The sequence below is a fragment of the Pseudopodoces humilis genome, chromosome 4 (genome assembly GCF_049639895.1).
Source record: "Pseudopodoces humilis isolate 2021_Gansu_Grassland_sample_001 chromosome 4, ASM4963989v1, whole genome shotgun sequence".
NCBI lineage: Eukaryota > Metazoa > Chordata > Aves > Passeriformes > Paridae > Pseudopodoces > Pseudopodoces humilis.
This window is the reverse complement of record NC_142203.1, coordinates 55,488,688-55,632,866: the sequence shown is the minus strand read 5'-3', so window position 1 is coordinate 55,632,866 and position 144,179 is coordinate 55,488,688. Positions and strand designations below refer to the sequence as shown.

The 144,179-nt window shown below is 38.7% G+C and overlaps 1 protein-coding gene across 4 annotated transcripts; it reads left to right on the top strand.

Moving 5' to 3' along the window:
* The first annotated feature begins 41,088 nt into the window (after positions 1-41,088).
* Positions 41,089-103,212, top strand: PIK3R1 (phosphoinositide-3-kinase regulatory subunit 1). 4 transcript variants are annotated; one of them, XM_005530080.3, is made up of 16 exons: positions 41,089-41,259; positions 45,774-46,514; positions 76,384-76,476; positions 77,834-77,908; positions 80,700-80,831; positions 81,718-81,919; positions 82,116-82,195; positions 92,197-92,299; positions 92,964-93,062; positions 93,189-93,369; positions 93,843-93,968; positions 94,995-95,137; positions 95,409-95,585; positions 95,680-95,748; positions 97,963-98,133; positions 98,599-103,212. In XM_005530080.3, exons 2-16 carry the CDS (start codon positions 46,181-46,183, stop codon positions 98,786-98,788), a joined length of 2,175 nt encoding a protein of 724 aa, XP_005530137.1. In that variant the 5' UTR covers positions 41,089-41,259; positions 45,774-46,180; the 3' UTR covers positions 98,789-103,212. The 4 variants fall into 4 exon arrangements, with proteins under 4 accessions (XP_005530137.1, XP_005530139.1, XP_087910144.1 ...); XM_005530082.3 differs by lacking the exons at positions 41,089-41,259; positions 45,774-46,514; positions 76,384-76,476; ... (2 more) ...; positions 81,718-81,919; positions 82,116-82,195 and adding an exon at positions 88,311-88,639; XM_088054018.1 differs by lacking the exons at positions 41,089-41,259; positions 45,774-46,514; positions 76,384-76,476; ... (2 more) ...; positions 81,718-81,919; positions 82,116-82,195 and adding an exon at positions 89,495-89,517.
* The last annotated feature ends 40,967 nt before the right edge of the window (positions 103,213-144,179 follow it).

Below are 144,179 nucleotides of genomic sequence, written 5' to 3'. Positions count from 1 at the left end.
CCTACCTTCCTTATACACAACCCAATCTTATCCCCTTCTTCTCTGTTACATACAGCATGACCTAAGCAGACAATTTGAGTAATTTGGTCATACACATGGTAGCACGTTCTTCATTATACTTACTAGTATTTGCAGGATGTGTGTTTTAATATGCAAACTACCATTACTCAGGACAAGAGAAAACAGCCTGCAGCTGTACCTTGGAAAGTTCAGGCTGGACATCAGGAAGAATTTCTTCACTGAATGAGGTGTCAAGCACTGGAACAAACTGTCTGTGGAAGTGCTGGAGTCACCGTCCCTGGAAGTACACAAGAAACAGCTGAACACGGCACTTAGTGCTATGGTTTAGTTGGCACAGTGATGATCAAAGGTCTGGATGATCTTGGAGGTCTTTTCCAGCTTTAATCATTCTATGACTTTGTGATTCTAAAAGTTACATTTTTAGCTACAGTGCCCTTTGAAGTTCCAATCACATGAATTTGTTGCATTCTGTGCAGTTCATCAGAGCCATTGCCTATCCTATCTCTACAGGACCTTCTCCTCCAGCCAACATATCCTTTTTTGATGTGTGTTATGCAGCTCTCCATCTGCAAAGATAACATAGCAGATACACAGTGTAGGCTGTAGGTAGCAAGCCTTGGCCCTTGCTGGATCTTCGGCCATCATCGCATGGGGCCCCAGACCTGGGTGCAGTGCTCCAGGTGGGTTCTCAAAAATGACAAGTAGAGGGGTCTGACTGAAGCAGTATTCAATTTCTGATGGAGGTACTTCTAATACACACCAGTAGTGTGTCTGCCTTTATTTCTGACTGCACCACATTGCACACCTGTAGCTCTTCTTTACTCAACTTCACACTAAGATGTTATTTCTCATAAGTAATTTTCAACAGATCTTTTTGCTATAGTCACTACAGGGTCAAGTTCTTCATAATCCAAGTACAAAAAAAAATATTTTTCTTCTAAAAATGTGGAGTAGTTTTATCACAGCATTTCTGATGGCATGATGTGCTAGGAAATTTTAGCTTGGACTGATTCCTTGTGTTCTGAAAACTACTCTGCGGCTTTTCCACACACAGAAAATCCTGAACAGTTGGGCCAAAAAAAAGTCTATTGCAGATCACATCATTTTTATTTCTAGCTGCCTGTCATTCCTTTGGATCTTTTCACAACTGAGTCAGCACCAAAAATATGAAGGATATTCTGAAAAATATCCAGTTTAAACTAACAATTAACTAAAAAAATTTCAGAAGGATTTCTTGAAGTTTAACTTTCTAAATGTGAAAATCTTACAGTAAATTCACAAAAACTTTGTTTGCCCTTACCGTTGATTCTTCATCCTTATTCTGTTCTTTCTGATGACTGACTTAAGACTTGCTAAAAAAAGGTCAAATGGAATTTCTTTGCCTAATTCAGAGAAAATTTGGGTGTATTACTTCTTCCACACCAACCAACACAACCTCTACGATTGCATTTTTAAAACCACAGCACTGAGAGGTCATTTTGCCAAAGGAGAATGAATCACTGTAGTATTTCCCTAGGTTTCAGATTTGACCACAGCTAAAAAATCTTACATCAAAAAACCCGTTCCAAGGAAAATGGTACTATCTGGCATTAGGCTAATAAGAATATGGCAAACATAGATATATTTTGCAAACAGAAAATGAAATTTATATATTAAAACTTTTTAAAATTTTTGCATTTCTCTTTGAACTGAAAATGTTCTTACATTATGCATTATGACTTCTGTTGCAGAAATGGTGTGTATCCCTATACATTTACTTATCAAAATGCATCTGTACTCATCACCTTCTGTCTCTCCATCAAATATGTTAACAAAATCAATGAATCTTAGGCAGTAAGCTGTTTCAGAAACAAAACAGTTCCAGAAACATGCTTATGTGAAAGTGATCTGGGCATTTAAATTTTTCTACTGGATGACTGATGATCATTTTTTCACTTCTTAAACTAGAGAGCTGGAATTGATTTAGAATTTCTTCTCTGGAGTACCATGATGTGTTTGCAGTGGTGAGGCCATACCTTGAGTACTGTGTCCAGCTCTGGGCCCTCCGTATAAGGACATTGAGGTAGTGAAACTGTTGAAGGGTCTGGAATACAAATCCTATGAGAAGAGCCAGAGGCAGCCTGAAGAAAGGGAGGTTTGGTAGTGACCTTATCACTCTCTACAACTGCCTGGATGGAAATGGTAGCTGGAGGGGGGGAATCAGTCTCTTCTCCTAGGCAACCAGTGACAGGACAAGAGGACATTACCTCAAGCTGTGCCAGGGGAAGTTCAGGCTGGACATCAGTAAGAATTTCTTCATGGGAAGGGTTGAAAAGCATTGGAATGAACTGCCATCCAAATGGCGGAGTCGCCATCCCTGGAGGTGATCAAGGAAGAACTGACTTGGAGTGGCATTAAGTGCCATGGTCTAGTTAAGAGGGTAGTATCTTTGAAAGTGGGACTTGATAATCCCAGAGGTCTTTTACAACCGAAATGATTCCGTGGTTCTGTGAGTTTGTTGCCAACATTGAATGATCAAAGAAGAAGAAAAAGAGGGGAAAAAAAATCTTCATCACAAAAAGCTGTAGGTGCTGGTAAAAACAATGAGAATTGAATTAAAAATGCATATTGAGGTCTGCTTATTTACCTATAGATGTTTGAATTTTCAGTGTTCCACTTTCATGTTTTGTTCAATAGGCTGGTTTGTAGAGTGGAATTTACTTATGTATGTATTTTTTAGTGAAAGATGAGATTATGATGTAGTCATTAGCTCCTTAAGAGATATGTTAAACTGTGAGAACTATCAAAATGGTGTCTACTTATCATTGACTTGAGGAACTTCTGACATTTTGAGTAAATTTTTGAAAGTGCAGTAATCATTGCCTCTGAAACTTGTAGCACCAGATTTAGAAAGACATGTACGCAAAAATACCCGCTAAGTAGAACACTGACACTGCTATAGAAAGTCATGTGGAACTAGAAATTATGTACTTAGTGGCTCAATATGATGGCATGCTTTTCTTTCTAATAGCAGTAAGGCTGTCATGCATGACACCAACTGACTGGATTTCAGAAAAACTACTTCAGCAACTGACACTGAATAATTATTTATGCAGACTAAAAAGCATGGCACTGAAGAAAACAGAGTTTATAAAACATGCAGAATAGCCTAACGAAATTAAAAGAGCTTGATAGAGTATGATAGAGTCATAGTTTAGCTTTTGTCTTCTACATCTCCATGGTTTGGTAATTCCAATATGTGTTTCAAGTCATTCAGAAGCACACAAATAAATAAGAACAGCTGCCTTCCTGGATAATAATTATTAATTATGAAAAATAATTCATAACATCATGGAAAATGGCAATGTTAAGAAACTTATATTAACACTCTACTTCATAGAACCAGGCTAGCTTAGATTTTAAAATCACTTTTGTAGCAACTAGAAATATCAGCACAGTCTTCTCAGAGACAAGGTACTGATTAGCACTGAGTCCAGGATATTTAAATTACGCTGGGTACTGACTCTTTGCCAATACAAAACTATGTCTGTTGCAACACATATGTTTCGTGTCTTGCATACAGCCATCAGACAGGTGGTTGTATTAGTCTCACCTAAAAAATACTTAGAAGTAAAGACAATTCACTGCATGTGTTTCCCTGAATTCTGCCTGAGGGACAGAACAAGGAGTGCTGCACTGGCAAGCCTTTTTCAGACCTCACCCTCAAACTCATTGACACTAATCAAGGAAGGGCAGCAAGGAGACAGATGATGAAAGATGTTCCCAGGCTCCTTCAAACTGATTTGGCTTAGAAACCACTTCAAAGGATGTGGTCAGGAGCACAGCTCTTGGTTTTACATCTGTGGAGCTGCATCTGTGAGGTCTCTCCTCCTCATCTCCACTCTGTCCTGGGCTGTCTGGTGAATATCAAACTTGGCTGCATGGTTTTCTTTTTTACAGAAAAGACACAATTACGTCTTTTTATTTTTTCCCTACATAACATTGTAAGAATATTCTACCTGGCATTAAATACAGCATTCAAAACACAGAGCCAGTCACTTACAGCTAATAATTTAGAACTTAAAATACTAGAACTTCAAAGGGAATTCCCATCCACTACAACTAATGAATGGGAACCACACTCTTTTGATAACTCAGTGGTCTATATGTGGTTTTACTGCATAACCTTCCAAATGTATGCAGACTTCTTCTTCATTTGGAACAAAAAGCCAAGTATGAATCTTCAGGACATGCAAGATAGGCTAAATCTCCTGTTGCAACTTCACTCTGCAGGGTCTGTTTTGCACACACTCTTTGGATTTTCATAGTCTCTGAAAGACCTGGAGGCTTAAAAGCTGCAACTATTTCAAATTCAGCTGGAGCCTGATATAGTTTTTCAGTTGAATGCTAAGCATTTTTGTTGATCTGTGGGAAGGGTTGGTCTGAGAAAATCGACAGAGAGGGAAAGGAATAAACTGAGATTAATTTATAGAGTTCTATTTTGATAAAAGACTGCAAGGATTCTATATTTCACCTTGTTTAGACTAGTTAATTTCTAAGATATGGAGTAAGGCCTTGGAACACAGGATCAGGCTCCACCTTCAGCTGCTGACAGTTTTGTCTGGGCAAGAGCAGCATGGCATGGTGCACAGTAACAGCAGATATGTCTGTGAGAGCTGGTCAGATTTCTGCATACATAGATACTAACCAGAACTGTACACACAGTATTTAATTGTCGCTTTGCTGCATGGTAACAGCTGATACCACTCAGCCCTTCCCCTCCTCTTTTTGGGAATTTCCCTCGAGTGCACAGAGTCTAATGCAATGGCCAAATACAGCTCAGCTGTGTCTAACTCTGGTGTGGGTTAGTGGCAATAATATTCAGGATATAAATATCCTAATTCTGGCTTAACATTGGGCCACCAGACTGCATGACAAGTATGCAGAGGACCAAATATGTGCTTGGAGGAGTGTAACTTATAGCTGCCACAGTTGACAGGCATTCCCATTCAGAAGGCCCCTAGGGATTCACACATAACTATTGCACCACCCTCTGAAGTATTGCTGGCAAGGACTTATTCAATTTTAAGACCCCTGATCTTTCTCAGGATGGCTGCACATCTGTCTTCTTTTTTTCTTTGTTTTTTCCCACCAGTGCTTGTCTTTTTTACTGCATGGTACTTTAAACTGTCATTATTGACAATCCTTTAAAAGCCACCTATAATTTGCAGCAGAACACGGGAGCTTTGCAAAGGATTAATGACTTGAACACTGTTAATGAATCTTATTAACAATTAGCTGGAAAGTAACCCTGCTATCATTGCTTGAGTCCAGAAGAAAAGAGAAATCATATATTGCTTTTTAGTGACAAAGCTAGATAGAACTAATGAGGGAATTACTTGACACCACAAATACCTGCTGTTCCATCTGAGAAGAAATATCAGAAATATATAGATATTTATAAAGAAGCCTATAGAGTGTCATAATAGGAATTAGAAAATGGATACATCACTCACTTTAGTCACACTAATAACTATCTTACTCTCACTACAACTGCACTACACTGCAGCTGAAAATTTGTAGCAAGGAGGAATATTCTGCAAATGCTGGAGAGCAGGAACTGTTTTAGCTCTAGAAAAAGCAGTAGATGAAATGCACTGCATGAATATGGCCAACATATGCAAACCAAACTTTATAAATCAAACTAAATATAAATAGAGCTTAAGAAATGGCACACACAGGGACTCTTCACAAGTACTTCTCTAATTCTGGAAACTCCATAAGGACTTGCACAAAAAACACACACTGAATGATTATTGGGAAAAACTCATCTGCCAATGGATTTATTTGGAAATATCAAGTTTCATTGTCTGTCTTACAAACCTACACATTACTTCATCCTGATAATACCATTATAAGGTTGTATGGTATTGGCCAAGGTTAAACAGCACTCACTTTATTTCAATCTACAAACTGTAGTCAATCAACATGCCTTGATATCACTCCTCCAAATTCTCGATAGAACTGAATAATAAAGAAGAGGTAAATCAAACCTAACTACTTTAGCTCCAGCCAGTCTGTCTCCACTCAAAGCATCCATTCAGCTGGGAAGTACATCAAAATTTATAGCACAGACATTTACCGTGAAAGGCTTTAACACTATGAGGAATCCTATACTCGTGTCTTGAAAGCCAATGATGTGACACAGAGCCTATATTTGCACTGTCCTAGAGTAGTGCTCAGTAAATGACTACCACAGCAAGCAGAAGCATTTTTTAAGCTGTGAATGTTATTTTGTCTGCGTGCACTGATACCGGATTTGTTTTCCTCAAAGCTGAAAGCAACAAAACATTAGAAATAGTAACAGCTCTAGCCTTTTCTTTCTCTCTCTGACTGAGAGTACAGAATCGCAGAATATTGATGTAGTTCTCCATCAAAAAGTTGGGCAATGCATTCCTGTTTCCAATACCATGAATGAGTAACACAGAGCAGAAAAATTCTTGCAGAGGGAATATAGAGCAAATCTATTTTCCTGGACAGTGAGAGTACGTGAATATAATAGAAATTGCAAACAATTATATTGGTGGCAACTTCATGCTTTAATTGTCAACATTATTTGTGATAGTATGAAAAAGATGACCATCTGAATTACTCTCTTAATTTGAAACAATAATCATCTTGTTTGGATAAACACTCACAGCTTCTTAGAAAGATGCTTCAGTGTATCAGAGTCAGGAGAAATAAACCTCTGTTTCATCTTTCAACCATAAGTCTAATTTCATTGCATTTTCCTCATGAGAAATATACGTGGCTAAAGCAATGCATGGGACATCTATGTTCCATTGTATTTTTCTCTATGTTTGGACAAGTGGAAATCAAGTGAATTAGTCCCATGCTGTATTTTTCAGATTGGAGTCCAGATGTAGAAGGTAAATGCACAGCTGTTGGAATGCATCTCTTTTGCAACATTTGTATTGCTAATAATCTATATGACAAAGCCTGAATGTTAGTAAGAGGAGTATCTATCCAAGACTCTTGATCCTCAATGAACATGCAAACAGGTAAAAAACCTTTACATTAATGTAGCAGAAATCTTCATGCATTCATCAGTAATCAGCTGTCCTCATTGTTAAACCACAACATCAGCACATAACATGTTTGATATGGATTGTATGTTTTCACCACAAAGAAATACAAACATTTTTGCTATCCTAGTCAAAATAGGATATTATGACTGATTATATGACATCTTTAAGTGAGGGAGTTCTAGTTGTATTTATGTTAACTGAGCATTTCACTTATTTGTTTTCTTTATTTAAAGGTTTTCTATGTAGAAACTCTTCTTTTGTCAGGGATTTTTTTATAACTAATTTGGTGATAATATTTATCTCTTTCCTCTTCCCATCCAGAACAGTTCAGGAGTTCAAAATCTCCTTGTCTTTTTCTCTCTAAGTTTACTTCAACAAATCTTGGAAAGAAAGTTGTGCTTAGAACTTAAAAAGTATACCAGCTGGTAATGGACAGAAACTTTCACCTTGAGAGACCATCCTTTCAAAAGGAGCTTCCCTTTCTAACCTATATTTACTCTGAATAATTCACATTTTCCCCATTCTGGTGCCTTTGTTTTCTCTTGTGTTTGCTAATTGCTGGCCAATGGCTATGTATTCACTTTTTGGGAGGGCTTTTAATCTGACATGACCAATGCATATTAAGAAAAAAACAAGTGAAAAGCCGAAACATAACACCATAAGGCAGGCTACGTGAAGTCGAGCATGACCTGAGCTGCTAACCCTGAAAAGTTTATCTTCTGATACAACTTCATTTCTTTGCCAGAGCAAGTGAGTGGGGGACTGTTTTTCATTCTGTTATATAGCTGCTAGAGCTGAGAAAAGTAAGAATTTCGTCTCCATTAGGTATTAAAAATTGTTAGAGAATGATAGTGCATGTTGCCACAAAATGTCTTCAGAAGTTTCAATATTTCTTTGGAAGGGGAAAATTCATACTGGATTTAATTTTGAAATGAGATTTCATTTCAGATGTTTCAAATTAAACTCCCAAGAACAGAAGTAACTACAGCTCTTAAGTGCTACTCTACTGGACTTAGCAAAGCTGAAAACCCTCCTGGACTGTTGATTCCTAGGGCAACACGCAGGATAGGAGCTTTCAGGGGTGCCAACCCATTAAATCTGAGGTCACAAACTTGAGGATGCATTATAGGTATATGCCAAGCATACAACTGAGCAAACTGGCAAACGCCTGATAGAGATTTGTCTGCCAGCCAATCTTGGTAGCTCTCCTTGCAGGAAGTGTTCTCAGTCTGTCCCCAGATTCCCATGTTAATATTTTCCTGTGAGCTGATTTCATGCTATTTAGTTCACATTTTTTAACAGAAGAAGATCCATTTGGACATTTCTGAGCAGTTCTAGTAAAATTTGTTACTAGGGTTACCAGTAACAGCTGGTAATGGACAGAATGTATAATATATATAATCAGGCACCAGTAACAGCTGGTTATTGTAAGAATGTACAATATATGTAATCAGGCATAATTTCCTTTATCTCAGATTCCCCTAGTTTTGTTTTTGGTGAACTAATTTTCATTGTAGACAACCTACTAGATCCTGTTATCTGTCACATCCTTTAGCTCACAGTTCTTATTCAGCTTGAGTTCAGAGTCACATCTTTCATATTGCAGCCACTTGCTTGATCTTTCCCAGCCAAAGATCTTTCTCCTCACATATCTTCCAAACAAATTCTGCTGCTTCTTGAAAGTACTAACCTCCCTTCCTGTTGTGAAGAAGTTTTTATATTTTCTAAAAAAGGAAGATTCACATACAGTGGATTTGGTTTGTTAGAGCAGCTAGTTTTATACACACATTGTTCAAGCAATGTTGAAATATATTAAGAGATACCTAATTAATTAAGATGTAGCTGAAGCTGCCTACTGTGCACTATGCTACATAGGACCATGCTCTGTACTGAAAGGCATTAATAAAAGGCTGAGGCCCCCTTGGGATTCTAATAAACTATTTCTGGTTATCCACAGGTTGTCAGACTGAGAATGGTATGTCCTGTTTTTCCACACTAATGTCGATTTTCTAGAAATCATCACTTTATATCATACCATATTTGAGTTAAATTTCCCAACACACCTCAACACACATGAAATAGAGAACATGGATTGTTGTCAGGTTTGCAGTTTTTTCATATGATGCATTTTTTGAGCTGAAAATTTCACCTTATTCAAACTCCCTCCTACTCTGAAATATATTGAAGGCCTTCTTTGCACACCTATATTTGTCACAGATGACCTCTGAAATGCGGTAAGATTTGCTCAAATATATGCTTCATCAGAGGGTGCACCATATATATCACTTCTGTTTTCTGAAAATATTAACTTGAGATATTTTCAAGACTATGTGTTATTCTAGAGATTGTATTTTGAAGAAATGTGTCAGCCTTCACTCTCTGTGAAGGAAGCTGGCTGGCCATATGTAATCATAACGTGTATACAAAGCTCAAACATCTGTAACTCAAATACTTAAGGTTTTTCAAAAATCCCATAGTGAATCTGATTCCATTGGGTAAAGCTAAGCTACATTCAGACCAACTTCCATATGCTCTCTGACAATACTGCTTTAAGAGAAACTCTTCTCACATGTCTTAAATCAACACAGAGAAGCAGCTCCGCAGGAATCTATAAGATCAGAAGAATAATTTGGTGTCGCCTTGAGTGCTGTCAAGCACTAAGGATGACCAAAATAGATACAGCTCTGTTCCAATATGTTATGGCTACCATATGTGACTCAGGAGGTATATATCATAATAGCTCATGGCAATGTCAACCAATACACAAGCAACAGGAACCTTTCCCACCAATATATTATTACAACTTATTAACTGATTTCTCAGCTGCAACTGCAGCCGTTGCATGTTCTAACTCCATGAATAATCAAACTCTTGCCTATAAAAATACAGATATTAATTAAAAGTGAATCTATAGTTCATTTGCTGTTGGTGCTGGTTTTAATGATGTTAATCTGATAATAGGATTTCAAATATAGGATAGGGATGATGAGTTAACTACATGTGGCAAGGTCTATTGCCGGGTCACAATCAGGGTGAAAGGTTTTGGGGCTACAGGCTGGAGAGACAAAGGTAAGCCAGCAAAGGGCATGGTCACACACAACTCATTAGCCTCCTAGGAAGAAGCCTGAAGAAGCAGCAGAAAGGAGAAAAATGGGAAGTGAATTTGTAGTGAAATTCATAGGGTAAGGTTTGATCTTAACCTGTAATGAAGAGTTTCAACAATTTTTTTTTTTTATTGTTTCATAATTTAAGCAGTATTCTTGTCTTGCTCTGGCTTCCTAAGAACTTAGTGGCAAAAATCACAGAGAACTATTTTTCCATATGGATAGGAAAATACATGGGATGTTACAGGTTTCAGATCATTACTCTGAAATTTTAGTCTTCCCAAACTGGATATTGACACTTAAGATTAAAAAGAGAGGGGAGGCATTGTATACCAGTCATATCTTCAGGACTTGTTTGTTCAGAGGAGACTCTGCAGCTCTTCAAAGAAGCAGACTTTATTTCACAAAAGACCAAAGGTACTAGTGGATTGCAACTAAATTTGTCTTGTAGGTTGAGTTCTGGGGGTGATTTCTTCAGAGGAGAATGGATTCAGTAATTTCCTAAGAGCAGATGAAGTAACTTGCAGAGATTGTGATTCCCTGAGAGAATCTGATTAATTAACAGCAACTTTCTTTTAGTTAGAGTGTAGCACAGATGTGTAGCAAGTCACATCGTGCATCATTCTAAGCAGGAGTCTGATAAATGCTGTAGCATGATGGTTGTAATACATTCTGCATCTTGGCAGCTTGCTTGAGCTAACTCTGTACACAGTTAGAGGATAGGCATATCATGCTTGTCTTTCAATCGTGCTGTGACACCAAGTAAATTACAAGGGAACACTTCAATAAATGCCAGAGATTGGTGTCTACCAGTAGCACAGCATGAAGAATGCTGTAAGGATTGGAAGGTAAAAGAAAAGCTGTCTTCATAAAAGTCTGCATCTTGTCTTGGCATGGGATTAGAACAGGTAGACAGAGGTGAATATTGAAAATTGTTCTCAGCCATGTTGGTACAGACACAGTTTTAGAAAATATCTGCAACTATACCTGTAAAATAGCTTGTAATTTTGTTGGGAATATGATTTTGTTGCAATTCTGCCAAAATTAGTGTGTGTGCTTATGGAAGACAAAACACTTCAAGTGTATAGTCTGCACCTACTTCACAAATACAGGTCCTTCTTACTCACTACCTTTGAAATTCAGGCTGTTTTCCTGGCATTAAATTACCTGTTGCTAAGCAAAGACTTGAGCAAAAACTTCAGTGCTCATCTCAAGTCGTTTACACATGCTTCTGTAGACACTTGAAACAAGATCAGAGCCTATTTAAACAAAACAAACTGGGGGACATATATGAAAGACAAAAATAAGAACCAAAAGATTTTGTATCTTGCTCAGAGACAAGGAAAGGCCGTGAATTATCTGAGACCTGGTTTAGAGCCCTCAGACTATAACACAGAAGATATAGTTTCCTGTCTGCAAACTGTGAACCTGGACAGAAGAGTAGTATAGAAAGATTCACACAGTTTATGTGAAACCAAAAATGATAGACAAATATTAGTCAGGCAAGAAAAACTGATCTCTGTGTTTGACTTCAAAGGCATTAAAGGGCTTCTTATTTAAAGATCAGACAGTTCAGGAAACTAATTGCTCACCCTTTGATGACAAACTGAGAGAGAGATTCAATTCTCTAGGAATCTTTCAAGGAACAAGAACAGCTGAAGAAAATGATAAAGGAATAACTCTGATTGGTATGGAACAAGAGCAAAGGTAAGCAGGGGAAGAAGAAAGCAGCATGAAGTAAAGAAAGCAGGATGGAGACATGGTGAGCTACAGTGTTTGGAGGCAAAAAATCACCTTGCCCTGTGGCACAAGAAAAAAGGAGCATCTGCAGTGTCTGTCAGCCTTAACTGCCATATTTATGGTTATAACACCTGATCAGCAAATGATTTGATTGCAGCTGGATTGGGAAACCAACTGCCGTTACGGCTGAGATAGACAACAGTATTCATGTGGTGGCATGTGGCTGAGTACTGGCGAGGTGTGCTCTGAGGCCAGTGGGCAACTGCTAGCTGTTGATAGGAAACCCACAAAATGAGAAGTGTTGCTGCAGATACCATCATAGCTGGCACACAGGGAATTTCCTTCTGTGCTGAGCAGCAGTGCAGTGTGAACGTCGATCACAGCAGAACATCAAAACATCTTGGGGAGTATTGCTTTAGGTTATGAGTAGAATTCTGCCAAAGAGAAAACAAAATTTTAGAGGGAATGATTCAATCCAGAATTGCCTTAGCTTTGGTGGATACACCTGAAGCTAGTTCCAGCTGCAGCTCCGGCTCTGCAGAAATTTTCATCTTATGCATCCACGATCCTGATGAAGTCACTTTTTGCAATTTGTACTCATGACGTACATGAAGACTGATTCCTGGGTTTCTAAGTCACATTTCAAACTGTCTGCTTCACTACACTGCATGCAATTAGTATTATTACCTCAACAGCAGAAGGGAAAGTTCCAGATCAGGTAAGGTACTGACTTTAACGTATCACTGAACTAAGCATGGAAGGCAATTGCTAGCTCAGGACAGAATAGAGAGTGAAATGGAAAATGCTTTTACACTCTGTTTTGCAAGTGCCACTGGGCACACTGCCAGCTTGGAAACCCTCACTCTGCTGGAGGTATCTGCTCAGCTACACGGATCTGTCACTTGGAGGACAGAAGTAACTGACATCCAGTACTAGGTTAACATTTGTCCATATACAAGATATAAAGAGTAATAATGCACATGCTACCAGTGCTTATCATAAGAGTCTGCTGATGATGGACAAATAGTAATATATCTTTCCCATTCAGGTTGTTTTGGTTTTTTTGAGGAGGTGGGTGGAAGGAGAAGGGAGCAGGAGAGAGCAGCTTATGATTTACATGAAAGTTCATGATTAGGGCATGGATTTTACTCTTTGAATTGCATCCTCAGCTGTTTACTGGAATCCACAATATAGAAGAGTTTGGAGAACTTCAGTAATTCTTCAAATGAAGGAACTTTATTGTACTTGCAATTTTGCTGGCACAATTCCTCCATTTTGCCAACTAAGTCCTTTACTGTGGACTGTATAAAAATGAAAGCATTAGAAAAAAGTAAAACTCTTCATGTGTAACACGAGGTGACTGAGGGGGAGAAAAATTTTTAGGAAAGTTAATAATTTATATGTGACATGGATTGAAGAAGAACACTTTGTATTTCATCCATTTCTGCCCGAACAAGCCTCAAGTTGTCATCCTGCTCCCTGCTAAAATAAATGTTAAGCATTGCTAATGACCAATGAACTTCATTGCTCAGAGCATTTGTGAAATCCAGTTTTTTGATACACTGAGAAGTGAAGCTGTATTTCTTTCCCAGAAAAAAATTCCAAAGCTTTTCACCAAAAGAAGACTCAAAATCCTACTGTTACTACAATGAATACAAAGCTAAGGAATTTAAGTAACTGATGAATTGTATTAATAAATAACCAAGAGATTATAACACTATGACTGGCTTATGTGATGTATTGTTCATGCTGTTTCTGCAATTCTGCATTAAAAATGACACAGCAGACAAAGAAAGGTAAAAAGCTGACAATACTGAGTTACTTAGGGTTTATTAACCTTTTCAACAGAAATAAAAATGAGTGAAATATTTGGAAGAAGGAATAGAAATATCAGTGTTGGTATGATAAGCAAATTGTACTTTGATGGTGGCTTTATTATATCATAGTTAAATTTATTTAAATTAAATTTATTTAATTAATTAAATTAATTTATTTAAATTAATTTTATCAAGTTAAAGTGTCATAGCAATAAAGACACACCAAAGAATTTGGAAGTTTCAAGTATAATTTCTTATAGATACCTTTCAAAAATTTCTTGTAGTTGGGTAAATTAGAGTAGTCAAAATACCTCTTTAATAAGAGATACTAAGAAAGGGAGGTGAAAAAAACATGAATTGAAAACTTTAAATTAGATTCTGTCTTGGTGAATGTATCCTTGGGCTTTGAAGACTTAAGACCTTCTTCTTTTTAAGCAATGAACAACTTTGGCTGATGGTTCCATTGAAAGATCCAAAAGTGTTTCTGAGAACTTTAAATTTGAGTATTAACACAATCTTTAAAATACTTCAGCTCAAGCCACTTAAAGTTACAGCTTAAAACACCCAAGAATGCACAGAGGGTAACATCTTCACTGGGGTTGGATGTGGTACTTACAAAGAAACTAGCTAAGTGCTCTATACCTGGACTTCAAGTTGCTTAATTAGCATTGCCTCTGTCCAGGGACAGAGTAATTGATGTGGATTTGCCTTGTGTCAACAAAGCAATTCATAAGTCATGCTGCAAGATGAATTCAATTATGTCCATGCTGTTTTGAAAGGGTGTTTTTTTTTATTTCAATCAGGAGAAAGAAGTTGTGCAAATACTGCAGTCAGTTGTACTAGGGGTAGAGGTGGAATAACCTAGTTAGCATGGGCTCTGTGCCTTAGCTACATATGCAAAGTTTGCTGCAACTTCCAGTTTAAATACCTTAGGCCAAGATGCCCAGAGCTGGAAGTACTTCACACTCTTAGAGGTGATGAGAACTTATACAAGTATCTGCAATACATGTTTTTTGTCAAGATGCATAAATGTCAAGATTGATCCACTTAGCCATGTAGGTCCTACAGATTCAATCCCCAAGTTTTTCATGGTGACTAAATATGATGTAGCTGTTCTTAAATTATCTATGGATATGTAGGAAGTTAATTCTGGACATTATCTCACAGCCAGCTAATCCAGGGACTCAAGCCATTCATTGTTACTCATTCATTTGGGAAAGTTAAATACAGTACAAAGTGTGCTAGATGGTGTCTTTTTGTATGTTCTCCCACAGCAATGGGATATGTGCCAATGACTTCAGTGGGTGGGGAGTGCACCTTGAATCCTCATTTTCCGATTCTGATTTCTTCAGTTGAATTTATGAGCTTTACCTAGAAATGAGAACTCAGGTTCTCATTGTCAATTCTTCTCCATATAATGGAGATTATGTATTTTCTATCCACCATTTTGATTAATATGCAAAGGGAGGACAAATGTATCACACTTTGCAGATAATGAGTCCCCTTGCCTTTTACAAATAGGATTCCAGCTACTGGAAGCATCCATAGCTACAAAGAGATATTTTCTGTAGAACACCTTAACTGTTCTGGGAGCAATTACTTCTGATAGCTGAAGCCATATAGGAAAATTCACCAATACAAAAATCATTGCATTTGAGAGGCCAAGGTACCAACAAGACCAACAGGAGTAGTATATCCAAGTGAACCTCTTGCCTTCTGCATCAATTTGCTCTTCTGTTAGTGATACCAGTAAAAGTTCAGTGATGGAGGATCTTTCAAAAACCTAGAGAGACTGACTTTCAAAAGTTATTTCAGCTGAAGTAGAAATCAATTTATTAAATTAAGTAAGACGAGTTCTTTTAGAATTTGCTGTTCACTGATGCAAAGTTTTCCAAGTAGTCTAATCCAGAAAAAAAAGGAGATATGTTAAATTGGAGGTCACATTTGTACCTTTTGTCTTTTGGGGTACATAAGACAAAAATGATTCCTAGTAGTGACATAATATGTGAAGCTTCCTCACTGATTTATGCTGTGTCAAAACATGCTGATTCTACTAAAGCAAGATACTTTACTTGGACTTCATTGTACTTCTGCAGTTTTCTACTGTAACAGCTAGATTTTGTTCTAAGCATTTAATATTTACTATTTTCTATTTATGAAAAAAAATCCAAATTATAATAAAGCATTGTGACAACACTGAAATTAACACAGTGATAGAAGTAATCCTCTGGGGTTTAAGACTTCATTCCACAAGAAATTTAATGCGTTTTATCTTGTTTCATTCTACAGTCCGATTCCCACCTCTCTTGATGAGCTGTGCTTCTGGCCTCTGGCCATCATTTTTTCACTGGGGATGTTTCCAAACTCCCTTCGAGTCAGCACTTAAAAAGCCATCTTCTAGTTGGTTTCTTAGTACATCTTGTTTTGTCATCTGTTTCTGTAGTGAATAAAATTATGTTATCTTACAGTTCCCCTGTTGCAGAAAAGAACAGGCAAAAGTCCATTTTGGTTTGAAATTGTAAATCTACATTAATTTTGTTTTTTAGTGCCAGTAAATCATAGGCATTTTTCAAACAAACTTTTTAAATAAGAGCAGCTTATTTTATAAGTGATATTTATAGCATCTATTGAAACTATTGAAGACACATTCTTTCATCTGACAAGCTCAACATTCAATGTGTTCTGAAAACTGAACATATTTTGTAGCAGCCTTCTCCTACAGACTGAAAATGGAAACTCCTGATGATGGGATCAAAGCCAAATGAGAAAAAAAATCTAAACAGAGAAGTATCTGCTTAAGAAGCAGTAGTAAATCTGAAGCAGAAATATAGCCAGCAGTGGGCTGAGATGTTCAATGCTCTGCAGTGGGAGCTGAGATTTCGTGTCCTTCCACAATATCTGAATCTTCCACAATATCCTTATCTTTGAAGATGGGGTAAGGTGTATTTAACAATTCAGGTTAGAGCCAATATTTATTCCTTATAAAGATCCAGCTCTCTCTGAACAAATCCTGAGTGCACAGAGATTCATGGAATTTACTTTCTCCTCTATGCCCTGAAAACTGCCTGGCCTACAACCTGCACAGTAGAGCACAAGTACAGCTCATCAGTCTCCCAGGCCCAGAGGCTTCATTCTGCCTTACCTGTTTCCCTGCATACAGGATCACAAAGATCTGATATAGTAGAAGCTATAGATATATTTAGAAAAATCAAATCAAGTTGAATATACTGATCATTTGACATTTCTGATTTAGAACAGGCAAAATACAACCAAACAAAAAGCCCAGCCTTGGCACAAATTTGATACCAAAAAAGGTACCTTTCTTGAGAGGAAGAGAGGCTCTCTCTCTTTGTCCAACATTAGTGCGTTAAAAACATCTGTTTATCGCTTAGTGATTATTGTATCTGCAATTTGACCTCTTTTTCTTCTTCTTTTTTTTTTTTTTCCCAAAGCCATAAACTGGCTTATAGGTAGCTGTGGGATAGCAATTAGAAGATGAGCTATATAGCACTGCCTAAATGACAGTTCTTGTTCCTTTGTTGAAAGATCTGCATAGATTTAATTGCACATGCTTGAATGAGATTAGTGAATTTCTTTTAGTTCTCTTTTACTGAAATACTCTTAAAAGTGGAGATAGGGTAGGGGAAGTTACCTGTGACTCCCTACGTGAAAGTTGTAAAATTCTTTGGAGACACTGAAGTGTACTGTATGAATTTTCTTTCTTATGCGGCTGTAGAAGCATCTGCCAATGGCATTCCAGATGGTGTTTGCTAAAATGCAGAGCAATGCATGCTGTGAACAGAGAAAGTGTTTTACACATGTATACCAGCAGATGAATTGTTTAAAGTCAACAAGAGATGATAAGTAAGGGTACATATCTGTGCATGCCTACAGTTAATGTTCACAAATACCCTTCTAAGTGTTTCAGATGAGAGTACTTTAATTTATTTATAAATCTCATATACTCTGGAATTTTATTAGTCTGCATTCCACTCCCAGGAACAAGTTCCAAAGAGTTCCAGGAGTACAGAAAAACATGAAGGAGACTGCTGTTTTGGACTGATTGTAGAGGCTATGAAGTCATGCCACTGAACATGTGGTGTTACCCTCTGAAAGGGTGTCGCTCTATTAGGAATGGCGAGAAGAGCGACACAGACTCAGGAGTCAATCAGGAGAATTTCTCCTAGTTTATTATTTCAGGTCTTTTTTATAGACTGATACGTGGAAAGTACAGAAAAGAAACTCTTATTAGTTAGCAAACTAACACATCACCATCATTGGTCAGTGGCACACCACCCCTCAACCTTCTCCTGCAAAGAAAACAAGGAACAGACAAACAGCACCTGCAAGGCTGTTTTCTGTCTCTGAGGATTGTTTTAAATCCTCATAATTTCCCAGGCCACTTTCTCAGGTAAGACTGAGAAAGCTATGTGGCCTGCAGTTTCACATGCTCTCTGTTTCAGAGTTAGCATCCACAAAAGGGGATATGGTGTCAAATACAGGAGAGAACTGTTCACTTTGCAGTTACAGGCACAATGCAGAAAAACATACATGAAAGAAAAGACCAAGCAGTTGTTAAAATTAGGGTCTGAATAAGAGAGACACAAGTCACAAATTCAGGGAGTAAAGGTGAGTGCTAAAAATATTAAGTGGCATCTGTGGCCACTTGTATGAATTTGTCCAATCTCAGTTAAGAACCCAAACATTCTGGCTATTGCCTCTCTCATCCACATGCAGAAATCCACCTAACAATTCACACACAAGACATGTAATTTCTCTTGGACCTATTTGAAATATTAAACAACAACAACAACAAAAAAAAAACCAAACCAACAAAAAACCAAAACCCCAAAAACAACAATCTCCCTTCTACTACATATCCGTACTTGGATTTTTCTCTGACACAACTGTAAAATTTCCATACCTACATTTATTTCTCAGTATACAGTCGAAAGAGTACAATGGTAGAATTTCTTATCCAAGAAAGAAAAAGTAACTACTACTCTTTCTGGCCCAGCTCAAATTTTCAGGCCAAAGTATTATTTTCTTTATCATATTTGAAGAGCAACGATGTTTAAAAGAACAATGTATAGACCCATCCTTCTGAAGCTATTTATCTCAAAATGTCCCTCCTCCTTACCTAACTACAAATGATATTCAAATATTCTGAAACTCTCCTTAAGCCATTAATAACCACCTGTGAATCTAAGAACTTGAGCTCAAGAAATCTGGATGGTTAACTATTGATCAAGAATACCTGTCATTTCAAGAACTCTGTGTAAGAAACCTGGCACTCAGTATGTGGGAAAGCTATTGAAATGTGACGGAGACTTCAGTGGCCCAATAACCACTACATGGAGCAACAGCACTGGAAAGAAGAGGAGTAGACTTTGCTTTTTAAGATCATGTCTGCCCACAGAATGCTGTCTGGTTTTTGTTTATCACATGTATAAAGCATCCAGAAAATTTGGCAGGATTTATGATAACTTCTCTTGGCATTTGATGACTTCAAAGTGAATTCATGGTAATTTTTCATCCATTCTGAATAGCTGTCAGTTCTTGGACACAGTTCCATCTTTTGTAGATACTTGACAGGAGGATGCCTATAATTCATAAGTAAAAGGTACACTAAATAAACTGAAATGAATTGGAAATGTTACACCCAGCATAGAATTCAGATCTGCTGCACAGTTCCATGTTATTAGTAAAAACTGGTCTTGAATTTACTTAGCTGCAAACATATCAAATATTTATTCATCAGACCCCTACTATTGTCAAGGATCAGATGAATAGGTATTTACAAATCCCTGAACCAGGATTTGCACTGAGGAAAGAAGAAAATGCATCTCCACATCAACAAATTAACTTGTAGGCAATAGAGTGACATTGATCCAAGAAGAGACAGACGCCATTTTCTTTCCCGCAATTTACTTTCTGATTAATGAATTTATGACAAAAAATTAGATAGTACTTTAATTTTAATTAATTGTATTTTTGCTTTTTCATCAAAGAAAGCTGTAGGATCATAAGGAAGTTGCCTCCAACAATATAATCAATGAAAAGGAAATAGTAAAGGGTTCTCAATAGATTATGTGATCCAATATTTTGCTTCAAAGTAGGACAAACATGATTTCATTGCTCAAAACAGATGTTTGTCTTTTAAGTTCAAAAAAATGCATGGGACTTAAGGGAGAATATCAGAAAGAAGTGCTCTTCTCAGATGCTGTCGCAGAACTAAATTATATGATGGACTCCACTACAAATTCCTGTCTTTGGAGATAATTGTCTTGTGTCTTAAAACTAATTGTCCTGTCATGCTTCATTGGTCCATTCCTTTCCCATTCAAAATTATTCATTACTGAAGATGCAACTCAGTTTCTCCATTTCTTTGTGCTTTTCTTAGCAAAGTTTATATCATATTCAACCTACAGATGGCTACAGAAATTGACAGACAGAAGAAACAATTTAAGTTCAAAGGGGAAGAAGTCACAGGGTCCTTTTTTTCTGAATCTATTTGCAGAGAGGAAGGAAATATTAATTTAATGTATCTATTGCTACACCCAGCTTGATATCTTGCTTTGTTGATGGTGTGTTACTACCTCTAGGAAAACTTCACCCACTTTCCACTAGTTTGGGTCTTCTGGTCCTTCTCCATAGGCTCAGAAGAAGTACATTTCCTCTAGTATCTTCTGCACCTTACATTGTTTAAGTGCTGTAAGCTCATCATTATGAAAAAAAAAAAAAAAAAAGCACCATGACTTCTGAAAGCCTTTTGAAGCCTCCTTAAGTTAGCTATGCACGTGCAAAGATCTAAAACCGGTTAAAAACTGTGTTGCCTTCAGTTGGAAAGTTAATACTCATCTGAGCTGCGCTCCCTATAGAATCCAAACAAAAGTTGCACTCTATTCTTTTTCTTCATGGGCAATTATATAAGTCCTTGATTGTTTTATACCTTTGAAAGCCCACAAACATGTTTATGGCTTGCTATCCAAAGCGCAGTATTGTAACAGTCAAATAGCTTGCCACATACAAAAAGGTTTATCTCTAATAATAAAACCAAGCATGTCATGATAAGGACCCCTTGTCATATGGCCAGACCAACAGAGAACGTGCTAAGCTGTCTGTTTTTTGGAAATACAATACTTTCTGTGAACTTTATTTCACCTGTGTTAACACTATTGACATCAAATAGCTGACAAATGAGATAATAAGGCACATTTAACTGAGGTCCTTAAAAAATATCAAGAATAGTGAAGCAAAGATAATAATAAATTTCTACAAAAGCCTAAAATTATATCTTTGACCTCCCTTTCCTTCAGAAAGAGGGCATGGAAAGAATTGTGTTTAAAAAAGGAAAAGTTTGTGATGTTTTCCTATGAAATATAAATACTATTTAAATTCTTCAGGCAGGTAATTTATTGCATGTTGCACATTTAAAATTATACTGTTTGGAGAACTGCTTCTACTCTCAGTAAGAGTGAAACGTCACTACTTCTCTAGCATTCAGTGAAGCAATAATAAAACCTTCAATGTGATATATGATGCATATCCAGCTATCACATTTGTATTAGCACATCTATACATAGCATACTATTAGCAGTTTAACACTATTCCAAATTACTGTGAGTCTCAATGAAAGCAATTATTTCAAGTCTACAACTAAATAATTGGTATAGAAGCCAATGGAATCAACTTAAATTTGATGAGACCCTGGCCCAAAATTTCTTAGTCTTAGCTATTCTGGTAAAAATCTATTCTTGCAAACAAATAAACTGGGAAAAATAAACCCTTTCAAGTGGCTAAATTTAATTAGAAGCATAAATAATGTGCCTTAGCTCCTCAGCCAAAGGTGCATCATTATTGACATGACAGATTAAAGACAAGGATATCACAAAATGTTTTTAAATAATCCAGTCTCTAAATATTGAGCCAGCATATTTCTTTCTGTCAATTTTTGCACAGAGGTAAATGTGTAATTATTGATGTCCCAAGACAATATTAATTTTAAAAACTGTCTTCCTTTCTGCAGTGCACAGCCTCACAAAATAGTATCAGACCTTTGGAAAATAGGATTAATAAGAGCATACTCAGATGATGAAAAAATTCTCTTGACAAAATTGTGTAGGAGTAACTGCTTACCTCTGCAATTGGGAGTAGACAAACGAAGGGACTGCCTTTCTAAAGGGATTTTAGCTTATATTTCTTTGAATAAATGTGATTCACACTGTATCTGTCCATCTGTAGGATTATGCCCAAAGATGATCTGTGCTTGATGTGCAAATGCTAGGTCTATCATTTGCATGCACAAGTGATATACAGGGACCCATTTGCACTTACATATGTAGAAGATGACATTTGAAAAACTGGCTTCTAGAATCATTCCTTCTGTGAATGTTATGCAGCCATCTGTACAAAAGTAACAACCAAATACTTTTCTATCAGCAGTGTATTGGCCTTTCGGATATGACTGGTTGAGAGGGATTTTTTTGTGCAAACTTAATTTCAACTGAAAATTGTTTTTTCAACTAATTTTTAACCACAGTGTTGTTTTTCAGATGAATCCTTTCTACTGTCAACGTTGCCAAATTTGATTGATCTGACAAATGCTAATGTTTACGTCCTGTGACATCAGTTTTCTCCATAGTACTACGATCAGGGATTCTTGTGGTACATCCTAGCAGCTCAGTGAGGGAAGTGAGGGTCTGTAGCTTATGACAGGACCTACCACATCCATAGCATTTGGGGGAAATAAACACCACCACATTTCTTTTTCTTAGTCCACTTCAGAAAGCATAAAAAATTCAACAAGGAAAAAAATTCTCTCAAGTCCATCCAGTGAATCTGAAAATCCAAACTTGCCACATAATGGGACATCATTTTCCAGGTGGGAACTGTCCAAGGACAAAGGTCCTATTCAGAGAAAGCTTTTGGGACAAATTGTCAAAAAGATTTCTTTGTGTTAAGATCAATGTTAAGCCAGCTTCTCAAACCAGGTGCAAACTGGTCAGCATTGTTTTCAATGAAGCCCATTGCCCCTTGATCAATGGAGTGGATGGACAAAGTACACAAAGAGGGAGGCATGAAGGGCAAGACCTCAGATGATGAGAAGCACATATGGAATCTATGGGTCATGCACTATACAAAAGGCTCAGTATGTTAAATCTATCAGGGGCTTCACTGTTAAGATGCTACAGACATTAAAATATGCATGTTGCATGTTAGATTACATCCGACTCAAATAACCTAAAACCGGGTGACAGCCAATGGGTGAACCCATAAAAAAATGTAAAGAAAACAAGCATGTGGCAATATTCCAAAATCTGCTGAAATAGCATACATACCAGGACATGTGTTCTGCCTTCACACATTGTACCAGAAAAGTTAATTTAAAAAGTGGAAGTGACTTGTATACTTTATATTACTCTGTGTACATACTCATTCCATGTTATCTTTCCTCACTGTTTTATATGAGACCAGGATCATATGTGCACATACATATACAGATCAGAGACATGGATATTTTCAATGAAGTCTTTCAATCTTTTGCTGGGTAAAAGAAAAGGCTTTTAAGTTTTCCCTGTATATTTAGAAACAATTTTGCTCTCAGCTGTAAATACTGCTATCTATTGAACCAACCAGAATTTTACCCATGAATCAGAAAAAAAAACCCCAACACAACACCAACCTATTGAGCCTAAAGAAATATTCCTGTAGAATGATAGCTTTCAGAGAGAAAAGTTACATTAGACCTTACTTGCAAAATCTCTATGAAAAGCCAATGTTCTCTTGGGAGAGCAATGCCTATGCTCCCTTTAAGAGCATATTCAATGTTTGAAATTTCATATTTGAAATTTTCCAGTTTTTTTCCCTTCTTTTCTTCTCACCTTGCCTGGTTCTTGACAAGAGCAACGAAGCAATCTTGTCCCATTTTGGTAATCCTTTATTCACCCATCCTAACTTTCATTGCACTTAATATACTCTTTCTGCTCTAGTGAATTATTGCATTCGAGCAAGACAATAACAAGTCAGGATCAAGAAGTCAGTGGATCTGGGATTTTTCTTCTGTATATATTTAAAAAATGTATTTTGGTATATTTGGTCCTCAACTAGCAGTACTAGAAGCTATTTAGCAGTGCTTTTGTTTTGCTACCAGAAACCTTTCTAAGTCAGATATTAATGATAAAGGACCCCCAGTAGGTGACAACTTCTATGAAGCATATGTTTAGAACCATTCCCTGCTCTTCAGGCTGGCATCCATTTCCATAGAAAGAGAGGTGGACGTGGACCATCAGCAGCAATGAGTCAAATTAAACTACTAGTGGTCAGATCTTTTCACTGAAAGAAAAAAAAGGTTGAATAAGCAAAAGAGAGTTTTAAAATTACCTCTGAAACAGTCTTTTAACGTATTATTCTGCTCTTGTCACACTGGGTCTTTGTGGAATGCAGTCACAAATCATGCAGAGCCAGCAGGGAGGCAGAGGAGGAGGAGAACTCCAGATCACATGCAACAGCTGGAAGTAAAAAGCAAAACAAAACACAGATGAAACTCTGGAGTTCTAAAGTCTCCAAAATTAAATACTAATTTAAAATTGCATTTTTTTTTAAACTGTGACTTTTTAATATCTTTTTTTAAAAAAAACCCAACAAGTTCTCAAGTCCTTTTAGCAAATGCAGAGACTCCAGGAATTCACTTTTCTTGGAGAGAAGCATTTATCTAGGTCACAGGGATATTTAATCATATATTCTGTGATATTTTGTTTTACCAGTGCTGACTACCCTCAAAGACATGAAATAAGGAAGTCCAAAGTATTTCTTGCTATGTAATTGCAAGATGCTGAGCTGTAAGAACAGTAGACTTAAGCTCTCTTGGGACTGGTGTTTAACAGCATGGTACAGATACTGACTGAACCTTGCATTTCTTTTATTGTGGTGAAGCTCCTTTTCCATTAATGAGATTGGTCCAGCTTTCTAAGCATGAGAAGCTTCCTTTGTGGGAAATCAGGGCAATCAAAACCAGTTTTTCAGTGGCTGCTTTCAAGACGAAGTGTTACATGTGCTGTGCCTTATTCGCGCTTTACATGAACCACAATATTAGACTGTAATTTTTTTCTCTTTTGGCTTTATATGCAGATGAAAATTTATCTATCTCCTCTTTCTAGAGTTCATACCCACTGCACAAGGCTTTAAAGGCATCACCTAGGAGTCTGTGTGCAAAACCATCCTTCTATTTGAAGCTAGAGCAGCAGCATTTCTTCACAGCAATGTGGATGTCTAGGGCTCAGTAGCTTCTACTGTCTTTGGATGAGTTTTGCTCCCCTTGCAGATGGTTAAAGGATGAAAATTACATGCTTAGTAATTTTTTTTTCAGGAATTCTGCCTGATTTCTACAGTGCATTGATATAAAGGTCAAATTCCATCAGCTTATGCCAGAGAATTCTCTGAATTTTGTTATTTCTTTCCAGAACATACAATTAAGCAATACACTTGCCTTAAAAATGTTTCATCTTTTGGGGGCATTGTTAATTAATTTTCTTCCAAAAGAAATGCTACCTTTGTAAGCCTTTTGTTGATGTCTTTATTTAGCTCCATTATTTCAGCATTTAGTCTTCAGCAATGGGTTGAGTCCTTTCTTTCATTCTCCAAAGCTCTCAGGAGTGAAAAAGAACATCATGTTCCTGTGGACTGCCCAGGACACATGCTGCACAGCTGTGCCAAATTTGCAGCTGACCAATTGGCCTATGCTGCAAGAAGAGTCATTTTCAAAATTTACAATCGTTTATTTTAATGTGTGCCAGATAGGCCGATTCACTGTGAGAATTCTTTGATTTTATTGACGCTTAGAGATTCATCCAGTTCCCAGTGAAGTCAATGGATGTCCTTCCAGTCCTTATAGCAGGACTTGGATGAATGTCTAAGCAGGCAGAACTGTTTCCTGTCACCTATTTTGCTCACTGAGATATACAAAAGATCACCAACCCCCATCCTGTACCATCTTATAATGGCATTTATCCTGGAATTTGAAGGAATTGCATAATGTTTAAAGTTAGCTAGCAAATTAAAGGGGGAAGCTGATTTAACTAATTCCCCAATGACAAGCCTGTTTTGGAAAGAATAAAAGTGGCTTTTTTTTCTTTTTTTTTTTCCTTTCTTTTTTTTTCTTTTTTTTTTTCCCAAAAATAATCTCCCTTTTGGAGCCCTAAGCCCTGCTCAGCTGAATATCATGGCTCGTCTGGATAAAGGAAGTGCAAGACAAAGAAATGTTAGGAATCTAGTCTAAAATACAATTTTGTGATTTCACTAGCAGAATTTTTAAAAGAGTGGAAGCAGGCATAACTCAACTATAAAATGTTTTGATTAGCATTTTATGTCTGAAACTATTTCAGACTGGATATTTCAGTTTACAGTGCATATAAACAGACTTATGAAAACTAGAATTTACAAAGATGAAATCATTATCTGGAAGACTCCAAACCCAGATGACATTTGAGTCTGAAGCCAATAATAGCATCTCCTCTGCAGTGTAAAATCAACAAGGCAGCAGCAATGTTCATATACTTACTTGTATGTTAGTTTACAAGCATAAAAATCATATATTCTCTACATGCAATGATGCCATTCTTTGGTGCATGCAAAAAGAAGGAACAACTGGACTGTTCAGTGCTTTTTTGTACCAATCTAGAAAGTTATTGGAATGAGACTCCTTAAAACAAAAAGAAAGTTGCCTAGTGCGTTGTAAGCACAAAGCTAAGTGACTTTTCAGAAGTGCATCTAAAAAATTGTGACATATCAAGGAAAGTGTTTAATAGGGAACTCTACAGGAATGTAAATTCTACCCTTCATAGAAAAGTGGGGGAACCACTTACAGTGTTATTACTAAAGGCATTTGAGAATAGCTATATGCAACGATTTTGGTATGAAGAGCATCAACTAGAAGCACAATGGGGCATTTTCATTCCCACTTTCACTACAATCTAAAATAATTGAAAGTGCATTGTTTGAAAAAGTACAAAACATTTTTCTACATTTCTGTAAAAAAGTGGAATTCTATGAAATCAGTAAAGAGAAACACTAAATATGAAACCAAATAAATATAGTAGTCATGTTAAACTGCAAGAAGAAACAAAAAACAGACTTTCCTCCAAAAAAACAGAAAGAGAAGAATAAAAATCTATGCCACTGCAAATGTTAAAATTTGATAGTTTTCTTTCTGAAATGGTTTTAATTTCCAGTTGTGTTGTTTTCCAAAGAGAAAACAAAGCCAGGCATAGAGAGCTGACAAGATCATGTGTGACAGATTGACCGTGGCTGGATGTCAGGTGCCACTCTATCACTCCTCTCCACAACTGGAAAGGGGAGAGAAAATATAGCAAAAGGCTCATGAGGTAAGAGCTGAGAGAGATCACAAACAGATTACTGTCACAGGCATAACAGGCCCAACTTGGGGAAATTAACTGAATTTATTACCAATCAAAATCACAGCACAATAATGAGAAGTAAAATAAATCTTAAAAACACCTTTCCTTTACCCCCTCCTGCTTCCTGGCATCTACCTCCTCCCTGGGATCTACCTTCTCCCCTCCAGTGGTGTGGGGAGATGGAGAATAGGGGTTATGATCAGTCATCACAGATTGTTTCTGATGCTTCTCAGGGAGACAAGTCCTTCCCCTGCTCCTGCGTGGGGTCTCTCCACAGGAGAGGGTTCTTCCTGAATTTCTCCAGTGTGAGTCATTCCTGTGGGCTACAGGTCTTCATGAGGGTGCACTCCTTCAAGAACTGCCTTCTCCAGTGCTCGTGGCCCACAGGGTCACAGCTCCTAAAGCAAACCTGCTGCTGCATGGGCTCCTCTATCCACAGGTCCTGCCAGGAGCCTATTCCAGCACAGGGCTCACACAAGGGTCACAGCCTTCTTTTGGGCATTCATCTGCTCCAGTGTGGGTCTCCTACAGGGGCTGCAGGTGGACCTCTGCATCCCCAGGGACATCCAAGGGCTGCAGGGCCACAGCTGCCTCACCATGGTCTGCACCAGGGGCTGCAAGGGAACTTCAGCTCTGGTGCCTGGAGCACCTCCTGTCCCTCCTTCACCAGCTTTGGTGTCTGCAGGGCAGTTCCTCTCACACATTCTACTCTGCTCTTCTCTGAGCCAGATTACATCTGCACAGGAACCTCTTTTTTGCTTCTTAAGTATATCACAGAGGCATTGCAACCTCCTCTGATTGGCTTGGCCTTGGTCAGTGGGTCCATCACACTCCTCTCTATTCCTTTTCTTGCCACACCTCAAACAAAAGAAGACAGCTGTAATGAGAAGGACCAAGAAATTACTTTCCATGAGTCTCTGTATCTGGAGATCTACAAAGCCCAGATTTTGTCACTATGCAAGGGATGCAAATATATGAAAAGAATGGAAATCTGCCTCAGCTACTGGATTTGGTGCAGTGGCTAGCTAAGATAGGGCTCATCACTTATTCATACTACAACATCATTAAGAAGTTGTTTGAGTGGATGGAAGTTTCACCATCCTAGGTGCTATATAAGGACAAAGAAGGATATCCTCTTCTTGGGACAGGAATTGTAAGGTAAAATGAGTGCTTTGAGAATGTGGTAATCAGTAAGGTGAAAGAGAAGAACAGAGACAGCAGCTAGAGCACACACCAAAGAAAGACACTGAGAAACAGGCCTTAAGTCACTGTTTCTGCCTAAGACAATAATGGTCACTTTTCTTAGACTGTCTCTGGGCTTAGCAGCTCATATAGTCGTTTCACCTCTTGTGTGAACAAAAGAGTGGCTTGTACAGGTAATGATCATGAAGATCATGAAGATCATGAAAATGGCAGAGTGTGAAAATGATGTAGGTAGGATGAGTGAGCATGCATGTGTATAAGGAGCAAGTCACGTCATTGTTCTTGGGTTTTGCTAGGAAGATTTCTTTACTATTCCCTGCATTTCTTTACTGACCACTATATCATCAACAGTAGTACCAAAAGACTTTGAGGGGCAGTACTTTAAATTCATAATCCTCCATATGCTGTGATTCCCTGAGTGAGACAGGTAGTAGATCCAGTAACAATGACTTTTAATTATTTTTTGGAAGTACGCATATGGAAGAGTGTTAAGAGTGTTTCTGCAGTACACACCTGATAAACAGAGCTTAGGCTGCTGGAACTTCATTCTTTATTCTGCCTAGCAGCGATACCGATTAAAAAGGAGGCTGCATAAAAAATATACGAAGGGCATTGCACCAGGCAGCGCTGGTGGTGAGGGCAGAACACTGATTTGTCCCTGCAGTCACCAGGTCTGATTTTCAATCACACTGGTGAACTTTAAAGGGAGGCATAAACCTAAGAGTAGGACACAGGGAAATGGCCCCAGAATGCAAAAAGACAACCATATCTTCTGAAATGCAAATCTTATATTGGTCATTAAGCCACCTTTTTGAGACTGTTCATTAAAAATGAGCCAAATTGCTCTTTTAGCTTGTTTGTAACAATGGGCTTTTCTGTCCTATAAGAGAAGCAATTAATGTTCAATTAATAAATTAATGGTTTAGGTCTGAAATAATACTTTGTTTCATATAGGCTAACAATTTGCTTAGAGAGTTCTTGATAAGGATCTTAGATACAGAAGAGGAAATTGTTACGAGATCCTTGTTCAATTATTTTTACTTTCAACACCGCCTCAATGATATTCACAGACTGCCCACTGAAGAATTTCAATTCTCTTTCTCAGAGATAAGCATACCAACAGCCAAGACCTTCTCATAAAAGATTAAAATTCCTTCCCATATCAACAACAAATTAGTCATTCATTTTCACATCATCGCACACTGGAAACAGAAAAATATAAATTATTAACTATTGTTACACTCCATTTACAAGAGCAACTATTTTAGTTAATTGCTTATTTGAGGATGGCTTATAAACAAATGAGAAAATGCACTGTAAATTTTAGCACTCAAGTATATAAAGTGGATTCTACCAGGAACAACATTAGCACTTAGTGGGGAGATTTGAGGAATAATTCTTCATAGGAATAACTCTTAATACAAAAAAGATTTGCTGAAGACTTCATTTTACAACATAGCAGTATAAAAATGGATCAAAGTCTTTAGGGTACTACTTCTGTGGTATGTTATGCTTATAACTAAGTCTTTGTTTTCTTACTTCCTATAGTGGAGAGTACTTTTATTTGAAGATACAGGAAAATGTTTACATGCTTTTATGATTATTTAATAGGTCTGTGTGGTAATTTAATAATAAAATCCAATTAAATCTTGCCTATTGACTATATGAATAATTATGCCAAGAATATTTAACACTTTACTTCATAATATTCCCGAAAGGTAATCCTTTAAACAGACTTGTCTTTATTGTTTTACTATCAATAAACTCAAATACATAAATAAACTAATGACTTAAATAAATATGTGCTGATTCATCTCAGGTGAGAATCTACAAGCAGGCTTCAATGGGACTCAACACAAGGACATGGGACTGTGTGGTTTGATTCCTTCGTGAGACAAGATATGACAACAGTTTTCTCAGAAGTAAAATAACTCTTCACACACGTAAAGTAGGTCCTGAAATTATAAGGAATGTTCAGCAGAATGTACTCCCTCCAGATTTTTCATTCAAGCTAGTGGACATATGCAAATAAAGAATCAGCCAGCAAATTTCTGGCATGACAGAGGGCTGCACCTGCCTCTTAGGGGTTTAGATCTAAGAATTTAAAATTGTATTGAAAGATTAAAGTCAGAGAATGTTCTTCTTTCTTTCTTATACATGAAACAAGGTCCTAATGGACTGAATTAGTGACCTATCACAGTACCTCACCAGGAGCTTGTTCACCTCTTCTGCAGATGAGAAGACTCTAGCATATAAGTTGTAGCCAGGTGAGTTGGACACTATGGACTGCAAGCACAGAATTTTAAGCTTTCTGCTCATATTATAAAAAAATAAAAGCTGGTGAGACATTAGGATTGCTGAATTGGTAAAGCTGTAGACCTGCTAAATGAGGCCTAATTTCTGTGAGCACACATGGGAAGAAGGAATTTGAAGACTTACCCTACTGTTATAGGATAAAGGTTAATATGCAAAGTGTGAACTCACTGGTGAAAGACCAGGCTCTGCAGAAAGCTAGCAGGTTTCTCAGCATTCCACTTCTCCATTGGATCTGTGTGTTTCTTTATTCAATATTTAACAGAAGTAACTACCACTAGCTGGAATCTGACTGCAGGGAAAGAGCTGAGACTCAGGCTTTTCATTATGGAAGCCCCCAGTTGGATTCTGACTGTCCAGTCCTAGCAACAGCCTTGAGGGATGCTGTGCTTCCCTGCCCTGCCACACAGCAACACCGAGTCGAGGTCAAGGTGTCTAAATGAACAGAGGTTTTCATGGAAAATGAAGCCACAAAGAGAAGCAGCGCTGCAACAGGACTGAGCACAGGGGGAGGCACGAGTTCACTGAAGCCTTTACCTGCCTCTCATCATACAGCTCTCCAGAGTGGGCCCCTTTTTGTAATGCCTGTTCAAAGATAAGCATAGCAGGGGCTTGGATCCCACTCATACATCTAACTACAGGATATAAACCAACAAAAATTAAGAGCTATGGATTACATATATTTCTGTGAAGACACACCTGCAGCAAAGCTACTATAGAAGTATCTATCATCTCATCTGGAATTTGTGAAAGGAAAGGTTTTTCTGTTTCTATAAGCACACTGTCCTCATCACCAGCATAAGCTGACTTGACAAGATATCCTTTGCCTGAGGCAGCCAGGGCAGCAAACTGAATATCCTGCTGTCTTCATGGAAGAAGGGTGAGTTCTTCAAGAAATACTGAAGCTTCAGAATTAATACTCCCATTGAAAGGAAAGTCTATTTCAGCCTTCCTTTCTAGCAAAGGCTCACTGAGATTCCATGGAATGGCCATAAATATGAAATTAGCACTGTGCAGAAAACAAGGTCACTAGGCTGAGTGGAATTACTTCATTCCCATTTAAGCTTTTACATTAATGCATGGGACTCTGATACATAGATGAGGCATCTATTCAGCCTGTCCCTGTTTCTACTACAAGTAGTGAAAGAAAATTTAGGTTGCATTGTATGAAAGCAGAGAATTGAAATGTTCTTTTAAAAATTCAGTACACATGACACTGTCCAGCTTGAAATAAAGGGGGGCTCCCAGCTCATAGAAAAGACTATCTGTAGACCATAAGCAACTTGACTTTTCTTTTGAATAAGATTTTTTCCAGCTCCCTACTCCATCACTGAAATGTTATTCTAGCATTCTTTGCAAAATTTTCTAAACCCTTAGCAAGAACACATGTGAACACACACAGAGAAAAAAGATATAGGGGAAACTTTCAGTGATTTAAAACTGAGATATTTGATGGTGAATTCAACAGAGTCCATGTTTTCCCAGGTTTAACACATGTTTTCCTGAGTTTAACACTGTAGAGCAGTACATGAAACACTACACAGAGTTCACTCAGACCTTCCTCTGTCTCTCCCTACTCAAAGAAGAAATGCTCTCCAAGGACAACAGCTTACAACTTTTTCAAGATCAACATACCACACTTGCCCCTGTACCTCAATTTTCCTGAGGACCTGTACGAGCCACAGTTTTGCTCTCCAGCTTCTTCCATTTTCTTTCTTTCCATTTTGAGAGACAGCTGTGGCTATACTAAAGCACATAATTTGAACAAGGCACACCACAGGCTCACTCAGATTGGAGCTTCTCTTTGTGGCACTTCAGTTGTGAATCTATTAAAGCATTCGTGCTGAGTGAGCACTATGAGAAGACACCCTTGCAGAGATATTAGCCCTCCTAGGGCCACCATTTTCTACTTCCTGGCCTTTCAGAAAAAATGTAGATTGTAGTCCTCAGGTGCTGCAGCTTGATCTGAGACAGGAGATTTTCTTCCCACAGTCCAGACCTTTGTCAGTAATTCAATTCAGCCTCATACAAGAATAGCCACAGTTTCAGAACAAGTCACACTGCTTTAATAGCACTTCCTCTCATCAGCTTCCAAGAAAATGTTTTGCTGTAGTAGCAATTCTTCTGTCTTGCGTTGAACCATGATGTTTCCTATGGTGCAACTCACCATCTCTCTGTTCCCACAGCATATACATTTTATATCATTTAAATACAATATAAAAATATACATATGATGTACAAAATACATATTTTGTATCTTTTTCCCTAAACTTAAGCCATCAGCATTTTCTGCTTCTTTTAAAACTTTCTCTCTAGAATGGGTCACCAATGTCAGGCGTTTTCTGTGTCATACTTTATGGTGGATACTGTCTCAGTCCACTTCTGTACTGATTTCAGCTAGTCCTTACATCTTCAAGGCTATCACAATATCCCTCTGAGATCTGATTTACGATATGACACAGCTGATAAATTGCAAGTTCCCAAAATTGCTTTACTTTAGAAAGCTATGTTTAAGAAAACAGGCCAGAGAGCAGTCCTGTCTCTTAAGAGGCTGGTGACCCTACCATAAGCCCCAGTTGCATCACATCAGGGGAGTACTTTTCAGCAGAAAAGTTGCATGAATAAATTGCCCTTTGTAACATCATTTCTGCTCCAGGCAGCTGGCACACTCAAACAAGGATGGTGAGAGCAACAACATAACTTGCTTTCATCGTGATTTGCAGGGGATTATGGTATCTTTGCACCAGACACTGATTTTTGATTGCCATCTAAACCTATCCTTGTTCAAAATGAACAAATCAAACAAACCTGCCCCATACACCAATAACAAATACTGCTGGAGACTTCATGGCTCTGTTCAAGGTTCATTTTCCTGTCTTGTGAACATTATTGAGAGGTGCTTCTTTTCCAAAATCATAGAGAAGTGAAATACTTGTTCTCATGAAACATGCAACAGCATGTACAATGTATAAATTGGTGGGTAATAGGTAGCCACTACCATCCTTATCTTTGAGTTTCTATTCTTTTTCTTAGACCCAAAACCTTGCTTTAAAACTGTGGTTTTCTCTCCCTTCCCCAAGGCTCCCCTCTGCTCTTCTTTGTGGCTTAACAGATAAAGTCAGAACAGGAGGAGGTTTCACCACTTTCGCTGCACGTAAAAACATTAAATAATTCTGTTATTCTGAGGCTTGCTGATAGTATGAAAATGACAACTGAACACCAAGGATAGCATTTTCTTTTTCTGCTAGTAACCGAGGGCTTCTCTGGTTGTTTTTTTCAGTTTAGTAAATTCTTGATGCAATTCTCTTGATATGAGCCTTTCAAAAAAATTTATTCTTTTTCCTAATTTTTTCCAAAGAAAGTAAAATGTAAACATTTATTCAGTTAATATTGAAATAGACTAGCTCACATGCATTTGTCAAATCCTATTTTTATCTCATTAAAAAGGTTTCCTAGTAGCACATACCAAATAAATACTGTTCTAGGAATGTTACATATAATATATTCACTCCACTACATTCCAATTCAAAATGAAAGAAATTAAAATTTCATAGAATCACTGTCTCACAGAATAATTTAGGTTGGGAAGGACCACTGGGGGCTATTCAGTCCATTCTTTGTAATTTTCTTCAAGCATGTCTAGCTTCAAATTTAGATCATGTAAACAGAAAAAGATTCCAAACACTAATTATTCATATAATTGCTTATTTTACAGTGATATTAATTTAATAGCTTTGTGATATTTTTACAGTAAGACATATCTTTTTTTAGTACAGCAACTATGCTGTTGCCATAAAATGACACAAATGCCCTACTCAGATTGCAGGCAAAAATAATGATCAATTATATGTGCATATGTGTTGGTTGGTATGCATGTGCACTGAGGAGTCCCATGATGAATCATCCTGTCCTATAGCAGCAAGGTGGGACTGAAAATCTTCTGTTTGCTGTTCCTTTGGAAGAGGAGTAGGTAGGAATAATAAAAGCAATTTGCTGCCATGCATTTTCCCACAAAGAAGTGGAAGAAAAATGTTCACAGCCTTCTCAGCTAACGGAGATTGAAGGAAGCCTGACTTTCTAAGGTGCAGCTCACAGCTCCTGTATTATCACTTTGAGCTAGCTCAAATGACAGCTGTCATGTTGTGTGATAATATTTGCAATAAAAAGCTTGAAATTTTGGGGCTGCACCCTTAGTTAGCAGAGGAATACATTGATAGTCTAATTAATCACCTTGCAAATTTCTCTCAAAATTTCTCTCAAAATTTAAAAATATGATAGCTTTGACCCATCAGTTTAAACACCAAGAAATCAACAAAACAAGCAAACAAACAAATCAAACCAACCAAACAAATAAAACCCCCCAACAAACAAACAAAAACCCCAAACAAACAAACAAACAAAAACCCACCTACTTTCCTAGTCCAGGAAGCAAGAGGATACTAAATACACTTTTCTTTTGGACCTTTTACTAGCTTCACAGGATGAGCCCTAATTTTCTATTTGCTTCCTAGTACTGTAATTGCTGGATATGTCACTTTAGATGCATTTTATGTAGGAGCAACAGCACATGTTCCTGCCTGGGAGAATCTGGATTATTCATGCACATATTGCAGTGGGTTTCACAAAAACACATCTAAATTGGCAAGCTTTCTGAAGCTTGGTCTTGCATCTTATCCACTTTGAAAGAGAAGGGAGTGTACCACCTATCAAATATCCATACTGAGACGTACTGTGATGAATGACTCCTCTGAATAATTGATTTAAGGGTCCAGGATATCTCAGAAAATTTTAACAATATGTGACACCTTCCACCTTGATGTGATTGCAAGAAACTACATAACTCTTACTCTGTAAAAACTGATAAAAAATTACTAAATGGTCTCAGCCTAAGTTAAGCATCATTCTTTTCTGAGTTCATTTCTGCAGAATTAAAATTTCCCTGTGATCAGTGTCAATACCAAAAAACTACAAACATCATCTTTAGGGAAACAGTCTTAATAGAAAATACAACTACAAATGGCCCAGGATATTTAGATGCATTATTACACATGGAGATCCTATAATTCTTAGCAGTCTCACTCAGACAGAGTTGAAATGTTGGTATAGATGTCAGTGCAAAAATTATACAGTGCCTGAGAAAACTCCTAAAATTTCTGTTCACTCTGCATCACTTGTCTACACAGAAGACATGAGTTTTACATGGCTGTCAAACCTGACTTTTCTATCATTTAGCATACAAGCACTGAAAGAGCAGAATAGAAATTACTCATAGATTTCATAAAAAGCAGAATCCTTGTTTATGTAATTTTATATGATTGAAAGATAAACACAGATGTTGCATTTGAGATATCGTATTTATAACATTATTTTTTAAATTATGCTGTGCTTCAGACACAGAAAAAACATGTATTTCTTAATTCTTCTAGATTTTAAGAAGTTTCTTGAAAAAATGTGTATTTTCATACATTTAGTCAAAATTATGAGACTAAAGAAAAAAAAATAAATAAAAAGTCAACTTTTAGATAACTAAAAGTAGTCTGGGTTTTTTTTTAAGCAAAGTATTTTGAAGACTTTTCATGAACACAAGCTTGTGATCAGCACACAAAAATCTTATTTTCCACTACTTTTCTGAAAATGTGATCTAAAGCAGACTAGAAGAAATTCCTTGCTAAAAGATCATATTGCAGAAGCAAAGCCCTATTTTTTTTACAGCTGCTTGATATCTGAACTCATCTGGCTTTCAGATATCAGGTGGGAGCAGGGGGAACAAATTTTAGGCTGCTTTGATTCTCATGGGAAAATTTATTTAAGAGAAAGTATAGCTTCTCAGGGTTTGGGCCTCCTTCTGATAATTTGTATGTACGTCCACTTATCACAGAATCACAGAAGACCACCTATTACACTTCTTTGGCTCAGTCAGGACAACCAGTGTCTCTGCCAGGCAGATGTTTGACTACTTTCCTAAGAACATTTAATGATGGAGATTCCATCACCTCCTCAGATGCTTTGTATCTTGAAGAACAGAAAACAGCCTAACATGTCAACTTTGACATGTTCATAAACTGGAAATGTCTGTGAAGGCAGATTTGTCTGATTAGCTGAGATATCAATATTTATTGCTGATGTCAGAGTTTTGGCCAGAGAGAAACCATTCTATCCTTCCTGCAGAACTGAAATAAATTCAAACCAAATCACGTTGTGATGCCCAGCATGATTGGCATGCTGCTAATCAGCTTCCTTCCAGTTTTAAAATGGAAGTTGTCAGGCTTACTTCTCTGATTCATAATGAGATAGCAAGTTTTGCTTATTTCTTTCCTGAATTTCTCTGTCTTATTTTTAGCTCATTCTTTTCCTTTACATGCTAGAAAGCTTTTAAGCAGTAAAGGAACTTGCTTTTCATGCTACTGTTTTGACTTCTGAAACACACTTCAAGCTACATTTCTGAACAGCAATGTTTCCTTGTCCTGGTTACGACAGGAAAACATCTTCATTCACAGTCTTTGATGCCTGTCCTTTTTGTGATCCATTGTATTTATTTAGTACTTAATTCATGTCTACAATAAATATGGATAGCTTTTCCTGTTGTTTTCCTTACTCCCATTCCTTTGGGAATTTTACATGAGTCATTTAGCAATGTGTGCTAGTAGAACAGCATAACTACACTGTATGAAATAATTTTCATCTTTGTGAGTAAAATGGATGAATGCATTGATTCTCCTCCAATTTCTTCCCTCAAATCAGCTGGCTAAAAACTCCACTGGTGCAGGATGGTATGATACTATGTCATAAATCACAGGACCCTCTTCTGAACTCAGTAAATGGCATATGCATAGTATTCATCAGACCTAAGGTATATTTCAATAAGACTCCTCTGCAGTCTCTTCCACCTTTGTCTGTCTATCCCAGGAGATCAGATTCAGCACAGATAAAATCATAGAATTATTTAGATTGGAAAAGGTCCTTAAGGTCATTGAGTCCAACCATGAACTCAACACTGTGTATTAATCTAGGCATCATACTTCACAAATGGATTTGCTTTGACATCCTATTAGAAACAGAAGGAAATCTTCCTGCTTAAAATGTGCCAGTAAAGAAAAAATATGGGGCTTGTCAGTTGAAGTGGAAGAGATGCTATACTCTGGCAAGTCTGCTTTCCCACAAATCCTCTGATGAGCACATTTTTTCCTCTCAGTTTCCATACTTTAAAATTTCCTTTCTAAGATCTAGCTGAACTTTTTTTCCTAGAGGAAAGGGAGCTTCCAGTGTAGATCCTCTCCAGTGCTGCATGACCTTTACCACAAAAAGCTTACACAGACATGAGATGCAAAGGGTCATATCATCCAACTGATACCAGTACTGAAAAATTACCTGCTCACTTTTTTATTGAATTCTCCTAAGCAGCTTCTAGCAGAAATGCTCAAAAGGTCTCCTGACAGATAGAGACTACAGTTGTCTTAGCAAAAACATGTGTGTATGGCTTTTACCTTGATGATCCTGCCCTCTTACCCATATTTTACCCTTCTGTCTTCTGCTTTTCACTGACTGCTGCCTGGAAATTCCTCCTGTTTACATGCTGCCTCAATAACTTAACCTTTCAATTTGTCAAGAATATCCTTCTCAACAAACCCAAAACTAATCACACACATCTACATGCATTAAAGCCCACTGTAAACTTAATATGCAAAAGTTTTATGCAGTCCTTAAGACCTCTGAAAAGTACCTGATAGAAGAAGGAACAAGTTTTCAACTTGTGCATTCTCTGTTTTGTATCATAGGGTACTGCTTTGCAACATTCCTAGGACAAGCTTTGTATAACTTTCACCTACGAAGATTAAACAAAGGAAAATACTCCTCGAAACATTGGGGTACTGATGGGATCTATGGTGAAAGAGCTGGAGTGACCTTTAGACTGAAGTCACAATAGGTATGACAGCAAAGCCAGCAAGGGGAGCATCAAAGTTATTGCTACTTTTTCTCTTTTGGGTCCCTTTCTTTCTTTGATTGACAGAGAAAGCAGAAGGTGAGATGCTCAAGGTGAAATCAAAAATCAATTTCAGGGAAGAAAACTTGTAAAGAATAGTGACCCAGATGCCCCGGGAGGGGCAGAGGGGAAGCAAGAAGGGGGTTCTGGAACTTTCCCCGGAGACTTTCCTCTCAACTGAGAGATACCACGCCAGCAGGGAGGGAGCACAGACATAGACTCTAGCCCTGCATTTCACCTGTGGGACAAGTCTAGTCTCACCAGCTGAGAAAAACTACTTAAGAGATTTTTAGTTCCCCTAAATACCCATGGTTAGACCAGTGCCCAGGACTGGCATTCTAGCCCGCCAGTCTACCTAATCCCCTACAAAATCCATGCTGGTTTTGCCTTCAGCATTAGCAAATGCCAGAGACAGCAGTCTGGACAGGAAAAATGGAACATTATTTCTTAATTCTGCTGCTGCCTGCATTTTCAATCCTGAAAAAAAAAAAAAAAAAACCAACAAAAAATGCCCTATATGAGCTGACATTTCCCACAGAAGTTTTACTGTTCGCTATTTAAATTATAGCAATGCATTTGCTTGTGTACAAACAGCAATCTCTACTCCAACAGAAGTATTAGTTCAAAAAGTCATTCTGTTTCTTTAGGTTGCCAGATAGACTACTGGAGTAATTTTTACCATCTTCCAGGGTCTGGGTGCTGGACCTTCAAGACACAGCCTTTCAGGGCTCTTTCACACCCCCGCGGAGTCAGATCCACATCATTACCCTATAGGTGTTGGGTGCTGTCATCTTGTCCCACCTGCAGTCCTGAAGCAAACTGGATCTTAATGAATCAATGCAAAAATCATTGATGTGTCCCAAGAAACATCTTTCTAGTGACTCTTGGAAGCTTGAAAAATTAGGAACACAATGGAGAAACAAGTAAAATCCTCTGCAAAGAATAACAGGCCAGTGAAGAGCATCTTTTAAAGGCATTGTAACTAATTATTGATTCCCATATTTACCCTCATACTCAGTACAATGAAATTTTTTTTGTTTAGAACATTTTTCCAGATAAATACCTCCAAAATTCTAAGGATTCCAAAACCTGATCTACTGTACCAGACAGAAACTTGTAGTAAAACTGGTCCACTTTCTGTTGTCCATGATCAGATCATAAGCTAATCCACCGTTTCAGAATGTCAAATTGAAACAAGAAAACTCTTCCCTCCTGCCTGGAGTATACATACTCTTCTTCAGATTATTAAAGTTCAGACTGTCTTATTTTACAGATGTACGGTTTCTTATAAGGTATTTCAAGGCCTGATCCTTGCATTCCGTCTGCAGCAAACACTTTGGAAGTTCTATGTTATCTCTCTTTTGGCTTCTTTTAAACAGGTCAACCCCCTGTTTTTGTGTTCACACCATAGGCCTCCATGAACCTTTACCTAGTTTCTTGCATGGCTGCCCTCCCACTCCTTCCCTGCCGCCCTGGATGTGTTCTGTCTTTGCTTAGACCATTTTGTCTTCTTTTAAAGTGATAATCGTGGTAACACTTGTATATATACTTAGTATCTAGACAGAGATCCATCCCAACGCAGTAGATACATCTGCAGCACCACTGTCTTGCAACAACCTCCGGATGTTGTGCCACACCCTCGTGTTGTCAGATCCACTGGAGGTGGTGTGGCCCTTGCAGCAGGGAATAAACTATTTTATTCTGCACTGCACGGAGCCTTTCAAACTCAGGCACTGGTAATCAGTGGTATCAGCTGGCGGTCCGTGCTGCTGCAGACAGCTGCCACCTCCACCCAGGCTGAGGCTGAGGGCCGTGTGGTCCGAGGCTCCCGGTGGACTCGGCTGGCAGGGCCATGCGGAGGAGCGTGGCCACTGCTCAGCGCTGCCAGGCGGCCCCGGGCGAGCAGTCCCGCGGCGGGAGCCCCAGGCAGGCCATCGAGGGAGGACGGCTGGCTGGACTGCACGGCCCTGCTCCGCACACAGCCGGGCACGGTGGCTGGCTTTGTTCTGGACTTCACCAACTTCACAATTCACCAGCGTGACACACCACATTAATATGGGACGGGCGGGAAGGAAAAGAGAGGAGGAAAATCCCCAGCGAGGAACTAGGCAGAAGCACGTGCTCTTCTCGCTGCCGCCTCTCGGCCTGGACCGGCCTCCCCGGGCTGAGGCGGCGCCGGAGGCTCGTAGACATCGCTGGGCGCCGCGCCAGAGGACGGCGACCCAAAGGCCCCTGGCCACGGGAGGGAGCTGCGAGGAGCCCAGCGGCGCCCGGGCCGCGGGCCGGGCCGCGGCGAGCCCGCGGCGGGGCGGGGGGCGGGCGGTGCCGCCGTCAGTCAGCGGGCGCGGCGGGGCGGTGCCACAGCGGGTTGGCGGAGGAGCCGGGGGCGGGGCGGGGGCAGAGCCGGCGGCGGGCACAGCATCGCCGAGGCGGCGAGCGCGGTCGGGGTAGCGGGTTCGGGAGCGCGGCGGGACGGGTGCACGACGGAGAGTGGGACGTCGCTGCGGCAGCTGCTGCCCGGCGGTGGGAGGAGGTGGTGACGGCCCCGTCGCTCCTGCTGCCAGCGCTGCCAGCGCTGCCACCGCTGCTGCCGCTGAGGTAAAGCGAGTCCCGCTGCAGCTGGTGCTGCCCCTCGGGCGGCTGCCGGAGCAGGGGAGCGGGACGGGAGGGGGCGGTACGGGGCCGTGCGGCCGCCCGGGACCGGGGCAGCGGCCGCCCCTGCGGGGTGACAGTCCGAGCGGCAGCGCCGCCCCGCGCAACTTTTTCCCTCGTGCGGGGCGGGCTGTGGCGCCTCCGAGCCCTCCGGCGCGGCAGGCCAGGGCCGGCCGTCCGCTGTGGCCCAGGCCGAGCCCTGTGGATGGTGCAGCCTCTTTCCCCGGGGACGGCTCGGCCCGGCGCTTCCTGGACGGGCAGGGCGAGCGGCGCGCCGCGGCCACCGCGGGGCTGCCCGGGAGCCCTGGTCCCGGGAGGCGTGGGGAGCCGGGCCGGTGTCCGGGCCGGGATACAGCCCCCAGGGCGGCGGAAGGGGTGTCCGTAGGCAGCGCTGGTGCGGGAGCGGTCGGCGCCGCGTCCTTCGTGCGGGGAGCTCCGCCATCGTCCCCGCGCCGCCAGGGAGCGTCGGCTCGGTGCAGCCTTGCCCCGGCGGTGGAGGGGCTGCCCGGCCCCCGGAGAGCGAGCGGCTGCTGTTGGTGCAGGGCTCCGGAGTGGTTAACCTGCCGGCCTCTTCAGCGGCACGAAAGTTCAGACTGTACTGCTTTCCTAAGTTTTTTAATTATCATTCTTAATTTAATTATTCTACAGAAGTGGTCTTGATGTTTAGCTGCCTTCGTCCATAGTTTGCAGCCTTTATAAGGTCTTTGAGATGTTTCAGAATGAGATGTGATATACAGTGCTCAGAGTACTCTGAGCACTTACTCAATGTGCATGTATTTGGACTCGTTCAAAGACTTGTGATAGAATCTCCACAGCTTCAAAATAATTATTTCAGAGTGGAAGTGGTATAAAGGTATATCACGAACCTCACTTTCTTGAAGAAAATAGTGTTCTAATGTGGTACTTGGTTGTCTCCGCTTAGAGAGCTCACTTCAGAGAAAGCTGCAGTTTGAGTCACAGGTGTGTAGACACCTAGTGGGGAGAAGAGTCGGTCTGCAAGCAAACTTCCCCGCTCACCCCTCAATTCTCATTATTTCAGAGTCTCCCCGAGTATGTTAGTCAGCGCTTTTATCTACTAAGCTTATCTTGCAGTGGGAGGGAAGCTTGTGTTAGGCACTATTTCTCTAGTGGATTCTCTTTGGAATTAGTATTAGAGAGATTGCAGTGCAAGGAGATATGGGTAATAAATTTGTTCATATAAAGGTGAAGAAAATCTTTGCATATCGTTTTAGGGATGCTGTACCAGTAACCAGCCCACCCCTCTGGTATCACTGTGCATGCATATGCAGTGTAGAAGTTTTTATTCTCCAGCACCGAAGGCATGATAGCTTGTGTGGGAGGAAACACTTGGGTACTAGTGAAGTGGGAACCAGGTGTCATTTTTAACAGGGGAAGAAGGCAGAGAGAAGAGGAAGATATCATGTCGCCTTTCTTTTCCACCTAAATTTGTAGGAATGTCTTGAGTATTTTTGTTGAATTTTAAATTTTTGCTCAAATGCCCAACATAAAACATTCTGCTGAGAGACCGGAATTCTGCCTAAACTTAGGAATCTTTTAGTGGCATCAAGCTCTTAGGCAGTAAATAAAAAACAAATGAATATTGGTTCTCTTACAATATTTCTTCCTCCTTTTTCATTTTACCAGCCAAATGGAAATCCAGTAATACATTATCTCAAATATGAGTGTTTCTTCCCTGAAGTGTTAGGTTTGTTTGTTTTAATCTATTTAAGATGGTGTCCAAGCTATATATTTTAGAACCAACAGCTTAAGTTAGTTTGAGTCAAAATGCCTGTGTGCATTACTTCAGTTGGAGTCAAGGAAATTTTTTTTTCTATAGGATCTTAGCAAAACACTCTAAGAGGGCATTTTGGATACAGTGTGGTGTTACTGAGCAGTGTGGAAACTGATGTTTGTCCCTGTGTTAGGTCTATCTGCAAGGTTCTTGAACTCTCAGTTGATCCCTGAACCTGACACATAGTAACAATAGAAAAAAGCATGAATCCCAGAAGTTTAGAATGGCTGATTCACAGGAGTGTCTCCAGGTTCAGAAACCATAGATCAGGAGGTCAGATGCTGGGGACTCTGTACTGAGGGTGGTGCTGATAAGTGAGTATGAACAGGTACTGCAGCTCTTGAGCCCCAAGGAAAAATGGATCTAAGGAAACTTTGCTATCATAACTTCACTGAGTTTTTCTAATGTTTTGAGTTTTTAAAATATGTTTTAAAATTGTCATAAGAAGTTCTTATGTTACCACAACATTTCCAGTTCTGTATTTTCAGAAGATGCATAAATGTCAGAAGTAGTAATTTTAAATATATGGCCATAAAGTTTCTATGATATATTTGATAATAAAAGATCAGAGGAGTAGGTCAAGTCAGTTGAATTATGCAGTGTTTAGGAGACTTCATTGGCTGCCAAAATGCCCATAGGCAATAGGAGTTAAATAAGTAGTTGTAGCAGAGGACTTGTTGAACCTTCTTTAAAAAGAAAATAAATATTTCAGAGTATTTAAAGTAGTCAAAGTGGTAATTTTCTAGAAGGCTTTGCTATGTGCATAGTTGGTTTTGATTGGAAACATTTGTATTAATCATAACACTTGGATCAAAACTGTGTAAGTGCATTTTTTTCTCTTGCTACATGAAACAGGAGGAATCCTTGCTTTTGTAAAGGCTTCTCTGCTATTTAGTTGATACATTGATATTTGTACTTTTCCCCCAGTTTTTGTCAGTAGACTTTTCTCTGGTAGAAGAGGCAAAATTAAATATCAGTAAAACTAATGTTAATGGCAAAGCCTGTGATATTTGGTAGCATCAGGTAGGCAGCATAGTTCAGTTTTTCAGAAGTGGCTACAGGAATTTCTAATTAAAACTTTGGTGGGAGCTGGGCGCCTAATGCAAGTGGATAGATTTGCAAGTTGTTAAAACAAATACTTACATGCAAGCCTTTTGAAATAGGAAGTCTAATTCAGGCTGAGATAATTCTTTCCTACAACAAAAACTGGTTACAAGGGATAATAAGGAAGTTCTTCAAGAACTTAAGATTTTCTTGTGTTCTGTCACGAGAGATGTTGTGCAACATGCTGCAGGAACCTGATGGACTGAAGAGGAGCCACATACAAATTAGGGATCAGGTTCATTCCCTGGCACAGAAAGTCCATGTGCATTCTTATAAACGCTTCTTAGCTTGCAGTTAGTCATATTTCAAAAGGACTTGATGACTGAGACACTAGAAAAAATGGTGTGGAAAAGAGCTGTCAGATGTTCCCTGTTCCAGCCCTGTCTATTGGTGTCGCTTTACAGTGTAAAAAGAGTGTTTCACAAAAAAAAAGAACTTTCTATACACTGACTACATAGTACACAGTCAGTATTTTACCTGATGGTATTGCACGGCTCTCTCTTTATTCAGATGTAGTTTAGGACTTTCAGTGCAGCTTTGAGTAGTTAGTACTTTTTGGTTTCCAGTATAGCATTTCAAATTATGATTTGGTTTGTCTTTTTAAGTAGATGAAAATGAGTAACAGTTGAAATAATGTTTAGAAAGCTTTCACTGTTCTATATGCCTTCAAACAACTATTTTTTTAATAGATTTGGGTTTTAGTCATATTTTTTCTTTTACTTTATGGTTAAGCAAACTTGAGCCAAAAGTTCAGGCCTGTGTTCTCTTGCCTTTAATGTAATTTAAGCATACACCCTGATATTTTACTCCTGCTAGGGCTGCTTAGGTGGTCTGGGTGTGCCTGTTACAGTTGTTGATTGTTTTTCTAGTATTATACCATAAACACATTAAAAAAACCTGGAAGACGGAGGAGGAGTAAAGCCCCTCTTTAAAAAAAGAAAAAGGGGAAATATGGTCATCATCAAGTAAAAGCTCTTTTGAATCCTTGGTTCTTACACAGATTATGAGAAGGCATGTTCCTCCAAACAGTTTTTGAAATACAGGCTTTAGGATGGGGATTGTTGCCCATCCTCACCCTTGTCATGGGCAGGAGGAGACTGAGTATTCCATTGGTCAATGTTAATTGCAGTTAGCTCCTCCTCTGTCTTGATGGACCTTTTGTGGAGAAGGGGTGTGGCTGGCTGGCTTCAAGGAGATAATATATAAAATCCTGCTGCCAGGTTAGATACTGCACTAGAGGGATAGCTCCAGGGCTAAGCCCTCTGAGAGAGACTTTTCAGTAGCTGTAAGTTACAGGACAGGAAATGTGCCTCATACTGCAAGGGGTACAAATTTGGTTCAAGTAATTTGACATATAAATAATAAGTAATTTGGCATTATAAAAATGCAAACATTAGCTGGAGATATTTTTTGTGTTCTTGCTTGATTTTACTGTTACTAGATTCTTATGTGAGACACAATCTTTGCCAGGGTTGCAGAAAGCTTAAGTCAGAGGAAGAATACCAAGTTCACAATCATCAAGAGAATGTGAAATGATTTAATCAGATTTCTCTTCTCTTTCCAGGAAAAGCATATGTGCAGAGTTTGGTGGCAGAATCTTTAAGGTATGTGGGCAAATACATCTGAAGAAAGTGTGACTGGCTAAAGAGTTGGCTGAACTTGTGTATGGAGACACAGAAGTGCCGGAAAGCCCAGGAAAAGAACTAATTGGAAGAATATTGCTAGACACAGAAGAATTGGAACACTTAACTTCTGCGACAGACAGTGACAGAATAAATACATTGGTAAAAACATCAGCAGTGAAAAGGCATATTGGTGTTTTTTCATTCTCTGTTGGATTTTATTACTTAAGAGACATTTTCATCATCCCATTTAATTAATCTTGAATTTCTCTGTACATAAAACTGTAACTGGACAATTGCATTTTAAAACTGTTTAATAACACTTTTGAATGTTAAATCATTTGCCAAGATGAGTGCTGAGGGATATCAATACAGAGCTTTATATGACTACAAAAAAGAGCGAGAAGAAGACATTGACTTGCACTTAGGAGATATATTAACTGTGAATAAAGGTACCTTACTAGCACTTGGATTCAGTGAAGGGGAAGAAGCAAAGCCTGAGGAAATTGGTTGGTTGAATGGCTTTAATGAAACCACAGGGGAGAGGGGGGATTTCCCAGGAACTTATGTAGAATACATTGGAAGAAAAAAAATATCTCCCCCTACTCCAAAGCCTCGTCCTCCTCGGCCTCTTCCAGTGGCACCAAGTCCTGCAAAAGCTGAATCAGAGACTGAGCAACAAGGTCAGTATTCAGAAGGTGCATGATTTCAGATATTTTTTTTCACAGTCTTGTCTGAGTATATGTTCATATATATAGCAGCTGCTGGTCAGCTTTTTTAGTGTACAGCTCATTTCAGTCAAGTAAGCATTGTTTCTACGTTGTAATATTTAGCTCACACACTTTGTAGTTTCATGTGGTTTGTCTCGGGCACAGGTGACTTACTGTGAGGTACATCTCACAGGTTGGAAAGTATGGTTGCAATTCTCCACTGTAAAAACTTTAGTGGAAAATGAGCTGGTTAACATTTATTTTAGGTTTCTAAGAAAATGACAGAAGTGTTTCCTTCCATGGTTCATCAGACTCACTATCGAGAAAGTTCTTGGTGAGTCCAATACTGTGCATTCTAAATAAAAGTATGTTCTTACCACAAATTTCTTGCTAGCAGCACAAGGTATAGTCCGGTTATGGGGAATTACCTGTGGCATTAAAGATAAGAATGAATATTTTAAAATACACAATTAAATGATAATAAAGAGAAATTAATATTTATCACTTTGGGGGGTATGGCATGCAGTAGAAAAAATATAACCTTGTATGAAAAAAGCTTAAACAGAAGAAATATCTTCCTAAGTTGCTTTTTAATCTATTTACAGCAGTCTGTTAGGCAGAACTCAGAATTTTATCAGAACTCTTCCGATAAGAGAAGAAGCAAGTCTTCTCTTTTTATAATTGGAAAAGCTTTGGGGTAAAAAAACCAAGGGAAACAAAAAAAACCCTTTCTCCAAGTGATTTTGTTTCCTTTACCTACTGAAATTCAGATGGTTGGGTTTTACAGATCAATAAGCCAAGTTATTTTAGAATAGACTTTTTTCTTCAAATTCTAATACTTCATAAATTCTCTGGGTTTCTAGTTGTAGGTAATAAGAGTTCCAGTATGTGATCATGATTTTCACAGTGACATCATTGTAATGAATAGTATCATGACACTGTCTACACAGAAATGTTTGCAGCATCACTTGCAAATTTGTTGTATCAGTTCATCAACTTTCATCCCTCTGCCCATATAATAAGTTTATATTCAGCTGTGCTGATAACCAGCAAAGATAAGGGCAGAAGCATACAAAAAATGTATGTGGCAACCAAGTTAACCTGGCAGAAGCATTTCTAGGCTTGTGGGGACTTAATAAAGAATGAACCTGCACTGGTTTATATAGCGGTGTTCTGAAGCACTGTAGCAAGCATTACCTGCAAGTCTGCAGTGCCTAGATGTAAATAATTGTTAGGATGAAGTTGAGGGCAGATAAGGATTTAGTGGCGTTTTAATACATTTAAATTTTTATACTGTCCCTATCTCTGAAGTCCTTGAACTCTTAACTGCTAGAGCCTCATGTTAGAGCCTTATGTTTTTTCTTTCATTAGTATAGTTCTGAAAATGGAGTATTTCCTTTGAAAAGAAAAACTATTACATCTTTGATCATTCCTTGTATTGGATATTAATGTGGGTTGCTCAGGTGGCACTGACTCTTTTCTTAATCCACTTGTGGAGATAGTTGTCACCACCCAATGTAACTGCAGGATAGCATGGCTTTTTGGATAGATGCATCAAACATGACAAGTCATTTTGAGCAGCAGAGAACAGAAAGAAAATACCATTCTTTGCATGTGCGTGCTGTGGTGAAGCAACCAGCATCCCAGCTTTGATGTTTATTGGTTGAAAAGTAGCACTTTGTAACTCCTTTGGTTTCCATACTCATGCTTGCTCCATGCTTCTGCTCACAGCTCCATGCTGTGAGCTGGCCACAGCACTGGGCTGGGAAAGTCCTGGAGAGAATCTTGCTGTTTCTAAGTCTGCCCCAGGACTGTGTTTGTAACAGACATTTATGGGATTTTCTGCTGCTGGGAGTTACCTTGGGAAATTGTGCTGCAGATTTGGGGGGCTCTGTTTATGTGTGATCTCCTTTAGAGGTTTTAGACAAAGTACTATTTACCTTTAGACAAAGTACTATTTACATGCAATATATTTATTTTTAATACCATGGGACTGTGGGAATTGGAAACAAGAAAGTGTTCTGATTTAACTGGGAATCTTTATCTCTAAGTCTGCACACATAATCCTGCTGTGCTCTAAAATGTTTAAGAATCAGCTTGCAGTCCAACCTTGTTTTCTTATAATAATAAAAAAAAAGTATAAGAAAAACCACAAAAAAAAGTTTCCTTAGCTGGTTTTGAATTAAAGATTTTAAGCTTGATGTAAGAGGCTAGACACCTCCAAAATGCCCTGAGACCAGGGATTAGACACTCCTGAATAAAAATTTGAACTTCAGGCTTAATTACTGTTAAAATAAAGAAATCAGGAAAAGTAATTAAAAGTAGTCTCTTTACACATCTTTTTTTTCTGAAGAGACCTAAGGCAGAGAGTGCTTTGAATCTTAGAAACAAATTTGGAAATGTTGTACTGAAAGAGTATGATAAAAATCAAAATGAAGGTGAAATTTTTAAGTTAGCAGAATGCTACAAAAATTAGGGTAAAACCAGAGGTGAGGGCAGAAATATAGTTCAGATAAAGAACAATGCAGCAGTATATGTTTGACTTCCAAGTGGCTTCACTATTTTTGTGTATTTTATTTGGGGCAGGGAATAGCACAGTAACGTTGTCCAGCAGCCAATGTAATGGGCAGTAGGCCAAAAGATTCTTCCCAGAATACTTCTCTCTACACCCTTAGAGTGTATTTCAAATAAATTAATGTGTAGTGTGAAACTTGCCTGACCAAATGCAGTTAAGTTTACATTTTCACTACTTGATGAATCGAAAGTACTGTGGATTAAAATGACAAATTAATGAGGAACTGTAACTTAAGACTTCTTAAATATACCTCATTTATTTGTAATCTGTATACTTTTTTAATTCTGTAAAGAGTCAATTCTGTGTGTGCCCGTTGTGTATATGTTGAATAAGAGTATCAGAAACTTGAGATTTCGAAGAATATATATGCTTAATCAAAGAAGTTCCTTTAATTTTGCCCTATACCTAAGTTTATTTTTTTTGAAGAAAACAGTTTTTAATATTTTCAATTCTCTTTAACTTAATTATTCACTCTGAATGTTTTTTTCCCTTTGCTTTATTAAGCCTGATCACTTGCTTGTCAATGTCCAGATTGTTTTGTATTAGTTCTAATTTGCAGTATCTAAGCACAATGCTGCCAGTACTCACAATGGTGTATTACTCATACACAAATAATCATAGACATCTGAACACACTTTGCAGTCAATGAGGCTGGTGACATGGGCAGAGCTGCTCATCAGACCCCTGTCTTATGCAGTCAGTCTTAGAAACAGGGAGCTTCCTAAGTTAAAGTCAATCTGAAAACAAACCCCCCACCCCCTTGCTGGTGGTCTCAAATGCCATTGAAACACTTAAATCTTTCCCCATATTTTTATTTTATTAATGACTTATCTAAGTTTCTAGAACCATTGGTAAAGACAAGAATTGGCATTCCTCTGCTGAAATTTTAGGATTGTTACATTTTGCCTGTCTTCCCCTTATTTTCATCAATAAAGAACTAGATTTAGTCAGATTTTGCAGGGATTTTTTTTTTTTAATTGCATCTGAAAGGACGTGAAAATAAGAGAACCAAAAGCCTCAAGAAGTCTATAGCACCTTCCAGTCTCAGGCCTGATGCACGGCAGAGCTATGGCAAGGCAGATGTAATTACTCTTGCAGTTGAGGTTCCAAGTGGCCCAACCTGCCGCATTTTCTTCCCACCAGGCAAGGGTGCCTGGCTGCTGCTGGGAGGATTGAGGTACTTGCAGCATAGGAGACACGGCATAGGGTCATCTTTATTCCACCCATTAGACATCTGAAGAGTATGTGAAGCAGTAAAGATTCTATTTGAATGATGTTTTTTTTTTATTTGAAGCTGCATTAAGCTGGTTCCTCTTGCTTATCCCAGTTTTCCTCAACTCTTTGCAAATGAAAAGTGCATAAGCTGTATGAAGTCCAGATATGCTTTGCAAATGTTGATTCAGCTCATCTGATATGGCCACATGCATTTGGAGTTGATTCATACGGTATCATTTCCCTACCTGGTTTGTGAAGGCTGATCTTGAGCAGACTTTGGAGCATAAAGCTTTGATTGATGGACTGAAATACTTTCAGATTTAAGTTGGAATGCTAAATTCTCACTTTGAAATAAATATCAGATTGCAGAAGGGCAGACCAGAACTTTATATGAATAATTTGTCTGTTTTGATGTTTTGGCACTTCCTGCAACTTCCTGTGGAACTTAAAAGGGTTGTTTATGTTGACACTTTGTACTATTTCAGCTGATTTTGAGTCTAAAAATAATCTGAAGCTCTTCCTTCTTGTGGTGAAGCTGTAAAACAGATTTATTTTTTTTAAAGAAAAAGCCCAAACTTCTTTTCACTCTTCTCCTAGAACAGATACATATCAGCAAGTTGCACAAAGATAATGACATGGAACGTTTGGAAACTCTTTCCTTTCACCAGCCAGGTTATGCAATATCTGACAGACATCCAAAGTGACAGAGGGTATAAAACTGTTTGTGCATGGTTTAACTGAAGGTGTTGTAGGATTTGTTTCTTTAATTTGCTATAAAGCCAGTGTAGCAATCCATTCGTGAAAATTATTTTCATTTGTGTATTGAGGGACATTAGAGTGAGTGAAAGACAGCAAACCTAGAGCCTGCATTTTGAAGAATACAGTCATCTTGCCTGATTTAGGCATATGGAAAAAGTAAATTATGGGATGAAGTCATGAGTCACTATCTCATGACAAATACAAATAGTAAATACATTTACCATTCCAGCCAGAGCCCTTGAATTCTTTCTTTCTAGAACCAGTTTAAGCCTTTGCCCTGCTGCAGTTGTCAGAACTGCGTTGCAGTCATGAATTTTCATGTCAGTTGAGTTTGACTTGCACTGACTAATGAGGCAAGTTCCTGCCATAAAGCCTTGCCGATTGCTACTTCTGATCTCATTTCTAGGCAAATTTCTATCTGCCGGATAAGTGCATGCATCTGAAAACAGAATCCTTGCCACCTGCTTTATCACTGATGATTGCAAAGATTTTTGCAAGCTCCACTGAAGTGTGATGGAGCATTTTTTCACAGTGATAATAACGAAAAAAGCCTTTGTAAGCGCCACAGGAAGCACAGGGATGGGCTTTACAAGTACGGGTACAAACAGCACGTGGATGGAGGGCCTGGGCAAGTTCGTGGTTGATGCGTGGCCCCACCTGCTGGTACAGGAGGAAGAAAGCAGGAGGGAGGAAGGACCTTTAAACCCAGCATCTTCCATGTTGCATTTTAATCCTCACAGGATAAAAATTAAAGTGAGAAAGAAATATTTTTAAAATAATACTTTAATTGAACAATAGATATTCCTGTGAAAGATATATCACTTGGAGCACACAGCACCCCCTTTTAATCCTCAAAGATGACCTTAGGCTGAAAAGGCTTGTGTGACTGAAATGAATCTCTTTTCCTCCACTGTATCAATCTAATTCATCTAATAAAAATAATGCCTTCTTTTACACTACACTTAATTTTGTATTAAGAAGCTGAAAGAATAAGACACTCCTATTTTGATGCTTTAACAAATCTTTGTCTGTTTTGTATCATACTGATTTTAATATGCCTTTCTGTGATTACAACAGTGGCACTGTGTTGAGTGACTTTGCTTACCTTTTCTTAGCCTTCTATTACACTGATTTAGTCTGCTAATACCTTGTGCTGACATGAAAGCTGGGGCAGGTGTAAAGCATGGCAAAGGTGAATTAGTCTATACCTCTCATTGCAATAATCTTGGTCTGGTTCTGTAGCTGTGATCCAGGAACATCTGAAGAAAACTTTTTTGTTAGCAAATACTTCTTACTTAGGCTTGCATATGATAACATCAGTTTGTGAGTTCCAGCAATACATGGTACTAAGTGTTTGCCAAGAATGCTTCATTCAGCACCCTGAGCAAATAACTGTGCCCACTGAAATAGTTGCATGATGCCATATATGCATCCAGATTTTCTAGTGTGAAAGAATTCTAACTGCAGCTGGCTGTGCACTGTTTCACATCTGCCTCTTACTCCAAAGCTGCGCTTCATGATGAACAACCATGAAATCAGTCTGAGGTCTAGAATACAAAGAACTTCTTTATTTTCATAGCTAGGAATGACAAAGGGAATTACACAATATTAAAGACACGCTTATTTTAACTGGGGAGGGATATTAAGTCCTGAGAATACTTTGGTGAGAATCTAAATACTTGGGAGAACTTAGAGAGAACTTCTGGCTTTAAAAAAACAAGTAGTAACTCTGCTTAGTATTTGCTAGCCTTTGTTCATACTTTCATCAAAATACATGTCTGAAATGCAATTCTATTTTGTGATGGTTTCATTAAGAGAAGGCACTTGCGTAGATTTTTTTGTTGGCGTTTGGGTTTTGTTTGTTTTCTTTTTTTCCACAGTGTTGTAGAAAGGCCAGCATCCTTGGACATTACCTGAAATCTTTTAATGAACTGTTGTCAGGTGTAACCTTTTGTAATAATGTGACTGCTTTTTGTTCAGTCTTTTATAAATGCTGTATGCTGCAATCCACAAGAATAGCACCCAAATCTTGCTCTTTATTGTCACAGGTTGACCCACTTTATAAAACAGTTTGCATGTAAGACAGCATTAAAAAAATATCTTTAAGCTGATGGCTTTTCAGGTAACAAATTCCTCAAGGCAGATTTTCAAAAACACACTCCTGCCCTGATCCAGGGGAAGATGTGATTGCATATGGTTTCTACACTTCAAAAATATCTTTTGAGACTATCTTATACTTCAGAACTACTATGTAAACCATGACATGAATGATGAAAAACTTCTTTAACAGTTCAGTTAACTGTCAGACAATTTTGTCATACAATTCACTACTCTGTATATGCTCCTCATCATTTGCTGTGTTTGAACATTTCCCAGAGGTCAGTATCTGAGATAATTTCTTCACTGGAGATTGTGGATATTGAGGGCAAGTGAGATCTGCCTTTGGTAGGTCTAAACATGCCAGTTTCTGTCTGTGCTGGCAAATCAGTTGGTGGCATCTGGGATGAGAAGATGCTCCTGCAGAAGGGAGACCTCTTGCAGGAATGGCAGCTACTTTCAGTCCATTCAGGTTCCAGGAACAGCTTGAGCAACTATTGTATCTTTTCAGTAAAATATGACATTGATTTTTCTCTGTGGTTTTTTTTTCCTTTTCTTTTTCTTCTTTTTAGTGTCTATATTTTAGAAAAATAAAGTTAACTCTACTTTCCTTGAATGTTTTGATGCTTCTTTGTAAAACACATACACACTTAAAGTTGTAAAGGTTGTAGCAAAAAAGCCAAACTATTACACTCAAGCACGTTAGATTGGTATAATTCAAGTGGCCTCTACCTAGCTCTTTCCCCTCTGTAAGATTGCATTTGTTGGATGCAGCATGTTTGAACACACCAGTTCCATAACCTCCTGCTCACCACCTGGGAAAGAAGGAAGAGCAACGCAACCTGAATTCTGTAGTCCGAGAGGGAATGCAGCTCTGAGCTATTTATTTCTGGGATAGAGTTACCACAACAACATAGTAGGAGGCATGGCTGCACCAGGTTTGTATGTCTTGTTTACAGATATAAGAGTGGAATTTATTTGTTGGGGTTAGGAGAGAAAACTTCAGTGCTATCACCTATTTCTGCCAAGATCTCTTCATCCTGCTTGGATAACATTGGTAGGTAGCAATGGAGCACATGGAGGACTATTCTTGGCAAAGAAACTTTTGAATGCAAATCACTGCAAAACAATGTTTCAAAGCATGTTACTGCTTCTCTGGCGGTCTGTCTCAAAGAGAAGTCTCTTAGTTTTTGAGGTTACTTTTTTATGTCCAAGTCCTCTTCCTCAGCTGTTTTTTGCTGGAGGTAGATAAAAGCACTTAAATTAGAGAATTAATGAAAGAAACCACTGATTATGTATCATGATAGATCAGCCTGCACAGCTGTATCTGATTTCATTATCTCTCTCTCCAGGAACATTCCAGAAATAAGCAGTTAAAAAAAAAAAAAAATCAGTCTTTTTCCTATTTGCACATGGTGTTCAACACTGAGCACATATTCTAGTGCTAGTGCTATTTTTTCATGCAAATTCCATTGCAGTTTTTCATGTGCTGCACTTGGATGGAGACAGGAAAATGTCTGTTGTGTTTTTTACCTTGTCCTTAAATTGTCTCCTTACCATGACACAGCTGCTTGTCACAGGTAAGGAGCGACAGAGACCATGGCAAAACCCTACATCATTTCCTGCTTTGCTCCTAGCTGGCTGACACATGCATGAGAGACACCTGCCCAGATGTGGTATGCAAAGAGCTGTGAGGTGCCAGGACACCATGGGGTGCAGCCAGTTGTGATCAGTTCCTTGGCCTTTCAGTCTCTGCTGGTACATGGGTCTTCTGTGAAGGCTTATTTTAGGTACTTTGGAGTAAAATATGTGCATATATTTAAGTACAGTTTAGAATATATTCTGGCCAGTCCAAATGTACTCAATTGTCTGAAGCCAGAACAGTATAGCTAGTCAGTAGCCTAAACAAGCAATTTTCTTAATAAGAAAAAGATTTATGGAGGCCTTTTGCTCCAGTGCAAGCCAGTTCTAGGCATAAAATTTTTTCTAGTCATCCCTGTACTCTTGCCTGGCCAATTGATAGAATTTTAAGGAACACATTCTAAACAGCAAGTAGCAAAAATTTTTCTGAAATAATAGAAAATAGGACCTTTGTTCATTGAGCGAGGGCTTCTTAAGGGCACAGAGTGATGAATTCTCTTTGCTGTATTTATAATTCATTACTATTGGCTGAAAGATTAGCATGCATTCCCTGAAACTTTCATGTTTTTCTGACTTCCTCTTGGATCAAACTTAGTGCTTACAACTCTAAAAGTTTTCTGGTAGCCTGTGTAAACTGCAGCCCCCTACATGAAATGAGACATTTTCACAATCCCACTATTGTCAGGACAGTTTTTTGGGGATAATATTAAACCACTGGTTGAAAAATGTTTACTACAGAGCAACTAGCATAAAATCTTTCTTCTTAGCAAGTTGAAAGTCTCATCTATTTTTGATATTAAAACCTTCACTGAAAAAGCTAGTGGACTGCTGGTGCCTTCCAGAGTGATTTAGGATGCAGGACTTTGAGTTGCATGAACACTTTAGCTAAAAAGGGGAAGACAGTTACCAACTGTTACGCTTTTTCTCCAGATGTTTCCTCTAAGACAAATATGTAGGGTTTTATTATGACACAGTAAGAACATGCCAATTAGACAAGATTTGTTGTTTTGTTGGGGGGGTTTTGTGTGGTGTTTTTTTTGTTTTTTTTTTTCCCTTCTCAATGTCTGTTTGAACTAAATAGCCAGTCAATCAAATACAGTGGTAAATTGTCTAGTAGTTTGGATGGAACATGCCCATGCTTGTTAATGTGAGCTGCTCTCTTCTAAATAGAGTATTCAAATCCTTTATTCAAACCTCTTTTCGATGCAAACTAAAAATAAAATTATTTTAAAGTACTGATGTTCTTGAAAATGAATACATGGTTGAGGTTTTTTCTTTCTTTTTCTTCAAGGACTTGTTCATTCAATAAGCCATAGGCTACTATTCTAGTTTCCTTAAATTGGTGGCAAAACCCATCTTAACTTCAGAAGGAACAGGATTGGACCTATAGTCAAGATTTAGCAGCATTTGGAAAAATCCCATAGTTCTTACTCTTAGTTCTGTTAGGCAAAATTCCCACTGTCTTTAGGGTTTGGAGTGCTAATCTTAGCTCTCTTTGGAAGAGATTCCAGTATACTAAAATAATAGGATATGAATGTGCATGAAGTACTACTGATGTAAAGGACAGAATCTGACTGTCCTTTCATAAATTTTGAATACAAGTAAGGGAAGCTGTTGCGAGCATCTCTTCTGAGGTCCTGGGCTAATTCTCCCTGTTATTCATGTTTTGAGCTCATAACTTCTAGATGAATTTAAAGCCTGTTACTAATTAGTCCAAACTGCTTCCTTTTGTACATATTTAGTGTAGATTACTTAACTTTTTATTCCTTTAACATCCATTACATGGTAAGAATTGTGAATTTAGTAGTAAGATGTTTTCATTTGGGAAACTACATATATTTAATTGTATTTGGTGATGACAGTATAGAAATTACTTTCACCAAGATATTTTCTTTCAATATATTCAGAACTCTTCACTGACACATGTTAAAATTTTGCTCTAGGCTGATAGATACTTCGACAGGGCTGATATTTTCCTTAGGGATGCCCATTTGGGTAACTAATGTGATGGTAATAGGAGTTTCTTATAACTGAGGAAGTGATATGGTGACAGTTTTATTTGTATATTCTGTTACTGTAAAAAATTATTATATTTAGAATAAATACAGAGTTTTATCACCTTGATGTATGTGTGCATAGATAATGAGCTGCACATTATAGCAGGAGAACATTAAGGTTTCAAAACTACATCTAAAACTTATGTTTATACATATAAGTACAACTTCTTTCAGTATACACCATCTGATACAATTTTTTCATGATAGAGTTGTCCCACCCTTTTTTCCACTTAATCTGGCTTTTTTGTTTTTCAAGGTCTACATTGAATTAAATTTGCTTCATTCAGGTTGATCAGTTTGTGGTCTTAAGCCAGGTGTTGTTCACAGCCTTCAGCCTTCTCTCTGGAAACAGGTTTTTTCATTGATACTTCTGCTCTTTCCAATGACATGACTAATTAGTGTTTCGTAGAACTTTGTGATGACAAATACTAAGTTATCTTTAGGACACTGTTGTAAGCAAAGGCACTATCATAGTTCCTGTAAGGAATGAGGTAAACAAAACAATTTAAAAAAACCCAAACAAACAAGCCTTCTGCTTTAAGATAGTTTAAGTTTAATCTCTTCGTCATAGGAAGGCAGTGTAGATTTCAGTTAAAAGATGTGAACCGGGGGAGTAACTCTTAAAACCTTGGTAGTTACATTTCATTGAGATAACTAAAACTAAGAACCAGAAATGCATTAGGTTTGACTCTGTAAATCTTTATTTGTCCCAGGGAGTGAGTACCATCTTCGCACTCCGTGGCTAGCTTCAGCTACTATGTACTGCATGTCCAAAACAATTCCTTGCAGAACCAATCTTCCTGGCACACCTCTTCCTGCACCAGCTGGAGTAAAAATATAAGCATCAAAATCAAAATAAATGCTTGAATGTGAGTGCACAGATTCAACAAATATGGTAACATAATTTAGTGTTAGCTTACTTGTTTCATGATTTTGCAAATCCAGAGTCTCAAATTCTCTGTACTTTGTTATACATGTAAAGCATGTCTCAAAAGAGACATGTTTCAGTGACACATGTTTTCAGCACCTCTTACTTTAGGTTTTTGTGGTGCATCTCTATTATTTTTGAGTTTTTTTTTTTTTTCATTCTATCATAGTCATGATTCACAATGCAGGAATTTTTGTAAATGGTGACATTATGTAGTAAATTACCATTCTTGAAACTAGATTTTTGTTTTTCTTATATAAATCAATAACTTGCTTCCTTGAAAAATGATTTTCTCCCCTCTTAATCTTGCCATGTGGCAAACTGCAACCTCAGGTGTGGCAGTGCAATTTCATCCTAGTATGACAAAGTTCAAAGCTTTTCCTGGGTTACTCTGTTGCTAGCATTATACATTAGATTCCTCTTTCAGGAAACATTAGTTTAGAAAGTGGAAGTCGAGACATCAAGTGTGGATGATAGATGAGTAATGGGGGAGGTATGAAAAATACTCTTGACACCTGGAATGGTTATTCATTAACTTTCCAGACACACCAGAGATGTGGAAAGAGTGTTCTGCCATGGAGGAATCTGTGCTGTCTTGCAGGAGACCTTGCTGCCAAATTGGAGAAATTGAAGGATATACTTACTCCATACTAAGTTTTCTGCACAGCCTTTTTGTTTTCAAGTTCTTCATTTTTCATGTCTTTAGATGTTAATATGGAAATTGCAGGGTCATTGCATTTGAGTGTACAAACAAGACACAAAACTCTGGAGAACATGGTGTTTGGTCTTTGAAAACTAAGTATGAATGCATGCTCCTATGAAAACCCCAGATTGCAAAAATCATTTGTAGTGGGCTAGAGAGGTATTTGGCAGATTATGTGCAAGTACATACATGTGTGTTTCATTATTTGATTGTCTTAGGAGACTGGTGTTTAAGTTGGCAGATCTACTTACTAAAAGCAAAGCTCTTTGGCTGGCAGGATTACAGAATGCCTGAAGGAGAGAGTCCAAATGCTGAGAGCAAAAGAGAGGGAACGTGTAATGTGCAGAAAGCATGGGGAAGTTATAAAGGTAGCAGGAAAAATAGACTTGAATACGGCTCCAGTTTGTTCTGTTGGGCTCAAGGTGATAGGCATGCAGAAGTAAAAGCATGAAATCCTCTTATTCCAGTATCAAGTTAATGTTCTAGAAAATACTGTATTTTCTATCATGCTAAGTATTATTTGGTTCACCTATTTGTAGCTTGTCAGAAATATTTAATCCATGCTTATTTTCTCACTCAAATTTTTTTTAAAAGGTGCAGCTTGTTTTGGGTGTTTACAGAGCACTGTCAGACTGTGACATAAGTGGCCACTATAATAGGTTCTGAAACTTTGTTTTTGTCTTTATTAGCATGACTCAAAACTACAGTGTTGCCTCCCAGTTATATGTTAAATTTCTTCGTTTAATTTTGTGATATGTAATTTATAGCTATTCTGGGACAAAAAAAAAAAAAAAAATCCTCCCAACCCAGTCTTTATACATACAAGTTTTGAACAAAACTGTCCTGCAACATTTTGGAATCAGCAGACAAACAAGTTGAATATGTGTATCTAGAGAAGTACCTGTGGCCTTGCACTTTCTTGATGTCTTCTTTCTCAACACAGGCAACACAGATTAGCATTTTCACTTGGTCCTTTATGTTGTTCACTCCTAGCTGAATGCCATTATAGAATAACCAGCCACTTTGCTCCGTCTCCTGAGACTTCTTGGTTTGAGAGCAGTGTTTGAAATGTGGGAAGCTGACAGGTGAAAAGCAGACTGAAGTACTGAAACAAGAAAAAGAGAAGCAGAGGGACTGGCTCCCCTGAGAGATCAAGAAATATGCTATTTGAAAAAACCCAAACCACCAAAAAACAAAAATAACAGGGAATTTCCCCTTAAATAAGACGACAGTTTAGATGATTGCTCATACTGATATGTCTAAATTATTTTAGAGGCTACTAGTGGCACATTTACCATGAAAGACTAGAATCCTTTGAGAGCTAGCAGGTCCTGTAATGAATACCTGGTACCTGGTGGTAGCATAGCGAGGCTTAGGTGAGTTAGACCAGCTGTCTGCTGCATTTGCCATTTTTAAGGAGCTTTATCTTGTAAAATCCTCAGTAAAGTTCTCTGAAGTTGCCACATCTGAGCTATTTAGGAGACAAGTTTTCCCAGCTTCATGTAGACAGTTTATGTGAACTATGCTTAAAAACAAGGAGTCATATGTGTTTTAGAAAAATCAGGTCAGTTTAAAATTAATGTATTCCTCTTTCTCCTGTTCTCAGCAGGGAACTGGTTCTTTTGGAATGATTTTCCATCTGGGAGTCAAGTGAGATATCCTTTTTCCTTCTAGCATGGCCAACATTTAAATAAATAGGTAAATAAATAAATCTGAAAAGGCAAATGAAATGAGGAAAAAATGTTCCCTTCTGCTGGGGCCAAATAAAGGTAACTGGTTCTTTCTTCTGGCAGGATGACCAAGGGATTCCTCTGGAGCACAATAATGAAAATACCATAAATATAATACTTCCCTCCTTTCCTCTCCTTCTCTTTCTCTCTCAATCTCTCTCCCCACCCCCCACCCCCCCCCCCCGCAACCCCTGCACCACCCCACACCCAGCAAGATAGCTGGAAAACAACCAGGATATACCTGGCATTTTGACAGAATAGTCAATGCTCAAGTCCTTGCTGGTGAGTATGGAAGACCAGTCAACCAGCAGGCTTTCAGCCTCTCAATCCCCCACCCATTTCTTAGTGAGTCATAGCTGGAAGGCCTTTTCACATGTTCGATCACATCTTGCGCGACTCAGGAATGTATTTTTACTCCTTTATTGCATCCTATAAGCAGCATTCCAAGTCAACTGAGTGATTGTTGCTTTAAGCTCTGTACCTATGTGGAAATTGAGATAAATATATGGATACATGGTGCCACTATATTTTCAGCTATGGAAGGGTTAGAAGACCACCTAACTTTCTAGGCAGGAGCAGAAGGGAGGAAAAAACTGATTTGGATGTTTTATGTGTGTGACCTCTGGAAGATCTGTACACTAACAGCACTTAAATATTCAAGACATTAGATTTTCTTGTCATTCTCATGTATACACTTAGTACTCCTCTAAGTTCAGAGATAGCATTGATCCTGTTACCCATGAATTTTCTACAAGGAAGTTGGAGGTTGTCTGCAGCACATTCTGCTGTGTTGGTGTGGGTCAGTGTAGGGCAGCTGTTGAGTAACTGAAGTAAGAAATGGAAGCAATGGATCAGAATAATTCTTGCTTATCTCTTGGGTCTCTGTAGAGGACCTAAAAAGAGCTTCTGCCTTTTTCCTCCATAAAAAAGCTGCTTTTATTTGATTCAACTGAGCTAAAGATAATAGGGAATATATTGTCAGTTCTTAACCAGATTTATGTTTTTTCTAGTTTTGCTGTTCTGTAGCTTACACCTTCCAAGATCACTTACAAAATATTTCTTTCAGTTATTTCATCCTATTCTGCTCAGTCTCTCACTCCTTTTGCAGTACACCACTGGTTATCAAGAGAGAGACGTTTTTCTTTGTTTTAGACCACAAGACATTCTAACACTGTAAGGTTGTAAGGTTTCCTGAATTTGAAGTGTTTGGGTTTTCTTAGAGAGGCTTTGTCTCACTTTTGGTCTCTTTGCAAATGAATGCCCCCACTGCAGACTGAAATCCAGTTCCATTCCTTCTTACCCCTACTTCAGTTAATCTTTGGCTTGCAGATGGTGATGTAAAAACATAGCCAGTTTTTCACGAGCACTATCTTTGTTGTAATCTTCAATTTTCTTATATGCTTCTTAGAAACAGGTTTTACACTACATGGATTTCATAACACAGTGTGCTGGTCAGTACACAAATGATGGTGTTTTGCCAGTTAGAGTCAATTAACTGGTTGGGACCCTGATGGCTTTGTAAAGATTCATGGAATTCATTCGTCACCATAAGTGCTAAGGTGTGAATTAAAGCTACTTCATCAGTGGAGTGTGAACAAACGATTTATGAAAGAAAGATCTTTAGGTTCATGCATTAAGTACATGTCCTTGATATTGCATGTCATCCTTTCTGTTTAGGATCTTGGTAGTGTGAAATATATTGGCATAAGAAAATAACACTCATATTGCTATGCAGAGAAATCTCAACAGGAGTATGATATGGGTCAAAAAAATATTATTACATATAGACTTAGAGTTTTCTTCTTCATCTGAAGGTAAAAAGGATGGTGGGATTACCTCTGTACATTCAATCCAGGATTTTCCAAATAATGTTACTTCTGTGTCTGTGCCAAATCACCCCGTAGTTTAATGGCTATAAGGATTAACCCAATTTTACTTTCTTATAAGACTGCCTTTTGGCTTTGCTGTATTCTGTTGCTACAGAACAGAAGCTGTAGCTACAGCGCTAAGCTTTTTTTTTTTTGCTTTTTTTTTTTTTTTAGAGGAGGAAACATATTTGATTTGATTTGAAACACATTAGTTTTTTAAATAAAAGTCATGGTGCTGGAGAGCTATTGCCATTGTTTGCATTTTTTTTCTGGGTGACTGCTATACACTCATTATTTTTAACTTTCTGTGTACACTTACAAATGTTTCCCATAATTCCCAAAAGATGAAGGAACAGTGTTGACTTTTATCTGTCAGCAGCTTCTGCCAGTTCTTTTATGTAAATTTTCCAGATCTAAACAGCTTGACTTCTCAAGCGTAAGAATATGAATTATCTTTTTCTTGCAGTTGTGAAGAGCCTATTCTTTTCTTCTAAATTTTTTGTCTGTGGATAGTTTGACAGGGATTTGTTGGCATTCTTCTCCCATTAGTTTCTCTACAGCAAAAAGGTAACAAAACAAAGCATTCTTTCTGAGCAAAACAACATACTGCCCTGAATTTTTCTGTATTATTTTCTGTATTATATTGAATACAAAGAGAATGCTTTAAATGTGCTTCTCAAGCAGAGATACTATCACAAACCAGTGATGGCCTTGCATAAGTAACTTTATGTTACCAGAAAAAAGAAAACAGCAATAAGAAACAAGGATCCTTTAGAGATGGGACAGGTCATTCTCAACAGTGTTCAGGTAACTGTGGTATCTCACCATGTGAAGATATGTGAAGGTTCATACACAAACCTGTCTTGGCTACAGATGCTGCTGGAGCACTGTTTCTAGCGGTCACCATTTATATTTGGAAAGGGGATTGAGGTTAGTAATCTTTGTAGGATAGCACCAGACTACTCAGAATAAAATAGGTTTTACTTTTTTAATTAAATTAAAATTAAATTAAATTAAATTTGCTTTTTAAATTAAAATGGTTTGAGCACATGAGCTTGCTCTATCTATGAAGTTTTATCGGCTAGAAGTCATTGAAATAATCTCACAATGACTTTCCACTGGTTGGCCAGAACTAAAATTTTCAAGTGCCTCTTGATATGGACCTCAGCATTCCTTCCCTTAAAAGATAGGCAACTGCCTCTCTCCTGTGTGTCAAATGTTTTCAGGAAAAAACAGATAGGTATTTCCTCTCCCACTTGCTAGGGAGAACTCAAGAACAAATTGTGGACCAAAGTACTTTTACGTGAGAAGCCATTCTGAGATGAGATGATAGAAAAGTCAGGTTTGAAGAGGAAAAGAAACAGGAGAATGTAAGCCTTCTGCATGACCATGTATCCTTGTACAGTCTAGATAATATTCCAGGTACTAAATTACTCCATTCTTTAGCTGAGTTTTATCCCTTGAGAGCTCTGGTCTTTGTGCACAGAAATGGGCAGTGCAATTTCATGGGGAAAATTCTATGTCATTATATGAAGCACAAACTGAAATTGCACATGCAGCCTTAGTTCTTAGTGGTCTTAAGTTTTGAGTGCTTGACCATGGTGGTGGTGTTGATGCTCTAACAAAACATATATAGTTTTATTTATGTGTCTGTGTAGTATAGCAAGCATCAGAGGGAGCTTTGCTGCTCATTCCTAATAGAGTGTGACTGTAGCAAAAGTATTTTGTAAATATATTAACTTATATCTAGTCACTTTACAATAAATTATATTTTTAGTGAATTTTCACTCTTGTTTTATTTAAAAAAAAAAAAAAAAAGTCTAGATTGCAGAAGTTAATAGAAATCATGGCATAAATATCCTTGGGAACGATGAGGTAGTTTGTGGGAAGGCAGCTGGCAACAGTTCTAAGGGAATGCTTAGTTAATCATATTACCAGTAAGGGAGGTTTTGTTTAGAGAACTGTCAAAATTCTGTCCAATGAGGACTGCTACGTACCACTACTAAAATCTGGATGCTTGCTTAATGGCAATAATAACACTGAAGCACCAGGAACTTCAGAAGTCAAAAGATGCAGCTGCCAGTGGAATGTGCTGTTTGTCCTCACACCAGCACTATCCACACTACACTTGAACATTCAGTGTTATGTATTTCCCTTCTTGATAGCACGTATGGTTTCATGTCAAACCACTGCCAGAAGCTGAAATTGAGTCTCTAAGGAGAACTGAGCAAGCCAAGTTACTCAAATTCTTGCAGATCTCACCTCTTTCCTAGTCCTGGAACAGCAATCCTGAAGGAAGAGGCGGGAATATAACAAGCCTCACTTCATGAAAAAGGCAGTTTTGCACTTCATTGGTTCAGCTATTTGGTTGTTCCTGTCCTGTTCCTTCCTTTTATGTCTTCTCTGTCATCATCTCCTTGCATGTGGGGATGCAGTAACTTGGTACCTACATCACAGCTTACCTCTCACCTGCTAGTACCTCTGCGACTGGAAACTGCTGGCAGGGAGCCTGCAGATGTCAACAAGACATGAAAAACAGGTGTTGGCTTATTAAAATATTTTTCTCTGTCATTGGAATCATGCACTGAAATCCATGCTGACTTGTTCTATTTAGAGACACTAACCTGTGCTTCCATTTAAAGTGATGCTTGTAGAGAGTGTGAGAACACTACTACTGCTTTGCTTCTGCATGTCACACAGGGCTTGGGTTGATCCCTGAGAGTGAAGGGTAAGAAAGAATTACTTGCCAGTTTACCACGCCTGAGAAAAGCATGGGAAGCCTCAAGCTGTGCCAGTGCTCCAGACCACGTGAGGGAGGTGAGATGTGCCTCTCCTGGAAGCCAGCAGTGTCAAAGTTCCAGTGCTAGCCTGCTTGGGTTTCAGCTCCAGCTATGTCTATCCTGATCCACACTATTCTCCTCAGCTTTCTGAGTGCTCCCTCTGCCTAGAAGCAGAAAGATATTTTTTAGTACATTATTGCTTATTTCTTATTTTATTCTTTCTGTTTATCTCACAGATCCTTGAAAGAAGAGTTGAAAAAGCAGGTGGTTTTCCCATCTCTTCCTTGCTTTTTCCGGGAGGGAGTTTCTTTTGCAAAACTATGTATGCATTATGTATGGCATTACAATGCAGTGTACTTCATGCCAGAACATTTTACTTAGTTAATTTTTTTCCCTCAGAATAGTACTGCCCATGTTTTCAGATCATGCTAATAATAGTTGTAAATAGTTGCAGCCATTAAATTCAATTCTGTTTGGAAAAAGAGTATTGCAAAAGCTCACCCATAGAGGGAAGCAGAATACTGTTTTAACTACAGGCTGCTTTTTAAAAATTATCCATGCTTCAGATGAAGCCAACAAAGAACATCTGTTGTCTTAATTATAGCTTCTATTTCTAAGAAGTATGTTCTGTAGCAGATGAGAAAAGTGTCTGACAGCTCATAATACATAAAGTTATTGAGGTTTCATCTGATAGAATATTATGTACAGAATTCCTTCCCAGTACAGACATTATCACTTCCCTTTCGACGGATGATAGAAACAGGGCTTTATAAAATATTAAATTAATAAGTGTGAAACATGATTATAAGCCACTATTGAAAGTACTAAACTGTTATAAAGGAATATAGTTCTCTATACTATATTGTTTGGTGGTTTTGTTTTTCTGCTTATATCTGCAACTAAACTTTCCTCAAGCCAGACACAATCTCTTTGTCATTTCTGTCCCTACTTTCATTTTGCTTTGTCCTAGAGGAATTCTTAGTTGATTGATGTAGCAGCTCTAGGACAAGTATTCAATTTCATGACAGAGAAGGGTAAAAAGATCCTGTATTTCTTCCAGAGAATTGGTATCTTGTTAAGTAAGACTTTCAATATCAAATCAGCTTTTTTTCTGCCTGGTCCTGCCATCTATTCAATATGGATTATTTTCTTGTATTAATCTATATTTGTTTCACCCCTTTTCACATAGCTGCCCCTTGTTCTTTTTAGCCCTGAGAGTGCAGCTGGCACAACTTCTTAAACTGGGATGAAGAGAGGAATTAGTTCTACTGGCCCCCAAAATTCCCTGCATAGTCACCATGCACATGATACTTTATCAACCAGAGTATTGCTTGCATGTGTGTTGATAACCCTGGGAAGTATCTAGGCAAAGTATTTTATTGGTCTCAGTTACAGAATTGATTTATGCAGGTAGCTATGTCTTTTTGGCATACTATGTGTAACTAAGATAAAATGAAGTAACATTTGGTTTTTATTCTGACCCTCTTAGATCCATTGGGTTGGACTATAAATTGCCCAATCTTAATATACATGTGTTTGCCCCTCTAAAAAAATAACTGCCTTATTCTGTTAAGTGTCACAATATTATGACAAGTTTTGTACATTTTTTCTATAAAAGTTGGTTTGAGATCCCTTTTTCAAGTGTATTGGCTATGTTGTTAGTACTTGTCTTACACAGAAGAATCTGGAGATGTTTGCTTTGTTTTGGGCAGTAAACTGGGACTGACAAGTCAGTAGATCATGCTCATGAGAACTGCTGTTGTCATCCTCTTGGAATAAGCCCCTTGGATAAGTTGTTGTCACTCGTTGTTACTGATGTAGGATCACAGCAGAACTATGATTGCTTTACAAAGATATTTGAAGTCTGAAAGTGTATTGCCAGAATACTGTTTTGCTGTGAGAGTTAAATGTTGCCATTGAGATGCCCTCAAAAGGCTTTATTCAGTTCTGCTTTACTCAGGTCTTCCTCCATTGAAGAAGAGTAAAAAGAGGAATGACAGCAGATGTAATAAACTATTTTCTCAGTACAGATCTGTATTTCCTGGCTAAAATCTTCAGTGTTCTCTTAACAGGGAACATGTAAATCAAGTTACCACTTTGTCCTTCAGTTCATACCCAACACTTGTTGGCCAGTAGAGGAAGCAGACTGTCCTGAGTACAATAATATTCAAGGATTATAAAATGGTAGTAGTTTCATTCAGCTTTCCAGTTGTGCCCCAGTAATTTAAAGTCACCAGCAGGCATCATTTCCGTTTTTCTCTTCAGAGCTGTGGGGTTATTCATATCACAATAAATCCTGAGTCTCAGACATTTTTTGCCTCCATATAAATGGACTTCTTCTGAGCCCAAAGGCTCACAGTGTTAGTGGGCATGACCATTTATTTTTCTAGTGCTGTAGTACTCTTCACCTGTCTTCAGGCCTCCTGAATCTAGTCTTCTCTACTGCCAAGGCTTCTGTGATATTCCAAATCTGCAGCCTGTCCCACTGATGACGTCTCACAAAAGTAAGAGACAAGTAATAGTTGGCAGACTTATCAAGCCACTTGTAATGATGTGTCAAATTCATGGAAGCTTAAATCTCTTTCATATTTTTCCATCAATGGTGTTGTGTTTTAAAATCTTTCTAATGAAACTAGTACTGGAGAAAGTGGTTGAGCCCTGAGCACCTCTTCTTCCTGACACTTTAGATGGTGCTTTCAGCCTCTAGTAGCATTTAACTATAGCCAAACTAAATCATCTCTGTAGAGGCTAAGAAGGGGTATTCTCCACCAGCAGTTGCAGCTGAATTTACTATCTATTGCAGTCCTTGATTTATTTGAGTCACACAGTAACACTGGTTTTCTCTTCACCCTCAGCATTTTGTCTTTCATCTTTGTCCAGTTAAAATCTTTTGCTAATGGTAGCTGGGGAGTTCTGAACAGTTCTTCTGGTAAATACCATTAGGTTATCTGAAAATGCAAATGTCAAGGCAAGGTTGAGCTCTTCAAATCTCAGAGTGAGTTGGTCTTTGGTATTTAATTGTAATACCAGACTTATCCTTTGTGTTGGTCTGAGACTTAACCCAAAGCACAGATCTCTATGGAAAATTTCTCCAGTTAGAGTTTAGGTTTTTTTAGTCTTTCATACTGTTGTACTGGAACTTTTTGCAGGAACTCACTACTTTTTAAGACTGTTAAGAAACATACAGTGGATCACAGAATTCCCACTCATTAAGAGTTAAGAGTTTTTGTCAGTAAGGCTCCTTTCACTCTGATGTATTGTGAGGCTCATGTGGCCTTTTCTTCTCCAGCTGATTACAGCCGGTGATGAGAGGGCTGCCATGGCTGAGGCTCAGCATCTGTACCAGCTTCCACCACAGGGCCATGAGAGGCTTCAGGCTGCATCATCATCTGTGTGATGACGTACCTCCTAGTGCTTTCCAATTTTCCAGGGTCTGAACTTGTGTTTCCGCAGGCATGGCTTTTAGTGTGCTCCCAGCACAATCTCCTCAAGCTCTGCTGTCTGTGATATGGGAGTCACTAGCAGCCAGCACCCTGGAGGAGTACATGGGATAGCTCAATACATGCTAGTGCCTGAAAGGCCCTGCAGAACTGCCAAACTACCCTCATTTCCAATGCATCTTCACTGGAATTCCACATTGTATACTGATAAGCTTTTGAATTCAGACATTATGAATCCTTATTGAAATGCAGATTCTGTTTCAAGGAAGACAGGTGGTAATAGTGGAACAGTGTTTGAATTCCATTTCCCATACCTAGTAGAGTACATAACTGCTGAAATAATAGTATTTCAATAAAGAAAGCTCCAGTATTTCCCAGAATTTTCAATAGCAACCATGCGTGTTGAACTATGTAGGAAGCTGATAATGCATTATACCGATGGTGCTGCTGGCCAAAGTATTTTAGGTGCTTGAGCAGCTGTCATTTCTTTACAGTTTGTTGTCTAATCTTGTTGGAGCATTCTCACAACTTGCTTGACCATGATCCTCATCTTTGCATTTCTTCTTCTGAATTAATTAATATGCTTATGTTTATATAGCGGATTTAAGTACTGGTAAAACCTTTCATGTCTGGAGTTATTGTGTGATTTTCAAACAAGGACGTGTGTAAAGTTATAGAAAATTGTTAAGCTGGTGGATACAACTGCATAAATAAAGAGTATGTCTGCATGCATCATAAGTATTATGGTCATCTTAAGACCTGAGCTCTCAAATAATATTTAAAATCTATTAAAAGAGACTTTTATATAGAACTGTGTTGTCATCAAAAGCAAAATATGTGCACAAACTTTAATGTAATGGAAAAATAAGAACACTCATGGAGTAATGTTTACTCAAAGTTAAATTCAAGTAGAGTTAGTCTATAAATATTTAGAAATTAAAATCCCTTTCATGGTATGTACTGTACATTTTAAGATGTTTTATTATATATGTTTTTCAATTTCATTCTTCTTCTAGCAGTAATGTAATATATGTCTCAGAAGCATCTGAAGCCAAATTGCAGCTTTAAATTTCCACTTGTCATTGCCAGGTACTAACTCTGTATCTTTTTACTGAGAACCCTTCCAAAAGGTGCAGCTGTGTGCTGGTTTCATCTTGCACTTTGTAGCTGTGCTGGCAACCCTTGAATGTAAGGTATGCTCTCATCTCCCACACACTGCCATTGCCTTAGAGCTGTTCAGTCCTGTCTGTAATAGGAAGAGGGAAGAGTTTGCAAATTGATTTGTGGTTCATCTCACTGGTTCTTACTGTGGCAAGGTAAAAGTGGAGCTTGTGGAAAATCCAGCTTTTATGAAGTGTCATCAGAAGCTTCTGTACTATCTGGAGACCCACTGCTAGACCTAGAAGGAAGACAGTTTTGAGAACTATTATATTTTGGAGACCCTGCGATTAAGGAAAAAAAAAAATAACAAAACAGAGGCATTTGGGACAAAATACTGTTTTAAATGCTTTAAATTGCTTTATTGCTTTAAATGAAAACCTGATACGGGATTTTAGCAAAGGGATCTACATCCTTTAGAGTGGGTTCAAATCCTTTAGAGTGAGTTTGGTTCTTCAAACATCTTTGCTGCCCTACAGTGTTCTTCAAAGGAAAAGACTACTTTGAAATCAGGTACTAAGTGCAGGTTGCGTGTGAAGTTTTTTTTCCAGTTACCTTTTACTGACCTATATAAAAGGTTTTCTTTTCCCACTGCAAATCTTAACATGCATCCTGGGTTTTCTCATGGTACACCTAATCTAGAATCAGGACTTCTTTAATCATAACTTGTATTCTGGCTCATACAGTAAAAAAAAACAAAAAACAAAACAAAAAACAAACAAAAAAACCAAAACAAAACAAAACAACCCAGAAATTAGGTGTACTTTTCTTCAGTTTAGCTTCTGAGATTCCCTCTCAGCATTTTGAAACTGAAGTGCACAGTTCCCAAATTGGGCTGCCTTCTCTATAAATATAATAAAGTGACTCCAGTTCTTTGAGTACTGCTAAGTTTTTTGGGCTTTTTTTTCTGACTACCTGGTCTTGTGAAGCATTTCACCTTTAAATGAACATAATTTTCTATTTTGTGCAAAAGTTAGGAAATTTGACTCAAAAGTCAGTATGCATTAATGTTATGCATTAATTATATTGAAGGTGACACAATGAGTAGGAAATCCTAGAACAGGTGGGAGGTTAAATTATTTTAATTTGTTCATGCTATCTTCAGCATGCTGATGAAGTGAATGTTTTTCTTCTGCATTTCTGAGCATTGTAACTGAGCATTGTTGCTGATAACTGCAGGTTTTGGACCTGCCATTGTGTATCTCTCTGTAGTTTCTGTCTTTTTGCTATAGTGCTTATAAGAGAGGTGAATATCCTGAGTTTTCAGTCAAATATACAAGTATTTTACAGACTATGTATTTATGGAACAAATTGTCATTCACTTGAAGTCTCATGTCATATCTAAAAGTTCAGCAATGTCTTTGGGTACATAAGTTTCCAGTTTTGGAAAGGAATGGGGTGAAGTAAGGAAGAGACATCAGAAATCCTCTGTACTCCTAAAATGCATATTTTAGGCTAACAGAGAAGTTTTGGAAACTTTTGATATTTGTAACAGATTGTGATACAAACCTGGTTTTAAGCTAAAGTTCTCCTTAAAATTGAGATGAAAAGCATGAAGCATCAAAAAGGCTGCAGGAATAGGCCCTCTCTGCTTAGGTAATTTAGGTAAAGTCTACACCACCCCAATCCTAATGTCCCATGGAGACAAACTGTTTTCTGTATTGTCTTGTCTTCACCTTGCGAGGGGCTTCTTCCCAAACTGACATATTCCCCTGATGCTGGGTTCTCCTCTTCACTTTGCTTTGACTTCATTCCTCGTGTAGAAAGTATACGTCAGTGGAAATTGGAATAATTTTTCTAAATGCACCTTTGCTGATAGATATTTGTTGATGTCTTGCCATCAATTCAAGGCACAATTTGGTTAATGGAAGAAAGCACTGTGGTACTTATTAGCCCGGATGGGCCGTCCCTTAGCTGCCAAGCTGTCACTAGATAAGGTTGAACTGTCAGTTTTGACTTCAATCCTCTGTCTCAATTTATCCTTCTTTGTCTCTTTTCCTCTGTTTCAGTTTACACTGCTGACTGTGGCTGCATGCTGCCTCCATCTGGAATTAGATGAGCATCTTTGTTCAGAGATTATGCAATTTTCTTAATTTTATAAAGAGGGATAAATTTAATGTAACTATCTCCCTAAGGGACCAGAAAGTTTCATAGGTAAAAACATGTAAAGGTTATATAAAGGTTAAGGCTTTAGCATTCTCTTGAGTCTATTAGTATCTCACAGTCTGAGTATTTTCATCGCATACCTTTGATATTATTCTAATCTTGTATTTATTTTATTTATTTTATTTGATATTACTCTTATCTTTTATTTATTATTTCAATAAATTTGTCCATATCATAAGATAGACACAGAGTTTGGAGTTGAAAAGAACTATTTGATTTTAATATTATAAATCTGTCGGTCTGTATTTCCGTATGCCTCAGCAGAGGCTGCTTAGAGTGCAGCATTTTCCACTTGAGCCCATCTTGTGTTGTTGAAGCAGATTTAAAGTCAAATCTGAAAGTGATTTGAAGATGGAAAGAGTTGAAAAGTCCATTTGCTCTCTGAGTAGCTTGTTCTGCATTAATACACCTATATAATGTGCTTCCATTGAATATAGCTTTTAATCAGAGTGTTATACTAAGTCAATTATCTGACAGAATTTTGGAGTTTATTATGTCTACTCATTGTCCTTTTTCAGCTTACAAAGATGCCACTAAGGAAAGAACCTATCCTCTAAAAAGCTGTGCAGATGATTCTTAGTTACAGTGCTGCTTGCTGTCTTTTATTGCATTTATATGAGCCTAGTTTTAAGTTTTTCCTTATTTTTCCCAGGACCTATAATGACACTAGCATATATGCATGTTACTTGTCCTTTCAGAGTGCAGGTCAGGTATTAGAACTCTTTAGATCTGTGGGAATTGCTCTGATTTTCCTCAAGTCATTAAAAAATATCAGCAGGCCAGATCTGCATAGTCAATTCTTTTGAAACTCTGAATAGCTATCTTCTGGGCCTCCTAAGTTAAACTGTTACAACTAACAGATGCTTTTCTAATATCCTCAGTTATGAATAGGTTAGAAAGTATTTCTCTCATTATGTTACCATAATTTTTCTTCTTTTTGCAAGTACGCTTCACTTCCATTACTACTATTGTCTTTCATCTCACTCCTCATCTCTCTACACTTCCAAACTTCTGTCCTTTCCTTGCTCTCTTACTGTTTTTCAAATTTGTGCTGGTTTTGACTGGAGTAGAAGTAATTTTCTTCTTAGTAGCTATTATGGGACTGCATTTCAGATTCATGCTGGAAACAATGCTAATAGCACAGGGATGTTTTAATTATTGCTGAGTGGGGCTTACATAGTGTAAAGGCCTTTTCTGCTTCAGACCCCTCCTCACAAGTGAGACAGGGGATGCACAAGTTGAGAGGGGGCACAGCCAGGACAGCAGCCCACAACTGATACAGAGACATTCCATACCACCAAGCACTGTGCTCAGCAGTAAATCTGGGGGAAGAATAAGAATGTGGGAGATGTACAAAGGGATGGTGTTTGCCTTTCCAAGTTGCCATTACCCAGTGATGAAACCCTGCTCTCCTGGAGATGGCATCTGCCTGCCCATGGGAAGCACTGAATTAATACTTTGATTTGCTTTGCTTTTGTGTGTGGCTTTTGCTTTCCATATTAAACTATCAAAACCTCAATCCACTAAATTTCTTACTTTTACTCTTCTGACTCTCACCCCTATCCCACCAGAAGATTGTGCCTGAGCATTAGCGTGGGACTTAGTTGCTAGCTGGGGTTAAACTGCAGGAAAATTGTTTGCATTTTTATGAAGTTATGTAATCTAAAATAGGGTGAATTGCCAGCCAAAATTGTCTGCTATCTCTTTATCAGTTGATATATATTGCATTTGTTTTGGCTATCTCAAAATTTTTCATGAAAAACTCTCTGTTCATAATTTTCTGGGGTTTTTTTTCTCCTTCTACTTAGTTATCATCATCATCATTTTGTTTCAGTCTTCTGAAAATAGGGGCAGAGGGTGTGCCTATATGTATTTATACATATCTATAAAGACACCTTTGTGTATGTGTGTTCAAGAATTGCTCTCTGTTTGTCCATAGTGAGTTTAATTGAGAAGAGATCACTGTTGCTTAGGCAACTGGCAATTTTTACTTCCGTGATTAATTCAGTGAAAAAGAGGATGTATCATCTTTGGAAAGAGGGTCAGGTCTCTCAGGAAGTATATAGGGGGGATGCTAGGGCATGTAGGAAAAAAAATAAGGTCAAAACTCAGTTTGAACATCATTTGGCAACTTTTGATAAGGATAATATAAAATGTTTTTATAAATATATTAGCGGTAAAAGGAAGGGTAAGATCAGCCTTTGTTCTCTACTGGATGCGGGAGGGAACTTACTAACTGCAGATAAGGAGAAGGTGGAGGTGCCTAATGCCTTCTTTACTTCAGTCTTTAGTGGGAAGATGGCTTGTCCTCAGGACCGCTGTCCTCCTGGGCTGGTAGATGGTGGCAGGGAGCAGAATGGTCCCCCCATTATTCAAGAGGAGGCAGTCAGAGACCTGCTGAGCTGCTTGGATGTTCATAAATCCATGGGAGCAGATGGGATCCATCCCAGGGTGAGGAGGAGCTGGCAGATGAGCTTGTGAAGCCACTCTCCATCATTTACCAACAGTCCTGGCTCACTGGTGAGGTTCCAGATGACTGGAAGCTGGCCAATGTGATGCCCATCCACAAAAAGAGTGGGAAGGAGGATCCTGGTAATTATAGGCCAGTCAGCCTGACCTCAGTACCCAGTAAAGTGGTGGAACAGTTTATATTGAGTGTCATTGTGCAGCACTTACAGGATGGCCAGGGTATCAGACCCAGCCAGCATGGGTTTAGGAGGGGCAGGTTGTGTTTGACTAACCTGGTCTCCTTCTATGACCAGGTGACCCACGTAGTGGATGCAGGAAAGGCTGTGGATGTGTCTATTTGGACTTCAGCAAGGCCTTTGACGCTGTCTCCCACAGCACACTCCTGGAACAGCTGGCAGCCCACAGCTTGGACAGGAGCACTCTGTGCTGGGTTAGGAACTGGCTGGATGGACGGGCCCAGGGAGTGGTGGTGAATGGTGCTGCACCCAGATGGTGGCCAGTCACCTGTGGTGTCCCTCAGGGGTCTGTGCTGGGGCCAGTCCTGTTCAATATTTTTATAGATTATGGATTTTTATAGATTATGGATGAAGGTATTGAGTCTTTCATTAGTAAATTTGCAGATGACACTAAGCTGTGAGTGTGTGTTGATCTGTTGGAAGGTAGGAGGGCTCTGCAGAGAGACCTGGAATGGTTGGAAGGATGGGCAGAGTCCAGTGGGATTTTAATAGGTCCAAGTACTGAGTCCTGTGTTTTGGCCACAAAAACCCCCTTCAATGTTATAAGCTGGGGACAGTGTGGCTGGACAGTGCCCAGGCAGAAAGGGACCTAGGAGTACTGGTGACAGTGGCTGAACATGAGCCAGCAGTGTGCCCAGGTGGCCAAGAAGGCCAATGGCCCCTGGAATAGTGTGGCCAGCAGGAGCAGGGGGGTCATTCTATCCCTGTACTCGGCACTGGTGAGGCCACACCTGGAGTTCTGTGTCCAGTTCTGGCCCCTCAGTATGGGAAGGACGTTGAGACGCTTGAGCGCATCCAGAGGAGGCAACGAGGCTGGTGAGGGGCTTGGAGCACAAACCCTGTGAGGAACGGGTGAGGGAGTTTAGCCTGGAGAAAAGGAGACTCAGAGGTGACCTTATCACTCTCCACAGCTCCCTGAAAGGAGGTTGTGGTCCGGTGGGGGTGAGTCTCTTTATACAGGCAGCAACTGACAGAACAAGGGGACACAGTCTTAAGCTGTGCCAAGGGAGATATAGGTTGGATATTACAAAAAAGCTTTTCACAGAAAGGGTAATAAAGTATTGCAGTGGTCTGCCCAGGGAGGTGGTGGAGTCACCATCCCTGGATGTATTTAAAACAAGACTGGATGTGACACTCGCTGCCATGGTTTAGTTGAGGTGTTAGGGCTGGGTTGGACTTGATGGTCAGGAAGGTGTCTTCCAACCTAATCATTCTGTGATTCTGTAATCTTTATCAATCATAATCCATCAAACTATGCCAGATGTTTCTTTATGTAAACATTCTTTTTTCCAAGTGTTAAACAGGACCAGTCTGGAACTTTTGAATTACTGTTTTGTAATTACATAATTTGTCTAATTATAAAAATTGTGTAATTAGAGATAGATCTTTCCTCACAGAGCTAGAACATACCTTTAGAGAATATGTTCTCTCCATGAAGAAACTAGATTGTATGAAAACTGACTTTGCATAAAACCTGTGTGCAGTTTTGTTTGAATTTGCAAAGTGTCACTTTCCAATTATACTATTTATTCCTAACCAGTCCATGTAGAAAAGAAAATTCTTGCTTCAAGTAAATGATACTGTTAATAGTATGATGCTTGAAAATTGAAATGCACAGAAGTAACTGAGCTTGTGTATGAGTGTGAAATACTTTTTTCTACTGATGTTTCAGGCCTTTGTCTCAGCCCATTTTACTCAGGGGACAAGGCACTCCCAGACAGTTACATGTTTAGCTCCTTCACTTGGTGCACAGTGTATGTAAATATCTCAGACTGCAAGATTTCTTCTTTCCTTACTTGCATTATATTTCTGCACATCCATAGGCTGCAAACTTTTATTGTGTTTCCTTTTCCTAGACAATATGGGGAGTGAATCCAGGACTGAGGTGTCCCTGAAAGAAAATGCTATAAAAAATGCAATTGTCATAATTTTTATTAACTGGTTGCATGTCATGATTTTCATAAAAGTAATTGCATTCATCTGCATCTTGGCTTATTTTTTGTTTGTTTTTTTTTTACAGCTTTTTCACTCCCAGACCTTACAGAGCAGTTCACACCTCCTGATGTTGCTCCACCGATTCTTGTCAAGATAGTGGAGACAATTGAAAAGAAAGGTAGGCTGAAGATCTACCAAAGTTTTTTGTTGCTTATGTGAACCAAGACTGCAGAATTGTATCCAGAGCTGCCATGTCCTCTATCTAGAGCTGATAGTGCATCACATTACTTAACATCCAAAATAATCTCCTTTAAGGTTTGTTGCACTGGTTTCTGCCCATTATAGGCTATTTGGACTGTAAGAGCAAAACCAAAGCTTGCCTCAAATGCCATTTGATAGTTATTGGAAGGTAAGGGAGCGGGTTTGGTATTGTTTTGTTTTTTCTAACCAGTAAGGGCCTTTAGCTGGTTATGTAAATGCCGCCATAACATTGAGTTGGATACACAGCCACACAGGGAAAAAAGTAATTTTCTGCTCCAAAGCAGGGGAAAAAACAAAAGAATAAAAAATGAAAAGGTTTCAAGAACTGGTTTTATTCTTCAGAAGACAATTTTTAATTGCTGCTTTAGAGTGAGTCAGATAGTGTTGCTTTTATGGGTTTTTTCCTTATCCTGCTTTCCTGTGCTGACATCTCTCCATCCTTTTGAGGCTTCCCTCTTTTTTTTTACAATGTCATACTTCTTTTGCCCTGTTCCTACCTTTCTGGCACCTCCTCTGATTTTGCTTTTCATAGTCCTGGTGAGGTAAGGACCAGCTCAGTGAGTCCATTTCATTTAGGGACCTTAAACTGGGGAACAAGAGCAGAAGTGATATTCTGACGAGAATCAGGCTGCTGTCCTTGGGGTCATAGGTTCTAACATACTCCTCTGGCACTTTAAGAGTATAAACCTTTCCTGAAAGAGTAAGAGCTTGCTGATATCAATGTGAAGGGCCAGTATTTAACACCAGTTTGCATAAGGATTTGCTGCTTTCACGAGACACCACTAGTGCTAAATCATCAGCACTCTTCATCCCTGTGTGTTTCCTTGTGTCTTCTCTATTTTCACTGATGTAGGAAAGTTGTAAACAGTATATTTCATCTGAAAACACTTTATTGATGTCTTTTCTAATAATTCAGGTGGATTATTAGGTACATTATATGATACATAAAGATATTTTCTCTGACACCAGTGTGAATCTGTTTCCTAGTCCTGGCCTTCTGCAGTTGGCCAGTGGACAGTTGTACAGATTATGTAGGACTACTGGCATCTCTGATCTTCCTTGGTCATCTCTTTCTGCAGACACAGCAGCATGAGTGCACAAAGAGTGTCTTACAGCCTTAAAAAAACATCACATTCTTTAGTGTGGTAGGTGAAAGCATTGCTAATTTATACTGTAAGTACTTACTGAGGAAAACAGAAATGCATTGCATCAGGGCAACAGTCACCAAAATACTAATATTGCCCTGAACATGTCCCATCGATTTTGTTTTGAAGGTCTGGAGTATTCAACTTTGTATGGAGCACAAGGCTCAAGCAGCACAGTGGAATTAAGACAAATTTTTGAATGTGGTAAGTACAGTTTTCTTTCTTCTTACAGTTCTCTTTCTAAATCTCTTAGACTTTGTGGTCAGATCACTCTCACTCATATATGCTGGTTCTCAATAATATACTATTAAAAAGACATATATAAGTAAAAAAGCTTTCTAACTTTTACACTTGGTACAGAAAGTATTTTTCACTTTTAGAAGTCGTCTTTTTTTCATGGTTCCACTGCACATTTTTTTTCTAAGAGTATTTATTTTAATCTCTTGTCCTCTCACTTGTTCAAAGACTGACAGTCTAGCTGTACAGAGAAAAACAAGATGTTTTTTCCAGAATCATGGTAAAAATACATTATTCCTGAAAGGCTACTTATTTTGTAAACAAATGGCCAGTTGTTTACATACAGTTCTGTGGGGCATTTCTTTGGTTCAGTAGGTGCGGTGTCAATAGCAGCCCATTATCTACCTGCTACAGAGTGATACTGAAGTGAAAGAGACAACTGAATTAATATTGTAGGCTGAGTTCTCAGGCAGTAAAATGCACCTACACCACTAATGCCACATACCCATTCAAGTTTCCTTAAATATATTTCTCTTCTTTTTTAGTATACTTAATTTCTTCTTCAGTCCAGAATATACTGGCATGGCAACACTGTTTCAGTATGAGAGTAGGAGGAGAGTTCGACCTCGACTTGGCAAGCTGGGGTGCAATGTGTGGTGTGAGCTTTCATTTGCCTAAAAGACTGCCAAAATACAAGAGGTAGAAAATGAAAATGGTTACATGCCTTGTTGCCAAAGGGACAAAGAAAGCAAACTCACACAGTGATTTAGTCTCCTCATTTTTAATAATTGCAAACATTAACATATTGAATAAGAGATGATACTTTGAGTTGTCTGCTTTTTCAAAACGAAAGAGCATCCTGTCCTATGCTGATCGTGTTAGGAGTGAAGAAGTGTATGTGTACAAGCAGAGAGAAGATAGGCATGTGGTACTAGCAGCCTCATGATAGCAGTCATATTTTTAGCATTGTATTTATGTTTTTCAGTCCAGATAAATCCAGATTTTCTGTGGCACCAATATGATTGTATCTCTTAATTTATCGGAATCCTGTCTTAAGTCTCTAAACTGAGTTATACTTTTATGAAAGGTTTATCTTTCTCTTGAGATGAAGAATTCATAGTTTACATGTATTCTTGCTTGAAATGTAGCTAGGTTTGAGTAACAGAAACAGAACTTTTGTCTTTAGTAACAGTGTCCTTTTCTGACTTCTCTTTAAGATAGGAAGTGCAGTGATAGAGACAGATCTCATTTCCTCTGCCTGCTCTCTTTGAATTAACAGAATGCTAATTCAGACAGAAAAGTCAGCTTTGGTCTCAAAGTTGTGAACTTGCATTAGTATGCTCTTCTGCTAGTGGTTAATATGCTCTCCACTTTTTGATTGGATAACTGTCTGTTAGCATCAACACAATACTATTTAGTTCCAAAATCAAAGCTGATTTACATCTTGTCAGCTCAGCAGATGGAACAGTTCGGGTCTGTTTATGATATTATACCCAGAGAGCTGCAGAGTAAGTATATTCTTACTCATGTATTCATTATAGTAATTTGGTACATACTTCAGATAAATGGTCAACACTGAAGAACATGATTTAACTTGGCTTATTAAATAAAGAATAGTCTGTGAGCAGAAAAACTAATAAAAGCTACTTCTTTAAGGATTTGTGGATTCTCTGACATATAATTGCTCTCACAGAAATCATTCCCACACTGCAAGTTTTATATCATCTGAGACATTCATTATGCCTTTTCTCTCATGCAAATTCTTTGGTGTCTGATAAGGTTTGAGCTCATACTGTAAGCTTTTTGTTGGGAAAACAAAGGAGGTGGAGAAGCACTAAGTTTCTCATTACCCCCTCTTGCCTGCCTTATTTCACAGTATTGGTGGACACACCATTTATCTTAGTTCTCTACCTCCCTTGTTACCTTTGTTTAAACTGGATAAACAGATTCAATAGTTATTTTACCAGGGACTTTGCTAGATAGAAGGTTGATCAGCCTTAATGCTTCTAAATTCTTGTACAAAATATGGATCTTTTTGTATACACTTAGGATTTTACTGTGCCAGAGTTTCATGTTATAGAATGAACCCTAACCTTGCTTCCACTATTCCACACTTCCATTTTTATTTTTGCTGCCAATATTCTTTGCTCCAACACTAACATGTAGTCCTTTATGTGACACTCCCAAACCTTATCCCAAGTCATAACTATCCTGGAAGGATATCAAGTGTTACAAGATAAATCCCAACAGCTGCATAAAATAGTTCTGCACGTGTATTTGTTTCAGCATACTTACATAAATATTTGCAGACTTGGATCCCCAAGATGTTAATCAAACTTTCAGTCATAATAGAAATAGCTCCCTGTAGAAAAGCTGCATTTGACCAAACCTTTGATTAGTACTTACTTCTTATACAAAATATTTACACATAAAACAGAGACCTGTTAAAAATATTCTGATGTTCCATAACATTGCCAAGAATCAGCAAGTCACTACTGTTACTCTGAGTTCAGCCCTGAATTGTATGTGACAGAAGGCCACACACAGTTGTGGAAACCATTTGGTTTATCAGATGCCAAGGGACCGGCCATGGTGTTAAACTCTGTGTTCTTCATCTCAAAGATGTTTCTTGCTGTCTTACATTCTTAGGAATTGTTCCTCATGAACCAGATTTAAGTTAGCAATTTTGGCTTATTATCAGCTTGAATATTTTTTTCCACTTTCTGAAGTCTAAAAAGCATGTTGCTCTTCCCTTTAGATGCCTCTTCATTAGATTTAGAGACATTTGATGTCCACACTTTATCAGATGCTCTTAAGAGGTATATCCTGGACCTGCCGAATCCCATCATTCCAGCAGCTGTTTACAGTGATATGATTTCTGTAGCTCAAGGTATGATTATCACATTATTTCAAATGTCAAACAAAAAGGCTTTTATTAGAATTCTGAGTATCTGGTGGTTCAGCTGTCACCCACAGAAAAGAAAAAATTCTACACAACCTGGCAGCATCTCAGAAGCTATAAATATACCTTTACCCATTTTGACTAAAGCTGTTTCAGTTCAGATCAAGACATTATTCTGCATGATTCCATTATTTATTGAAGAAAACATAATGTAAAATATAAGGGATAACACAGTTCTCTTCATTTTAGTAACTAGAAATACTATAGAAGTACTGGGGGAAAAAATCAAGGACTTACCTGTACACAGAAAGCTAATTTTTAACTTTTTATCAGTGCTGACAAAGTAAATGTATTAGAGGTCATGTAGTGCTGTGTAACATTGGGGTTGCAGATTATGAAGTGAGAAATACATGCATGTGAGATTCATCATCTACAGTGGTCATTTCAAACAAGTACAGCTTATAGGCTTTCAGCACATGGGCCAAGTATTCTGTTATATATCTTAGGACAGGATATTGTTACTGGTAACCTTCAAAGTTAGAACAGCACCTGTGAGACTTATCTAGTGCATCTCAGAATTACCCAATCATGTGTGACACTAAACACAAGACAGACTTCTACCAGTACACTCTGAACAGATTGTGGTTTTTACCAAAATGCATATCTGTTTCCATTTGACTTTTAAATACTTGTTCTTTACTCTTTCCTGAGCATTTAATTTCTTTTAAAAGAAGAAATAAATCTTTAGGATCTAATGAAGGACAGAATTATTTTTTTCTGTAAAATTGGTCTTTCTAAAGGAGTCACATATAGTTTCATTTTACTTGAATGTTCCTGTGCTGGTTTCAAGAACCATTTATCTGTTTGCTTGCAGAAGTGCAGAGCTCAGAGGAATATGCTCAGTTGCTGAAGAAACTGATCAGATCTCCAAATATACCTCCCCAGTATTGGCTCACACTCCAGTATTTGCTGAAACATTTCCTCAGAGTTTGTCAAGCCTCCAGCAAAAATCTCTTGAATGCAAGGTCTCTGGCTGAAATTTTCAGCCCTCTGCTTTTCAAATTCCAGATAGCAAGGTATGTGGGTCATCTTTACCATATTTTGTACTGTAAATATTAATTAGTTATATACAAATTAAGATTAATTAAATAATTTTCTGACCTTATTTCTGATGTGAGGGCATTGTGGTAAATTCTTTCAATTTTTTTTTACTAATTTAAAGTAAACTTTGGTATTTCTCCTAGTTCTTACTGCCTAATCCATCTCTTGCAGCTCTGATAATACAGAACACCACATAAAAATCCTAGAGGTTTTAATCACAAGTGAATGGAATGAGAGACAGCTCGTACCAGGTGAAAAATATTTTTAATTTAAAAAGTTACGTGTTCTCTTAAATATTAAAATGCAACTTAAGGACAGTAAATGCTTGCAATTTTTTTATTTAAATCAAACTTAAAGCAAAACAAAAGTGCACAGTTACATAGCTAAGGAGAAGTTGTTTATGTGTTTAATAGTGGTGTGCTATGTTTCTTTTATAAGAAATAGTGTTTTTCATTAAAATCATTTTGGTGTCAATTGTTTGTACAGCCTTAGGACTTTTGTTCACTTTCAATAAACAGCAAATAGGATTTTGTGAGTTTTTTAAGACCCGTAAACCAATAGAATGCATATCATACAGTGCTGGGGGGCTAATTCTCGAGGTTTTATTGAACTCTCAATTTACTCCCAGGCAAATATTCTTAGATTTGCTATACCCTATGGAGACATTATTTACATACATGTATTTTTTAATCCAGATATGAAAAATATTTGTTTATTAATATCAATAAATAATGTGAAAAACATTAAGAGCCCTTCCAGGAAATTTAGATCCTATTTACATTGCTTCTGTAAGTTAACATCTAATTAAGTCATCAAATAGTGAAGCACACCTCTAATCTTTGCAAAATCCCTGGGTTTGAATCAAATATTTGGTAGAAGCAAGGCAGAGTTGCTGGCTATGTGCAAAGAAAATTATTAATGCAGCAAACTTTTTGTATTAGCTGAAAGCAATTCCTTTCACGGCTTATTAACAGAGAATGTCCTAACAAAGGAAAGGGTGAACAGAACGTTGGACATCCTATACCTTTCCCACCTCTGTAGTCAAAGTACAAAATAAAGTTCTTGGCAGTAGGATTTGTAGGGTTACTTAAGATCTGAAGAGCTAGAACACAGCAGAAAAGTGCTTTATTTCCTGTGTTTCAGGTAGGCACGTCGTATAATCCTCTTTATCAGCTAATGAAGATGAATTTAAAATGGCTAAACTCTTTATCCCTAATGCTCTGTTTGAAAGGCTTTTCTAATCTTGCAAGCTCTGTTAGTTAGGAAACTTTCTCTAACATTTTGTGTACGTCTGTTTGCAGCTTGCTATTTAGTTTTGTTCAATTTTGGTGAAATATTTAAGCAGGGATTTCCAGAACCTTGTGTGCTTTTCTGCCTAATGGTTTGTAACAACCGGGACAGTCCAAACTTATAGTATTTGTCCTATTTTACTAAGAATCAACAAATAGCTACTAATTATTAAATAATTATTTTCTTTGTCACATGTTACAAGCCTTAAAAAGCAAAACAGATTCTAATACTCTAATGCTAATAGCATTTTTTATAGTTGCACATTTGCAAATGCTGTGGAGTATGTAAATATGTATGTCGTTACATATATCAGAAGCACTGGTTGGTAGGTTACAAAGGTAGGGTCTTCAGTTTCAAAGCAAGAATTTTATAAGTTGCATTTAAGAAATCACTTGGTTGGATATCTGCCCAAGTTGTTTCATGTGAGGAAAGTATAAAAGTGAAAGGTGTTGATGTTAGAACTATTAATGAGGACAAGGAATCTAGTCATTTTGAGAGTGTCATTAGGGTGCTTGAAGAAATGCCATTGTATCCATCAGATTTATATGATTTGACACTACATTAACAATTATAACTGAACATCTGATAGTTTTTAAAATTACTTCTGCATTAATTAATATAGCATGATGCAATAGTTTACTTTTACAGTCATACTAGGATTTTTCATGTGATCTGTTACAGAAATAGAACTCCTTCCCTGTGCATGTCAAAGTCCATCATGTCTAGTAGAATGGTTTTTAGTAGAACTTTTGGACGTGTACTAATATCCTCAAAAAAAACTTTAAATAGAAATTTTCAGGCTTGGTAGTGTCTGGTTAGCTAGTCTCTGCCTTTAGGCCTGTAAAGAGTTTGAATAATTTTCAAAAATTGAATCTTAATAGAACGTGCTGTAAGTTTGCACGATTAGGCCATGTGTCCATTTCCACACCAATATCATTCAGTGACCCGATCATCTGAAATGGTCTGTTTTTATCATTCTCATAGAACTATAAAAAGCACTCTGTGTTTTTCAGAACTGTCATTTTTAAGATTATTGCTTTTAGTGGCTTTATCTTATGATTTTCCATAAAGACTGTTTAGATAGGAAGATCACAATAAAATACACCTTATTTGTCATGTAAGTATTTTAGAATTACAATATTAAATAGAACTTTACAAGTGGAGAATTTGAGAGGTCTTAAGCAGAAAGAATTTTACTTACTGAAAATAACATCATGACAACTGAGTGATAACAGGGAAGCCAGTGCTGCCAGGTTTCTTCTCTTTTTCACAGGCTGGAGTGATGGCTTCTTTCCTTCTTAATTCTTTTTGTTAAGATAAGAATATTCTGTCTAAAACAAGCTGTGTATGAACTTCTACTGGTATCTTACACAGTATATAAATACATTAAATATAGTGTTAAGAGATAACTGATCTGAATAGCAAGTAGATCTTTGCATAGCTGTGGGGTTTTTTTCCTCACCACATCACCCACTAATTATACTTCTTACCTGAAAACACTACAAAGTAAGCAGCTGGACCTAACATCTTACTGTATTTTAAAATTAGTATTTTAAATTAGGCATCCTTAGGTGGACATCTTTTAGCTAGAGTTATGCTTTTAGCTAGAGTGATGTCATAACACAAGACAAAGAGTTACTCCTAGACCATTACTTGACTTACTGCAGAACAGTTGGATTGGGGTTTTTTATCTGTCATGGTGTTCATCAGCAAAGTATAGATTCTAGTTTGTGGATTAAAATAGTGTTTAGTCCTACACAAAAATACTAACTTTAACAATACCTATTAACAGAATAATAGATTTTTGTGTAGCAGATGAAGAAAAAAGTCATGTTGCAGGAGAAAGAAGGCTGGAAAATATTAGATCAATTTTCTGGTTCTTGTCTCATTCTTCAAGTCTGTCAGTAGGAGAGACAAAAGATGGTGTTGGTGGGGTAAGGTAGGATTTTTGCATCCCATCTGAACATTCCAGTTTGATGTACAGCTGCACAGGCTTTAAATTAAAGAGTACAGTGAGAAACAAAGTACAAGTCTCTAAATATGCTATCCAAAACAGTACTATTAGAAGAAAATATCTTAATTGTAGCCGGTTTTAGCAAATAGTGCTGCTCAGGTCTCACAGAACCTCACACATCATAAAGATTTTTGAAGGTAAATAGCAGAAAATATTTTATATTAGGCTATATTTATAGGTGTAGAAGACTGGGGTAGTTTTTCAGTTAATTGTCAAGGATCTTAAAGGCTCCTGGTTTTTCTGTTTGGAAGTGGATTATTGCCCTGGATGCAGACCCCAAAGCTGCCCATAGTAGGTGCAGTAAATTCTCCGAGCAACAGGGCTAGAGACTCAGCCCTTAGCACTCATAGCTGTGAAGGCAGGTCACACAGAGAAAGTTGGGAGGTAATTTTGGTGGAGAGTTTAGGGAGGTAGGGGTCCTTCCTGGAGCTGGAGTGTTTGAGAATAATGTCTGTCTTAGAAAGGCAAAAAGGAAGTGGGATGTGGTGAGAGAACAAGGGGATGTGGGGAACTTGTAGCATCGCTGGTGAAAAGCAGAAGAGCTACAGCAAAGGAAAGAGCTGTCTTTTATTAACAAATCAAACTCCAATAGCTTGTGCACTGACAGAAGCTGAGCTACTTTGTCTGGGCTGTCTATACCAGTTTATCCCTGTTTCCCAGGCTTGTATGTAACAGTGTAAATAATAGCTCAGACTGAAATACTGCAGCATGAAAAATTAGTTTTTATTACTCAGAGCATCATAGGTGAGAATGAGTGAGGTAATAAGGCTGCCTTATATGTAACTTCTCACTTATTGGGGATGAGGTGAAAGCCCTGGCAGCATCACCAAGGTGCAGACACTTTGCTTTTAGCTACAAAATATTTACAGGAGTGGTGGCATAACAACTAAAGCAGGGCAATGTGTAGGCTGATACAGTTCCTCCTGGAATGTGATTCCTCCTCAAAGGTACCCTGTGTTGCTACAGGCATCAGCCTGCAACCACAGTCCTGTCGGTAGCGTTCTGGGGACATAAACAAATGTGTAGGCATGCTATCCGTTGTCAGAACTTACCTGCATCATGTCAGAGTCTTGGCTGGACGGGCAGCTGCACTGAGCGTGGTTTGGAGCATGCAGAAGGCTGCTGGTGCCAGGGACAGCAGATGCAGTGCCCACGGCGGGGGGGACCGTGTGCATCCTTGTTCTGCCCAGCAGAGGGCTCCCCTTCTAAGCTAATAAAGTCAGGCTTTATTCCCTGACCTAACGGAATGCTTGGCCAACCACTGTATGGAATGCTGTTTCCTTGGCTTAAGTTTTGACAGTGCTTTATGTTTCCCAATACCTGATTGCAAGAATTTGATAAAAGTGAAACAATACATGTGACGTTATTAGCATTTTTTACAGATTGTTATGTCCATGTGCAGGTATTTCTATGTATGTGTAAAACATGTGGAAGCATGCCAAACCTGATCAGTTCTTTTCCTGCTTTAGACATAATTTTTTAGAAAAAATGTGCTATGTTAATAGGAGAACACTGTGAGTATGAATGCAAGGAATAGTAGGCTGCAAATTAAATGGGTACCACTCAAGATTTTGAAATTTAGATAAACAGACAAGTCAGGGCAATTTTTGAAAATACAGGTGTGTGCATGCCAGTATCTTTTTTTTGACAAGACAGTTGATTCTCTCCTGCAGAATAATGAGGAACTCATTATCTCTGTGTGGGTATTTGTGCTTTTTTAATTGATAAAAAAGCTCAGTGAACCAAGTTTGGGTTTTCTTTTCTCTTTTGACTATATACATCTGTATTGTGGCCCTGCAAACCAAGAAATGTTCTCAACCCCTTCTGTAATTTTAACATTAAAGAATTTTAACATTCTGTAATTTAACATTAAAGAAGTATATGAACTACAGTCTGAAGCTGAATTAGTTCAGAAACACATTCCATCTCCACTTGAAGTAGGCTGTACCTTTATGACTCTGCTGCTTTAAATTCTATTTAGAGCTGACAATTGTTCAAGTAGCCAGAGGCTAAAACTAGGGAAGCAAAGGATTGTTATAGGTGAAGCTAATCAATCAAATGCAAAACATCAGAAATGTACTGCAGATATTTGGGAGTTCATTATTAGGTGCAAGTGGTGTTTCACAGCATAGGAGGATTTTGGTCTGTGAAGTATTAAGGAGGCAAAAACCTTTTTATACTATTTTACTGCATTAAAGAGCAACAAGAAACAAGATGTCAAAGAAATTCTCAGTGTTTTTATTATGAATTCTCACTGTTTGGAAGAAACAGGAGGAAAATATTAATCCCCTTCTCTCCTCTTAATGTGTCTGCTTGTTTTACTTTGATTTCCTTGTAGAAGCTTAACTGGCAAAGAAGACAACCTCTGTAGGCAGAGGGAAGTAGGCTCTTTAGTTGCTGCTCTGTTCAATCTCCACCAAACACCAAGGCAAGAAAAATAGATTTAACCTAAGCTTCCCTCTCTTTATACAATTCTATTTCCCACCTGCCTGCCCAAGAAATGAACAATTCTGATATACTGGAAACTACCACAGATACAGACTGGTGTTTTTTCTAATATTTTTAGTGTATAGGAAATTGATAAGAAGTCTCACAGCCTCAGTGTAAGGGTCTTGCTTGAAGCATCTCCTGTATTTGTGATCCAGGATGAACATGTACAAGGTGATGCTCTGCTCGCAAGCAGGCTATTTTGCTTGCACAGGGCTGCTTCTAGGGATGCAGCTCTTTTCAAGGAAAATTTTGTTCTATTTTTCTTCTGCAGTTAGCCACTTCCTGTGTTTGGCTGTTCATGATGTTTTCCTCATCTTCAATACTGCATGCATCAGCCTGTAATAGGGACTATTTTAAGGTCTCTTACAATGGTCTTCTCATTTACTTAGCTAAAATGAGAAAGTTAGCCTCACATTGGCCACTTGTTAGCTGATGACAACTTTTACTTTGAATCTGGCTCCCATCCCCCAGCTGAAATCCCTGGCTCAGCAAATATTTGAACCTACCCAAGTTAATCATGAAACTGAGATCTTTATCTGAGAGAGACGTGCAAGCTACTGAGGGTGGTGGTTTCTTTTTTTTTCACAGTACTGAAGTCAGGTTCACTTTTTAATGATGAACCAGAGTAAGTGGATACCTCCTACACAGCACAGAGCTTTAAGCAGTTGAGAGAGAAGGCTTGGATTTTCTCACTGCAAGTTACAACAATTTAGGGGGTTTTATGGAACATTGGTTGGAAAGCAGAGCAACCTCTTTTTCTTTATTGCTTCAGAGAAGCTTCCTTGTAAATGGAAGCTTTAGAGTTTCTTTTTAAACAAGATTTTTATAAGAGGAAACCAGTATTGGATTTTATTTTCTACTGCTTTACAAGAGTGATCATTTGTGATGCATAATTTACAAAGTAAGTGATTTTTAATTTCTGTGTGTTTTTCATCATCTTGTGGAAATATTGTACTGTAACTGATTACCAGGTAGAGCTTTAAAAGTCTTAAGATACATGAATTTAAGTCAAGTACTTCAGTACCTCTCCAGGTTATATACAAAATGGGTAATAGCCTGTCTGCCTCCTCTGTCTTTTCTTGCCTGTAGGCTAGGCTAGTCTGAGCTGAGCACTAACCTGATTATACAAGTTTGTTCAGTCCTAAATTTGGCCACCAGTGAAACTCTAGGGAAGCAATTTTTCCTGAAAGTCTTTATTCAATGGAATAAAAAAATTTACTGATCCCACAGGAGACCTAAAAGTAGCAATGCCGTTTTTGTAGGAAATCTTTATAACTTAATTTAAATAATTACCCTGGCAAGGTAGCTGTTTGGGTAGCAGGTGGACTAAACCTGTAAGTTCAGTGTTCAAACTTGTGTCTGAGGTGATTTTAAGTACCCTATTTCATTTTGGAAATGGAAAGAATCTTTGGAGCATATCTACCTTCAATAGGAACAGGAGAGTCTACTTCAAAATTAAGCTTCTTAATGTACAAAGCAAACTAGCATGCATCTTTTTGTATATGTTGGTAGTCCAGGATACATACTCTTGTATGTTGATGCTTGTCTGAAAGGAGTAACCTGCTCAGGGGCACAGACAGTGGGGCAGGTGATGGGGGAGGGCAGGGGTGAAATATTTGGAAGTCATACTAATTGTGTTAATTTTTTATGAGTATTTGTGAGATACAGCACATTTCAGCTGTTCCAGAATTTCTTACGATATAAGGCACAGATAGTTGCTACAGCTGGTCTTCGTTGTAGCTACTTTTGGTCTCCGGTTTTCTCCCCCTGCAGATTATAGTGAGTATAAAGCATTCATATTGCTCTACATAGCATTCTACTCTGAAGTTAATAGCCTGTTCTCTCCATGTTTCTTCCAAGAGGTCAGAGAGAGTTACAGTCAGTGATGGGGGTAGTTAAGATGGAGTATTTCTAAATGGCTGGAGGATGCATAAAGTCAAGGGGCTAAGGAGACACTGACCAGAGACTCTTGCTTTTAAAAACAATTAATTTGATAAATATATCAATGAGCATAGGGTAGAGAAACTGTGTGAAAAGGCAGACTAAATCTTATTGTATCCTCACAGCCTTTTTTATGTTCAGCAAAACCATTTTTGAAGTTCTTGCTCAGTTATGACTTTCTTCCATTGTTTGAGTGAATCAGCTGAATGTAAGATTATAATATTTTGGGTTTAGATTTCAAAATTAATTAATCTAGATTGATTCAAATTGTGTTTTATTACATAATGGTAAGAGAGGAAGACATCTCTGCAGAAAGTATGTTTTATATAGTAATGTAAACTCTATCAGACCTATGTGCCCATAAAAATAGTAGAAATATGCAGAGTTTAAAAATATAATCCATATTTCATTATGTGGATATATACATCTCTGTGTTGGTGTAAAATGAGTATGCAATGTAACACACACAGTCATGCTCTTCTGTAATGCATCTCTAATATGTGCAGTAGTTCTAGAATCCTTTTAAATCTTTTTGAATGACAAACTTCAGGCATTCAAGCAGGAGAATGCACCTGAGATGTGACCAACCTGCTTCTGAAGGGAGCTGCCCTGTGTGAGAGTGTGTGTTGTGTGCGCCTGTGTGTAAGAGCTACGTGCTGCAGCATATCAGCCTTTTGTCATCCTGCCAGGATTGGACTGTACCATGCTGCAAAGTCAGGAAAATGAGCCAGGAACACAGGCAAGGAGAACCCACTTGCTCGTTTTGTGTGTAATACAGCTTTATATTGCAATTCTGCTAAATGTAGATTCTTTCCAAAACTGAAATTGTTTTAAGATTAATGTAGAACAAAATGAGGAAGCAGGAGTGGTTTGGTGACATTATTTTGACATGATTGGCTGAGGATTATGATGTAATAGGTTACAGTACAGCCCCTTATAGGTTTTAAAATGAATTCCAAGACACCATTACAAAGACAGCCTGACTCTTTTCTTGTATCTGAGCTTACTCAGTGAAACTCATACAAATGTACAATACTGTTTGGAATATGGAAGAACTGGATATAGAATATCCTAAGACAGATATAAATTGTGGCACAGACTTGATGTTTTACATAGAAATGGATCCACCAGGTAAAACTGCAGTCTTATTATAGAAGACTTAATTAATTTTGGTCTTTACAATAGTTGCTGAAAAATTCTTACTGGATATGTAGAATTTCTTTACTTTATTATAGAAACAAATAATTTTCCTTTTTTCATAAATTAGAATAAAATTGTGGATTAGTGCATGGTTGTAGTAATTAGAATCTTAACATATTAAAATACCTAACTGCTTACTTGACTGAATTTTTACTGAATTGACCTGTTTCTCTTTTGATTTTATTATTTCAGATGTAGTTTTAGTCCTGCTATTTTGTCATATAAAAATTGTATTTATTTTATTACTATTTTTGCTCTCTCTATACCACACTGTGCCTAAAACGAGATGCTGTGGTAACACTCATATTTCCTGAAACAGTGATTCCAAATCATTGGCTTGGATTGTTTAAGGAAAAAACATTTTTAAAATTTGAAATACTAATTGAATGCCTGTTGTAGAATCATTTCTTCATATCATATGAAAGTATTACACGATTCTGATATTCCTTGCAACTTTAAAAATATTGTCTTTTGAGCCTGGTCATATTATACCAGGAATTATGTACTTACTGGGGAACTGAAAGAGCTGAGTTGATTTTTAATCCTGATTCCAGTGTAGTCCCCCTTGTTACTAAGTCAGTGCTGCAGTATCTTCTCTGGCACCCACTGGTATACATATGCAGCTTTGACATTGAAAAAAGGGGGGAGGGGGGGTGTTTTTTAATCAGTTCTGGCATTTGGAACACAATCTATTCTGTAGAATACTAAGATTAACACACGGGATATTTGGGTCACAGATGGGTTTCTTAAACTGTTGGGTTGGTTTTTTGGGTTTTTTTTTTGCAAATCATTGCACAGAATGCTGAGGATCACAAAACCCCGATTCTTCTTGAAATAAACTGTATTGCTATGGGTTTGCATCTTTTATTACTCAGCTTCTAGGTAAGAAAACAACAAAATTTCTCTAAGATCATTACATAGGAGGAATAAAAAGAAGTGGCATGTTTTATTGCTTGTTTTCACCCAAAGATGGTGAAAGAAGGTAATAGCAAACTTCAGATTTTTTTTTGTCAAATGCTTTCTTCACAGGGGCAGGAGTTGATTATGGTGTTATATTTTCCTTAAAATACATTATTGCAAGATAGCATCATTTTTTGAAACAATATAGCTTTATTTTGAATTATTTTGTTTTCAAATTTCTTGATTCCTGTAGTGTCTTTTAAAGAATGTTAACGATGGACAACTCTGTTTGGTAACCAGCTCTTTTTTTGGCGCACTTCTAGAATTATAAAATTTATGTAATAATGTGTAATTTCAAGGAATATATGGTCATGTTTTCAGTGAGTTACAACTTCTCTTCCCCCCTTTCATTTGCAGCACTGCCTCCTAAGCCACCGAAACCTAATACTGTAACTAACAATAGCATGAATAACAACATGTCATTGCAAGACGCTGAATGGTACTGGGGGGATATCTCAAGGTAAATCACCTCAAGACATGTATTTCTTACATTTGACTTTGTGTTATTCTTGCTGTGCTATTCTGTGTATATGTATTATGCTTTGAGTGTAGAAAATAAGTTTTAAGAGCAATTTTATGGTAGTTTCTACCACAAACATATTACAGTTGGTTTTATTCCAAATATAACTAAAAAGTTACTGTCTGTCACTTAGAATGTAGTATGCAAAATTGTTCTGTTACTTTAAGGCTTCTATGAAATGCTAGCATGAAAAGATAGCACTAAGAAAGATTTTTGCTCTTGTCTTTCATTAAGAACCTCAGCTGTAGGCACAGTCAGACTAACAAGTGCCATATATTAACAACATTTTTATCTGTACTATATATAGGTATATTAGACCACCACTGAGTGCTCCAATTGCATAGGCTTGTATGAACAAGCAGAAAGAGCTTTACATGAATAATTATTTTGTCCAGTAGTAAGAGCACAGAGTATGCCATTTTTTATCCCACTTGTTTTCTAACAATTTTAAATAAGGTATTATATAGTTGTATTAATATGGAGACATAGAAGGCTTCTAAAACACACTTATTTCAAAACATTTGAATTTTAATTTAGAGCACTGTGGAAGAGTAAGTGTGTGAGAACTAATTGAAATGATTGGTTACTTTTGCTTTCATTTTAGAGAAGAAGTAAATGAGAAGCTTCGAGACACAGCTGATGGTACCTTTTTGGTACGAGATGCTTCAACCAAAATGCATGGGGACTACACACTGACACTGAGGTAAGACTAGTTACACTGGAAATATAATACTTGATAGTAAAATGCAATAACTGCACTTAATGCAGAGTATTATACAGGAAATAGTACTTGAAGCATGCCTAACTTTTCAATGTACTTTATTTGCAGGAAAGGAGGAAATAACAAATTAATCAAAATTTTTCACCGAGATGGAAAATACGGCTTTTCTGACCCATTAACGTTCAACTCTGTGGTCGAACTAATAAACCACTACCGGAATGAATCTCTAGCCCAGTATAATCCTAAACTGGATGTAAAATTACTCTATCCAGTATCTAAGTACCAGCAGGTAATTTAGTTTGTTTTCTTTGCATTTCACTTAAATACAGAGAAGTTATTGCAGAACTTGAAGAACGTGAAGAACTTCAGCTCTGTTAATGTTTAAAAAAAATCAAGTGGGTACAAAACTTGATGTTTTTGTTTAAAACCAACTCCATGCTTTGCACTGAGTTTAATTTGACTTTTATTTAAAACTTTAAATTCTGCAGATATACTGTTAGGAAATAAACATTTTAATAATTATCCCACTCAATGGTGAAATATGCAATTATCAGTATAAAGCTAAACACTTGTAATGCAAAATTCTTTTTTGTCATTAATTTCTCACTTGCATATTATGCATTTAGTGTATCTTCATATTGGTGAAAGAGGAATCACATTTCCATGTAATTATCTAAGCATTTTTAAGCAGTTTTATCCAGAAAAGCTGTGCAATATAATTGTCTCCTTACAGAATATCTTTCTTTCTGCTTATCATTCCAGGATCAAGTTGTAAAAGAGGATAGCATTGAAGCGGTAGGAAAGAAATTACATGAATATAATACCCAGTTCCAAGAAAAAAGCAGAGAATATGACAGACTCTATGAAGATTACACAAGAACATCTCAGGTGAGCTAGATTTGAACTAAAGGGAGAATGGTAAGACTTTGTAGATTTTGGATAATATTATTGTGAATTCACACTGTCATCTTCCTACTCCTCTCTTCCATCACCACTGCATTGCCCTGATGTGCTTGCTCAGAATATGCAATTGCTTACTCATGTTTGAACAGCCACCTGTAAACTTAAGCTGCCCTCTGTCCAAGTCTGACAGCTCCATCCAAAGCAAGTACATAACTGTCCTGATATACCATCACTTCTGCCTACTGACCTCATCAAGCTGAGTTACGGTTTTCAAGGCACATTTGCAGGGAAACATTGCATTTTATTATGAGTTTTTGAAGGGTCTGGTTTACTTATGCCGGATAAAGAGATGATGTGTGTAGACAAAATGCATGGATGAAAAGAGACCTCTTTCAGCTTAATCAATTATTAGCTATGCCTTAAAGTGCCATGAATTAGTCCAGTTTTACAGACCCAGAATGAAGACTGCTTCTTAAAGTGTGCAGGAAATACGCCTAAAAATAATTGAAGATAATTGGAGAATTGATGCCAACTTGAACTAATGACTTAAGACTTTGCTACCAACTAGGTATACAGGGGCAGGAGGGTAAAATAGATAACCTCCTGAGACCTGTCAAGGCCTTCTTTATTTTAGAAAGCCAGGTGTATCTCTAAGGACTTAAGTTCATACAAAGGGCAAAGTGCACTGCCATAAGGTTCTAAGCATCAATTTATTTATACAAAGCAAAGAGTGTAACTGATTACTTTTTTAGAATTCTTAAAAAATTAGAAGAAAGAAAACTAGAATTTTTCTATTTCTTGATAAACCTCATCATGGGAATCTTACCATGGTAGCCTTTTGCACCAGCCTGTTGTCTCTATGCCATGAGGCTCAGCAGACAGAATACATTTTGGTAAAGGGATATTGAAAGGATATTTTTCTACAATATACTGAAGTGTTTCTGTAATACAAGCCAATAAATCTTCCCCTTTATCTGATAAAAACTGTAATAACAATTATTTTATTTTCAGGAAATTCAAATGAAAAGAACAGCCATTGAGGCATTTAATGAAACAATAAAAATATTTGAAGAGCAGTGCCAAACACAAGAAAGATACAGTAAGGAATACATCGAAAAATTTAAACGGGAAGGAAATGAAAAAGAAATACAAAGGTCAGTATTTGATTTTGCATATCAAATGACATGATTTTTTAAAAAACAATAGGCCAACTGTAGGTCTGCCTGAAACTGAAGCAAGATGACAGGTTTGAAATTGTTCAGTTGTAAGCAAAGAACCTTCAAATAGGTTAGATGCAAACTGGCAAAATGTATAACTACATCTGCAGAAACGATCTGTTCTCTTAGGTGTCTATGCCTCTAAATAGCAGACTGAAAAGTTATGAATAAGAAATCAGAGTGTAACCTACCACATTGTTCCATCTAGAATCATGCACAACTATGAAAAGCTGAAGTCTCGGATAAGTGAAATTGTGGACAGCCGGCGTAGATTAGAAGAAGACTTAAAAAAGCAAGCAGCTGAATATAGAGAGATAGACAAGCGTATGAACAGCATTAAGCCAGACCTCATACAGCTGAGGAAGACAAGAGATCAGTACTTGATGTGAGTATCATGAATTAACAAATTTTGTTTGTTTTTTTTAACGGTATCCAACTTCTGTGACTAAAAATTAATTTCATTTGCAATTATTGTTCAGGTGGCTGACTCAAAAAGGCGTTCGGCAAAAGAAGCTAAATGAATGGCTTGGAAATGAAAATGCAGAAGAGTAAGTATTGCAAGATTTAGATATTTCTGGTGTTTCAAATCACCTAAATACAAAAGTGAGACAAAGCATATTTAAGTCTTGGACCACACAGAGGAAATCTCAAGCATAGGTCTTCAGTAACAATGAACACTGTAAAGACATGACAGCCTACATAATGCAAGTATTAGAAAGGATGCTTGTCTCACCCTCTTTTTTCAGGGAAGTGCATAATCAAGTTACTGTAGCAAAGCACTGAAATGTAACTAGTGTATTTTTTCTTACCAGCAAAATTAAGTTCATAAGGTGTTAGTGTCTTAGAGAGATGTCATACAGATGGATAAATTGTTCAGAAGTTCTCTTAGGCATGAGCAGGCTTTTTCCAAGTCTTAGCTGTGGTATCATCGTGTTATCCAGTATAGGGGTATCCACATTATCATGTCACATTGCTGTTGGCGATGATAAATTTGTATGTGCTGGAATATCCTTTGGTTTTGTGGTCTGTTTCATTTTTCTGGAAAATGGCAGGGTAGTATTCTGTCATTTCAAAACAGTTTTGTTTACTGTAAGTTTACAGAGGCTAGGCTGATGAATACATTTAATTTCATTCCTGGGAAAAAAGGCAAAAGGTGCTTGGGTTGTGTAAACATAGACCAAATTTAAACAAAAACAAGTCACAAAATAATATCTGAAGCACAGTAACAGTGAAAAATTAACAAACAGAAAAATCAAAATTGTGTCAGTAGTATTTGTATCAACATTTTCTGCCTATGTAGTTTCTTGTGCATCCCTTTTATGCTACCTTGTTGAATATACAATGAAAGCAGCAGGCTGATAATTACTCTAGTGCATTCTGCCTTGCATTCTGGCCTTGTCCACATATATTTTAATTTGTCTTGGTTTATTGCGTCTCCTACTGTTATCCTAGAAATTGTGTTTATTGCTGTGGGAAGCAGGAGATAAAAAAGACACACACATTTTAAAGCCATGTTGTTTTCTCAGTCTTAGCACAACTCAAAGATGAGATGTTGTAAAATACGTAGGCACCTGTTCCCACTAGTGTTCCTATCACTTAAACAGTAGACAAAGAACACTTTGTGGGTTTAGTGTAGCATCAAAATAGTAAGTGAAACTGTTTAAATAAAATCTTCATTTTCCTTCACTCATACTCCTTGCTGTCAGGTCTGGTAACTGCTGAAAAATTAAACTTCTAGAATATGGCTTTTCTTCTGAAGTTGTATTGCAGTATAATAAGAAGGATAAAAAACAAGAATTGCTTTCTCTAGATGCTAGTTGAAAACAGAGACACTACTAAATGTATGTGTATGTCATGCAGGTCAAAATAGTGATGGGATAAGGGACCTGGAGGTAGTGTTATCCAAAACAAAAAACCCTTTCTCTTTTATGAAAAACAGAATTCTGTGTGTGATTCCTGATTTCCGTAGGCTACCTTAAGAATCTTCAGAAAGGCAGGACCATGGATGAGTGAGAATTCATCTTTTCTTAGACCAAGGAAAACTAATTAAAAGTCTATTACAGAGAGAATAAATCCATTAGCCTAACACAGACTTACTGCAAGCTGAGCAGGAGAGGCAGGGCCAACCAGTGCAGGCTGTTGTGGGATTGGGGAGCTCTGGAACTGCAGAATTCCAAAGTGATATCCACACAGCTGAACCAGATGCTTCCTTTTTCAGGGCCGACTTTAACTCAGAGGCTTCTCTGTAACTCTGAATCGGCCTTATAGTTGGTGGCTGATTTAGTAGAGAAGCATGTATTGCATGCTATTTTCATAATCTGCTTATAAGGAGAGAGAGAGAGAAAGAGAGAAAGCACTCCACTATTGCACCTTTTCACAAAGCCATTCCCCTATAAATAATTAATCTGTCTCCCTGTGCAACTGCTCAGAGGTTCTCCAAGCAGCAGCCGTAGTTGATACATTGTATGATTTTTCACTGCTGACCAAATGTTCTGATCTTTGGAAATGAAGCTGACTCAGAGGGTACTGATTTTGTTGGGCTTGCTATTTACCAAAACAGTAAGCAATGGCAGAAGTACTGAAGTGCTCACAGCATATCCTGAAAAATAACACATCATCTTTTTATGGTGGAGTATTACTTGGTTTAAATCCCTAGTTTTACCAAGGAGGCATACCTGCTAACCACTGTAATACAGAATAAAGACTATTTAATTAGTGGATTTTGTTCTGTGTTTCACAAACTCATTTTTCATTTTTGACAGTCAATACTCTATGGTAGAAGATGATGAGGACTTGCCCCATCATGACGAGAGAACGTGGAATGTGGGAAATATCAATAGAAGCCAAGCTGAAAATCTGCTGCGAGGAAAACGAGATGGAACATTCCTTGTTCGAGAGAGCAGCAAACAAGGCTGCTATGCCTGCTCTGTTGTGTATGTACCCTAACTTGTGAGCAGTATAACGAGCATGCAAGGGGCCACCTTCAGCTGGGGGCAGATAGACACTTGAATATGCACAAGTCCTCTTGGATCTTTTTCTTTAGGCTTAGAAGCAGGTCAAGGGGTCTTGAGGCTGTTCTTATCGCTGCTTCATTTCCTACACAGCTCCAACCTGTGTCACTCCCACAGAGGAGCCTCACTCAGATGGGAAACCAAAACACGTGTGCACTTCTTTCTGTGCAGCTGCTAAGTCCTCCCTATCTCCTGCCCCCCTAAGCTAGGATGGCATTCACAAATTTGGACTAAACATAGGTTTTTACCATTATCCCACCACAGAACAGAGGAATTCTGTGTGCTGACTAGCATCTTAAGGTGTGTTGCTAATACCTTATTTTTTACCTTAATTTTACTGTACTCACAAACTAAAAATTGGTTGGTTTTGTTTGTTTTTTTTTTTAGGGTGGATGGCGAAGTAAAGCACTGTGTGATAAACAAAACACCTACTGGGTATGGATTTGCAGAGCCATATAACTTGTACAACTCGCTCAAAGAACTGGTGCTACATTACCAACACACATCCCTTGTGCAGCACAATGACTCTCTCAATGTCACACTAGCCTACCCAGTATATGCACAGCAGAGGCGATGAAGATCTTAATACTCTGGGTTGTTTGTTTTTTTTTTTAAAGAAATGATTTGGCAACATTGAGGCCTCTGGAGAGAAAAGGCTCCTTTCAGCTTTACTCAAGAATTTGTAGTATCAAAGCTATTTGTCTTCAGATGGGACTAGAGATTTCCTTCACAACTGCAGTGGGAGAGCTCACAGTGTTATGCTGTGAATCTGTTTGTAATCTGAAGTGTTTTTTTGGGTTTTTTTTGGGTTGTTTTTTTTTTTTTGTAATTATAAAAGGAAAACACAAGAGAAAAATCCAAACCTGATCTCCCTGCAGGGACAATGAGGCCTTTAAGCATGGTGCTTGTTTACGACCACTTCTGAAGCTTTACCAGCTAGAACATTGGATTATCCAGACACAAGGTATAAGAGGTCTGTGTCATTCAGTTATTGGAATTTTGTGGTCACAGTCTGACTTGGAATGGTGTTGCTGCACTCAGTGGATCCAGACATACAGCATTGTGGTTCTATTTTGGTTTCTGGTGGATGATATGTAGCAGAGTGGCACTTTCATTTCTAAGGGACACTTTAAAAGGACATCAGTTACAGTATATTGTTCAGAGTAATTGTAATAGCAAAGTGCCAGGAAGCGTTTTGTTTAGATGACTAAAAATCCTGTTTTAAGAATATATTTAAGACTGAAGAAAACAGGATTTTCAATGGCATACAGTGTATAATAATGTACATAGTACTGGATGACTAACTATAATTGATGGAAACTGTCTATACCAAACTGCTTCAGTTTTTCCTTTTCTGTTCGCTAAAAGCTGAATTTTTAGACTATGCTATGCAATACTGAATTTTCTTTAGGCTGTAGTATTCTCTCAAGTATATCTACAGATTAAGCTTATTTTTCTTGGGTTTTGGTCTTATTTTTTTTACTTCTTTTACCTAAGGATATTTTTCCTGGTGATTTTTTTTTGTTAATAATTTTTTGTTTGTTTTTTTGTTTGTTTGTTTTTGTTTTGTTTTGTTTTCATGTACAGGGGGCCAGCAAGAGTTGGCTTGAGAATTAAAACTATGAAATATTTTGCAATTTTCATTGTACAGAATATTGAGCTACTAGCTCAAAGTTTAAAAAGTTGGTGAATTTTTTTTTGACTAAATATTTTGTTGGGCAGTGCCCGATAAGCTTCAAAGCTGCTTAATTCAATAAAAAATATATGAACATTACAAAATATCACTGAGTCCAACAATACTGTTTCAGAGATAATTTTAGAATACGGTACCATGCTACATTTGCTTCTTGAAGCATTTTGAACTTCTATCATGATTGTCTTTGTATATGGAAGACAAGAAAATAATGTATCCTTCTTTGATAGTGACTGCAGAAAAACATGGGGATATTTTGCTACTGCAGTGTAGAGTGTAGATAGTTTGGATCTCAGAATGAGTCCACCTTCACAGTAAATAAATGACTTCTTGACCTCCTATGACAGAATTTTTATCAGCCTGCAAAGGTATTTACATTTCACATGAAGGAAGTTTCTCTAATCTGTTGCCTAGGTTTGTTTTTTGTATTAGTATTGTGGGGAAAAAAACAACTTCCACTTCTACTGAGAATATTTGGATACAATATAGAACTAATTAAGACTGGAAAATGTCTTTTTAGAAAATGATTAGGCTATGATATGTATTTTCAAAAGTCTGTAGGCTGAGGCAGTATCAAAGTGAACACTTCCATAATTTCAGGGCAGCAGAGACTTATAAAGTCATGGTTCAGTTAAAGGAAACAAATACATAAATCTCACTAGAGCAGAGTTACCTATAATCCTGGCATAGTTCACAGTTAATGGTTTGCAATGGTTATTTATTGTCCTGACCACTGAGGAAATTCACATGTTGCAAATCAATAAGTAATGAAGTTTAGAGAAATCTCGGAAAAGATTTGGCTAAGTGAACATATGAAATTATTCTTCCCCCAAGATGCAAAAGATAAGATCCATTACTATTAAAGAGAGTTGCACACACAATCACAAGAGTAAGACCCATGGAGTTCTCTCATAATAGCTCTGGTTAATAATCCTTGTGTTTTGTTTCAAAGTATGCAATGCTTTTTTAAGCTATTGGAAATAATACTTAGAAATTTGCCAGTTTCCAATAATCCTTATATTATATTTTCATTTTTGCATTGTTACTTCAGTTCTGAGGCTCTAGGGCTTTTGATTTTATTTTGACTTCATGGTCTCTTTTTCTGTTTTTGGTTTGTTTTTTTTTTTGGTGGGTTGTCTTTGCTTTCCTATAGGTGCATTTTTTTACTAGAATTTATATCAGGAAACAAGATTCAAGAAATATTGTTTCATGATAGTCATCACTTAGAAAATTATTCTGAATATTTTTCCTGCATAGAAGTTAAGTCTTCATGCCTTCCCTTCCTCATTCCACACTTCTTTCAGGCCTGTAGGACCATGTGCATCTGTTATGCTAATAACTGGTTTATAGTATGAAAAACACCAACAATTACTCTAGCATGCCAGTTATACTACTGGGCTTGAAGTTACAGATTAGTTCAATATATAGCAGTTTAACTCTTGTAGCAATCCAAGATATTCTTTGACATATATTAGTTTCTGAATGTTAAATATTTTAAGAGTAAAATTGTATTTTTTTCTCTGTAGGCAAAATATATGTAATCTGAATTGATGTTTCACGTAGCATTTGTCAAGAAATTTTATCATAGTAAAGCATTTGGATCTAATTTTCCTCATATTAAGCAAACCCCTGCTATGGGGCCATATCCTTAGCATGCCCAGCCCAGTATGGAATATAATTCGTTCCTGTGTGCTGTGCAACTTCTCTTTGTGTGTGGCTGTAGCAGAAAAAAAAATATTGTGTGTGCAGATTTGACACTTGCTTTTCTTGCACAAGCAACAATGAGAAATAAGCACTATGTTGTAAGAATGAGTGCTTAGGGCTTCTTAAGGGGATGTTCTGCCTACACAGGGTCTGTGCAATTTGCGGGGATCATTTATGCCCTCAAATTGGCATGAGTGGGTTTTCTTTGGTACTTACATACTTTGTGGCCTCTGCATTTCTCTCCCTCCTTAATGCACAGAGCTAAGTCCTGCCAAAGGCCCTATTCACTGCAGAGTTGTTTGTCTTTAATGTACCATATTGTTCACTCCAGTTTTGATTTGATCTCAGACTACTATATACAGAAAAAAAAAACATGGGGATATAACTGAAGAAACACAGTGTTTTCCTGTATTTCTATTGATGCATAGTTTTTTTCATCTAATATAATTCATGGATGGGCTTTATTCTGTTACCTTTTTTTATTTTTTTATTTTTTTGGTTTTGGAAACTTTTTGTTTTATTTCCAATCCCTGAGTTATGCTGCACTGCAGCATCTCTTTCACAAAGCCTTTGAAAGGCATGAGACATAGCAAAGAGAACCAAAACTCACAAGCAAAATCAAGAGTTTCTGATATACTTAAGTTGAAATATGAATTTGCAGGTTGGGGATGTGTATCTGTGCATATTCGTACACACTTGCTGTGTTTATGTACGAACAGTTCCCAATATAAATGCATTTTAACACAACATGATCATTTTGCTGAATTCAGTAAGTGATATCATTAACTTTGTTTAGACGCACACATGCACACTAGACCTTTGTGGGTGCAGCATGTTTCCAGATACAGTTAGAAAACAGAGTTTATGTGTTGTTGGATAGTTTCTTTAAAAAAAAAAAGCAAAAAAAAAAAAAAAGCTTGTCTGTATGGTTCTGTTATCTTGTCAAGCAATCTGTAAAACCAAATCTTCAGATTTTCTATTTGGTGTCAACTGTTCTGTAGTGAAAAAATGGCTTTGTCTTGTAATTGGCAATGAAATTATAACGCTTGGGAAAACATTCAGATGCTTCTAATGGGGAAAACTGCCGATTTTCACACAGTGCTTTTGCTATGCATGGTATTAAGTTGGGAAAGTGAATCCTGATACTGTTTTTTTCAGGGTCACTTTAGAAATGGGCAGCTCAAAGCATAATGCCTCCCATGGGACAAGGTTACAAAGTGCGACATTTTATGTAGAATCATGTTCTGTTCACTGCAGTTGAGACTAAACTGTAGGAGTTGGTAAGGTTACATTGCACTTGTCCTGATGAGATTGCATTAGCTGCCCAATATGCTGCTATTTTTTTTTTTATTCTTGTTTTTTGAAAATAAAGCTCTGTTCTGTTACATGTCTTTAAAACATTAAGATTACTTTGTTTTAAAATTGTCGTTAAGGAGGTGGAGGGTAGAGCAGATTGTAAATTGCCTTTACAAGGCAAAAGTGAAAACATGCCTCCTTAAAATTTTGTTCAAGCTGTAGAGTTGATGGAGCTGTGTCTTGTTTTTGAGTTGCTTTAAAAAGTGTAATAAGTCTTCAAGCAGAATAAAGGTTGTTTTGAAACTGCAGTTCAGTTGTTGAGGCTTCAATAAGGACTGAGATGTCTATTTACCAGTATCCTTGTCTACCTCATCCTGTCTATATGTGGCCTTCTTTGAAAATGATACCCAAATGCTCTTATTATTAGAGGAGCTAGGAAGCAAATAGTTTCAGCTGACTCACAGCCATTTTGTGTCTTGAACTGAATGAGGTAGTTGAATAGCTCCAAAATAACCTGTCAAACAGTGACAAAATGACAGTTTTGCTCATCTCATACTATTGCAAAAACAGTACAATACTCATGATCTGCGAACTGCCTCTTGCAGTGCAGGTAGTTATGGTTCTTCTGAAAAGAGTGTGAGTTTTATCACTGATTTCCATGAAGCCAGCCTGTCAGCTTTTGCAACTGTAAGTCATTTACCAGCTTCATGTCTGCATCTAATTGTGAAAACCAGCATAAGACTGAAGAAGTGGGGGAAATATGGGGGGAGGGGTTTGGGTAAGGCCAATTGTGAATATTGTTTGCTTCCCCTCATTTTTGACTTCTTCAAGCTCATTCATATCTTGCCCCAAGAGAGGTCCTCCGGGGAAGTCAGCCAGCTACTCTGGAAGAAGAAAGAGATTCCTATTCCTATTCTGTCCAAGGTTTCCATTCTAAAATTTGCTTACATATTGCTCACACTAATGTGGAAATACATTTGGACTGAGATACTCAGCACAGACTTGAACCGTTTTTAACAACCACAACATTGTCACAGGCCCTTAGAGATTCTTACAAGAAACTTAGACTACAGGCTATTACTATATTTTTAGCCTGCTTAATAGCAAGTGGGGCTTGATCTCCAGCGCTTGCATCTGTTGGAGTTTTTTTCAGAAGGCAGATTCTTTTGTACTGACACTGAGTTTATCTCACTCCTGCCCCCTGGACCAGTGTTGGGGACCACAAAGGCTTCTGCAGCCACAGAGTCATCACAGAAAAAAAAGGTGAGCTAGGTGATGAATCATGTTTCTTCTATCATCATCTATTGGAGAGAAATTAAGACCAATGGATCATAATCCAGAAAAATCCATGGTCTGGCAGACTTCTTGGCAGTATCATACATTGCATAGAAATCACTCTTGGCAGACTAGAAAAGTAGTTTGCAAAAATGCCATTCTATTTTTACTGTCTGCAGACAAACACTCCCCCATTTTCCCTCTCTGCTTTCTTGCTAAACTTTGATGGTCACAGAATCATAGAGAAAACCGCTGAAATCTGTCCTTGTGCACATACAAATGGGTGTGATATTTTTAAAGCTTGGGAATGCACATGGGTTGGGATTTTTTTCTCCGAAAGTTGCTTGACTTGTGCAAAATTGTGTGCAAGTAACTTCACACAAATCCCTATATCTGAGCTGTGAAGCCAAAAAGGGGAAGGAAAGTTTTAAAACTCACTGTTGCCATTTCCATGGCTCTGCACGGACCAACAGATGCTCACAGGCCTGCAGCCAGGCACAGAAGGGCAAGGGGAGCACTTCTGAATCCCTGGGCCACCTCTCACTGCCCTTAACAGCATTCCCAGCCGTCATGGGGGAAAAGCTGCTCCTGTTCATATGGGAATTCTTTTGAAATGACTGCCATTAGGACACACCTAACATTTACCACAGGGGCCCCCTTCCCTCATTTAGAGGGTGCAAACTGAGGAAATAGCAAACAGCAGAGACTTGTCAGCATCCCTGACTGGAAAGAAGGCTAAAAATAAGTGGTTTTGCTTTCCCTGCAGGACGGCCTGTGAGGGAGGGAGGTCAGACATGCTTTCAGACAGATATGGACTGCGCAAGAGGCAGCAGGCCTTCCCTATTGCCTCTGGAACAACAAAAAGCAGGAACTGTGAGAGCACCGCGTGGTCCTGGTGTCTCTCTTTTTATTTCTCTGAGGGCCTATGTCCTCAAATACATAGACCACCAAAAAGAGAAATTCTGTTGGGACCTTCTAGATAAACAAATATTAATTGATCAGCCACTATTTAAACTTCGGATAATCTTTGCAGGGACAAGCCTTTTGACCTCTGATCAAGCAGTCAGATAACCAGAAATGCCCTTCTTTGAAAAAGCAGGGTTTCATCCATGGCTTGTTTTCTGCCAGGATGGCATTGCAAGGACATCACTTGTGCCATTCTGTCCTCTATGAAGAAATTACCTTTGCATACTAAAAATGGAGGCATTTAGGGCTACTGATTTAAATGTGCAAATATTGACAGGAGTAAAATTTAACAGGGACCACACAAAAGGATCTAAAGCCTACCATTCTCAGGCCTTTGAACAAAGATTATTGACAAAACAGGACATGAATTTAGTTAATTCAGATGATGATTTCACTGTCATGTGTCTGGTATTCCTAACTCATATAGAAGACCATAGCCTGAGAGAAAAAATAATTAATTCATATCTGAGAGCTTTTTATCCTCTATAAATGTTTCTACATGGTTTACTTTTTTTTCCCCAAAATCTTGTGCTTGGTATAAAACAAATATTGCTCGATTCATCTTTTCCACTTTTTTTTCATGTTGTAACTGGTGGAAGTCCTTCAACAGTCATCCATGGGGTGTTAGGTGAAACATACACACTGAGAGTCAATGTTTGGAGTCAATTCCACAGGGAATTGTGTACCTTGTTTGTGTGACAGGGTAGTCCATTACCCCTGCCTACCCTGTACCCATGGCAGTGGTTTATAGCTTTCATGGGCCCTCATGCCTGTCACTGCACTCAGAGCAATGAGCAGTAAGCTTTACCTATCTAAAAGATATAGCAACTCTTAATAGCTTGTTTTAAAGCTGAATGGGAGTAGAGACCTCATACAGCATGATGTGGAAACACGAGAGGAATGCAAATCAGCAGCTGTCAGAACTGGAGCCAGACCAGGGAGCAAAGGCGAGAGGAACGGCTTCACACCTCTCACTGCAGACTGAGCAAGCACCTCTCACCCAGACTGCACCGTCCAGTTGCCTTCCACCTTCCCTGTGAAATACAGGCAGGAATGTCTTTGGGTAAAGGCTCTCACTTAAAAACTTCTGCTATTTGTGTTCTCATGCAATTTGCAGCTCTTCCTTGTTTCAGAAAGACAGTAAGTTTGAACATTAAGAGGTGGGATTCATCTCATCTAATTTTAAGCACATAAAGGCTTGTCATCAAAGCTGTCTGGCAAAACCTCTCTTCAGAGACAGACAGGCAATTCCCCAGAGTGATTCAAGCCACCTACCTCAGGCACTATTCTTAGGATGCAGTGAATCACTCTGTGGAATTGTTCCACTGACTGGAAGGAGAGCCCAGGCAAATGGTTTATGCTAGATGCGTACCTTTCATGTGGCTAAGGTTAGATGAACTCAGTCTCTTCCCTGCTGATAAGCAGTTCAGTTTTAGTCTTTCCAGTACCAGCTGCAATGTCTCCTGCTCTTAGGCATAATGATAAAGGACAATTAATTTGGGTCTGGAATTTCAATTGGTTTACAGAACTTGGGTTTTTCATAATAATTGCAAGGGTGACAGGTTCAAAAAGATGCTGCCCCATATCTTCCTTGGAGATGTAATGCTGGACTCCACACAGAGGAATCCAGATAAGCAGTAATGCCGTGGTACCACTGCCTTCTCTTACTGCTTCAGGGAAAAACCTGGCACTACCTCAGATATGGCTTATCAGTGCCTCCCAACAGCCTGTCTTTGTGAGGGCTATAGACCTGTCTTTTGTGGAATAATTTGGTCTCTTGCCAGCCATGTGGTCACTGAAAAGACATGGATGAAGAAGATGCTGCTAGTTTTTTCCAAGTAAGATCAGTTTGTTAGACACTACATCTATATTACCTTTCTTATCCAGAGGAAATTTAGGGAACTTTATTTTCTTTCCTTCCAGTTGGTTCATAGCCAAGACCACAGATTGGGGTATTGTGATAGTAAAACTAAGATAGGAAAGACTTCAGTCACATTACCTTCCAGTCAGACTGAGTTCTACCTCAGGGCAGAACAGCTGTGTGAAGTCCCCCAGGCATCTACTACATGAAAAATTCAAGAAGGTGGTAGGTCCTATGTGGTTTTTTTGGGTACATGAGTGTCTGCATACCTACTCCAGTTAAACCATACCTTCCAGTGCATAATGTTCACTGGGAAGAGTCTGGAGACAGACGGGGGAGTTTCCCCATCCAATGAAATGGAAGATCAGGCCTTGAATAGCTTCAGTGGCTAGAGCAGATCCAGTGTCAGGTCAAAGGCAGGAACATTTCTGGAGAAGCTTCAGAAGTCTTGAGATGAAAGAAGAGAAGCTGCTATGAAAACAGCCTGTTGCTCTACTGATAAGAGGCAATATAAACAAGAAAGCCAGGGATTGACAAACAACCCTTGAGCACCAGGATTCCTCAGGATATTTGAGTAAAATCATCAGAGTGGGTTCACAGCATTGCACCTCTTTATGGTAGACACTGTAGATTTCTGGACAAGAGCATATTGCTCCTAGGTGAAAACAAACTGACCTAGTTTGTGAGTGAATATGCACAGCCACTCTCCTGCAGGGCTGTGAGTATTTCAGACAGAATAAGAGGACAAACTGATTTAATGAAAAAAAAATAAAAAATAAAAAAGGCCACCTGTGTACAAATGCACACAATTAAATGACATTGATATTTCAAAATGTCTTGATCTTCATTACAAATAACAGTGTTACTGAAACTGAAATCTTGTCATGGTCTGTCAAATTTGCACTGTAACCTTGGCAAGCACGGACAAACTAGGTCTTGTCCATGGTTCTCCAGCAGAAAAAATACCTCTTATCTGGCTGGGCCACATGTGCTTCCAGCAGGGTGTGGCCAGAGACCAGACACAATTTGCCTGTGTACCCTTCTCACAGCTGTGTGAGGCAACTCCTGAGTAATCCTCACTCCTAACAGCCATTTCCAGAGTATGGGAGCAGACAGGAAAATAAAGAAACTGCTATTAAAGTCTTGACAGTAAGAATTTTCCCTTTAGTTTCATATACCAAAGAGCACATCCTCTATTAAGATGGTTGAAGAGAGCTCGTTTTACTGGGGAAGATGGTTAGCTGTGGCAATTACATGAACAAGTCCTCCCTTATTTTCACTATACCAATGTATGCAAATGCTCCCTTCAGCGGGTCTCTGTTGGAGACACAATGATTGTAATATCCGTGACCTAAGGCTCACCTGACATTTCTTAGTGGAATACACCCAATAACATAACCTTAGGTCTGAAGACAAGCTAACTAATGGAAAACTTGTTCAGCTTCTTAGACAGGCTGTGCCAATGGATTGTCTTCCTTTCAAAATGCCACTCTCCCCCAAATTTCCGAAATTCAAGCATCCTTTGTAATTGGTATAAAATTGAGGAAAATCCTCTGGAGAAGTCAAAGAAATCCATATCAATGCCTCAGTAAAGAGGTAACCATGCTGCCCAGATGAAACACATTGCTATAGGGCTTTTCCAGAGCAGACACTTGTGGAGCATGAATGATCCCATGTCTTTTGCACATATTTGTTGGAGGTTAGGATTTTTCCTTTTTTGTTTTCTTTCTCTTAGTGCATTTTCTCCCATTTTGTTGCTAAAAAAACCAGTAACAATTGTTACTTAAAATAAAGTAGTAACAGTGGAGAAGGGGTAGGAGTGCAGCTGAGGGAGATGAGGGAAGGGCAGAAATACCACAAGGCTGGGACTGGGGGAAGGGGCTGTGTGCAGCTCCTAGTGTGTCTTGGTCTCTCAGCATTTATGAGGGAAAAAGAGGTCACTGTCAGTAGAATTCACCACCACTGCAGGGTTCTGTCTCCTGCCACCTTCTGCAGTGAGTGGAGCTCTGCTCATAAGTCTGGCCATTGCACTGGGGCCTTATTAACACCCTGCCTCACCAAACAGGGACCCTTCACCTTCTGCTGGGGTGCCTCAGGGGAAACCCTAGGACCCCCAAGCCCCTTTTCCCCTTCAAGGGAGCCTCTCCCTGCCGTGCTCAGGAGCCTGCCCAGCCCCGCTGCTTCTCTGCCACTGCTCCAGGATTTTTTCCCACACCCCGTGCATGCCAAAACCTCCTACGGTTCCAGCCACAGCTGTGGAGTTTCTGATACTCCAGGACTTTCCTCATCCCTGCCATTCCAGAGGCTGCTCCGAGGTCCCTTCTAAAACTCATTTCATTATCCAGAGGGGCACTGGGCTCGGCTGTCCCAGGGGTTTGTGAAGCAAAGCCTCTCTCCCGTCCCTTCCCGCCTGGGCCGAGCCGCCATCACCGCGTGTGGCCCCGGCCCGCGCCACAGCGCCCCCTGCCGGCCTGGCGGAATCCCCCCCCACCCCTTCCGGTGGGAGCAGCAGCGCCCCCTGCCGGCCGTGCCCGGAGCTGCAGTGAGGGGAGATGGATTAAACTGCAGGGAGGAGACTGTTAATGGGTTTTTCTGTTCTTGTTTGTTGTTATGGTTTTTTTGCCTTGTTATACATACATACCAGTAAAGAACTGTTATTCCTTTTCCCATATTTTTGCCTGAAACATCCTTAGTTTCAAATTTACAATAATTTGGAGGGAAGGGGGTCATACTGTCCATTTCAAGGGAGGTTCCCACCTTCCTTGGTGGACACCTGTCTTTCAAGACAATATTTATGATTGCTAGAGTATATCTGATATATTTATCTCCAGTCAAAAAACAAGGGCTGTGGTCTTTTTGACTGCTCTTAAATTTTAGTGTTCTGGCCGCTGAACGGGAAACCAGCTGAAGCAGCCAAAGCTACTCCCAGCCATGCACCTCAGTTGTTTTCCATGGCAACAGAGCTGTGAGGGAAGGTGGCGGCTGACTTATGCCGTAATAAAAAATCAGGATGCATGTGAGAAACATGCCTGATCCAGAAGCTCAAAGAAAGTGCTCTCCCATCTGGTAATAAAAATGTAGCCCTTGACTGGTGTGTGTCCATGACCAATTCAACGTGTATGTTTTCTTCTTTGAGCTGACATCTTCAGAGTCTTCAGCACATAATTCACATCTGAAGTTTATCTACATTTTCACCTCTAGAGCTTCTGATACAAACCTAGCTCTGGAGCTTTGACAGCTAGCTCCCACTGTGAGAAGAGGACCACACGATGTGAAAAAACAAGTTTTCTTCCATTGTTTTCCTGAGCTACCCATTTGAAGTAGATTATATTCCTGGTAGATCTTCTTGAATGCAAGCAGAAGGGTCAAAGTACAAAAATATGACCAAGTGTCCACACAGTCTTCTAAAACCTTGGATTTACTTATCTTTTTAATTTTGGTCTGCAGATTATTGAGGATAAAGTTTTCGAGCCCAACATCCTTATCAATTCAAAGTTATTAGTGTATTTGTTAGTGCTGATGCACTTGATAATCCAAGGTTATATTCCTGTGTCATATAAATGACACATTCAGCAACAAGATGTCATCATTCTCCTTCCTTTCCTAGAAACTAATTTAGTCATGAACCTTGAAAGAGACTGGGAAGGAAAGGCTCAGTATGCACATATTAAAGTTGATCAAGAATCATTCTTCAACAGAAATTTCATTTTTCATATGAAATCCTCACAAGGGTTATTAATTCAGCAGAACTCTTTTACAGATCACAGAATTGTCTGAGTTGAAAGGGATCCACAAGGATCAAGTCTGACTCTTAAGTGAATGGTCCATATGAAGGTTCAAAACTAAAAGCAGAACTTCATTTCCTGTCTAATATAGCCTGTTAGCACACAGTGACCATCCTACTAGTCACTTAGTGCATGTGAGATCTGGAGAGTCTTCTGTGAGCAGAGGCTGAAGTCAGGAGATTCTCTAGGTGAATGCTTTATGCACACCACACTATAGAAATAGTTCCAGTTTGTTGATGGTTTTAGTCCACCCACAAAATAAATAAAAATATGAATTTGGATAAAGAAAACTGATCATAAAGCCTGGTTATTTTGTCACTCATCAGAGAAAAGCAAAGCTTGAATTCACATCCCTGCTTCAATGATTACTGCATGTCTAAAGAAGGAAAACTAGGCAGGCTTTGCCTGATATGGGTAATTCTGTAGTTATAAAGGTGATGATGTTTTGTACAGGCAGTTTGAGTTCTTTGCTTTTTAACAGAGTATGACAGCTCAAGAAGTGATATCTGGATTAGAACTATTTTTAGATCAATATTCACATTTTAAGGCTTAATTTGTTTGCAATGTGAGTCTGGCTTTGGATGCCAAAGTATCAAAGTCTGGGAGATTTTTCCACAATGAAAAACCATCACATGCAATTGTAGAAAGACCACCTGCTTTGGACATATGTAACTTAAAAACAGAACAGGAAACCAAACCTGGCCAGATCTCAGTATGACACAGACACCAGACTGGACTGGTATTCTCATGAACATGCCTTATCCATTCAGAAATCAAAGGTGTTTTGGTTTGGCTCTATTGTACTGAAAAAGCTCAATACGTCTTTTAGATGACAAACACGAACATTTGAAAACAGCAATAAAAAAAAAAAAAGGCCAGTGAATATGTTAGAATCTTTTATGGCTGCATAAAAGACTAACCATGAAGCATAACTATTACTGATTACTGATTGGAAACTCCAAGTTAGAAAAGACTCTTTGCTATTTGTTTCAGACCACTTCCCTCCACACTACTTCAATAACAACAGAAATTGGTGTGAACTACAAATGGGCAAATACACGTGACAGAGATGTGTGTGCCAAAATTCTGTTTAGGTTCACTGATTCCATCTAATCCCAGCACAAAATGTCTCCCTAGAATTATCTACCCTATAGATAAATCTGCCTGCCATTCAGGTCACTACTTTTGGTATTAAATTAAAGTACTTAGCCCTACCTGTTACACTAAAATATTTTTAAATGGTTTCTGCTTTCTTTACCAACATTTTTAAATGTGGCTGAACTAAAATCACAGGTCAGGCCTCCTACACTTGAAAACATGCATAGTCTGTTAAGGAGAAAGTCTTCTCCTATCATTTCCATGAGAGCAGTATCAAAGTGCAAAAATTGTGAGTGAGTGATAACATTGCATCAAGGGTATTTATTTTAAAAAGTTCAGCAGAAGAAAAGTCACATTAAAACTTCACTCAGACAATCCTTTTTGCAGATTGTTAGAGGAGCGCTTGTTCAAATGCAGTTCAAGTGGCAAAATGGTGATCATACAATTAGGCTATTTATTTGACAACTTTTTCAATAATTTATCTATATCTGATGATACTGCTTTTGTATGTGAGAAAACATAAATTATCTGTTTCACTTAATTTTTCTGCCACTAGTTCCTGTGGACTGCTTTTGTACTAGTGTCATGGAAAACCTTTTCCCCTTCTGTGCCTGACTGATTGTACCTACTGCACCTGAATAATATTTGCAATGGAAATGAGAACTTGTCTTTCCCAATTAGAGAGCCTGACTGTGCTTACAGATGACCAAGTTTCTTGATCTTTTTGTCCTTTGAATCTGAACTGTGAATTGTGTTTATACATTGTTCACACAAGGTGTATTTTGTCTTTTAAACCTCTCCTGGATGTTCATCTCTCTGTCAGAAAAACAAATCGGTGGAAGAGAGGGCAAATTGACAGTCTGATCAGATGCTTATCTCACCTGGTCATCAGGAGCCCCACCCTTTCATGATGGGGCAAACAGCTGGCATGAGAGCAAATTTCAGGGGGTGGTGAGAAAATATTCTCTTGGTGGTTACCTTATTTTGGAAGGTTCAACATTTTCTTTCTCTGTTTCTTTGTGGAGATAGCTGAGGTGGGGTCTGGGGAGGAAGTGGTTGTTTCATTAGTCATAAAGGCAAAGGGACGTGTATATTTCCTTCTCTAAAACTGCAATGCTTCTAAAAGCTGCTTGAGTTTTGGTTGTTTTTATTTGTTTGTTTGTTGGTTTAGTTTGGTTTTTTGTGGGTTGTTTTTAATGTTTATTCAGGCACATAGGACAAGAGAATAAGTAAATATCACTGCTAGCGAGCCCCTGTCACCATGAGGACAATAAACCTGAAGACCCGTACAAACCCACCATTTTTTTCTTAGGCTGGCAGTTCAACTTCACACTTCAGTGCTGCCTTAACAAACCTGAACCTGTGAGAAAACCCTTATATAGTACCCATCCTGAAGAGGCTCAGTTCATAAGCTGGTAAACAACTCAGCTGTTTCAAAGACAGTGGGAGTCTCTGGCTACATATGGTTATTGTCTTCTTTGTCATGAAGAAAAGCAGATTAAAAGCAAATGAAAAAGCTAACATAAGTGGAGATAGCATGACAAATGTGGTCGAAAGTGTGGCATAGCTTCACTGAAAGAGGACATAAGCTTGACTAGGGTGCTTCAGTTCGGAAAAGAGGCTGATGAGGAGGTGTGATAGGTACAACCACTTCTGAAAGACAGAGAAAAGGCACACAGGAAATTTAGCTACTGCTTCTTAGAACACAAGGTCCAAGGGCATCAAACAAACTTAAGAGGTGGTTAATTAAAACACGTGAATACAAATAGTATGTAGATGAACTGTGAAATTCTTTAGCTTAGGAAATCGTGAATACTGAGGAGTGATTAGACAAATTCATTGCAGTCAAATACAGAACATAACTGAACGAAAAACTGCTGCTACAACTACAGACAGTAAGATCCTTAGACTGCAGGTAGAACTGAAGGAATGATAAACCACAGAAGCCATTATATAGGGACTAATCAAGTATATAATAAAAAGACATTGAAATAATTCAGACCTAGATGCCAGATTTTTGAAGGTTTGGGGAGTTAGACCCTTTATAGCATCACCTGCAATGATCAGCTACACATAGTTCTACATTCAGAAATGTTATACTTTGACTTTTTTCCAGAATTTTGGCTCATATTTAGAGTACCACCTTTTTTTCTTTTTTTTTTCTCCCTAAGTTTCCAGGAGCTCATGACTGATTTAATAAAAGTTCTGGAAGAATCTGTAGTAATGCCATCTCTACAAGTGTCTGTGAGACTCACTTTCAAACTCTGGAGTATGCAGTACCATAACTACACGTACTAAAATCACACCACGTATTTGTTAACATAAACAAATAAGGCAATATTCTTGTTTCATTCTTATGACCTTTTGCTTCAAGGGTAAATGCAGTCTTAATTTCTAACATTTCTCAGCTTTTGCAGAGGCATTCTAAGAGGCTCATTTTTAAACAAGATGGAACATGTTCACAGCTGAAATCTAAACGGGTTCTTCATCCCTGTTAAAATGCTCTGCTTAAATGTTTGATCCTTAATGCAGTCTACACTCTGCCCGCAGCAAATGTTCCTCCCAGCTGCTGTTCTTCCCATTAACAGGAAGGGGAAGAAGAATTAAGGTACTACTCTATCCAAACATGTTGAAGCCAAGAGCTCATTAGCTGCCATCCAATATGGAGTGGACTATAATAAATTTAGTATTTGCCTGCCCATATATTCAGAATTCATACTGCATGAAAATATAATTTACTTGGTTAGAAACATTTTCCTGATAGTTTAGTTCTTTAAATTTTCAGTAATTCAAACAGGGCTTCCTCCTCCTTTCCATTCTGAAAAACACTCACCAAGTAGGATAAATATGAGGATTTATTATTATTATTATTATTATTATTATTATTATTATTATTATTATTATTATTATTATTATTATTATTATTTCCCTATGTTTAGCCATAAGTGGAAGTTTTGTCTTGGACTGGAAGGAGAAAAAACAAAAGCCCTAGGATCATGCTGGATTCAGCCCATTAATCCCTGAATTATCATAGATTAGTCACTGCATTTCCACCAGATGAATTTCTAAATTTTTATTCCCTCCTGTCCTTTGTCTCCTGTTGTAGTTGATAGCTTGAAATGTATCTTTTCTCATCTTTTAGTTGTGATTTTCCCCCCATCCCCAGCTTCTCTTTTTCCTAATTGTTTACCTGGCCTCAAGTTACCATGGTTACTGAAGTTTCTCTCCTCAGCCCCACGGCGAGAGGCCGGATAGAGTAAAGAGAGGACCCTGCTGGCATTTCCAGCTGCTTGAAGTTTCTTTAGCCCAGGAAAGCACGGGGCTGGGAGAAGAGAACCCTTCTTTCCAACACAGAAGTTTGTAACTCTGTTTTTCCTGTCCCAGAATGCCTCTGAGCTATGGAAGCTGAGAGGGCATGCTTACCTTGCCTTCCCTTTCTTTCCCCCCTGTGTTGCCCGGAAACCAGGCCCCTCCCCTCCGCCTCTGCCCCTCTGTGGAGAATACTCCTACACCTTTGTGGGCATTTGAAGAAGTTGGTGTCTGTTATTTCTTATCTTGGTGTGTGTAACCTTGATTTGTAGAAAGTTTGTAAGATGTACTAACTGAGAAAAATAATTGGTTCTCTCTCTGATGTTCCCTCCCTCTGAGAAACCCTGTTAAAAGAGACCCCCCCAGACCCCAAATCCTTGGTCTTTCGCCCTTTGGATTCCCCTTCACAGAAATAAACTGTGGAATGCAAACCAGAGAGAGAGTCCCCCCCCTGATTTCTTTACTCGCTCTATAGACTTGGATTCTTGAAGAAAATCAGTGAACCCCACAAACATATGCTGTCTCGAAACTCGAGTGAAGAGAAACCTCATCACTGAGCTAGCTGGGCCACACTCGAGAAGATCGAGTTAGTCTCCTTTGTCATTCTTCATTACCTGAACAAGCATGAGTAAAACAGAATCTCCTTATATTTCCATACATTGCAGGTACAAAAAACAAACCAAACCAAAAAACCAAAATGAACACAAAACAATAACAAAGAAACAAAACTAAAAAACTCTCATTTAGACAAAGCTAAAAAAAAGTAGCAACTTTCAGATTAATACAGTGACAAGCCAATTTTTCCCTCCAGCTTTTTAGATAGAGTCGTACTAGTACCAAGTTAGATCATCCTGAATAATTTTCAAGGCAGATATTGCAGTTCCTCCTGTTCAGTGGAATGCAGATACATCTGGAATTCATTCCAGGCACTAGATGAAGCTCTGTCAATGGACCCACTCTGCTACATGAGCCTGTTAAACTCTGTCTATCCCTTGATTCCTCAGTCTCACTCAGTAGCCTTAGAGCCACGGGACTTCATTTTTGGCTTTATGTTAATAGAAGTTAATTGGGAGGACGCTTTTTCTGTCAGACCAGGCTGTTTGTGGAAAGCTTGATGACTTTCACCAGCCTGTCTCCTTTTGTCTAGACGACTCTGGGAAGGAGACATCACCAAAAATATTTGTGTACCAAAAGTTTACTCATCCCTCCTGGGAATATGGACGGGTTTTTCCTTCTCAGATTCTTTCTTTTTCCTTCTGTTCTGTTTTTATTGTGGCCATCTGACTACTGCACTGAGTAACGCAACATATCAAGCAAGCAGAATTCATGTGAGTGTCTATTAAATTACCCAGTGCAAGCTTTTCATTGCAACTGGTCACATTCCTTCTTTTCTCTGTTTCAGCAGAGACTGATCTCTTAGCTTTCTGCCAGAAGCTTCTTTGAGGTGAGAAGGAAAGGCATGAGAGAACACTCAATTGATAGAGAATGAAAAGTAAAAAATTAGAGACACACACAAAAAGTGTAAAAAAATCCTCTTAAAAGAAGCATTTTGGCCAGGCTCTGTGGCTGCAGAGCTTCCACTTTCACTGTCTGGGAGAAATGACCAAGGACACAGATCTTCTGGAAGAGCTGTGATATTATAACTATACACCATGTTTAGCAAAGCAATATCATTACCAGATTCCACCAATACCAGTCCCTTGTGGGACTTTCTGTGGAAATAATTAAATTTTCACTGGCCCAGGGCAATGATCGGCAATTAGGAGAGATATGATGGCGCAATGGCTTGATCTCTCACTGGGGGACAATAGGAGACCAAGGTTCAAGATCCTTCTCTAGCATCTATTTAATTATTTATAAGCCCTAGAAGACAGTATTTATCTACTTTAGTAGTACTAACAAGAGTTTTCATTTGGAAAAGTCTTAATTCAAGTATGTAGCAGTATCATGGTGAGAATACTCCACTACTTTGTGGATAAGCTGCTTTTTGATTCCTTAAATTGACTCAGAGACAGAAGCTCATTAGCAATTAGCCATTCTAGTGAGCAGAAGACTGATCTCCCTTCCCTTGCGTTTTCCCCTGCCAAACGATGTTGTTCCTGTAACAAGACAAAAACATCCCAGCTGGTAGGTTTCCTCATCTCATTTGATGCCTTTTTTTCTGGAATATATAAAGAAGCCAAGAACTGTTGTAAATGGATTTTGAAATCCTCTGAAATGGGCTTTGCTTGTGGAGCAATTCAGCAGTGTAGCATCATCTTGACTGGTTCAGGGAAAACAACCACTAGAGGAAACATTCAAGCCATTACAAGCTCTGGGTCAGGGTAGAGGGGCCAAGAGCTCTGGCCCCGGCACTGGGGCTTTTGGAGTAGACTTTGTTACAAATCAGCTTAGCTGGAAAACAGTTTTTTGGGGATTACTGAGAGAACAGCTAACAGCAGGATAATTTGATTAGAGACATGGAATTAGGTGAAGGAGTGGCTTAAAATAAACTGCTTAGGTATTTCAAAGCTATGACTAATAGGAAAGACTGGAAGAGTGCTCTGGGTATTTTTCGTGTTAGATTTTTGAAGAAAGCACTCAAGAAGATTTGCTGGTGGTGAAGGCTGTGTTGAGGAGGAAGTCATGTCTGTATGAGCACAAGGCACCAGGCAGGGGTACAGGACCACAAAGGGCTGCTGCAGGAATCTCTTATGGGAAAGGGTGATCTCAAACAGAAACTGAAACACTGCTCCAGCAGACCCTATCAGCTGTCAAAAAGCCTCTGGGAGGCAGAAAATCAGTATCATGTTTTATGCTTGGGATAGGCTTGCAGCAGTATCAATACTCCAATTCATCCCTCTCTAGGCAATCTGCCACCCATTATTTTTTTACTTTAACTGCACAGAATTCTAAAAAAAATAAATAAAAATAAATAAAATTAAAAGATTGGCACAAAAAAAAAGGAGCCAGTAAAAATGGCAGTCAAATTGTACCAATATGTGATCAGAAATCAGAGAGTGATTACTGTGGTTACTGTGCCCCAGGCCTTAGTAACCCCCTATGAAGTATCTAGTATATTTATAAGTATTAGTGTAATGAGGCAGGGAGTAAGTTAAGTTTTCAGAAAAACTCCTTTGAGCAGTGGAGAAGAGTAGTCCTGCAAGTCAGGTGTCCTGGAGGGCACTGCCAGGCCTTCATTTTTCCAGCTTTCCTTCTCGCTTTTACAGGGATGAAACTGGAACAATGCATAAAGTATTGAAATTCCAGCTTCTCCCTGCCCTGCCCCATGGGCCTGTGGCTCTCCACAGCCCTGCTTTGTTTCTCTGACTATGAAATCCTCTGTGGTGATTGTTCTGATTTGTGCATGGAATCAATTCCTTCTGAGGGCAAGAACAAGGTGTCCATGTGCACGTGATGGGCACCATCACCATGGTCATTGCTGGACCATTTCCAGTTGGTGTTCAGCTGTTGGTTACACCACACCTTGTCTTTTATGCCACCGTCAGGTTATGCTGCAGGTGGGGCTTAGGTTTGTAGCAGTCCTCTCCTTTTGAAAAGTAAAACATTAGCAATTCCAAAATTTTAAAACATGGTAGTTGCAGTGGGCACAGGAATCCAGCTCCAAATATTCAGAAAGGTAACAGCACCAGGGAAAAGTAAACCATGCTGTGCTTGTTTTTCTGAGGAGCCTGGCCTCTGCTTGGCCTGATGTAAAGCAGCCCTGACCATGAGCTACTTCCAGTACAAATGAGGGATGATTAGTGCAGTAAAAGGCCCCCTCCTGTAGTTTTTCTAAACGGTTGGAGGCCGGGTGGAGGGAGGGAGTGGAGCTGGGGGAAGGTGCACCAGGAACCCTGCAGTGCAAGGACTTGGAGAATAGATGTGCATTTTATTTCTCTGTCAGGAAAAATGCACATAAGCCATTATAACTAAAGAATAGACCTAATTCCCTTCTGTGATAAATCATGAATTGGGCTTCCATTTACATCCTCTTTTGAAAAACAGCAGTGTGGCTGAAGCTTTGGGGCCATGAAATGAGTGGATGGTAATTATGTTGCTGTTTCTGCACTTCATTTGGGGAGCAGACAAACTTCCCTTCCTATTTGTCCCTTCCCAGCCCCCTGCCCTGCGCCTCGGATGCCAATACAGAGCAGCCAAGCACTGTGTCCTGCCCTGTGCAGCCACCTGTGGTTTGGAGCAGCTCTAACCATCAAGTGCCTAAATTGAGCTGGGGAGGCACACTGTGTGGGAAGGGGCTTGAGGATGTGGCAGCTTTGCATGCTCAAGAGTGTCCATTTGCTGCAGGGGTGGCGAGCAATGCCGTGTCCCCAGAGCCGCAGGAAACCTCGGCTCCCGTGGCTCCTCCAGGCTCCGACTGTGGTGGTGACGAGGCGATGCTGTGACCGAATTTTCAGTGAGCCCACCGAGCTCAGGTGCACGACAGCTCTGCCAGCCAGCATGACTTGCCTGGCATTCCTTCCAAGCTCTGCACTCACAGGGGGTGTCTGGAAACCATCCGAGCAACTCCTGTTTCTGCAACCAGGGCCAGCACTGCCTGGGCCTGGCTCTTTGAAGCCCTGTGTTAGTGCTCCCGTGTCCATAAACCGAGGTGGCAGCAGCAATAGGTACGGCTTAAGTGGCAAGCAAAGCCTTCTCATCAGAGCGTGAGAGCTGTGTGCCCTTCCTCCTGAGCCTCCTTGCAGCCGGTAGGCTGAGGGCAGCCCTGCCTTTCCTTTTGGCTGCAGGACATTACAGGCACAGATGCTACGTGAACACCCAAAGAGAGGCACTGAACAGGATTGCATTGCCCAACACATCATCCAGGTGCAGAGGAAGCCCCAGTTAAACCAGACAAAGAGTGCAGAAGCAGAGAAGGATGCAGTTGGAGACACAACAGGGACATGCAGGAGTGCTGGGGTGGCACTGCCAGTCTGAGCAGCTGCAGGAGCTGCAGAGTGGGATGAAAGAGCTCCATTTTTTCTTTAACTTCACAAAAGAAAGCCTATGTTCAAGGAGTAATCAATGAACTTTATATCTTGCCCCATTCCCGCAAGTGTTCAAACCCAGCCTGAATAGGCTTTGAGCAACCCAGTCTCCTGAAAGTTGTTTCTTACCATGGCAGGGGAGCTGCAACAGAATAATTTTTAGGATCCCTTCTAATCCCAACCATTCCATGAATTTATGTTTCTAAATCCTTTTAAAACTGAGGCTTGATTCTTAGTCTGGTTTTGAAATCAGAAAGCAGGAAGCAAACCCCTGCACAAATTTAGTTCCATGAAACTGCCATGTGCTTTAGGACCAACAGGGAAATGTTTATCTTATATAAACTTATTCAAGCAAAACAACTATCTGATTTAGCCTGACTATTCAGTCAGATGAATGCTGTTCATCACAGGTCAGCAATAAGGAAGAGGTATCTTAGATCATGGGTCTTTCATTCTTCTTTATGAGTAAAAAAGGTGCAGCTAGGTTAACTTAGGGTGATTGAAAAGCCTGGTGCAGTACACAGATGAAACTTTCAAATGTTTTAGTAATTCTCTTTTATCCTGTAGCTTTTGTGTGGGCTCTCATATCACTATTTAGAATGCCTCTGGAAAGTTGCTGGAGAAGTTAGATAGTGAGACTACATGTACGTCCATCTGCATACTTATATCTCTTGGAATACATTTATACACATATTGCTTCTTGGTTTTATTTATACTACATTAAAAGCAAAGTTTGAAGGCGTACAATGAATTGTAGCCTACACTATCCCCCCTACCCGAATATGAGCAGCTAACAAGTTTTTGAGTTTATTAGACTGCAGCTTAGCATAACACAGTCTTTGAACTGCATGAGTTACATTGCTTGAGCTAATATGAATGAAAAATTATGCCTTTTAGCATGCTGAAACAGGATCTATGAGGAAGCAGGATCAGAGTTCAAAATTAAAGGATAAACTTATGCTTGACTTTTCTGCCCAACAACATAATCAGGCCAGATCCTGAAAGTTTGTGAGATTTAGCTGTCATACAGGTGTGGTGCAAAAGCTACTTGCTCTTGGCTCTACCCAGTGAGATTTCTAATCCTGGATTTAAACCATGTCCTTAGACAACCAGTGAAGTGTGGTGTACTATGTAATGCTGCAGTGAAGAAGACTATGGAAAACTTGTTTTGTAGCTAGCATGTGTAAGATCACCATGTTTGGATGGGACTTCAGTCAGACACTCCCTGTCCATCCACATCCAGCTCTCTATTACACAGAGCCAAACTGTTGCATTGTCTCAGGACTGCATCTGAGCCTACCTGAAGTTGATCAGGGAGATTATAGACCTTTCAGCCTCTGCCCACCAGGAGGTTATCACTTCCCTACCAGCCCTGCCCTGGGTTCTGATTTGCAGTGAGCCTATTGACTCAGTCCTCTCAGAGGAGAGATTCTGAGCACCTACTGTTCCTTTTAACTTCTTGGGATTCAAAGACTTGTCACCACTAGGAATTACACAACAGTTGGCAAGGTCTAAAAGAGGAAACACTGAATGCAATATATTTCTCTCTTACACCTCTGCTAAGAGCTGCACACAATGTCAGGTCACATACAGATTTAATGTACAATTGGCAATTCAAAACCATGGCTAGTTTTCAGAAACCTTCCACTACATATTTGTCAGCTCTCTGCTCACTCACTGCACTTAGAAATTATCATCCACAATACAGATGCTTCCACTTGACATTTCGTCTCAGAGAAGGAAAAACTTGTCTTTATTAGACACTTCAAAACTGCAACTCTTTGAGGTTGTTTCCCATTATATCTAGAATAATGTGGATGAAAAAAGAGATGATGAAAGCTGCTTCTCTATTATGACCAATCTGTTCGACAGGCCTCATTAGGCCTTGGGTGTACTAATCCTCACTAAAACATCAAACTGAAATGCTTAAAATAATTTCTAACTGTAGACCATTACTCTACAACTGTGCAGACAAGATTGTTTTGTATTCTCAGCTTTGTCTTGCCCCATCCACACTTTACCTTGACCCCATGGGAATGACGGCACATAACTACACAGAAATGAAAGACTCAGAGACATTTTTAACAACTTCTTAATGCAAGATCTTCATTATTTTTTAATGGAAAAGAGCTGTAATCCTGCTGTTCGTTACATAATTTCCCCATCCCTTGGAATTCTTAAATAACAGACAGACACCAGATAGCCTGCCTTATCTCCTGGAAATCTGGAGAGAACCGATACCTCCTTATGGAGAGTTTGGAGATTATTAAATGCCTCTCTACAAAAATTAGCAGAATAATAATTAAAATAATAATTCTTCCCTTTATCTTCAGCTTCAGAAATGGTTTCAAAAGCAATAAGCAGTAAGCATTAATCCTTAAATTATCCTCTCAATAAAGCAAATAGTGTAAGTATTGCTCTCTCCTATATCACCAGCCTGCCTCCACCTATTGCTTTTCCTCTCTGGTCCTCATTCAGTGAGGAAATAATCTGAAGGACTGAGATGGATACTGGCAGAACCAGCTCGCTGAGGACATGATTTAGGTTTGCAGATTAGGAGCAGAAAAGCCTCCAGAAATGTTGAAAATTTTTTCTATGTACATTTTTGCATGACTATACTTAGCTCTTTGCCCACTTTCCAATTTTCTCTTTAACGCATCCTGCCAACTTGTAGGCTTGATTGCTTTATTTTGTAGCTGTAGCAGATCTGAAAGGCCTAGTTCCTGTAGGCAGGAATAATCATTGGGTAGCTCAGTGCCATTTTGATCTGTACTCTTTATTTCAAGTTCCTTAAGACTTCACACCTCTTGCTGGTCCTACACAGGATACTGGATATTCCTAGGGAGCCTCTTACCCTGCACTAGACATGGGACTAGGCAGTGCACTTGAAGGGAAGGGATGCCTTATGGCATAACTTCTAATTGGTACTGGGACCAGCAGAACCAGGACAACCCCAAAGCTCTTTGAAGCAAAAGAACAATTCTGAGTCTTCTGGAGTGTGAAACCTGTAAATGAGGAAGCTGAAATCTGCTAAGATTGAACAAATCCAACGTCAGAAAGATCATGTTTGATTTACTTAGAAAAACATATATACTTTAAAGCTAGGTCTTTTTATACTAATTTGTCCTCATTAATCTTCAGGAGTATCACACAACTGAGTTTTTCACTTTCTTGATGGTATAAATCTGCGAGAATGTAGAACAGGATGAAATAAACAGTTGAAGTTCAGCTCTTACAGACATTTTAGGCATATGGTTAGCTAAGTGGAATGAACTCTTTTTTGAATACATGTACATATTTGTAAAAATCAGATGTAGATTTGTAAGATTATGATCTAATTTATCTACTGTAGTATAAACACTGTCAGTACATCAGCAAATCTCCTCTATGTTTTTTCACCAGACTTCAATGTGACAGAATCTGGGCTGCTTCTTAAATGAACCAAGAGAGTTAGAAATCTCTGTGATGGGGTCTGTTGCCAGAAGAACAGTCTATGCCATATAGGATATTCTGCATGCAGGTGATCTTGCTCATCTTTTTCCTTTGCTGTGATGGTATCAATGTCTTAATTTGCAGTTTAGGGAAAAGATGAGAGTTCACAGATCAAACCCCTCAGATTTTCAGAACTGGAAGGTCAAACATTAAGTGAAACAGTAAACATTCATAAGTATAGGGAGTCCACACACACCAGACATCCCAGCTCTGAAATACCCTCTTCCTGTTTAGATTGCATAGAAATACAACTCAGTGCAAATTAGCACTTCTTTTAGATAAGATAACCCTCCTCTGAGAGCAGAGATACTGTGTCAAGAGTTAGATGTTCAGAGTTCAAATGTTCATCCCAAAATTTACCATGGATTTCAATCTTCCAAATCTGTTTGCACCACATATAGGTATTTCATTACCCTTTGCTTGCTCTGCTGAAGATAAAATGCTACTCAGAAAGAAGCTAGTTTTAGCCTCAGTTGAGGATTAGGTCATTACCTGGCACATCCCTGAGCTCTGTTTCTGCCCAGGTCCATGTGTTTCATCATCGTCATGGGATCTGTTCTGGATCATTCCTACACCAGAGCACCACTTCAAATACTGATCTCACAACAAATAATTAGAGCTGTAGAGCAGAGCCTGAAGAATCCCATACAGCCTGATAGGTGTTACACAGAGAGGTGTAAAAGAGCAAGAACTCAGAGAAACCTGCCTTTGTCCTGTCATGTGGGTAGCAGCTGTTAGATAGAACCTAGGCCAGCCAAAAAATTGTTGATACTGGGCAATATCATGAACTCCAATAAATTAAATTCCCCCTTCTCATGTACCTCTCCTTTTTAGCTGAATGCTTTCTTTCAATAGTCTAGAAATCTTGCCTCAGAAATAACCTGACAAAAACTTTGCTTCTTGTTCTGCTGCTCAATTAAAGTGGCAGCTATCCATCCCCAAAATCTTGAACTTGGGGCCTTTTTTAGTCTCCACCTTTGCTGTCTAACTGCAATGCCTGTAGCAAAGTTTCAGATGTAGAATGGGCTACATTGTTCAGTTGAAGGGCTCCGTCACCCATTTGACCAAACAGGTTTTCCAGTAACTGGTTTCACTTGGGTAGCAAACGCTAAGATAAAAGGTAGCATTTATAGCTCATTGCATCACCAACCACAGCAACAGGCCCCATTAACAGCCACCTAGCTCAGGGAGAGCTGCAGTCCCAAATGTAAATCAGTTAAATGAGAAGGACTGGCATCTAATGGTAGATAAAATTATTTGACACTGACAAGGTCACAGTTGTCTGTCTGTTTCTAAAAGATACTGCTATCAAATTTAAAAGATGTAAAAGGTCAAGTGTAGCATTTTAGGAAATACAAGGCTAAGAGAAGAACCAGAAAAGATTTAGTGCATTTTCCTTGGGTAACGGTATTCGTAGATTATTCTTCCATTAACTCACAGAACAAGTGAGAAAGGACAATACTTGTTTGTTTTTTTGTTACAACTGTCTTTCTCTACTGCATAGGCTTCACAAGCAGTAATCCAGATTCAAGTAGAAAAACTTGTCATGCTTCTGATAGGACCAGAATTTTATTGACCCAGTAACCTACTGCTTACTGGGAGCAAAGTTTAGAGATTTCTCACTGGGGATGGGTCAGCTGTGGAAATCTTTTTGCCTTGACACCTTGAAGTTTGGTTTGAACTATGTTTAGACAACAATGTCTATGTCATATTTCAAATGCAAAACTCAGCTGGCCTCTTACCAGGGAATTAAAGCAGTAGCCACTTTTCCAAGCCTGCTTGGAAAAGCAGGTAGCCACCAAGTCAGAGATACAACAGGAATGGAGAACCAGAAAATTATTCCATTACATATTTCACTTTTCAGTGTGAAATGGGAAGCTTAAAACTTGTCTGTAGGTATGTTTCCTTTGAATTAGATAAAAATTTAAGGTGCTTTTCATTGAGTCACACACAACGTGATTTCCAACGCAGGATTTTATCTGTTATCTTTTATTTTGTTTCATTGGTATGAAGATTCTAAATCATCCATGCAGTTCACATTTGATCCGTTGTGCAGAAAGTTCAAGTCATGAACAAGGAAAGTGTGTAGCTGTACCTGTGGATGAAGTAGGCCATCGGGGGAAAAATGGTTCAATTTTCAGACATGTCTTGTGCTAAGGTCTGATCAGCTGATTAGCAATCCTGTCCTCTGCAACATGACTTAAACATTTTTTCTTTGGTCTTGCTAGCATGTTGTATAGCTGTCTGGCTGAGAGACTTCTGGCTGAACATGGAGAAGGCTGGATTTCCTCAGCACTGACCATTAGGGTCAGGCTGCTGGGCAATCAGGTATCTTCTAGCAAAACCTGTGATCCCAGCCTAGTCTTCAATGGTGCCTAGAATCCATTCCCACTAATGATGGACATCAGGTCTTTATAAAATGATAGCTGTTCTCAGAACAATGCTGATTGCAGAGCCTGCATTGATTTGTTTGAGATGCAATGTACACTTACAGTTGAGTGGGAACAAGCTATCAGGGCACAATAAGCAAAATAATCGGCAGGGCACAGTTTAGACACTTTCAAAAGACCCTGTTCCAAAGCATATGGCCCTTCTTTTTCACAAGAATACTTCAATTGAAACATCTAAGTAAAAAATAATATTTAAAAAATCACATTACAACAGGTAAAATAAAACTATTAAAAAAATCTATACACAAATCAGAAAGTAAACAGTTTTACCAATAAAAGAGAAATATATGTGAGTTCTGCAGTATTACACAATTGCCATTGATTTAACATGAAAGGTTTTCAAGTACTTTGCTAATGATCATCTACAGAAAATCCTGAGACAAAGAGTTGTAGATGTATCTCCCAGTGAAAAAGTTGCTTTGCATGGTTTCTCTGCATAAAAGAACTTCAGAGTGTGAAATTACCAAAACTGTAGATATCTGTAGTTTCCTAAAGTGGGCACAGCTTCTCTTAAGAACACTGCCTCGAACTAGAAAGGTCTCCATGAAGTACAACAAGGACTTGTGACAGCAGCTCTTTTCCTTCAAAAAATACTGAGACTCCTTTACATAACAAACACGTTTCACACAGACAAAGCAATCTGCTATGTATTGGCTTCTATTTTTCTGCAACAATAACCAAAAGAGCTACATGAGGCAAAAGAAGGAATTGTTCTGGCTTTGTCTTGTTTTAAACAGACACAAAAAACATCACCATGAAAATCATCCCTCAGTGGCTGATAAAAATAGAACTGCAATTTATGCTCCCAAATACTACCTTTATCTTAAGGCTCTTAAAAGGAGCATTTTCAGTAATAATGGCTGATTTAGATGGATTCCCAGGGTGCTGGATCATTGCCAATGACATTAATGGTTTAAGGCTCCCTGAATTTTGATTGATTGCTGTAATCTGCAGAAACTATTTCAGGACATAGATTTATTGTTATTAAGCATATAAAATGGTGTCAGGGTCAAAGCAAGTTGATGATTTGTGTTGTGATGCAAACATAGCACAGGAAAAGATGAAATCTTTTAATAAACATGACATTTGTGAGAGAACAATGTTTCATCTTCTTTGAAAAATCTGTGGCCAACTAATACAGATTGCAGCAGCAGGGAGAGTGTATTTAGGCTAAGGCTGCACTGCAAAAATTATTCTTCAATAGAATGCTGATTCCATTGAGTGCTATTCCACACAGTGATTGAGATATTTCACTTGTTTTACAAAGTTAAAATGTGCTCACCTCCCCTTCCTTATTTTCTGTTTACATAATCTTATATAATAGTCTTTATTTCACTAAATATTGTGGTCTTAAATCCATTTAATATCATGCAACATTTCAAAGATAGTGAAATTTTTCTCCCATAGGACTCACAGCTTGATAGAAGGGAGACAAACTATACTCTAACACTTCCAGAGCATAATGGAAAAGGCCATAACTGAATCTAGAGATCACTGGAGGTTTTTTTATTTAAATGGGTACTTATAGGCAGAATGAGAGCAAATGATTTCTTGTAAAAAGGAGAAACTGGACTATAACAAAGGAATTCTCAGCATTGCATGATGTAAAAATACCCTCATTTGCTTTTCCCCTTGGGACTGGATTACAAAAACAATGTCAGATTGAGGACTAATAGTACAGCCAAGAAGAATAAGAGAAACACATACCCTCAAAAATGAGGTGTCACATGGTTGTTTTATGGTAGTCCAGCCTGCATGCTGATGGGTTAATGGTTCTTTATGTAACTGAATAACTTCAGGCAAAAGTTTATTTTCTGCAGCTTACAGAATAGCTGCTGAAACACTGAGAAGTCCACAAAACCTGATAATTCATTTATTCTGGGCGTTCTGATCACCTAATGACTTGGATGATAGATTACTAATAAGCTCCAAAAATCTTGATATTTATTTCAGGCTGGCACTGTTTAACTTCATTTTGTCCTACTGCATATAAAACCATTGTCATCTCACTAACAATCTCCTATATCATTGTTGTGAACGCAATCCACTATCATCAACAAGATGAAAAATCAGAATTAAAAAGCCATCTTCATCCCTACAAGTTTACAGAAGTAACTTAAAAAGCAGAAAGATCTAAAGAAATAGGATTCAGGGAAAAAAAAACCCAAGCAAAGTAATCGGCCTTTTTATTTCCGTGGTAGACTGTGAGGTGTTGTACCTTCTATGTTTTCTGTCATTATATAGTGTTCACTGGAGCTGAGGCAGGGTATTGGAGGAGAGGGAGAGAACAGGAATAGACAGGGTGAAATGCACAAAGGCTACAACAGGATGTTGGTGTGACCAAAAGCCACCACCTGCACAGTATATAAGCAACTACCTAAAACAGAAGCAGGGCCAGCACACAGAGTTTAATAAATGGTCACATTACACACAGAAGGCTGCAAAGACTTTCCTATTCCTGGAATTGTAGCTGCTGAGTAAGAAGCCCTGGCAGATTAAACTGCATTTGGTAATGAGGATCACAGATGAGGAGTGGAGAGAGGAAAGGAAGGGTACTTATGAGTAGGTGGGACCAAGAGAAACCTTTTGCAGAGGTTCCGGTGGTTGAGAAGTTAACAAGAAATGTAAACCTTTTGAAAATGGCCATAGGTATTCCCAACCCTTGTTCACTAAAAAAAAAAGATGTATACAAAACTGACAGTTTCATGAATAAACAAAGTTTTTTTAATTTGAAATTATAAAATTCTTCCAAAACAAGAATTTTCCCAGTTTTCATGGTTAGTCTAATATCTATTGCATCATCTGTAGCAGTCTGTTCAGAGTGTGTCTTTCATGCTCCAGAAAAGGTCAATTTAAACTGCTTCATCCAAAGGCAATGAATACTTTATTTGAGCAAAGCCCGATATACTGAATGTATTGAGATGCTGAATTCCTTCAATATTCTGTAATATCACTGGAGTCAGGTTGGAGCCCCTGGCAGGATAGTGCTCAGGAATATGCGATGGTGACAAACAGTCTGTCAACTGTTCAGTCCTGCATCTTTGGCCATTTTTGGGAGTTATGTCCCTAAAAATTTCTGTGGAATGGAGAAGTAACACTACTGGGGATCTCTTTAGTGAGGGTGTCCCCAGAAAATGTTGTCAGTCCTATGACCACTGCTGAAAATATGTGGACAGGATGTGCTAGCAAGGTTGGAGAGCTGAGGGAACAGCTCTGGTTCCTTTCACAGAGAATCAGAACAAGAATTTGGGTAAGCTTCCTCGGTGAGAGCAAGTAAGTAATATGTGCACATTTTTCTTGAGAATTAGAAAAACACTTAATTATCCCATGTAGATAGTATGCAAAATAGATCTGTAATTAGGATTAATTAGAAGGAATAAACACTCTGAGTCAAAACAAAATTAGACAATTAAATAATTTAGTGGTTTTGCCTTTTTCCCATATTCTTCATTGTTTCTGAATATCTCTTTTTGTTTCTCAACATGCTCGACTTTCACAGTACTCTTTGGTGGATTTTTGGGGCAATATAAGGAAAGACCTTAATGTCCATTGTGTGTTAGGACTTGATGATCTTAGCAGTCTTTCCCAAATTAATAATTCCATGATTCTCAGTATTGGCTGAAAGACAACTGAGAAGTTGTTCATTTCAAGTTGGGTCCTTTATCAGGCAGTCTTTCCAAAAGTGAGATATTATGTTTGGGTCCATACTACAAGGAGCTGGATGCATCAATGGCTCAGAGGCCGAGGACACTTGTATAGACACAACAATGGCTGAGGGACTCAGGGTACAGACATTCATCAAAACGTGGAAACACGTGAGATGTCTTTAGGAGCTGTACATAATCCGTTTACAGGATGGGCACAGTCACTGATCAGCCAGGTCCACAAGCTTAGTTTGAAAACTGCTTGTAGACCAAGATAAAGCTGCTAAGTAGGGAGCAGCTGATCCAATGTATCACTAACCTGAGTCTGAGGCTATGCTGACTTTTAATAGGCTCTTTCATAAGTTGTTTTCAAGAGCAAATAGTAAAGGGGCAGAGGTTTGGAGACATGTCTGAAAAGTACAGTAAATAGTAAAATTAGGATGTATAAAGGTAACCAAATTGATAGAGCATTTTTTCTGTAAAATTGTTTCAAAATAATTACCTTTTCTTATTCAAATGGTAGAGTGTGAGTACCATAAAAATCTTTGGAAGTCTAATCTTGATTTTTGGCATTATTTCCCAAAGAAATGAAGATTATGTTGTTGGTCCGCTGTCACTTCAGTATGTTTTGAGTAGATTGGTTGATTTCTACCACATTTAGAAAGGCAGAGAGTTAGACTTGACCTGATTTTATGTTTGTTTGTTTGTTTTTTCATTCCAGACCTTTATTATACTAGAAGTGGTCTTCACTCCTTTAAAACAGAAAGAAACAGATCTGAGAGAATGTGTGATTCTCTTGTGTAGCACTATAGGCATATATAAACTATTGAGCTTTAAACAATCTTAAAACTGCAACCTATGTTTATAATTACAACTATATAACTATACAGTTTTTTGATAAAGAAATTTAAATATCAGCTTGATCTGATACATGCTGAAATATTTTAACAGGCTCCAGGCAGCTGAAAGAATAGATGGAACTTTCTAGAAGGTTGTGTCTTCTTTTTCTATGTTCTCCGATGCCGTGTTGAAGCTTTGCAGAATTTATCTGTGTTTTTCACTCACTGCATTGCTTCTTATTATGTCATGGGGGCATTTCTGCATCCAAACAAGCAAAACATTAGCTGATAAATTCCCATCACTTTGCTGTTAGTTCACCCCACTGCATTACAGCCAGAAGAAGGGATTTGCTCACAGTTGCAGATGACCTTGGTAGCAGAGTGTGGAATGGACACCAGATCTTTTGAGTCACAACGCAACTAAACAGCTATTTTGGCAGTCTAGCTCAATGCAAAAACTGTACAGCATTGTTGATAAGATTACTGAAGAATGTTTGGAAGCAAAAGGTAATATTTGGAAAACTGAACAGCATTTCCAAGGTTACATTCCTGAGCTCATAAGCAGAAAAGTCAAAGTATTAAGGCTGCAGTTATATCTCTTTAAGGAGATGGCCCCAGAGCCACATTCACCCAAGTCTGATAGCTGTGATTTCTGAGCGGGGTATCACTGGTGCCACCTCCCAGCAGGACCACCCCACTTTCCACTACGTCTAGGAGGCACTGCACCACAGAGGGGTTAGAACTGAGCTGGTCTCAGGGACAAAGAGACAGCTCTGAAAACAGCTCATGGGATCCTGAGATCCAGGGATGTTCAGGACTCTCTTTGTAAGTACCCAACTCTCTCCTCAAAAGACCCAAAGGATTTCCTGGAAAAAAGCCACATGACTTCCAAAATAGGGTCAAGCAAAAACACCTTCAACTTTACTATACCTCACTCCGCTGTATGCCTTCTTTGATGTTTTGGTGGACTAATTTCAGGTCATTGGAAGAAAGCCAGAACTTATGTCTGAGAATTTTCTGAGAAAGAGACCTGTCATAGGTTCGCAGAATCCTGTGCAAGGCACAAATGCAGAGTGACCTAGTGAACCAAGAGCAGCCTCACTCTGCAGCACAGAACCCACTGCAGGACACCCCTTCCCCACAGGAGTGGACCTGAGCTGTCCATGGCAAAGAGGTTCATGCTCCCCCAAAACAGAGCAGAGACACGACCATCTAGGTCTGAAGGTAAGTACTGCACCAAAGTATTAACCAAGAGCAATGGAAAAAGAAAACCCATAAGGGTGAACATCAGCCTTCCTCCCTGCAGTACTGACTCCCTGCACTTTCCTCTTAAGGTAGCTGGGAGAAAAGAGACAGGGAAACCCCTGCTGGCCCACAGAAAAAGAAGTATTAACTGAAACATGGGCGTAGAGCAAGGAGTGGGGAGGCTGAGAACCACAGCAGCTATCATCAGTCACCCACCCTCATCTTGCATATATGAACAATCTTTGTTACCAGATCTAAAATATTCTGGTAAGCAACTAAAAAATCATAGCACTGGTGGTGGTGGGAGCTATGTATTCAATTCTGCAGCCAGTGTGGGGTACAGCAACAAAGGAGACCAGTGCACAGGAGAGATGTGATAATGGAAGGAGTACTAACATGAGCTATGCAGGCTGGAAGGCCACATGGAGACCCTCGAGTACAAACTGGATCTGAAGAGATGTTTTGGGGGGAGTTGTCTCTCATAGAAGTATAGGCAGGTGTAGCAGGCTAGAAGGCAGATAACCATGGCAATCAGATCAAGAGTAAAGTTTTGTCTTCCCTTTCTCAGAAGCAGCAGACTGCTCTGGGTGGCCTCACTTCCAGGCAAAAGCTGTTCGATTTGCTGTGATTTCACGTTATTGCAAAGTTAGATGCGGCAGAAAGCAAAGCTTCCCAAAACAGTTTAAATAGGAGATGAATTTAATGCTGCACTTTTTTTTTTTTTTAAACCAACCTGACTGTTTCTAGCACCAAAGGTAGGGCTCTCCCAGGACAGCAGTTCTCTTTCCATGTGATATCTTCAGATAAATAAATTAGCCAGCAGTTCCTGCTTTCCTTTGCTGGACTGAAAGGACACAATCACTTAACAGCTCTATACAGTTCAGCTCAGCCTTGCAAAAACATCTCAGCTTTGTCAGTAAAGATACATCTGCTTTACTTTGCCTAAACTCAGAGTTTTCTGAGTAAAGTTAAAGGAGAGTGGAACTGGACTTATTCAGACCAAAGTGAGATACAGACTTTTAATTGTGCAGGTAAGCAGTTGACAAGGTTTCTTATAAAGGGTCAGAGCTAGTCATGTGGTTGTTTCAGAGGCACATCTGAATTATTTCTTTGTGTAATGTAATCTTTGTCAAATGCCCTTGGGCAGGAAGCCACTGTAATCAAGTTGACTAATTTACCTTGTCCCTTTATCAAAATGCCTTACCTAAGTAACCAGTTCTGCATTCACCTGTGAAGTCTGTGAAGAAATACAAAATGGGCTACAAAGATAAACAGACTTTTTAATCGTCCAGGTGGAAAGAGTAATTTATGGTTAATAACTTATCCAGTTAAATAAGCCAATTTGACTGCTTCCAGAATACCCATAAGCAGACCACAGCTCCCCCTTACTCTGTTTGAGTTTTCCCAATGAGTATGTTGCAAGACTATACTCAGTGACCTGCTCCCTTACTTCTCTTGCCAGCAGACTCTTCTTTGTAAGAGCTTTAAATGGCACTTCTTCCCCAAGTCTTTCCATCTCATGTCCTCAGCAACTCCCCTTTTTTCACTGAAATCCTTGTCCTCCTTTTCTGAGTAATATTGGGTATTTTAATAAGAGACTTTGGAGGCTGCTACTAGCCTCAGGGCATTTTTCCCTCTGTTTTCTGACTGAATGGTCCATAGTGAGGATGGAAGAGAGTATGAAGCTGCTCTGAAGCAGCTGCTATGAAGAATTACAGCATCTTAAAAAATTTTTGTTTAAGGTCACCTGGTCTTCTTGCTCAGTCTTTCCTGAGATTGATCTCTGTTTAGTTGGGTAAAGTCCTAGCAGTCCTTGTCGCCCTCTTCCTTCTGTGTAAGATCACATGCTTTTCTGTAGAATATATGTGATTTAGGAGAGTTTCATTGGAAAACTCTTGATTGGTTTAACTCGCAAAAGGATGCCCACGTGTAAACTTCGGAGCCAAAACAGACCTTCAGAACAGTCAGGTCATGCAGATGTCAGATCTCATGCACATGCAGGACCACCTCCATGCCAAGATAACATCAAAAAGTTATTGAAACCTTTTCCTTCCCTTTTTCCTAATGTCAGTTTCATCTGTTTAGATTATTACAGCTGTAAATTACTGACTTTTCCGGAATTGTTGCTTCTGTAAGTGACACAAAATAAACAAGTGTGTGTGAACTCATGATCCCAAATTTCTCCTCATCACTGCCAAAAAAAAGGAGGAAGTTGAGTGCCTTTTCCACCAGAAGCCGAAATTTAGAGCCTGCTGCCTCCCATGGATTGTTGATGGATGCACAAATTTTCATTTGTGCATATTTCACCAACAGGAAAAATGCTGCTGTGTTCCCATTAAGCTGTGGTACCATCCAGGATGATTAACATAATTCATGAAAGCATTTGTGTCACCCCAGAGAGCAAAGAGAATTATATGGAATTTGGCATATGAAATCAGTGCTACATGCTTGACCCAGAGGAAACACAGAAATGCACAGGTATTGCAAAAGTGCATGGACCCACAAATAGATAGACAGGCTTATTTCCAATGTGTCCGAGGCTGTGATGTTTATCTGTGCCTATTCTAAGATATTTGTTCCACAAGGCCAAGTTTGGTGCAACCAAGAACCAAGCTGAAGAGATTTATCAATCTCAAAGAACAGAACGGGTAAAGTTGAAAGGAGCCCTTGGAGGTCATCTAGACCAACCTGCCTGCTCAAGTAGAGTGCCCTAGATGACATTACTCAGGACTGTGCCCAGAAAGTTTGGAGTATCTCCAGGGAAGGAGACTCTACAGCCTCTTTGTGTAGAACACATGTAGAACATGTAGTACATGTTCCCGTGCTCAATCACTCTCACATCAGTGCAATAAAGTTTATCATGATATGAATGACAAAGAGATTTGACTAGCTGCAGAAAATTTGTATTGGTAAGTAATCCACCTTCAGATATCCATCAAATTTTAACTTTCGTCTTCCTTAAAATGCACCCAACCTGAATCTGCAGTAAGAACTATTAGTGAGAACTATTATATATGTTTGGCATAATTGTCCTCTGTCCCATTCTATTGCATTTTTTCTGCTCTGTTTCCATGGAAATGGGAGAAAGAAGGTCAGGCATATGGCATAGGCAATTGTTTTAAAGGAGTTTGAAAAGCTTTATTATTCCCTGATCTAATTTTTGTCTGAAAATGGTGGTGGGAATAAAAGTCAGACTAGTTGTTATTTTTGGTGATATTTAATTTCAATCTGTATTCCACAAATCCAGGAAAGGCCATTTTTTTTCCTTCTGCACCCAAGAAGAAAATTGTTCTTGAGGGAAAGTGATGTGGTGAGATAGGCATCTCTCACAGGAATCTACTCCTGATCATATAAATGCAATCCTGTCATGTCACATGCTATATGACATTGCTATGTAGCATCTGAAAGGTGCAGTCTCAAATATGGATGTTCACACCTATGTGGGAAGGGAGCCCAAAAAGACAATTTTTCCACTAGGAAAGAAGAGAACTATTTCCTCAAGGACGTTTTGAGGCTAGCTGAAGTTGCTCTTGGGAAGAATTTTGAGATCCACCACTGGAAATTGCTCTAGATGGAAGGCATTTGCCTTCTTGCTACTACAAAGCAAAAGTAAGTTAAAGGTATTCAGCTGCTCTCTTTTGATGATTTTCTCCTATTTTGTTGTCATGCTGTTAGCTTTCATTTCCATGGAAACAGAGAGGCAGTTTTTAGCAGTGTGCAAGTTGCGAATTACATGTGTAGATTTTAGCTGCTGGATGTTGGCTGACAGCTATAAAATGAAGGCACAATACAAGGGGAATGACAAGAAGGAAAGGATGGACAAAAGAAGGAGATCCAGACATTTCAGAGGCCATGAGCACCCCTCCTTCCTAGAAAAGGTTCTGGACATTCTGTGTTTTCTTTCTGCTCTACTACTCTCATTTTTCAGGGCTGTGCTTGGACCAGACCACCTTTCTATTATTTCTGTTTCAGTAAGGTAATATTTCATTGCCATGGTGTCTGGAGGCCCCAGGAAGCCTGAGCCTCTCCTGTGCTGGAACCATGCTGCTGTGGTTTAGGAATGGTACTTCCCAGTTCAGCGCCTCAAGGAGACTCTCCCAAACATATGCTGCTTCTACTGGAGGCACAAAAGGCAAAGGTCATGGGCTGAGTGAGATAAGAACAATTTACCGGAAACAGCAATGAGATAAGAAAACAAACAGTAACAGCTAAAATATTATTAACAAAGGATATAGGAAAATAAGCTATTCACATGGACAAATATCCCCACAAATAGAAAATACTCAACAGCTCACTCTGCCACATTCTCTTGACTAGAAGCAACTCCTTCTCTCTGGAAGTGAGAGTTCCTCACTACCAGCAATGACATGAGATGGTATAGAATAACCTCTGTGTTCTTTCTACACCTCATTAAAGTTACTGCAAACAATTAACTATATCCTGGCTGGAACCAGGACACATGCAAACCTGGAGCAAGAGACATTACCATAGTGTGAAGGAGAAAAAAACAGAGGAAAGATGAAATTGTTTGGGTGTTATTACACAAAGGATGTTGGCAAAGCCAAACCTGGGCTTCATTCAGACCTCATTGCATAGATGTCTCCTCTTACTAACTGTTCACAACACCACTGCTGAGGAAGACATGCCTTTTCCACTTCTTTTTTCAAATTTTCTGTGCCCCTCCTGAACCTGCGCTTTCCTTCAAGAAAATGTCTTTCCTACTTACCTATTCATTCTGAGTTGTTCTTCCATGGCTGCAGCTGTCTACAGACCACTTCTTTATCGTCTCTTCTACCTGGAATAGAGCATTCCATCCCCAGCTCTGCTCAGGCAGAGCACTGTCTCAACTAACCCTAATGTGGAGGAGGCATCTTTCCTCTTCCCAGTGTATGCTAAAACCTCACCCACCTGCCCAAGCCACCTGTAGTCCTTCAGAGAGAAGTTTTGCAGATGAATTAATTCTATCTTTTAAACCCCGATCAAATTGTTCTTCATCTTAAAAGTAGTGAGATGTTGCAATAACAGGGAAAATCTCTAACTGCCAACTCCTTATCAGTCACCTTTTAATTTCTCGGCTTGGTAACACACAGGCAGTTCCACCTTTCTATACAGAGTTCTGTGATTGGTTACTCTCTTTGCTATTATGAGCCTTGCTTAGGAGCCACAGGTCTCCTAAGGACACCATTATTTCTGAATGAAATTTCATGGTGGAATGATTACATTTTAATTAATTCAATTAAAAAAAGGCCTTCTGTCTAAAATATGTGAATGAACGAATCCTTTATTGTTCTCAAGGCAGCAGGTGAATCACCTTAATGTCAGTTTGACAGTTTTTTATTGAGGAAGGTTTCAGCCACTAGTTGTACTCGTTCACTGATACATAACCTATAATTCACCAGCACTGCAGGAAGCAAAGTGCTGCAGGGAAACAGAACACAGCCCAAAGACTAGACCCCTAAAGGAGGACTGAGCTAGTCTTTCTCATGATATAGGAAAGGACTCTATTTGGACCAAACAGAAGGGAAGATTTGTGTTTTGGAGGTCTTAGACCCTATGCTAAAGGCTTGGCTTGATCAGGCTCAAGAGGCACAAGATACGAATTACTGCATTAACACAGGTTAGACCCTCTAGTGAAAAAGCAAAGGAACAGTAGGATGAGGGACATTAATATGAAATCACTCTCTATTGAAAAGTGTATTAAAGTGTATTAAAGACGGTATTTATAAGAAACAAATTGACTGGATGAAGTCAGTGTGCAAGTTCACATGAAGCTTTTCTGCTTCTCCCAAGACTTTCACTCTTTTAGGTAATCCAAATTTAATTTACAACCCAGGTCATCATCCCAACCTTTACTTTTTCATTGAACTCTCAGGATCTGTGTATGACTCTTTTCAGTTAAGAATACCCTAAGTATCCAGTCAAACCAAAAAGCTTTTTGTGTAATTGCTTGAACAAGAAGATAACCAACATTCTTCTGTGTACTCAGAAAGGATTGGTATTCAGAATGTTAAGGCAGGAAGCATTAACCTAACAATCTCCTAACAATCCTAGTGTGTTAGATTTTTACTTTTTTGGTTTTTTGTTTTTTTGCTTGGTTTGATTTTGCTGGTTTTTTTTTTTTTTGTTTCACTTCTTTTGGGTTTTGGGTTTTATTTTCATTTTTGTTTTGGTTGTTGTTGTTGGGTTTTTGTTTTGATTTGGGTTTTAGTTATTTATTTAGTGCACCAGGGCTCTTTTAATCATTTTCTGTTTTTCTTTATATACTTTCCAAAAAAGAAGAGAAGCACAGAGACAGTTAGAACATTTTATACTACAGGAAGAGAATAACAAGATGTATGATACAGCACTATTCCCTTTGCACCTTAGAACTCACCTTACTAGAGTAACTTAGTATTAATATTACTTAGAGTAATATTTTCTCTCTGTGTGTTTCTTCTTCTTCCATCTCCAGCCACAAAGTGTTTCACTGCTTCACAGTTGAAGTGTACATTGTAGGACTGTTGCCCCCTGAAGCACCTAAGAACTGATTCTGGCTAAATGCCAACAAGGACTGCTATTGGTTGAGTGCAAGCTGCCCCCAAACCATACCTTCAGAAGAAATCAGTATTAAACATGAAAAGGCAGAATAAAACAGAAGGTATGGAAAAGATTACCAGATTCAGTCATGCTTCAAATGTTCCGCACACCCTCTAAAATGGATTTGTCAAAGTCAGGGTGAAGTTTCAGTTCTGTCTTTGCAGCAGTCTAATTCCTTCCCACAGTCCAGATTGTCCCAACATTTACATCCACTTTTCAGCCCTGAGTGCTGCCCATTCTCTCCAGAGATGAGTTTAGTACAGTGTCAGGGACTTTGCACATTGTCCATGGCAGATACAAGTGTTAGGCATGCTTGGCACTGCAGAAGACCTTTCCATGTGGGAGACCACACTGGAAACACACAAAACAATATGTTTCCCCTTCTTTCACATTTCAGCACACTAGCAGAGCCATGAATCAGAGAAGTATTGCAAGAATCAGAGTGACCACATATAAGTCAAACCCATTCCAGCCACAGCTAATGAAAAATACCTATTAACAGCATTACTGACACAGTTTGTCTGCACTACCATAAGGAAGGTGGTTCCCCTGAACCAGAGCTTGGAATCTCCAGGGAAAACTTTTTGTACCTGACTGGTTTTATAAATTGTATAAATTGGCACCAAAGCTTACTTCAAAGGTTACTTCTCAGTAATGGAATTATGAAGCAACTAAATCTTTAAATCTTTTGACCATCAGGTAAACCTTTGAGACTAAATCATAGTTTCGCGACATGTTAAGATGCTAACATGTTAGTCCATTAAAAAGTATTTCTTTTTGCTCATAGGATTTGATACTGATCTCCATTCAGGAAGGGCTAAAGGAGAAACTTTTGAAAAACATTAGTTTTGATTAGTACCAAAATAACAGGAGGGGGGTGAACTTTGAGAAAAGACCAAATGGAAATAATAAAAATACATGAGTACAAATACTGTAGATGAGAAAACATCGTGACATACCTCTACATCAAAAGAATTCACTCCAACAGCATCAGAATAGATTATAATTCAGCAAGCTGTCTCGTTCAGACTGTTAGGAGTGTTTGCCTGAGCCAAACACTGAGTGTTAAATGAACATTGGATTCATATGAAGAGCAGTGAGTGCTGCGTTTAATGTGTAATGGCAACCCCAAAATGCATTTAATATCTTGCATTTGGGAGAAAACAAGCAAAAGCCATCCTTCGGTACCATACTTATGAGACTTATTCTACTTGTGCCAACCACTTTTCACTGTCTCACCACACTGCAGATGTGCCACAGGATGGCAAAGCAAAAGGTTCAGGGAAATGTAGATGACTTAATAATTTTGGATATTCCTAATGACTTCATTTCCCCAAAAAGCTGAACCCAGAAGAGATTTTAGAAAGCAAAGAAACTCCTGAATATAGTGATTACAAGACAAATGGCATTACATTTGACAGACAAGCTATTTCTCATTTAACCAGATCTAATGAGCGGCACCGCTGCCCATTGCAGGGGATTTGGAATTAAATGATCATTAAGGTCCCTTCCAACCCAAACTGTTCTATGATTTGATGATTTCTTTTGTACTTCTTTGAAAGCCTTTTCTCTTATAGTCCCAAGACTAGAAGAGCCTACAGAAAACACTTCCTCTAGGGAAGTTATACTTTCTTGTGATGATTTTCCACCAAATGTTCCATTGTAAATAGATAAAATAGCATTGCACTCCTTTCACTAGCTCTGAGCCTCAACTAAGTTTTTTTCCTGTGTGAGTGTATGTATAAAAGGCATTATTTACAATCAAGCTGTGTCAAAATGTTTTCCTTCTTAACCCCCTCAATGATACAGGAAAGCAAAGCACAAAGAGGAGAGCATGTCTCAGAAACAAAGAGTGAAGTTCTGGCCAGCTCATCCAAGGAAAACAGCAGTGTCTTTGCAGCATTCCCCCCGTCTCTTCTCTTCTAGAAAGTTCTCTAGTTTCCTGGTGCTATTTCATGTGCAGATACCTTCCTGACAACCAGTCTGCCTCTGTCTCTTCCAGTCTGCTTGTTTCCTTAGCCAGCATGCTCACTCTTTTTGCTTGCAGGGCAGCTGGCAACAGAATTAGAAAAAAGCTGGATTCAGGAAATGATAAGAAGTATTGGCCCAGAAAATAACAGGGAGCCTTCTATGAATACCTGGGTTTGAATCATTCTAGATTTCTTTCACACATATCTCTGGCAATATTTATTTTCTACTGCAATGAATAATCTGAAATATTTCCTACTGTAGATTTCCTAGTTTAAATATTTTAAAATCGATTAAACCTCTTTCTACTTGAAGAACTGGATCCCTGCATTATTTAAAACTTTCCATGCTCTACTAATTTCTCTTTATTTCCTTATTTAGGTCATGGGTTTAGAATTCTTTTCTTTACTTCTCCTCGCTTTCTTTGTTTTAAATCTGACTCAAATTGAGCACTTCAGGAAAGAAAGATAACACCTATTCTGTGCAGTGTCTCTCTAAGTTTATCAAAGAACTTGGTTAGTCAAATTTTGGTCTTTGTCAGGAGTTGGCACGCTATCCTCCTGATTTGTGAAAGGCTCTGGAAGCACAGGCAGTTGGGACTGATAACTGCATTCATTATCTAAGATCCCTCCCCAAACTATTTATCAAAAATAACAAAAATATCCACAGAGCTCATGGCGTAAGTCCTTAGAATGGAATAAGTACAAAAATTGCATGGTTTTAGAATGGCACAGAAGATTACATTTTTAATGCTAGCACCAAGAAGGACAGAGAATGGATCATAATGATAGTTCACATCATTTTGTTAAATGCTTAAAATGGTGTCCTTAAGGTCTACAAACATCAGAAAAAATGGCTTTACAATCTTCCCTGTGGTGCAGCAATTATGACCTACTATTGAAAAAGCAGCCTGTTTTCTTCATCCCAAGCAGATGTCATCTGATGGTTCAGGACAGAAAGATGAATCACCTGTTCCTGCAATTAGTTTCTTACTTAAGTGGCTGAGGGAAAACCATTTGAATTTTCTGTGATGTAATTTCCTCATCCGTGGAAATAAGAGAATTTCTGTTAATGCTTAGAGATCATGCAAATGCAAAAGTTTTGTGAAGTGCACTGTGAACAGCAGAATGGAGAGCTGCATTGCATGAATGTGAAGATACATTTATAAAATGCAAGTACCTTACTACTAGCTGACCACATTTGGCAGGACCTCAAGTCAATCACTTCAAACCCCTGGTGCCCATAAATTTTTTCCACATGCTTGCAAGAACAGGCCATGCTTCTGGAATTATGACAGACAAACTCAACTTCAGTTGAATGTTCCAGATCTATTTTTTTATGTAATTTTCTTCCTCTTTTTATTGGGAGACTTTGTCTTAGGAAAGGGTAGAATGGTCAGTTATTTTGGGCTGTGTACCCTGTTTACACAGAAGAACACACTGGCCTCCAAACCCCACCTTTCTGCAGCAGAACTGTTCCTATGTGTGGCTCACACTTTAAACATGGCTATAGAGTTAAAAGCTGGGGCTGAGTGCTAGGAGGTTATTTTTGTCACAGTCAGTTATACTTGCAGTTGTGCATGGTCATGAAGATAATTCAGAGTTTATGCTTTGTGGCAAAGCAGAAAGTTTGTAAGACTAGATTTCAAAAGAATTCTTCAATGAATCAGTCACCTTCAGGGACAATTCTGGCAGTTGCTGGCAGTACATACCCAGCTGGAGAGGAAGGAGGATGTCTGACTTGACATACATAATTAAGGTAGTAATTTTGGTGTAAAATAAGCAAAGGGCAGATTAACATCATTTACTGTTTGTGTGCTGAGGGCCTGTCCTTACGTCTTCTCTGGATTAAAGAGAATAGCTCCTCAAAGAGTTGAAGGCTTATCAAGTCCTGCAAATAATCACTCTGAGGTCTTCTCCATGGGAAGACAGAGATCAAGGGAGAGGTGCACCCTCAGAGGCAGTTCTGCCTGTCCCTGTGTGTGCATCTGGATCTCACAGCAGCAAGTAGGGCATTGTTGGCATTGTCTGCTCAGCTCATTCCCCCCATCAGCACTGCAGCTTGCATCTAGCCCAACTGTCCCAGGTGTTCTAACTGTTGACCAGCAGTCAACAGTTCTAGCTGTTATTGTTAGGACCTATTATATCATCTGAAACAGCAAACCTGAAGGGGAAAGCGGCCACAAAAGAGCATATTAAAGTTTTCATGAGGAAAGGAAATAAATAATTGCTCTTGCACAAAAGAAATAAATCAAGTTATAAATCATACCTACAAGCCAAAAGAGGGAAATTGCAAGAGAAAAAAAAATACCAGTGAAACTAACATTCTAAAATCTTGTGATCACCTGTAAGTACAGGCGACTCAGAGAATACCTCACAGTGCAGCTTTCACATCATCACCAACTGTTGCCTTGAGAGAGCCACAAATCAGGTAAACTGGTGGAAATTCAGATAGTAGCAATGAAATCAAGAGTTGCAGAGCCGCTTCAGTCTTGAGAATCCTTACTCCTTGTGCTGCAAGGGCAGGAGGACACTTTTGGTGGCTTACTCAGCAGGTTGGATATCCTAAAACATGACTGCTGTTTTTCTACTGCTTACTCTGGCCACTCTAAAGGAGAGAACACATATTATATGTTCTCTAGTATATATCATATAACTGTACATAACATACACACATAAAATAAGCGTATATATCATATAGGTTCAGATACGTTCATCTGAAATGGGACATCTTTGTGAAAATCCATTTAGAGAGAGGGGTCAGTGCATCAACACAGAGAATATCAGTGAACATTTTTCACATACCTCTGCAGAGGAGAAGCCACTCAGTTCCATACAGCCATGACATACTGCTCCCTTTCACTCGTCTTTCTTTCATTCTATTTTTTTGGCAGTGCTAATCTCTTATCCCACTTGCATCCAGTATTAACCTCCACCATCTGATATTTAGTGCTGCTCTCTGGCCTTGAGGACATCACAGCCTGACCCTTTATGCTTATACTTCAGTTTGAGATTTCATTAATTTGAATAAAATATGTCATTTGCTTTCCATTTTATGGATCAGTTGTGGACAGTTCTTAGTGTGGGACAAAATGATGTTTAATGAAAACTGTGTTGTCTCCTGCCACACAGAGAAGGATGAAGTCTGTAATTACACATGACACTATATGGTTCTGCTATCCCCCAGTGACCACAAAGGTAAATATAAACAGATACAGGCATTTGTAGTAATGGAGCCTGTCCATACTAAACAGTATTCCATCTAACCAGGGTCCATCCATGGACTTACCCTTCTCACTAGCCTTCCCAGAAGAGGCAGTTTTGGGAATCTAACCGTACTCTTCTGCTTCATGTAGAAGAGATAGTTAAAATGGGTTGTTCCTTTACCACTAGTTTCATGAGAATTTTTCTTCCATGAATGGGTCATTACATAATGGCTTTACTGCAGAATAATGTACACTACTATTCTTGAGACACTGAAAAAAAAATCAGATAATTCTGCTTAGTCATAAACAGTTATCAGATTTTGTTTCAGTATGCTGGAAGTCCTTTGCATATCAGCAGCTTAGGACACATGTAAATGAAAGGCAGATTGTAGCTGACATCAAAAATGGTAAAAGAAATCTGCTTGCTAGGGTACTGTGTCACAGGGGATTTATGAGTAAAGCTGTGTATGATTTCTTAGGATGAAATTATTTTCTTGATCTCTTAAATGAGCACAGAAAGGTCCTGGAGAGAAACAGATCCACCTAGATGAGGAGAAACAGCTTCTAGGAAGACTTTCTAGAGGTCTGTAAGGGA

What these genes read in the sequence shown, in the direction of transcription:
- PIK3R1 (XM_005530080.3), top strand. Translation starts at nt 46,181, where the DNA reads ATGAGTGCTGAGGGATATCAATACAGAGCTTTATATGACTACAAAAAA. An exon ending in ATCAGAGACTGAGCAACAAG is followed by an intron (nt 46,515 to 76,383) that starts GTCAGTATTCAG and finishes TTTTTTTTACAG; the next exon opens with CTTTTTCACTCCCAGACCTT. An exon ending in ACAAGAGATCAGTACTTGAT is followed by an intron (nt 95,586 to 95,679) that starts GTGAGTATCATG and finishes ATTATTGTTCAG; the next exon opens with GTGGCTGACTCAAAAAGGCG.